Source organism: Heterodontus francisci, chromosome 8 (genome assembly GCF_036365525.1).
Source record: "Heterodontus francisci isolate sHetFra1 chromosome 8, sHetFra1.hap1, whole genome shotgun sequence".
In the NCBI taxonomy this organism is placed as follows: Eukaryota; Metazoa; Chordata; class Chondrichthyes; order Heterodontiformes; family Heterodontidae; genus Heterodontus; species Heterodontus francisci.
The window spans coordinates 85,030,551-85,174,729 of record NC_090378.1 but is presented as its reverse complement, the minus strand read 5'-3'; the positions used below and the strand labels follow the sequence as shown (position 1 = coordinate 85,174,729).

Below are 144,179 nucleotides of genomic sequence, written 5' to 3'. Positions count from 1 at the left end.
CATGACAAGGACATTGTTGAAAACCAATTCTCCACCAATGAGGAGGACACAGAGGAGCGTGATGAGCAGACAGCACTGGATGTTGAACCTCTTGCACTGGTGGCCAGGCACATTGAGTGACAGGCCAAAGTGGCAAGAGACAGTCTCATATGTACCCGCTTCTAGCCACCATGATGGCCTCTCAGAATAAAATCAATAAAGACTCACCTCAATGCATGCAGTCTGTCACCTTCTTGCTACTTGTCTTCTCTGCCTAGTGCCCATCTGAACCACACACTGTGGCCCATGGGAGATACTAATCAAATGAGGGTTCTGCCTGTGGTGACATCCAATAAGGGGCAAGGGTGAAGTCGGCAGCTCACAATTCAGGCACGATAGGGTATTCATTTTCTAAAACAAAAGGTAATTTCAAGAACAAAAAAACTTTATACGAGAAAACAAAAAATCAAATCTCAAACACCTGTGAAACCCCCAAGTGTCTCTCAGTGTTTTTTTTTATATGTTCACAAGTGCTTTTATGAGGTGTAACCTCTGCGCTTGCAACTGGGCTGGAGGCAGGCAGCTGATCAGGCTGCGGCTGCCTGAGGGCTTCCTGCATAGTTGCTGGACTCTCCTTGGGTATCATGGCAACTGGAGCTGGGCTCACTGCTGGAGAGGCTGAGGAGCCACAGTCCACACTCAGCAAGCCCTGAGGGGAGCCCCCAGCTGTGGAGGTTAGCATCTCCTCCCTTTCAAGGCTCGCTTAAAACTCCCTGCTGACCAGAGAAGGACGAGGAGCTTGAGAAGACTCCAGGGGCCTCGTCTTTCTCTCACCTTGCCACTGCTGCATCAAGCTCGTAAGATCATAAGAAATCGGAGCAAGAGTAGGCCATTCGGCCCCTCAAGCCTGCTCCGCCATTCAATAAGATCATAGCTGATCTGACAAGGCGATGGTGTGCACGTCTGTGTGCATTTGTGGGATCTGGCTCTCCATGAGGGTTGCCAACCTCTCAATAGAGGAAGCCATGAGCTCACATGTCTGAGACTTGGCAGCACTCATGGCATGGATGGACTCCTCCGTCGTATGCTCATGGCTGCGCATTGCCACTGGCATCTCTGCCAAATGTTGCCTTACCCCTCTCTGCAACTCCAGCATGCCCTCTGCTGTCGATACCAGAGGCTAGTCATGTGTCTGGGACTCAGCATAGGCCTGGCCACCCACAGATGTCTGACTGTCAGTGGCCTTCGCTGTCTCAGCCTCAGCCAGCTGCTTAGGCTCGTGTGTGGTGCTCACACCAGCTTGTGACCCTGATTCTCCAGCTGATAGCTGGTGGAAGTTGCAGGAGATTCATGTGATGGTACATTCTCTGTTACACCAATGTGTTTTGTTGAATGATAATTTTCTTTCATCCACTGACTGGAGATACGAATTTATATTTTTTAAAAGACAAGTTGCCAGCAAAGTCATCCTTTCAGCTTAAGATGATCACCTAGTTTCCCACATTGCAAAGGACTGTGAGGAGAGAGACAGAATGTCTGCTCGGTCCCCAGCAAGAACCAAGACCCAGGAAGTTTAAAGGAACTACCTGTTCTGTCAGAAAGAAGAAAAAATACTGCTAACTACTATGTTTGAATGACTAAGTGACTATCATGTGATGAGTCCCCCCCATCTGTGGTTTTGAGCTGGTGTTTTTCTCTGCAGCAGAGGAGAAGCAACTGGACTCTGACATGAGCAGACCCTATGTGGGGGTTTCTCTCTCTCTCACTCTCTCTCTCTGTGTCTCTCTTTCTCATTCTGTCTGTCTCAGTCTCTCTCTGTGTCAGTCTCTCTCTCTGTCTGTCTGTCTCTGTCTCTCTCTGTCTCTGTCTCTCTCTCTCTCTCTCTCTGTGTCTCTCTCTCTCTGTCTCTGTCTCTCTCTCTGTGTCTCTCTCTCCATTCCAGCCTGAAAGCTTTCAAATCCTGCTTATTGACTGACCACCTTTGCATACTCCGGCTACAATCAGAAACCCCGTTGGAGGAAATCATCCACATCGCTATCTCCAAGAGACTAACCGAACCAGTCATCTTCCTTTTCAAACTAAATGCCTCAGGACTACTGAATTCAGCTAGAAGCCAGCCGAATCACCATACTCCACAGACTGTATACCTCTTGTTATGGACTCTAACCAATCTACCTTTCTCCACTCTGTAACCTATTAGTGTGTGTGTAAGTGAAAGTTGGTGCCTTGTTTATTATTTTATGATTGTTCGGTTTAAGTACAATAAAGTTAACCTTTTTTTTATTAACTCAAGAAAACCTGTCCAATTGGTTCTTGTTATGATCATAGCAAGTAAGTAATCAAACACCTACTGAATTGGCCAGTGAGAGAGAATTAAACCTGTTGTGGTCTTTCAAGGAGAGGGAAAAGAGGGAAGTCCTTCAACCCCTCCTCACTTGATCGTAACACTCTCACTCGGGATCCTTCTCAGAAGTGGAATTAGGTCCCCCTTCTACTGGAGTCCCCTGCGAACGCCGACCTCCATGAGAGAACACAAACGTGTGGGTTAGGATGTACAGATCTCATCATGCCAACCATGCGTGATGTGGGTTTCCAGAAGTGAACTGTATGTCGGTGGAAGACAACCTGACTCTCTTGTGCAGAGACTCTAGTCTCACCATTCTCTATTGTGCAATTGGCCTCAGTCCCCACTAGTTCATGTGCCTTCTCCTCTGCCGTGGACAGAGGCTTGATGTCGGGGATGAAGCCGCCAGAGCACGATGTCTCCCTGCTGTTATGGGCCCTCTTGTCCTGCAAGTGGAAAGAGGGACATAGTCATACTTCTTACAGAGATCCACATGACAATTCTGTTAGTGGCAGCCCCTCGTCCCCTACTGGGCTTATTCTAAGTAGCTCATCTCCTCTCAGCTCTCGAGAGTTAATTGGGGGTGGGATTTGAAAGAGGATGGCCTGTGGCCGAGATGCAGCCATACATCTGTCAGGGTGAGGTGATGCCTATCCTCCTTTGCCAGAGCCTTTGTGGTTCCTCCCTCCCCATGTCCCACTTCCTCCTGCATAGCCACACGCAATCCCAAAAAAGAAGAGAGGTATGGAGCAGTCACCTTGGCAGAACGAAGGAGGTCGTTGACCCTCTTGCGGCACTGCACCCATGTTTTGACAGGGTGAAGGAGGGGGGGGGGGGGGTGCGGGTGACGCCATGGCTGCTGACCTCCTCTGTGATTTCCATCCAGACTTGTTTGGTCAGTGGGAGGACCTCTTCTTGCCATCGCTGGGGAAAAGTACCTTGTAGCCTGGAGGAGAATCTCCAAGGAGGCATCGCTAAACTGTGGGGCCACCTGGTGTCTTCCTTCAGCCATGGTCGCTGCAGGCTTGCATTCAGCTCTTTGCCTATCAGGTTACAAAAGGCAACAAATGCACAATTATTTCAATATATATATCTTGGCAAATTGTAGATCAATTCAGTAGAATATGCTTCCGTTTTAATTTTTGATTATTGCTGTTTTAGATCAAGCCAGTCTAGTTGCTCTCGTTCTAATAAGGTTTAAATCTGAGAAATAAGGAAAGTTTAATATAATTTTAATCCACTAAGCTTCTCAGTTTAATGTAGTGACCTAATGGAAGCATAGATAGCTGATCTTATTTCTCCACCCTAATTAACATGTAGTTTACTTAAACTTCACGGGGACAATTTCAAAATGGGTTTGGTTTACTGTAATGGTATGTTAATACAGCAATTTTTAGCATTTTAGCAAGATGCTAAAGTTGCAGCATAAATCTGAAGTTGGAATCTACCTCAAATCCAGAGGGAAGTTGTATGAGATACCACCCTCACCGTGCCCCCACTCTCAGAAGGAAGTATCATGCAACTCCACTTTCACAACACAGGGATACTGTAGTTATCAGTTTTTCGACCAGTAACTGCAGTGTAAATACAAGCTTAATATTGCTAGCACAAAACATACACTAATTTTAACTTTCGTTCTATTATTAGGTATCTGTACCCTCTGATTCAAATCAAAATCAAATGATTCAATCTGGAATTTTGTCATCACGCTGTCAAATAACCACTTTGACTGGTCCTCAGCGACACCAAGCTCAATCAGGATCTACCTCTGATGCAGCTATACTCTTCACTTCAGGTAAACAAATAACGTCTAAAATAGAGACTGGTATATATTTCTTTTCGGACTTATTCTTAGTAAATGTAATTGAAAAGGTGTACCTGAGAGGAAGCAGATTAACAGGTTTTGTATTCAAATGGTTATTTTGTTTTATCTTGTGATTACAAAACTTTTTTTGAATAATTTTCAGATTTTTATTTTGATCTTTTTCCCTAGTTCTTAACATTTTTACAATGTCAAGTAAACTAACAATATTAATTTATTATCATGACTTAAATCTCACTTAAATTTTGCAGCACTCTTTCTAAAAAGATCTACAAAAAAAGGTAGCTCAGCTCAACAGTATTCAAGAATCCCTAAATTTTATGAAAAAGCAAAGTTAATTGAAACTGTCTTAGATTTACTTACACCAGCGCATCCAATAAGATTGAGTTAGTAGTCTTCACTGGAGAGTAGACATAATGGGCTGAATTTTATTCTCCAACCGCTGGGAGCGATGGCGGGCAAAAAAAAGGCAGCCTGCACATGCAGGCCGCACACCACCATGCCATCACGATCTACCACGCTGCTGCACAAGATAATACGCCAGTATTCCCCCCCTCCCCCCCCCCCCCCCCCCCCCCAAAACTGTTCAAAGTGCAGAGGTCACCCCCTTTGCCCCTCCCCTGCACCAATAATGCACATTTGACCCCGTACCCTCCCCACCCCACCTCGGTGGCGTCCGCTTTCCCTGGACGGGACAGTGAAGGCGTGTGAGTGCCGGCTGCCACTCATAAGATCCCGGGCAGGAGGCAAGATTGCTGACCATTTTATTTAAGTGTATTCATTTTCTTAATTTACATCTTCAAAGTTGGGTCCTGTTGCCCAGTGGCAGGGTTAGGGGGGGAGGCTGCCACGGAGCCTCGCTATTGCAGGGAAGATCGGGCTCAGCACTCCCGACGTCTGGTTTTGTGGCGCTGCCGGTACAATCTTCTGGCCCCCACTCCCCACGCCCCCCCCCCCCCCCACCCCAAAACGGATCCCGATTATCGGGACCTCAACATTATTCAGCCCAATATGTAGGCGACTGACTAAAGCATGCTGCTCACACTTGCTGCTTTTTCCTGAAATTTAGAACTGCGCCACAAATGCTCATGTATGCTTCACACATGTGATAGCAAAGCTTTGAGCTGTTGTAAGTGACGAATGTAATCTGGCTTGTACGTATAAGGTTATTTAAAGATCCTGTACAGCTGGGTCAAACTTAACTGTGGCAGTTCATTGCTAGTTAGCCATTTACTATTCAGATTGGCTGAATCCTTTTGCACAGTCATGCAGATGACATTTTTAACTGATACGTGCCAGTATCTTGGCCTCTCAAGAGTGAAATAATAAATATAAACATTTTTAAAAATTGGAAACTGAAGTCACAATACATATTTTGAAGTATTCTTTGAAATACCGTTGTCTTAGATGCCCTTAATATGAAGTAATAACACTGAGACTCCAGGAATCTGTACCATAGCTGTTCATGAGATCAAAAACCCTTTTATTTGCAGATGGGCTGTTCTATCTAGCAAGATTATATCCCAAGTCTTAAGCATCACAGATGTTATGAGTGATATGCTTAGTAACTATTATTTTTCTATTCATATTAGAAAGTAGGATCAAAAGTAATTATCAACACATTACAATCAGTGGCTATAGTTTATTTTAAAAAGTTTCTTCTGCCCATCCCATTATTGTGATCTTTTTTTCTCTTATTGTCTAAGGTTCCCTCTACTCCAGCTATCTATTACTGTCAATCTAGAATTATTCAGTGGAAGAGGCACAAAAGCATCATGGGTTACTTCTGGAAAGATTTTTTTTTAAATTTAGCATTTTCATATGTAAATAATAGTAAAATATATGAACAAGTACATCAGTCATGAAATAGAATGTTTTTTTTTGTCCTTGATATGAATTGTTTTTAAATTTTCACCCTTCACAGCCCTAGATACTGACACATACAAGTTAAAAATGACACACAGACCCTAAGGTTGGAAAACAAAGGTGGGGCAATGTAAGGAGTTTTATATTGCATGCCATATCAATTTGGTGTATAGTCATTGTGTTCAACATAATCTGTCTTCGTGGTGAATTAAACATACATTAAAGAATTGCAAACTTGCCATTTTCAGCACATCTTAGTAAATTATGAGCTTAAGTATTATAAAAATGTTAAATGTGACATTAACTGAAATTAGTATTTTTGTTTTCTGCAGAATCGGCATATAACAACTGTCCTATGTCATTTTCAGTTGCTTCTGCTGGAACCACACCAGCTTCTTGCCAGCCCATTACTGAGGTTTACAAGGCAACAGAAGCAGACCAAATGGCTCGGAAGCTAAATAAACACATTGAATATTTTAAACATCAGGTAATTATCTGACTGAAATATAACCATGTAAACTACTATAGCAGTAGTTACATGTATAGAATTAGAAGAAGGCACTAAACATAATGGCTGGGATTTTTGCTGGCGGCAGGAGTCTCAACGTCCAGAACAAAATGACGCCGAGAACCTCACGTCACCTTGTCTGTGGAAGGCCCGCTGAATCTCGTGCCAATTAGGCAATTAAGTGGACAGCGGCAGACCTTCCATGGGATCAAGGACCTTGGTGCGGGAAGTCCCACCCTTGGAGACCTACCAGCCAATCAGAGTCCTGCTGTCTGTGGAGCACCTACCCAAGGCCCAGGATCATCACTGGGCCCAGGACACAGGTAGATCAGGGTTTGCAAGGGTCTCTTGCGGTCGCGCTTGTTGTGGAGCGGGGGTGTAGGGGGGTTGTTAGCAAGGGCAGGGGGTGACTCTTCGTGGGACCCCCCTTTCCCGATGCTGGGTCCCTCGTTCAGGCACTGTGCCTTTTAATGAGGGCCCCCCCCTCCACCGCAGTCCCCCCACCCCAGATTTGGGAAGTTGCCCGTATGTTTTCTCGTGCTGTGCTTCCCATGCGGGACAGGGCCACCCGCCACATGGCTAATGGTGGCAGCGGGATGAGGCCCTTAATTGGGCATTAATTGCCCAGTTGAGCTTCAATTGGCAGCGGGGCGGGAAGGCTGTTCATAGGCCTGTGAACGGCCTTCCCACCCCAAGCTTTATTTTGGCGGAGACAGGGCTGTGAAGGGTGAAAATTTAAAAACAAATCATATCTGGGACAAAAAAACCCACATTCTATTTCATAACTGATGTACTTGTTAATATATTTTACTATTATTTACATATGAAAATGCTAAATTAAAAAAAAATCTTTACAGAAGTAACCCATGATGCCTCTTCCACTAAATAATTCTAGACTGACAGTAATAGATGCCTGGAGTAGAGGGAACCTTAGAAATTAAGAGAAAAACAATCACAATAATGGGATGGGCAGAAGAAGCTTTCTTAAAATAAACTATAGCCACCGATTTTAATGTGTTGATAATTACTTTTGATCCTACCTTCTAGTATTAATTAGGGCCCCCCCCCCACTATCACCCCACCTGATTTTATGCTCTACCTACCTCCAAACCTGCTGCAGGGGAGAGCATAAAATTCCCCCCAGTGACTTAGAACAAGATACTTTCCAAATTCTATATAAATCAAGTTTAAGTATAATAATGGGTAATTTGAGAAAATGGATAACTGACTCCACATAGCAGTGAATAGGTAATTTAAGAACACAAGTAGAAATGCTGAACCTATGTTTGATTGTGACAAATTACTGTTGTTTAAATATGACAGAGGCTACTTAGGAATTGTAGTTTTCCAAACTACAAGATTGTTTTTCACCCCAACCTAAGAATTCTATTTAAAACATTTCCAAAATTCTTTATATGAATTCATGTGAAGCAACCTATAGTGGCATCTGTTGTACTGTTACAGTTTCATCCGGGAATATTTATTACAAAAATAGTCAAGAACATGTTTCACTATATGCCCAGTAGATGGAGCAAAGTAGAGGCTGATGAATGGATTTCCAATGAGAGAGTTTTACCAATAGTAGATGAACATTTTCATTTATTTTGGCACTTTAGCTAACGATGTGTCAGTGTTGGAGCAAAATAACTAAAACTTTCTAAAACTAAAAACTGCAATTCCTGAGTAGACTGCCATATTTAGAGAACATTACTAATTGTTACTTATAAAGCTAATGCAAAAAATGGCTAATTAAATTTAAACTGAATTGGATCATTCGTTTTCTGTTACAATTTTGTGGGCACGATTATACTCAAGCATCCGAAAGAAAGACCTGTAATGTAAAATACACAATGAGTGCCTAGTAGATTTCATTGAGAATATTTTGCATTAAATGTAGGGTGAGGCACAAGACTTTAATTTCAATGGGCATCAGGTTACAATAGCTGATTCCTTTATATATTTTTCCAGAAGGAATTGCTTGCAGACTGGAACAATATACCTCCAAAATAATTTACAATTGTGTTTTAGCAGATTTCATAACATGTTCACATTTACATGGGTTAAACAATCAAATATTTAAACAATCAATCAGTAATTTTGGACTTTTCTTAATTTGTTGCTTTGTTTGCTCTAGTTACTGCTGTTTTATTCACTACAGTGGTTTACAAAGTCAGTGATACCTTTCTGTTATTGTGATATTCAATAGAATAGCCTTTGAAATATATACACGCTCATCGTTTATTTGTTAATAGAAATTCAACACCAAAGTTCAGTGAGAATACTATCTGTGCTGTATTTAGAACATCTTTGTTCAAACTAAGTTAGTGTAGGTGAATTGAAGTATCAGTTTGCATGAGCGTGTGAACTGATGCATACTGATAATGAAAATAAAAAGAGACATCAGCACAAGCTCCTTTAAATGAGATAGCATATTTCATGATGGAAAATATGTTACTGATAGTTATGCTGATTATTTAATCACCTAACACCAAAAGTCTCTGATTAATTGACTTCATCTATAACACAGGTATTCACGTTAACTAATAAAGCAAGTATGAAATGTTTAAATGTACTCCAATTATTATAACAGTCTTGGGTCGCTTTGTATTTGATTTTAAAGCACAAAATGCAGAAAGCAAAAATTCAGAATCCAGTTTTCCAATAATTATTTAACTAAAGCTTATAACATGGATAGGTATCAGTCAATTCTATATATAAATAGAGCAGGATTCTACTTCTTTATGGTGGATTCATGTCTTGAACAGAAGACTGTCTATTTTATTCAGTACAGTGCTTTCCATTTTCAAATATTAAAGGAGAAATATAGTCTACTGAATTACTCTCTATTCCTGTCACCTCTTTCAGCCTTATTTTATGCTTAGGAGCTGATGATTGGAGGCATTTAGAAAGCAGACATTTTGGGCTGGATTTTATAGGGGCCTCAATGTCGGGAGCCATGGCGCCGGGCATAAAGGTTGCCCCGGATGAGGCCCGCCACGGACCTCGATGCTGGCAGAGCCCATCCCGATCCTACTTGCGTTGGTGAGGCCTCAAGGCAGCCCCCACCGCTCCCCCGGCACTCAGCAACGGGACCTCAATCTAAATATGTAAAATAATGAACTTACCTGCATTAATTAATTTCCCGTCGCCTCCTGATGTGCCGCTGCGATCTTCATCTGACGGCCTGCACTGATGTGCCTTCAGATCCCTGTCCGGGGAAACGAGACATGACATCTGTGGGGGGGGTGGGGGTGGGGGGGGGAGGGGGTAAGTTTATCAGTGCAGGAGGGGCCGAGTGGGGTCAAATTTACTTGCTTGGTCTAGGGGGTGATGGGAAGGGATAAAGGTTAAAGGTTCTGAACTTTGCCGGGAGGGGGACGGTCATATATTCAAGGTATGTATTTCGGGGGGGAAGGGCAGGAATGACATGTAATGCTATTGGGAGTGGCGTGGGAGAGGGGCTGGGAATATCTCTGCAAATATTTTTAATAAGTTCGCATTCACTGTCTCATTAATAATTTAAACAGTGAGTAAGGGCTCTAAGCCCTTTAAAAATAGCGCCTGCGCAGTGGCGTTGGATGCCTTTGCACGGGATGGCTCGCCTACTCCCTCCATGCTATCGAGGTGGGGGGGAGGGTGCATCCGGGTCTGCTCCAGACTTGTTAATGAGCCACCTAGTATAGATCGTGGCGGCTCCGTGGAGTGAAACCTACACGTGCGGGCTGCCATCTTTTACGGCTGCCACCGTACTTGGCCTCAGCAACATAAAATCCAGCCCTTTGTGTAGAGAAAGTGGATTCTGAACAACACTCCCTATTCTTCATGTTACATGTGGGAAATTTTTACGTAGTCCTTCAAGCAATGGGATTATTTGACCAATTCAGGTGCTTGCTATTCAATGAGCTGCAATTAATATTTTTGTTGTATCATTCGCTGTTGCATCCTGAAATTTCTTTGCAATCATTTTCACCCAACCCAACTGGCAGAAACTGAGTGCATGGGCAGTTAAAATTGACAGGGTAATTTTCCTGCCCAAAAAAGCTGTATTCAGTATATTGGAATGGAGGTTTTAAGATGGCCAAAAATGTTTTATGGCAAACTACCTTGGTAATGTTGTGGAGTTAGATTTTGTAATGATAAAAATGTATCAGTAATGTGAAAATATCAAATATTTGTTCTGAGGAAGAATATCTTACATATTTCAAAACATATACAAATTGTAATTTGCTGTTTGTTGAGTTTCTTTATTTATTGTGGTGATAATGTTTCCATTTTAGGTTGAAGACTTTCAGAAGTGCCTTAATTCTAGATCAATTTCTCTAGAAGATGTACAATGGGTAATATACTTGCTAGTCACTTTTCAATATGCCTACATATATAGCAGCGTTGGAAAAATGTGTTTTGGTAGTTCCCGAAACTTGCTTATTGAAACAACATTTAAAAAAAATTTTACTTCATGTTTCTATTCCTTGTAAAATGTCAGAACTTATGGGTGAGATTTTAACTCATTCAAAACCCACCCACTTATACAGTTACAATCAGGCGCAATATCTTCATAAGATACACGTTACAATATTATATGTATCATAAATGTATATTTAATTGTTACAGTAAACAATTATAATTCAGTTACAAGTATATTTATATGAATTTAAATTTAATGGTAAGGTCTTTTGTTTAAAATACAGTTGTTCTTAGCAGTGCATGCTAAAGCACATGGACAAAACAGTACCAAACAGGTCTACTGATGTGTATTATTTTATCTGATAACATAGCAAAAGAAAATAAAAAGCCACAAGATTTGAGTTAGAGTCCACAATATTCCCAATATTATATACTAGAATTTTTGGTGTGAGGTTGGGACAAGATAGTAAGACACCTTTCATCCTAAGGACATAATCTAACAACGTTACATAACTGGTAAATGGAAATAACAGCTGTATTCTGTATTATACATGCAATTTTTAATTGTGAATTTCCACTTAGGAACTTAAGGAACTGAGAGAAGGCCAGGACAAACTAGAAAGGAGCTACATTGCAGCTAAGGACAAGCACCGCAGTCTGCAGCAGCGTCACTACCTGGACAAAAATATCACTGCTGGGGATTTTGACCCAGATAGGTTAGATTTAATAAAATGGGATTTGAAACTTGTCGTAAGATTCGCCTTTGTGCTCCTGAATGGTTAAAAACAATCTTGACAGGATTTAGATATCATTATAAATATTGTGATTATTATTTGTTTTGTAAAAAGAAACATCAATTCCAAATTTACTTAAATAACATAAATTTTGAATCAGTGGTTGTTATGCATTTTTACTTTAGTTATTCATGGGATGTGGGCCTCGCTGGCAAGGCTTGTATTTATTATCCATCACTAATTTCCCTTGAGAAGTTGGTGGTGAGCCCCCCTACTGAACCACTGCAGTCCATGTGCTCCCACAGTCAGGTAGGGAGTTCCAAGGTTTTCACCCAGTGATGATGAAGAAACAGTGATATATTTCAAAGTCAGGGTGGTTTGTGACTTAAGAACATAAGAAATAGGAGCAGAAGTAGGCTTTACCCCCTTCAAGCCTGCTTCGCCATTCAGTCGAATCATGACTGATCTTCTGCATCAATTCTACTTACCAGCCTTATCACCATAGCCCTTGATTCCCTTAGTGCCCAAAACTCTATCAATCTCAGTCTTGAATATACTCATCGACTGAGCATCCACAGCCCTCTGGAGTAGAGAATTCCAAAGATTCACAACCCTCTGAGTGAAGAAATTTCTCTTCATCTCAGTCCTAAATGGTCACTCCTTTATACTGAGACCCTAGTTCTAGACTCTCCAGTCAGGGGTAAAAGCCTCTAAGCATCTCCCCCATTAAGCCGTTTAAGAATTTTATGCGTTTCGATGAGATCACCTCTCATTCTTCTATACTCCTGAGAATATTTGCCCATTCTGCTCAAGCTGTACTCTTGGGTCAACCCTATGGCATCAGTCTAGTGAACCTTTGTTGATCCCCCTTGAAGGCAAGTATATCCTTCTTTAGGTAAGGAGAGCAAAACTGCAGATAGTACTCCAGGTATAACCTCACCGAAGCCGCAGCAAGACTTCCTTACTCTCATACTGCAACCCCCTTGCAAAAAAAGCTAATGTACCATTTGCCTTCATAATTGCTTTCTGTACCTACATGCTAACTTACTGTGATTTGTGTACAAGAAAACCCAAATCCCCGAATACCAACATTAACTAGTCTCTCACCTTTTAAATAATATTCTGCTTTTCCATTCTTCCTACCAGAGTGGATAATTCCACATTGCCCCACATTATACCCCATCTGCCACCTTCTTGGCAAATCACTTAACCGGTCTATATCCCTTTGCAGCCTCTTTGCGTCCTCCTCACAGCTTACTTTCCCACCTAGCTTTGTATTAGCAACAAATTTGGATATATTACATTCATTCCCTTCATCTAAATCATTGATAAAGATTGTAAATCGTTGAGGGCCAAGCACTGATCCTTGTGGCACTCCAATAGTTATACCCTGCCGTCCTGAAAATGACCTACTGTTTCCTGTTCATTTACCAATCCTCGATCCATGCTAATATATTGTTTCCAATCTCATGAGGTCTAATTTCGTGTAACTGCCTTTTATGTGGCACCTGATCAAATGCCTTCTGAAAACTCAAATATACTACATCCACAGGTTTCCCCCTTATGTACCCTGCTGGTTACTCCCTCAAAAGACTTAGTAGATTTGTCAAACAGGATTTTCCTTTTGTAAAACTGGGTTATATAAGATCATAAGAAATAGGAGCAGGAGTAGGCCATTCGTCCCCTTGAGCCTGCTCCACCATTCAATAAGATCATGGCTGATCTGATTGTGGTCTTAACTACACTGTACAGTATTGTATGTATGTACACTAGAGTCCTGACAGTGATCATTTTATATTTTTTATATAAATACTGTATATTTTATAATAATTAATCACTCAGGACCTTCCTGGTCTCTGCATCTCGGCTGCTCACTGGATAAACTTGCAGTAAGTATTTCAACCTGTAAAGCAGGAGTCTAGGTAATGTATAATATTTTCTGAGCCTTTGGGCAATTGCTGTGCTTATTTTAAGCAATACAGATACTGGTACAGTGTGGCACAACCTGTCTGGGTCATGGGTTTCTGTTTAACTCATGACCAAACAATCACTGACTTTGTGGCTCTCAGCTTCATCTTTTTACACAACCTTTCAAGTCCAATTACAGTTTTTGTTGCTTATCTGCACAAACTGAAAAAGTGAAAAACGAATCGGAAGGTAGGTAAAGTGAACATTCCGGTGGTGGGGTCGGGAGCAGGAAAAAATGGAAGGACTTGGGCCGTGTCGGGCTCGGGTCTGATGTGATTCTGTTGGGTTTGGGTAGGGTTTTTTTCCCTGACCTGAGCAGGCCTTTACCTTACAATCTGTTTTTATATTTCTTGTTCGTTTACTATAATCTATTTCATCTGTCTTCAAGTCTTCAGCTTTAATTCAATTCATGGATTTGGTACAAGATAAAATGCATAATGTCAAATTTTATTTGTATAAACTACCACCAATCAGTATTTCTGAAATAAAAACTGAAAATGCTAGAAATACTCTGCAAGTCAGGGAGCATCTGTGGAGAGAAAAAGTGAGTTAATGTTTCAGGTCTGTGTGACCTTTCAACACAAAGCATCTGCAGTATTTTGTTCCTTATTTCTGTTCTTGACAATTGAACCATTTGCTATAAAAAATTTTCAGAAATTATCCACAGATCAGTTATCTTAATATTATAATTAACTTTGTCTATAAATTTACTTCTTTGGAGCAACACCTAATATGATATTTTGCATATCAGACTGTTTTGACATTGACCTTTCAGCTTTGAGATACAGGTTCAAATCCAGATTATTCTAGATTTAAAGTCTCTGCTTGTAAAGCTCCTATGTGACAGTCACAATTTAGAACCTAATAGGTATAAATTGTACAGCGCAATACTGCCCCTAGATTAGACCTTACTCAGAAAGGCCGAAGAATGACTGATGTGCAGTAGAGGGTGCTTGACTGAAGGTGGGGCTGAAGCACATTGTTAGAGCAGTGCGGAGGCAGTTTTTCCTCTGCATTTAACTGACGTGTATGTGCTGGGTGTGTTTGATGTTTTCACTAGGTGCTGAAAGTTGAAAAATGTAATTCCTTAGAGTTAACATTCCTCAGTTGAGCATAAAATTCAGTTACAAATTTTTTTTCTTTCCAGAGAAATTGAAGGAGAAATATTTAGAATAGGAATGCAACTGGAAAATATAAAAGAGAAAATTGATGAAGACATTTGCAATCAATCAAGCCCAATCAATTCTGTATTCACATCTACTCCACTCTCCACCCATGAATCTCTGTGTTCTGAGGTAAATTGTTCATTGTTATACTTCTTGAGGTATTAAACCTTTAGAAGGTGAGGTAGTAGTGTAAACAAATTCATGCACTGTTCCAAATGTGACCTTACAAATGATCTATGTAAGGTTGGAATAATGGTTTAACTTACCACAAAAGAGTTTTTGTGATCCTCCTATTATTTATTAGAAGGAAACTGGTTTGGCACTGTAACGTGAGAGTTAATTAATTATTAAAGAACTGATCCAAATTGAATGGGTCCAGTGACATTTACATTATTCTTCACTTTTCAAATATTAGAATGAAAGCCGGAAAGGCTTGTAGGTTTGTGCTATGGAGTAACTACCTTTAAAGTGCCGTTTTCTGTGCAAATGATCAGCCTTGTTACTGTTTCTCCTGTATTAAAGAGTAACATGGCTGCCATTATTCAGGAGGGACTGAAGGTGGGTCGAGTAACACAGGATAGTTTTCAGATGGAGTTGGTGCCAGAGGAGATGCCGGAGGACAACAGTAAATCATCCTTACTTGAAGACAGATGCAATCATGTCCCACAGAGGTAAGCATTAGTTGAATATTTTTTGAAGTACAAAATTTCATTTGTTAGTCATTGGTTTAAAAAAATGTTAAGCTGTAGTCAGTTGAAGAAATCCTTTTAAAATAGAAAAATCAGAAAATAATGAGAGCCACATTTGTGAAACAGTTAACTGATAGTGAAATTAGCCTTTCAGGTGAGTGAGACCAAAGTGATAGAGTTAAATTTCTATGGTGATTGTTTGCTGGCTGCTTTATTTATTAAGCCTCCGCCTCCCACCTCTCTACAGTTCACATGCAGTTCAATTTCTCGACAGAGATCAAAACAAATCTTCCAAGATCCCAGCACAGGCAGCAGATTTCTTTGAACCTGACGGCAAACTAACCAGTCATTGCTGGATGCATTTAGCATCTATACACACAATAGAAGATGAAGGTTGTAGAGCAATCGCAGAACCAATAGAAAATGTCAGTGAAAACCACATAGAGCCAGATCCTGAAGCGCTTGAACAGTGAGTAAAATGTCCAATTTCAAATTTGCATTGTAATAGTTTTAGGAAACGTAATATGCATGCAAAGGAACATTATAAATTTGATATTTAAATAGTAAATGTTTAACCATCTTACTTTGACACAGTGAAAAGTTAGATTTTGTTTGTTACGTTTGTGCAATTCTGTATCCTCCTGGAATTATCCTATATAAGTAGTTGAATGGCACCAATCCTACAAGTGCAAGCTACAGTCAATTCAAAGTTTCTTAATTCATGTTATTTGTTGATACAATTTTTACACTAAATTCTCACTTCGTGTTATTTGCATTGGACAATTCAATAACTTTGTATTGTCAAATTAAACTGTACCTCTGTTATCCCCAGGGATGCAGGAACTGATTAATCACAAACAGAAAACCATGATTTGGAAAAGTGAAAGGATAGATTCTAACTTCTGGAACACTGATGAGCTAGAAAGTGGAATTTTTTATGATACAAAACTAGATGAAAGTCAAAAGTGCCATGTGACATTTACAGCTGAAGGTGCCTTAAGAAAAGTAGCTGAAAGTAGAAGGATGCAGGGCTATTGATTTTAAACGTAGCATTATGTTCCCATGTCCTCAGTAGATTCCATATGGCCTGCAGCCTCAATGTATAAAAACAATGTCACAATTTTAAAATATCTGCAGGGACCACTTTTAGAAGCAATTAATTCTATTGGTAGTCTTGTTTAATATCTAAGTGCTCTTAAAAAATCATGTTCATTAATATTTCTTTGTCTGTTACAGGGAAATCCCTACAGTACGAACAAAAGCACCATCAACCCTGACTGAGAATAATCTTCATTCTTCTGTTTATCCAAATTATTTATCCATGAATGAGACGTTGAGATTGCATAGCACTTCATTCCAGGGACAGGAATCATTAAATAAACTTAAGGTATGCATGTCATCTTTCTTTGGCCTCCTTATCTCGAGAGACAATGGGTAAGCGCCTGGAGGTGGTCAGTGGTTTGTGGAGCAGCGCCTGGAGTGGCTATAAAGGCCAATTCTAGAGTGACAGGCTCTTCCACAGGTGCTGCAGAAAAATTTGATTGTCGGGGCTGTTACACAGTTGGCTCTTCCCTTGCGCCTCTGTCTTTTTTCCTGCCAACTGCTAAGTCTCTTCGACTCGCCACACTTTAGCCCCGCCTTTATGGCTGTCCGCCAGCTCTGGCGAACGCTGGCAACTGACTCCCACGACTTGTGATCAATGTCACAGGATTTCATGTCGCGTTTGCAGACGTCTTTAAAGCGGAGACATGGACGGCCGATGGGTCTGATACCAGTGGCGAGCTCGCTGTACAATGTGTCTTTGGGGATCCTGCCATCTTCCATGTCATAGAATGCCATTTTTTCATCAGTGCAAAGTGTAAACTCAGCAATCCTGTGCTCCCAGTGGGGAGCATCACTCAAAGGCATTGTAGGTCAGAGATACTATAGTTTTCAAGGGAGGCCACCTGCTGGGAGTGTGGTAGTGCAGTATTTACCCTAGAATCTAACGGTGATTTCAGGGAAAGTTAGAACGTCTAATGACGTTTATGTGTTGACTATTCTGGACATCTTCATTTTCTAAGGATGTTGCCAAAAAGGACCTTTGGGAGGAAATGTTGACTTGTAAATCAAGCATCTCAGATAGGACATCAGAGGCACAAACCGCACAGAAGTCTTTGAATTCTAATGTGTGCAACATAATTAAATTATTAAACAAAAAGAGAAAAATGCTAGAAACAGCAGGTGAGGCAGCAGCTGAGAAAAGAATAGCCAAGTTAACATTTCAGGTATAGAGTCTTAATCTGAACTGGAAGATAGTACAGATGAACAGCATTTAAACTGGAAGATATTACAGTTGAACACTAACTGTGATTAAGAAAGCACTTGAATGTTACCAGCCATCTGGAGATGGGCTTGGAAGCGGGAGGCCTCATAAAATGGCGTCAAGAGGGAGCCACAGATTGGTTACAGTACAGAAGGAGACCATTTGGCCCATCGTGTCCATGCCAGCTCTCTGCTAGAACAATTTACCTAGTCCTTCTTCCCGTAGCCCTGCAAATTTTTTCTCTTTAGATAATTATAGAGTTCTCTTTTGAAGACCTCAATTGAATCTGCCTCCACTACACTCTCAGGTAGTGCATTCAAAGAACAAAGAAAATTACAGCACAGGAACAGGCCCTTCGGCCCTCCAAGCCTACGCCGATCCAAATCCTCTATCTAAACCTGTCGCCTATTTTCTAAGGGTCTGTATCTCTTTATTTCCTGCCCATTCATGTATCTGTCTAGATACATCTTAAAAGACGCTATCGTGCCCGCGTCTACCACCTCCGCTGGCAAAGCGTTCCATGCACCCACCACCCTCTGCGTAAAGAAATTTCCACGCATATCCCCCCTAAACTTTTCCCCTTTCACTTTGAACTTGTGTCCCCTTGTAATTGAATCCCCCACTCTGGGAAAAAGCTTCTTGCTATCCACTCTGTCTATACCTCTCATGATTTTGTACACCTCAATCAGGTCCCCCCTCAACCTCCGTCTTTCTAATGAAAATAATCCTAATCTACTCAACCTCTCTTCATAGCTAGCGCCCTCCATACCAGGCAACATCCTGGTGAATCTCCTCTGCACCCTCTCCAAAACATCCACATCCTTTTGGTAATGTGGCGACCAGAACTGCACGCAGTATTCCAAATGTGGCCGAACCAAAGTCCTATACAACTGTAACATGACCTGCCAACTCTTGTACTCAATACCCCGTCCGATGAAGGAAAGCATGCCGTATGACTTCTTGACCACTCTATTGACCTGCGTTGCCACCTTCAGGGAACAATGGACCTGAACACCCAAATCTCTCTGTACATCAATTTTCCCCAGGACTTTTCCATTTACTGTATAGTTCACTCTTGAATTGGATCTTCCAAAATGCATCACCTCGCATTTGCCCTGATTCAACTCCATCTGCCATTTCTCTGCCCAACTCTCCAGTCTATCTATATTCTGCTGTATTCTCTGACAGTCCCCTTCAGTATCTGCTACTCCACCAATCTTAGTGTCATCTGCAAACTTGCTAATCAGACCACCTATACTTTCCTCCAAATCATTTATGTATATCACAAACAACAGTGGTCCCAGCACGGATCCCTGTGGAACACCACTGGTCACACGTCTCCATTTTGAGAAACTCCCTTCCACTGCTACTCTCTGTCTCCTGTTGCCCAGCCAGTTCTTTATCCATCTAGCTAGTACACCTTGGACCCCATGCGCCTTCACTTTCTCCATCAGCCTACCATGGGGAACCTTATCAAACGCCTTACTGAAGTCCATGTATATGACATCTACAGCCCTTTCCTCATCAATCAACTTTGTCACTTCCTCAAAGAATTCTATTAAGTTGGTAAGACATGACCTTCCCTGCACAAAACCATGTTGCCTATCACTGATAAGCCCATTTTCTTCCAGATGGGAATAGATCCTATCCCTCAGTATCTTCTCCAGCAGCTTCCCTACCACTGACGTCAGGCTCACCGGTCTATAATTACCTGGATTATCCCTGCTACCCTTCTTAAACAAGGGGACAACATTAGCAATTCTCCAGTCCTCCGGGACCTCACCCGTGTTTAAGGATGTTGCAAAGATATCTGTTAAGGCCCCAACTATTTCCTCTCTCGCTTCCCACAGTAACCTGGGATAGATACCATCCGGATCTGGGGACTTGTCCACCTTAATGCCTTTTAGAATACCCAACACTTCCTCCCTCCTTATGCCGACTTGACCTAGAGTAATCAAACATCTGTCCCTAACCTCAACATCCGTCATGTCCCTCTCCTCGGTGAATACCGATGCAAAGTACTCGTTTAGAATCTCACCCATTTTCTCTGACTCCACGCATAACTTTCCTCCTTTGTCCTTGAGTGGGCCAATCCTTTCTCTAGTTACCCTCTTGCTCCTTATATATGAATAAAAGATCCTAACCCAACATCTTCCTGCCACCACAGGATATTCTTAACATTGGAAACGTCAGTGGCGGCCACCTGCCAAGTGGAAGCAGGTAGCCAATTAAAACAATTAATTGGCCAATTAATGGCCACTTCCCACCTCCACCAGCATTCTATCGGTGTCGGGGCGGGCTCCCGTCGCATGGAGAAATCTCCAGGTAAGCAGTGGCGGCCTCCCAGTGGATTCTGGGGGTGGGTCTTTGCTTTCCTTAATGTCTGATCCATGGCCCACGCAGGGGCCCTCCATGGCAGTTGCCACCCCCACAGCTGTGACACCGCTGCTAGTGGTTTCACTCTTGGTCCTGGCACAGTTTAAAAAAAAAAATTAACTGGCCTTCGAGGGCCCCTCAATATGGAGGTGACCTCTTCCTATCCCTGCAGCCTCAGCATCAGCCACCTCTATTGGTGGTGCTGCTGTTCTGCTGGCCCTCTGATTGGGGCAGCAGCTCTGAGAAGTGGGCCCAACGGCAGTCCCAGCAGCAGCCTTTTAATTGGCCACCTCTGGTAAAATCCAGTCCGGGGTCCCGCTGTCTGTCCTCGTGGGCTCAGGATCCACTTTCGGTCCTGGCAGCAGGATTACCTGGCTTTTGGGAAAATCCAGCCCATGTTTTCATTAGATGCTGCTCAGAAACTGCCATTAAATAATGTGCAAGAGCAACATGGTATGAGTATCCATCTGATTTGCATCTGGCCTTTATTCATTGTGATACAGTTGAATTCAATAAAGCAGTGCGTCAAATCTGTGTTTTGCTATGGGTTGCCAACTCTAGTTGAATGTATTTCTGGATGTTCTTCATGACATGACCACCCACCTTCAACCACCATGCTCCCATATTCCTGCCATTGGTTTCCTGGCCTGCCTATCCTTGAAGTGCGTTGCTTTCCCACGGCATTTGGAAAGTGGTAATTCTTACTTACCCAAGTGGATGATTTTTAATTTTCGGTTAAGCAGTCTTTTTCCCATTTCCAATATTTTTATAACTAATAAACAAAAGTGTTCAAAGAAAATCAAAATCTACATTTTTTTAATGCCCTAATGATCTTTCTTTGTCCTGTAATACTGGCTGGAGAGTCTAGGAGATTAATTTTTAATTATTGTAGACTCCCAAACAATTCCTGAAGGGTTGGTAAACCTACACCATGCTGAGATCAGAAAATTATCACATGGCAAATCCATAGCCTATGATTGCCTGACACAATAAATTCAACTTGGTCTGCAACCCAGCTGGATTCTTTTCTTTAAACTTTACAGGGGAGAATTTCCGCTACCAGCAGAATTTGCTGAAAATTGGCCAAATCAGCGTATAAAATCACTGAATTTCAATCATGTTACATTCAGTACAAATCGAGTTTCTGCAATCATTTGCGCTAATTTAGATAACATTGTGCTGAAAGCTGGCCCTGACCGCAAAACTGGCCATCCTCTCAAATTGAATCAATCACCATGGTGAGTTATCGCTAACTGCATTTGTGGATCTTCAAGAGGACTCTTTAAAATTAAGCTTTTTTTAGAGAAGTGACATTAATAGGCACTTTTTCAAAACTTTTAAAACGTACGTAACTTACCAGGAAACTGACTACTGTACACCAATGGAGTTGGTACATCGTTCTGTATACTTTTTAAAAGTCATTTTAAATTATTTAAAATCAGGTTACTCACAACTGGTGGACTAGACTCTCTTATTAAAAATGCTTATTTTTTTGTGATAGCATTAATAGTAGTAATCTGCAGTATTAATAAAACTGCACATGTTTACCACTCTTAAATATACAAAAGAGGGGGATGATGCAGATATTGTAGTTAAGTAAGAAGGATGTGAAGTATTGGACGTGATAAACATAGGGTGAGAGGAAGTATTAATGGGAAGTCTTGAAAGTTGATAAATCACCAGGGCTGGATTAAATGTATCCCAGGCTGTTAAAAGAAGCAAGAGATAAATAGCAGAAGGTCTGGCCATCATTTTCCAGTCCTCTCTGGATACAGGTGTGGTGCCGGAGGATTGGAGAGCTACTGACATTGTACCTCTGTTCAAAAAGAAAGCGAGGGATAGACCAAATAATTACAGGCCAGTCAGTCTAACCTCAGTAGTGGGCAAATTATTGGAATCTATTCTGAGAAACAGTTTATCCTGTCACTTAGGCCCAGGTTAATCAAGGATAGTCAGCATGGATTTGTTAAGGGAAGATCTTGTTTGACTAACTTGATCAAATTTTTTGAAGAATTAACAAGGAAGATAGATGAGGGTAGTGCAGTTGATGTGATCTACATGTATTTTAGTAAGGCTTTTGACAAGGTCCCACATGGCAGACTGGTTAAAAAATAAAATCCCATGGAATCCAGTGAAATGCAGCAAGGTGGATACAAAATTGGTTCAGTGGCAGGAAACAAAGGGTAATTGTTGACGGGTGTTTTTGCCATTGGAGGGCTGTTTCCAGTGGCATTCCGCAGGGCTCATTACTGGGTCCCCTGCTTTTTGTGGTGTATATTAATGATCTGGACATAAATGAAGGGAGCATGATCAAGAAGTTTGCAGACGACACAAAGATTGGCCGTGTGGTAGATAACACGGAGGATAGCTCTAGACTGCAGGAAGATATTGATGGTCTGGTCGGATGGGCAGAAAAGTGGCAAATGGAATTCAACCCAGAGAAGTGTGAGGTGATGCATTTGGAAAGATCAAACAAGGCAAAGGAATACACGATTAATGGGAAAATACTGAAGTGTGGACGAAGTGAGGGACCTTGGAGTGAACGTCCACAGATCCCTGAAGGTAGCAGGACAGGTTGATAAGGTGGTTAAGAAGGCATATGGAATCCTTTCCTTTATGAGCTGAGGTACAGAATGTAAGAGCAGGGAGGTTATGCTGGAACAAAAACAAGAAATGCTGGATTCACTCAGCAGGTCTGGCAGCATCTGTGGAAAGAGAAGCAGAGTTAACGTTTCGGGTCAGTGACCCTTCTTACCCATGGTTATGCTGGAACTGTATAACTCATTGGTTAGGCCACAACTTGAGTACTGTGTGCAGTCCGGTCACCTCATTACAGAAAGGATGTAATTGCACTAGAGAGAGTACAGAGGAGATCTACGAAGATGTTGCCAGGACTGGAAAAGTGCAGCTATGAGAAAAGATTGGATAGGCTGGGGTTGTTCTCCTTGGAACAGAGAAGGTTGAGGGGAGATCTGATTGAAATGTACAAAATTTTGAGGGGCCTGGATAGAGTGGAGGTGAAGAGCCTATTAATCTTAGCAGAGAGGTCAGTGACTAGGGGGTATAAATTTAAAATGATTGGTAGAAAGATATAGAGGGGAAATGAGGAAAATATTTTTCACCTAGAGGGTGGTGGTGATCTGGAACTCACTGCCTGAAAGGGTAGTTGAGGCAGAAACCCTCAACTCATTCAAAAGGAGTCTGGATATGCACCTCAAGTACCGTAATCTGCAGGGCTGCAGACCAAGTGCTGGAAGGTGGTATTAAAATGGGTGGATCATTTTTCGGCCGGCACAATGGGCCAAGTGGCCTCTTCTGTGCCTTAAACTTTCAATGATTCTGTGAAAAGTATATTTATTAATGTAATAAAGTTATGAAATGCTGCTCATTACACTGGTTGATGGATGATTTTACATTTCAGATTATGTAAATTAGTTTGAGTGGAAATGTGAACCATAAATCAAGTTGGAAAACCAGCACAATTTGCACCCAGATTGACAATTGCAACCAAAGCAGAAACTTACCCCTAAAAGCAATGGTCACTACATTTGTTATGCAAAGTATAGAGAGTTTTGGCTAGTATATGGATTAATCAAGTACAGTTTCTGGCTTGGCCATGTGAGCCGCATGGAAGATGGCAGGATCCCCAAAGACACATTGTACAGCGAGCTCGCCACTGGTATCAGACCCACCGGCCGTCCATGTCTCCGTTATAAAGACGACTGCAAACGCGACATGAAATCGTGTGACATTGATCACAAGTCGTGGGAGTCAGTTGCCAGCATTCGCCAGAGCTGGCGGGCAGCCATAAAGACAGGGCTAAATTGTGGCGAGTCGAAGAGACTTAGTAGTTGGCAGGAAAAAAGACAGAGGCGCAAGGGGAGAGCCAACTGTGCAACAGCCCCAACAAACAAATTTCTCTGCAGCACCTGTGGAAGAGCCTGTCACTCCAGAATTGGCCTTTATAGCCACTCCAGGCGCTGCTTCACAAACCACTGACCACCTCCAGGCGCGTATCCATTGTCTCTCGAGATAAGGAGGCCCAAAAGAAAAGAAAAGAAGTACAGTTTCTGCAGATTAAAAATGATTTACTTGTTCTCAGTGTACAATCAAATCTCTAGCAAATTCTTGTCAGCATTGAGTTGAGTGAGTTTCAAAATGAATGCCATGTTAGTTATAATTCTCTATCTAAGCATAAACTACTTTAAAATGCAAAGCTTTTTGCTTCTAAAATAAAATGCACTTCAAATTAATTTTGTATTTAACTAATATATGATTTGGTATATTCCATTGCTAGCAACTTTCGCCAGACAATAGGATTGCTAGATCAGAAGGTTGCAGACACACTACAGCTACACAAACACTGGATTCTGAGCAACCACAAACAGAAAGGTATTTATAGAGTTGTCAGGAATGTAAATCACTCAAAAGATCATCTCCATGTGCTATATAGATGCATGCATATAGTCAGCGTGCTGCCTGACCTGCTATTTCCAGCATTTTCTGTTTATATTTCAGAATTACAGCATCCATGATATTTTACCTTTGTATTAGATTTGAATGCACATTTTTAGCAAAGCTTTTTTCTTCTCTGACAATCCTGGAGGTCTAGATTCTTAAAGAATCCCGTTCAAATTGGCATACTTTCCTGCTTTTTTATATTGAGAAAACTTCCATTATTTTATTAGCAGTAATCAGATGGATTTTTTTTTGGTGAATTCATGTCCTGATCAAGGTGATGGGTGTTCATGTTGGGAATTGAACTTTTCCGCCTAGATTTGGTGTTCAGATCAAATAGTACAGTGGATACCTGAAAAAATTTCAAAGGGACTGAAACACCCTGGACCTACATCTTCAGTGCTGAAGAAGACTGGTGTTACACAAATGTACTTTGTTGAATGATTATTTTCTTTGGCCCACTGACTGGAGATCTGAATTTTTTTGAAGAATTTTCAATATTCTACTAATCATTCTAAGCCCACCGACTCCCACAACTACCTTGACTATATTTCCTCACATCCTGTAAGGACTCCATCGCATTCTCCCAGTTTCTCTGTCTCTGACTCATTTGTTCTGATGATGCAACCTTCCACAGCACTTCTGAATGTCTTCCTTTTTCCTCAACCGAGGATTCCCCCCCACTATGGTTGACAGGGCCCTCAACCGTGTCCGACCCATTTCCTGCACTTCTGCCCTCACCCCTTCTCCCTCCCACAATCACAACAGGGTTCCCCTTGTCCTCACTTTCCACCCCACCAGCCTCCACATCCAAAGGATCATCCTCCGGCATTTCCACCACCTCCAGCGTGATGCCACCACCAAACACATCTTCCCTTCCCCTCTTTTGTCAGCTTTCTGAAGGGTTCATTCCCTCCGCGACACCCTGGTCCACTCCTCCATCGCCCCCGACACCTCATCCTTTTCCCACGGCATCTTCCTACGCAATTGCAGAAGGTGTAATACCTGCCCTTTTACCTCCTCTCTCCTCACCTTCCAAGACCCCAAACACTCTTTCAAGGTGAAGCAGCGATTTACTTGTACTTCCTTCAATTTGGTATACCGTATTCACTGCTCACAATGTGGTTGCCTCTATATTGGGGAGACCAAACGCAGATTGTGTGACCGCTTTGCGGAACACCTCCACTCCCCCGAGCTTCCGGTTGCTTGCCGTTTCAACGCCCCTCCGTGCTCTCAAGCTCACATTTCTATCTTTGGTTGCTGCAGTGTTACAGTGAACATCAACGCAAGCTTGAGGAGCAGCACCTGAATTTTCAATTAGGCACTCTACAGCCTTGCAGACTGAACATTGAGTTAAATATCTTCAGAGCATGACTGGCCCTTTTTTAATATTTTTATTTTATTTATTTTATTTTTTAACCATGTGCCTGTTTTTCATGTAGACAGAGCTGCTCATTATTCTACTATTAACACTCTATCTGGACTAATGCTTTGTCTTTCGCCACAAGAATTAACACACTCTTTGCCTTTGTCTCAGGACAGCTTTGTTATTTAATCTCTCCTGTCCTCTGCCCTATCACACACCTTCCCTTTTGTTCTCTTCCCCACCAACCCCCCCCACCCCACCCCCCCACTTCACTTGCTTAAAACCTGATTCTTTTCTAACCTTTGCTAGTTCTGATGAAAGGTCACATCTGAAATGTAAACTCTGCTTCTCTCTCCACAGATGCTGCCAGACCTGCTGAGTATTTCTAGCACTTTCTGTTTTTATTTCAGATTTCCAGCATCTGCAGTATTTTGCTTTTATTTAAAACAGGATGACTGCTGGCAGCTTAAAATGATCATCTAGTTTTCTACACTGTATCCTACATTGCAAAGGACTTTGAGGAGGGTGGCAAAATGTATGTGCATTTCCCAGCAAGAACCAAGACCCAGGAAGTTTAAAGGAACTACCTGTTCTTTTCAGCAAGCAGAGAAATACTGCTCACTTCTATGTTTGAATCAGTGAGTGGCTGTCATGTGACAAGCCCCTCCCCATCTGTGGCTTTAAGCTGGTGTTTTCTCTGCAGCAGAGAAGCAACTGGACGCTGACATGAGCAGACCCTAAGTGGGAGGGTTCCCCCGCGTGCGCTCTCTCTCTCTCTCTCTCTCTCTTTGTTCTGTGAAATTACCCTATCAAATCCCTTTATTGTTTTTTAAACATCTCAATTTGATCACACTTCAGCCTTCAAAATTCGAGGAACACAGGCCACATTTATGCATCCTGTCCTCATAATTTAATCCTTGTAAGCCCTATTATCATTCAGGAGAATCTTTGCTGTACCCTTCCCACGGCCATTATATTTTTCCTGAGAGTTGGTGCCCACAACTGAAGGCAGTATTCCAGATGAGGTCTGACTAAACCTTTTTACAATGAAACAACAATGCCTCACTTTTGAATTCCAATCCCACCCTGAGATAAAGGCCAACATTCCAGTTGCCATTTTGATTACTTGTCCCTGCGCACTATCTTTTAATTATTTGTATACCTGGACCATCAGCTTCTCTCAAATCCATTTTGATATTGACAAAAAGTAAAATAAGTACAATGATATTTTGTGGATATACTTTAAAGTTATACTTCAAGGTGTAGAATCAATGGGAGTCTGAATTACTACACATGAGCTGTCCAAATTTTAAGTCGTACCGTATTAATTATACACTAACTTTTTAAATGACTTTTTGAAACTCTATTTAGATACTCAAGCTTTTGTGAAAGTATGCCCTCCTTTAAGGCAGGATTGCATAACACAAACAGGGAGGCTTCATCCACTCACACAAGTGAAGATATAATTGAAGAAGATAATAACAAAATAAGGCAGTTACTTCAGCTAGCTGATCCATCTGGATGCAATCCATTCAACCGGCTCAAACCCACCATTGGTGTAGAGGATTCAGCAGCACCACCAGGTAATAGGGCAAAAAAAGATAGTGTTCATTTTTACGGTAATAGAAGTAAAAGTTGGAGTATTTTTTGAAGCATTTTGAAAGGTTTTGTTGGTTTTTGGTACATAGTTCAAATCATTCAAATTAACTTACAGTCTTGTCTACAACAAAAGTGAAAACCTTGACTGTGACTGTATCAAAATGGTCTTTTAAGTATGCTGTATCAAGTAAGCCATCTAACCTGATTGGATAATTTATTTTATTTATTTAGAGATACAGCACTGAAACAGGCCCTTTGGCCCACCGAGTCTGTGCCAACCAACAACCACCCATTTATACTAATCCTACATTAATCCCATATTCCCGACCACATCCCCACCATTCTCCTACCACCTACGTACCTACCTACACTAGGGGCAATTTACAATGGCCAATTTACCTATCAACCTGCAACTCTTTGGCTGTGGGAGGAAACCGGAGCACCTGGCGAAAACCCACGCGGTCACAGGGAGAACTTACAAAGTCCGCACAGGCAGTACCCAGAACTGAACCCGGGTCGCTGAAGCTGTGAGGCTGCGGTGCTAACTACTGCGCCACTGTGCCGCCCTAAATGTGTCTAATCAATTATGTTTTCTTAATTATTAATTTTTAATGAAATACAATGCCAACAAATTTCAGTGTATGTTTTACAATGTGTAACTAGATAAACAAAAATACATTACTTTATACTACAGCCTTGCTGCACTTTCTCTTTTATGCTATAAAGCGATATCTTACAGAAAATGTCACAGGGATTACATACAACAATTGTTATTATTTTTTAAACTTTCATACTGTACCGGCATAGCAAAATAAATGTGACTAGTTCATGTTAAAATTAGTTTCTTTATTGCAAGTGTAAAGACACAGGCAATTTTTATTATTCCAATTTTTGCTATGGAAGTTTACTAAATACTCATTCCTCTTTTGTTTGGAAGAGCATCTTATGGTTTTGCACCATAAGAGTGAACTTCACCACTGTAAAGAAGTAGTGAATCATATCCACTACTAGACTAGGGTGGATAGAGATTTTAAAATGGATTGTTTGAGCAACAACTCAAGACAGGAATAGTGTATAGTGATCAAAAGAGGAACGAAAAAGAAAATAAATGTATTAAGAATATTCAAAAACTAATTAAATTTCACATACCTTGTATACTTCAACTTCATGATGGCAACTTTGAAGCAAGACCACCTTCAGTACTATATTAGCTCAAACATTAACAAATCTTACTTTATTATTGGTAACCAAATTTCATGTAACATACTTAAATTGTTATTGTAGGAAATGCTTTCCTGGACTTGGACCTACTTCCTGAGAGCTCAGATGATCATTTACCACTACCAATCCCTCAACAGTGTACACCAAAAACGTTTTTACAGCAGACTAACTGTGGCACAATAGAAAGTGAAGATTTATCTCAACCATGGTCTACAAGAAAGTAAGTTTAAAAATTGTATCTAAATTTAAAATAAATCAAGATAAATTAAATTTATCTTTATGAGCAAATTACAATTAAATAAAGATATAAACCATTGACATTTTCATTGTTAGAAGCATTCTTAGGTTAGTGAATCATCATCTTCTTATTTGGCCTCCTTGTCTCAAGAGACAATGGGTAAGCGCCTGGAGGTGGTCAGTGGTTTGTGCAGCAGCGCCTGGAGTGGCTATTAAGGCCAATTCTAGAGTGACAGACTCTTCCACAGGTGCTTCCGATAAAATTGGTTGTCGGGGCTGTTACACAGTTGGCTCTCTCCTTGCGCTTCTGTCTTTTTTCCTGCCAACTGCTAAGTCTCTTCGACTCGACACGCTTTCGCCCCGCCTTTCTGGTTGGCCGCCAGCTCTGGCGATCGCTGGCAACTGACTCCCACGACTTGTGATCAATGTCACAGGACTTCATGTCGCATTTGCAGACGTCTTTTAGTTAGTGAATCAATAGTCCAGTAAGTGTCACCAAGCAATAATTCTATTAATGTTGGTAATTTTAATTGCTTAATTAACTGGAAATATATGTCTGCATAATTAATCCTCTGTATCTTGTGTCCTTCAAATACTCATTTCAGGTTGAGCGATTACATTTAAATGCAGATATGCGAGATTGAAGTATTTTTGTTAGGTTCACACTCACTAAAATATAACATCAAAATTCTAGTTATTATAGTTTAATATATTTTAATGCATATAAAAGCAATCTGCAAAACTAGAGTAGACAGAGAGGTATCCTTTCAAATTTGTATGGCCCTCAGGAACAAGACACACAGAATAACAAAAATATTGTAATATTGCACACGTCAATTTATCTGTGCTTAAATGAGTTTTGAGTATAACATTTTTTTTTAGTTTTTAGAGATACAGCACTGAAACAGGCCCTTTGGCCCACCGAGTCTGTGCCGACCATCAACCACCCATTTATACTAATCCTACACTAATCCCATATTCCTACCACATCCCCACCTGTCCCTACATTTCCCTACCACCTACCTATACTAGTGGCAATTTATAATGGCCAATTTACCTACCAACCTGCAAGTCTTTTGGCTTGTAGGAGGAAACCGGAGCACCCGGAGAAAACCCACGCAGACACAGGGAGAACTTGCAAACTCCACACAGGCAGTACCCAGAATTGAACCCGGGTCGCTGGAGCTGTGAGGCTGCGGTGCTAACCACTGCGCCACTGTACCGCCCTTATTCACCAACATTATTACCAACATTCTTTGAAGAAGCTTTGAACTTGATGGGACATGTTAAAAGTGTGACAGTGCATATATATATCTAAATAACTATTTTTATGTGCACCTTCCCAGATTAACAACTTTTTAAGATTGTACAGAAATTCCCAGAATTTAACCCAGTTGCTAAATAGGGCTTTAAACTGCAGAACACTCCACAACATGTAATTAGACTACCAAAAGATATTTGATAAGTTCCACTCATAAGATTAATTGTTAACCTCAAAGCTGTGGGATTTCAGGGTGAAACCTGGGAAAGGATGAGAAATTGGCTGGAGGATAGAAAACAACAGATGAGTAATGCTGGATGGGGAGAACGGAGTGGGGTGTCCCGGAGTTGGGACCACTACTGTTTCTAATTGACATCACTTATTTCAGAAACTGAATGCATACTGATCAAATTTGCACATGCTGCCAAACTAGGAACAGAAGTGGAATCAAAGTATTAAGTCCAGAAATTATAGGATGAGTCAAACAAAATATGTGAGTGGGCTAAACAATAGCAACTAAAATTTAATGCAGACAAATATAAAGTTCTGCACATTAGGAGGAAAAATTGGTAATATACATACTCTATGAATGGTGTTCAAATAGGTAAGGATGATTTTGAAATACCTAGAAGCCAATGAATTACATGGCTAAAACAGTAGAATACAAGTTAGAGGAAGGTGCAATCAAATTGTACAGTGCTGTGGTCTGTGTTCAGTTATGTCCCCTGAGAGGCAAGGGAGGCAATGAGGCACTGAAAGCAAGATGTGGTCTGAACAAAAGGCTGAAAAGGCTTGGGTTTTTCAACCTGGAACTGAGGAATATGAGAGGTAATTTTATAGAAGTATGATAAATGGAATGGAAAAAGTTAATCCAGAATACTACTTTAAAATGTGGGAAGAGGGCAATAAAACACTGACTCAACCTAGTAAAAGGCAATTTAGGACTGATATCAGGAAGTTCTTTTCATTCCTGCGTGGAGTGATTAACACTTGGAATGCACTTCTGAGTAGAGTGGTGAAGCGAAATCCTTGGGATCGTTTAAGGAATAATTAGATGCAGCAATGAGCAAAGCATAAGATCATTCCAAATGGATGAATTAAGATTAACTTTTAATCTTGTGAACTGGAAGAAGTATTCAACAGGCTAAGTATGACACTGATGTTGGTCATAGTAACTTCTATAGATCAGTTCATTCTGCCTTTTCAGTTGAGCGAGGACAGGTTTGAGGTGGAAAGGAAGTTGACAAAATTTAAAGATTTTGAACCATACATAAAATGTACTTAGTACAGTATCTTTAAGGAGGTAATGCAGTTAGTGTACTTATGCAAATAGATTTAATGATCTACATATTCTTTTACTTAAGTGAAATCCTAGAGCTGCAATATGAAGTCTCAAAACTCAAGCAAAAGCTAGAGGAAAGTCTTTCCAAGTTGTCTAATCAACCTAAGATAAAAGAAGTCTCTAAACCTCCATCACAGGAACAAAGACATAGGTCCAGATCATGCCGTAGGAAGAAAACTTCATCTACAAGGTAAAATCGTTATTAATATTTCAGTGTCTTTATGAAAAATATGAGTTTGTGTGATAAGTCCCTGGATTGAGATTCTTGATGGATAGTAATGGTTTTGTACCATCAGTGGCTGCTGGTGAACGTTTGTTATGAAATTCAATTTTTTTGTATTAAAATATTTACACTTATTTTACATTTAAAATTGTTTCCTTCAAACAGTAGAAGTATGGAGAATGTTAAGTTGACAACCAATTGTTTAAACAGCCTTAAAAGAAGGCATTCCTCTTGGCTAAGAGCAGATGATGATGCTTCAGATCATGAACTAAGTGAGTGAGTGAAAATCTTACATACTATCATATACTCCTGTGGATTAACCACACACGTTATTTTCTTAGTATAAATTATTTGAATCATATGAACCTTATTTCTCATCACTGAAATATATGTAAGTCAAAAAATTTATATTTTAGCAGATTCCATTGATTTCATGAATTGATTTGCTAATTTGCACTTATTGTACTGGAGAAATGCACTTTTTAAAAACATAGAACCCAAAATACTGTTTATTTGAGGGGCAAAAGTGGTGTAGCTCTGGTGTAAGGGATTGCAAGTTATAATATGTCAGATATGCCAGTTACACCTTTTCTAAAATATACGCTACATTTCAGCAGGAGTGGCTGGTAGCAGAAGATATCTGCCCCAAAAGTGGTGCACGTATACAAATGACAGCATAATGAGAGCAAAATCTTACCCAAAAATCTGCTATTAACACTTGACTTAAGATAAGACTGTAAAGAAGAGGGGTAAACTACCCACATAAACTTGCAAACCAGGAAATGGTTGAGTTCACAGGCTTTGAGTGTCCATAAACATTGATTAGAAAAATGTTTTTACAGTTGTGTAACTAAGAGAGAATTCTGCAAGCTACCTTTCAACGGTTACAGGCAGGTGTTTCCCACCTTTACATCATGGAGCCCCTGCCATGAGATTCACTATTGGCATTCTGCATATTTCGTTATAATGGAGGCAGAACAGGGAGAAAGAAGAAATAACAGAGGCACACAGTGGAACGCTACAGCAAAGAAGAAGACCACCAATTAGGAGTTATCCTTCCATCAGTGTACAGACCACACCGCTCCCTCAAAGAGCAGAACCCCAAATATCTGTGTCAGGGGCAGCTTTCTTTAGTGCCTCTGCTCCTCATTGCCAGATCCCCTTTTTCCTTTGTCTCCTCCAGAACCCTTATGTGTTGAGTCTCACCCAGAACTACCTACATAACCTGGACGGTTTTCTCTGGGCTGGTGAGTAGACAGAAAGTGAATGGTGGCTTGGATGGGAATGCAGCTGGTTGAACAGATGTGAAAAGCAACTTGTCTCTTTCATTCTCCTCCACCTCCGTGGCATCTCCCTTTGGGTTATCTAAAGGAAAAGAAAATGAAGAGGCCGGATGGAGCCTCGGTTTAACATCTCATCCAAAAGGCGGCATCTCCAAAACACTCCCTTAGTACTGCGCTGAAGTGTCAGCCTAGGTTATGTACTTGAGTCTCTGGAGTGGAACTGGCAGGGCCATTAATTTTAAATTTTCATTGTAAGAATGAGAAGAATGGTTAGAAGACATATTTCTTTATTATTAGAGCATGGAATGCTTTCCACAGGAAGTAGTTAAGGTAGAGACCATTGCAGCTTTAAAGGGGAGAAGAGGAAGATATAGCACTATGGAAGGAATCAGGACAGTGGGATTAGTTATGCATTACTCTAGCAAAGAAGTGCCACAGACACAATGGGCCAACTGGCCACCTTCTTTACTATAAATTCTCTGGTTCTTTCACTGATTGTCATGGCTACCTTGGTCTTTCATAAAGTAATACTCTGATTCAGAAATGATTGACTGTCATACATTTAACTGAACAATCACAGTTTGTGTTTGTCCAAAAGTAGCTTTGTTCCTCCTTTAAGCCTACAGTTCAAACTGTCTTTGCAACACAATTATTGAATTCACTGAGGCTATGGTGGTTTTTTAAAACTGCAGCTGATTTTAAATCTCTCTGTATTGTGACTGAATTTAAAGGGACATTCACCAAGCCAAATATATACTAACATAAATACTACACATTTGACACATTGCCATGCACAGAAGGATTAAGATAATTAGATTAAAAAGAAACCGTTTTTAAGACACCTTTCTCTATGAAGATGCATTTCCACAAACGTGATTAAACCAAATATCTAACTACAAAAAGAAAAATAAATTGCAAGTGCTGAAAATCAAATAAAAACAGAAATAGCTAAAAATACTTTGCATAGTTGCCAAAGACACTCCCTATTATAGTACCCTACAAGAGCACTTGCTTCTGTTTTGGGGGCTTACAATTCCTTTCAGTTTTCAGTTCTCAACAAGAGTTTTTTTTTTGGTTGCAGTGTATTTCTATAATTTACAATTAAGTTTTTTGTTTACTCTGCTAGTTTGAGTTAAAATAGCCATGCACTTCAAAAAATTAATTCATAATTGTGAGAACTTTCACATCAATATTTGATTTTAATATTGAGAAACAAACCAAAACTTCAGATGTAAACATAATTGGACAATGATGCTACAGTCTGATGGGGCTCAATTAAAAGAGGGCTCAGATAAATATTGAACACAATATATTCTTAAATGCAACTAACAATGTTGATACCAATTTGCATTGCAGCTGGCATAATATTTAGAAATCCACAAACAAACAGGAACCATATTACATTTTGAAAGCTGATTTGCATTGATGTTTGTTCAGCTCCCTGCATTTACGCTACTAAATCTGGTTCCCCTGTAGATCCCTGAATAACATGGTGTACAATTCTACCACTGAAAAACAACAAATATAAGGAATTAATGAATATTCAGCAGTTAATTTATGTTGGGAAAAATCAAATTTAGAGCTATTTCATTCTGTTGGAATAATCTATTGAACAATATTTGGATTATTCAGTAAGGTAACTTGGTGATACCATCTACTCATACTGTTAGGTTTGTCTTTTACCACACAGAACTCTTCTCTGAGAGATCATCAGGACAAAGTAGGCGTAGACTCACTTCTAGCATTGGAATTTCAGCTGCTGTAGCAACTAAGTGCACTGAAATGTTAGCATCCATTTCACCATTGAGGTGAGTGTTATTGGATGATGCACAAACAATACGATTAGTTTTATTTTCATATAAGGCTGGTTTTATTCTTATTTGACTTTTCTATAGCAGTTTGATACAACTGAGTGGCTTGCTAGGCCATTTCAGAGGACAGTTAAGGGTCAACCACATTGCTGTGGGTCTGGAGTCAGTTGTAGGTCAAACCAGGTAAAGACAATAGATTTCCTCCCCTGAAGGGCATGATTGAACCAGATGGGGTTTTAATGACAATCTGGCAGTTTCATGATCACCATTAATGATTAATTGAATTTAAATTCCCCCAGCTGCTTTGGTGGGATTTGAACTCATGTCTCAGCCTTTGGGTTCTAGTTCAGTAACATTACCACTATGCTACTGTCCTGTGGTTGTAGTTGTTGGAGGCCAATCATCTCAGCTCCAGAACATCGTTGCAGGAGTTCTGCGGGGTAGTATCCTGTCTTCAGCTGCTTCATTAATGACCTTCCCTCCAACATAAGGTCAGAAGTGGGGATGTTCGCTGACAATTGTACAGTTTTCAGTACCATCTGCAACTTCTCAGTTACTGAAGAGGTCCGTGCCCACATCCAACAGGACCCGGACAACAATCAAGCTTGGGCTGATAAGTGACAAGTGACATTCGTGTCACACAAGTGCCAAGCAATGACCATCTCCAAAAAGAGAGAATCTTACCATCTCCCCTTAACATTCAAAGGCATTACCATCGCTGAATCTCCTAGCATCAACATCCTGGGGGTTACCATTGATCAGAAACTTAACTGAACCAGCCATATCAATACTGTGGCTACAAGAGCAGTTCAGAGGCTGGGAACACTGCGGCAAGTAACTCACCTCCTGACTCCCCACCATCTACAAGGGACAAGACAGGAGTGTGATGGAATACTCTCTACTTGCCTGGATGAGTGCAGCTTCAAAAACACACAAGCTCGACACCATCCAGGACAAAGCAGCCTGCTTGATTGGCACCCCATCCAGTATCTTCAGCATTCACTTCCTCCAATATTGGCGCACAGTAGCAGCAGTGTGCATCATCTATAAGATACATTGCAGCAAATTGCCAAGGCTCCTTCGACAGCACCTTTCTAACCCGTGATCATTACCACCTAGAAAGTACCCCTCCAAGTCACACACCATCCTGACTTGGAATTATGTCGCCATTCCTTCACTGTCGATGGGTCAAAAACCTGGAGCCCCTTGGTAAAGGCCAGCTCTGGTCTGCAAGTGAAACCCGACCCGAGCCTGACAGAACCACATCTGACCCCGAGCCCGACCCGGCCCGAGTCCTTTCAATTTTTCCTGCGCCCAACCCAACCTGACGCGACCATCAGTTAACCTGCCTTGTTTTTCATTTTGTTGCTTTTCTGCACAAGCTTAAAATAACTGTAACAAAACCATATTTCAAGTCCAAAAAGTACATTAACATTGGAACCACTTACTGGAGGTGGTGATAGAGCGTGTCCGACACGGCCCGAGCCCGAATCCCGGACCTAGAAGTGTGACCCAACCCGACACATGTTGTCGGGTCCCGTCCGGTTTGGGTTGGGAAGCCGGCCTTTACTCCTTGGCGTACACCACTGTGGGTGTAGCTACACCAGATGGACTGCAGCAGTTCCAGAAGGCCGCTCACCACCTTCTCAAGGGCATTTAGGGATGGGCAGTAAATGCTGGCCTTGCCAGCGATGCTCACATCCCAAAAACAAATTTTAAAAAAACTTCAAATTGAAAAGTCAAATTCAAATTGGAGAATCAACAAAATGTTTAGCATGCTGATAGGTTAATTGTATTCCTTTAAGTCATTTCAAAAGTTAGTTTACTCCATGGGCAAGTTTTCTTCCAGACTTTCTTAAACCTTGCAATTGGCATCTTTGTTTCTTGTAGGTATGATACCATTGAGTATCCACCAATATCAAGTGTCTCCAGGATTTACTATTCACCTACGTATGAAATAGTCAAAATAGGATCAAAATGTTTACCCAATCAATTCCATAGCACCAAGAGTTTGCTGATAAATGACATTGATAGAAGCACTGGTAGTCCGCAGGTAAGCATCCTACTGAACTAGAATGGCATACAAGATATGGAAGTATCCTTGTAATGTATTGCTTCCATCTACTCACTTGCTTGGAGGCTCTGTGTTGAATCAGAACAGGAGCAAGAAAAGTGCAATAGTGGGCAGCATGCAGTTGTGAAATTATGAGAAGTTTGGCTGCAGCAGAGGATAAAAAAAAAAGAGGATGTATGTGAAGGGTTTACTGTGGAGCAGTAACAGAGGAACACAGGAACAGCATGCTCAGTTGGGAGAGAGAGTGGGTTCAGAAGGTTGACAGGGAGCGAAAATAGGATATTATTAATCATTTGCGTTAGGATTTATTGATTCTAGCTTAGTAAGTTATAGATAGAAGTGAAATATAGACAATAAATAATGTTCTATGTATTTAACTTAAGTAACAACTGGAATGCAAGAAAATTTTATGCAGCTATATCTCAAAAAATAATTTTTGGTAGAATGTGATTGGTCATCTAACTAATCAAAAAGTAGGGACATCAAAAATAATAGAATCACTAACGCAATTCAAAAAAATCATATATGTGCCTTCACTGAAACAATTAGAAAGTTCACACATGATCTTTCACTAAATCAATCAGAAAGCTCCAGCATGAGACTTCAGACAAACAGAACAGGTACAAAAAAACATATTGGACAAACAGACTAAACATAGCTTTGAGGTTACCTAGTATTAACAAGTTTCCATCTGTTCAGTCAACTCTATAACTATGCTTTGTGCCTACAGTGAGGAGGTGTCCAGACCCACATTGCTTTTACCTATAAAAGATAAACATTGTGATTTTTTTTTTTTTAGTTCAGTTTATGATCAACAGGAATTGAGTTACATTGAGTGTACAGCACAGAAACAAGCCATTCGGCCCAACTGGTCTATGCCGCCATTTTTGTTCCTCCTCCTAATCTGCTTTATCGGATTCTATCATCTTATCCTTCTATTCCTTTCTTCCTCATGTGCTTATCTAGTTCCCCTCAAATGCATCTATGGTATTGCCTTAAATAATCCCTGTGGTAGCACATTCCACATTCAAGTTTTTCCTAAATTCTCTATTGGATTTATTAATGACTATTTTATATTTATGATCTCTAGTTTTGGGCTCCCCACAAGCGGAGACATTTTCTTTTTGCTCCTTTCGCTATCTTTAAGACCTTTATCAGGTCATCCCCACAGACTTCTCTTTTATAGAGGAAAGAGTCCCAGCCTGTTCAGATAAATATATCCTCTCAGTTCAGCTATTCTTGTGAATCTTTTTTGCTTCACCAATGCCTCTATATACTTGTAATAAGATGGAGACCAGAATTGTGCACTGTACTCCAAGCGTGGTCTAAACCAGGTTGGTTTCAAGCTTAACATAACTTCTTCGTTTTTCAGTTCTATCTCACTAGAAATGAACTCCAGTGGTTGATTTGATTTTTTTTTTTATGGCCTTATTAACCTGTCCTCGAGGCGGCCAACATCCCCAGCTTATACACACTACTGAGTCAGCGGCGCTTGAGACGGCTTGGCCATGTGAGCCGCATGGAAGATGGCAGGATCCCCAAAGACACATTGTACAGCGAGCTCGCCACTGGTATCAGACCCACCGGCCATCCATGTCTCCGCTTTAAAGACGTCTGCAAACGCGACATGAAGTCCTGTGACATTGATCACAAGTCGTGGGAGTCAGTTGCCAGCGTTTGTCAGAGCTGGCGGGCAGCCATAAAGGCGGGGCTAAAGTGTGGCGAGTCAAAGAGACTTAGCAGTTGGCAGGAAAAAAGAGAGGTGCAAGGTGAGAGCCAACTGTGTAACAGCCCCGACAAACAAATTTTTCTGCAACACCTGTGGAAGAGCCTGTCACTCTAGAATTGGCCTTTATAGCCACTCCAGGCGCTGTTCCACACACCACTGACCACCTCCAGGTGCTTACCCATTGTCTCTCGAGATAAGGAGGCCAAAGAAAGAAGAAAGAACCTGTCTAGATACTTGTAGTGATTTGTGTATCTGTACCCCTGATCCGTTTGCTCCTCAACCCCATTCAAACTCTTAGGATGGGATTTTTATTTGTTTGAGAGGGTGAGATCAAGGGCAGGTGGTCACTGCAACCTGCCCCTCAGGTTGGCGTGCCAGTTTCTTGTTGCAAAACTGGCAATCTCCAAGTTTAAAAGACTGCGATGGGAGCTGGAAGAGACAATCTGCCTGAACTGTTCAAATGGCCAGTTAAGCCTATTAACAAACTTGTTATAAGCTCGTTAAGGGTCAGTTTTGAATTTTCTTTTTAAGGTGTGGGATCCATGCCGGGTCCCAACCACAACAGGGAGAAGGAGGCGGTGGCAGAGTGAGGAGCGAGCTGGAATGGTAGGACAACAACAAGAGGCACCATTGAAGAGAGAAGGCTTGGAGAAGGCCCACATTCATAGGCAAACTGTTGTGCTCAGTGAGAAGAATTACCTTTCATATCTCTGCGTTCTTGACTTCTCAGAAGTGTCAGCCATGGCTCACAAAGTTCGGGGTTCAAGTTTCACCCCAGGGCTGAGCACAAAAATCAAGGCTGACAGTCCAGTGCAATACTGAGGGAGTACTGCGCTGTTGGAGGTGCAGTCTTTTGGTTAAGATGTTAAACTGAGGCCGCATCTGCCTGCTCGGGTGGATGTAAAAGATCCCATGGCACTATTTCAAAGAAGAGCAGGGGAGTTATTCCTGGTGTCCTGGCCAATATTTATTCCTCAATCAACATTGCAAAAACAGATTATCTGGTCATTATCACATTGCTGTTTGTGGGTGTTTGCTGTGCACAACTTTGCTACTCCAATTTCTAGATTACAACTAGATTAGTGACTACATTTCAAAACTACTTCATTGGCTGTAAAGTACTTTGAGACGTCCAGTGGTTGTGAAAGGCACTATATAAATGCAAGTCTTTCTATTTCTGTTATTCTTTCATGGGATGTGGATGTCACTGGCTAGGCCAGCATTTATTGCCCATCCGTAGTTGCCCATCCCTAGTTGAGGGAGAAGCACTGGAACGGCACAGATCCTCAGAGGGCGAAGAAGAGGAGGAACAGGAGGAGGAAGACGAGGATGAGGAGGAGGCTGAAGGAAAACTGGAGAACGGTACCCATGCTTTGCAGGCATGCCGCCATGGCAGGCCCAGGAGGCAGATTGCTCATCAGGATGGCAGCCTCTGTCACAAGGTGTGACTCTACAGATGCTTTGTCCATCAGAGGGGCCATGGAGATGGATGATGATGACGGAGCCCCGTGAAGGATGGTGTCCTTGATCACTGGAGGGGACCACCAGCTGGGGCGCAGCTGGCATCCACTCCATGTTTCTGTATGCTAGTTGCGCCACAGACCGGTCAATGATACTGACTATGGCATACATCCTGTGCATGTCAGTGTGCTGTTCCTGCACCAACTCTGAGTGATGCTACATATGGTTCTCCAAGAGTTTGGCCACTCGCTCAATGGAGGAGCTCATGTGCTCAAAGCACTAAGTCTATGGAGCATGTGAGATGAACGGACTCCACCATTCGCATCCCTTGACTCCACAGAGCATCGGGTAACTCCAATATGTGAGCACATATCGCACATTGATTCTCCAGTTAGAGCTGCCTCTTTTGTGATTCCTGAGGCACTGCATCTCCGCAGACCACCACAAAGCGTGAGACCCTTGAGGAAGTGTACTGGATGGCGGCACTCGACTAGTTAAGGCACCTGACACTCATCATCGGGCAGCCAATGGCCTGCTCAGTGCTGACCTTTGTGCTCAGGTGGTATCAGTTACAGTGTCTCTCAGCCTCCGTTGCAGGGTGACACACAAGTGTCATTGGCCATCTCTACGAGGAGTAAGCCTTATCCCCTAACAGCCATCCACAGATCTCTGATGGCTTCACAAAGTTTTGAGCAGGGCTACACCTGTCCTCCATCCTCCGAGGGGGACTCCCCTACAGCCGGCTCTGCCTCCCCCGAATCCTGCAGCTCTGATGTGATGTGTGCTTCACTCTGTGCCACTGTTTCTAAAACCAAGCATGGATCCACTGAGGTGCAAGTATCTACACTGGTGCCCCTCTGCAACTGGACCTCTGGGAGTCATAAAAGAAGATGGTGATGAGAGATTGGGACAGTCAACATATGCCTCTGCTACTTAAAATAATGCAATGACCGCTTATGCATTGACAACTTGTTGCATGGGGAGCATTGCCAGTGCATCCCCTAAACCTGGATATGTTGAGATGTTTGCACTCTGGCCACATCAAGGGCCAGCTCCTCAAAGTGTGTCAGCGACACAAGCTGGGGCACCCCCACCGACATTGGGGTTCTGACCTTGGAATGGAAATCTTGCCCTTATTGTCCAAGCAGTACATGCCCTCCTTACTCTTCCTACCAAAACACACCATCACGCACTTACCTATATTGAAATTCATTTTCCAATTACATACCCATTCTGCAAGCATATGAACAGCCCGTGTTTTGCTGTAATAATAATGGCGAGGCTATCAGTGCTTGCCGTTATTACAGGATAAATCTGATAGCAACTTCTAATGTCCCTACATGTGCAGTTAAATGCAGAAATCCAGAAGGTGATGCAGAGATACCTTGCTCCTCCACAAGGTGTGGTGCTGCAGTCCTCACCAATAGGCTCAGCACTGAAGTCACTGTAATGCCATGAAGTTGTGGTATGTATCCATTAATTCTGCACTAACGAAGCTGAAAAGGTTAGGGCTAGTGTATTCAGGAGTAAGTGAGTTTTTAATGGTGTACTAAGTGATAATTACTGCTGGACAACCTCCCTGGTCCTGAAGAATTGTTTTTACAAATATGGAGTCTCATTCCCTCAGAAGAAAATTAATGTTGCAGATTTTTTAAAAATACGTTTTTTTAATTTTTTTTCTTTTTCTCTCTCCCTTAATCCCAGCTTTATGTCCCAATCTTTATTTTGCTTCCTGTACATGGTTTAAATGTAATTTACATTTCCTGTTTTTAACTGTGTCTCGGTGAATATACTTCAATCTGATTGGTTGAAGAGCCTTTCAATTCCTTGCCTACTCACAGATGCCACAGATCCCATGTAGATGGTGCTGTGCTGGTTCAGACACCAGACCAGTAGAAATTCCTGCTGACAAGCCAGCAAAAGGTCTCTGGGCAACTGTACACAAGGTCAACGGCGAAAGATGATTTTTTTTATTCCTTCATGGGATGTGGGCATCGCTGGCTAGGCCAGCATTTATTGCCCATATCTAATTGCTCTTGAGAAAGTGGTGGTGAGCTGCCTTCTTGAACTGCTGCAGTCCTTGCGGTGTAGGTGCACCCACAGTGCTGTTAGGAAGGGAGTTCCAGGATTTTGACCCAGCAACAGTGAAGGAACGGCGATTATAGTTCCAAGTCAGGATGGTGTGTGGCTTGGAGGGGAACTTGCAGGTGGTGGTGTTCCCATGCATCTGCTGCCCTTGTCCTTCCAGGTGGTAGAGGTTGCAGGTTTGGAAGGTGCTGTCGAAGGAGACTTGGTGAGTTGCTTTTGTGCTGAGAGAAAAATCTGAACCGTTGTCTTCCTGTATATTGGCATATTCATCCTTTGCATTAACTACATCTCCCAATTTGGTGTCGTTTACAAATTTTGAAATTTGTAACTTCTGATTCCCGAGTCCAAATCATTAATGTAAATTGTGAACAACTGTGGTCCCAGCACAGATCGCTTTGGAACATCACTTCCCACCCTTTGCCTGTTTGACATTCAAATTGGGTCATCAATGTACTCCGAAATCAGTCTGTAATGTCCCATGAGCAATGTGGCTAATCTTGTTCTCCCTTACCTCTGGCAATGCTGCCGCTGCTGCTGGGTCAAAAGTTGTAGATAGGGCCAACTATTGCATATTTGTAGATGGGGTGCCAATCAAACGGGCTGCTTTGTCCTGGATGGTGTTGAGCTTCTTGCATGTTGTTGGAGCTGCACCCATCCAGGCAAGTGGAGAGTATTCCATTACACTCATGACTTGCGCCTTGTAGATGGTGGACAGGCTTTGGGGAGTCAGGAGGTGAATTACTCGCCTCAGGATTCCTAGCCTCTGACCTGCTCTTGTAGCCGCAGTATTTATATGGCTACTCCAGTTCAGTTTCTGGTCAATGGTAGCCCTTAGGATGTTGATAGTGGGGGATTCAGCAATGGTAATGCTGTTGAATGTCAAGGGAAGATGGTTAGATTCTCTTTTGTTGGAGATGGTCATTGCCTGGCACTTGTGTGGCGTGAATGTTACTTGCCACTTATCAGCCCAAGCCTGGATATTGTCCAGGTCTTGCTGCATTTCTACACAGACTGCTTCAGTATCTGAGGAGTCACGAATGGTGCTGAACATTGTGCAATCATCAGCGAACATCCCCACTTCTGACCTTATGATTGAAGGAAGGTCATTGATGAAGCAGCTGAAGATGGTTGGGCCCAGGACACTACCCTGAGGAACTCCTGCAGTGATGTCCTGGAGCTCAGATGATTGACCTCCAACAACCACAACCATCTTCCTTTGTGCTAGGTATGACTCCAACCAGCGGAGGGTTTTCCCCCTGATTCCCATTGACCTCAGTTTTGCTAGAGCTCCTTGATGCCATACTCGGTCAAATTCAGTAGAACCATCAGCCAGAAGAGATATGAAATTTAATAGGTAAGTCTTAGCTGAACTGATTTGATGCTCATCATCCTTTTCTTAAAGCACAATCAGATCATAACCTTGAGGAACTAGGCTACCTACCTTCATTCTTCAAAATATCTGTCACATACCAAATGTACTTCTATATTTTTGTCATTGTTGAGGAAATTTGAGTAGTGCTACTATTGCAAAGGGAGAAAAAGTGAGAATTTTTTTTAAGATTTGCTCTTTCTAGGCAAACAAACTGGTAAACAGCCCGGGGGCGGGGTGGGGAGGGGGAGGTGGGGAGAATCATTAAATAATGCAGGAAATAGTTGAACCATTTGGATAGCTTAGGGCCATCATGATGTCTTAAAAGGATTATACCTTCACCAATCTATTTTAATAACTTGAAGAATGAGGAAGACTCTGCCAAAGAGAAGTTATATCTTGTTGAGAAACTATTAAAATATTTTGAAGTATTACCATTAGTTTTCAAAAATAGTTAGGTAACATCATGCAGAAAATGTTCCAAAGTGATTGAACCGTTTAAGGAACTGGAGAAAACAAGTATTTGAGTTGATTTGTGGAGGTGTATCTAAATTTAGAAATATAATTATTTCAAACTATTAATTTGCACTTTATCTAAATTTACAATGTTCTCTAAACCCAGATTTCACATTTAAACTCAACTTTGGACAAAGCAGTAGAGGCTGCAAACAACATGAAGAAAACCACCAGGAGGATGATTAAGATTCTGTCTGCTGACTTGGCCAAAGCTGAGTACTATAAATATTTGTATGATTGGTGATTAGCTTAGCTTGCTGGTGTACAATATTAAATAACAATCTTGTAATGTCTGGAATAGAAATACCATGCTTTTCTTAACCTGTACACTAATTTGCAATATTAAGGGTCACAGTTGACCAATTGTTTTGAACATTTCTCATTGTTCCAGTAGTTCCCAATAACCTTTTGGGCCCTGGTACAAAACATCTCAACTTTTGTCTGGGACTTTATTGAACTTATTATTTAATCGGGGTGGCTCATCAGGTGAGGCAAGTGAAGGCACTGCCTGCCTCACCTCGACTTTCAGTGAGGAGGTTGCAGTTGTGTCTTGGATTTGGAGTGACTCACAGTTCTCCCTTTTGATGAGCGATAGCTTCTGATACAGTGCTTTTTTTTTTGTAGTTTCATCATGAAACTGCCTGAAAATGACAGCCAGACTACCAGCTTGTGACCTGGATTGTGGCACAGGGCATATGCGCAAAATACCCATTCCCATGGTAGCAAATTGATTTGATTAGGTACGCTTAGTTTATGTCTGATCTGTCAAAAAAGTCACCATCATCACTGCCACTAATGCAGACGACAACTCTTAACCATAACCATGTCAATTAGCACCATTACCCTCCTTGATAGTAGAAAGCTCACCATTGACTTCTTCAACTAATGCCTCATTTCTTAATCTCCTTTTTTTATTATTCGTTCATACGATGTGGACATTGCTGGCTAGGCCAGTATTTATTGCCCATCCCTGATTGCCCTTGAGAAGGTGATGGTGTCTTGAACCACTGCAGTCCTTGTGGTGTAGGTATACCTACAGTACTGTTAGGGAGTTCCAGGATTTTGACCCAGCGACGGTGATATAGTTCCAAGTCAGGATGGTGTGTGGCTTGGAGGGAAACTTGCAGGTGACCTCTCAAAACTCATTGGATACATGATTACCACCTGGCTCCATGCCCACCTTTTCCATCACTCCTGTTCAAATGCCTTTAGTCAGATTTCTGCCCTCTCCATAACATGAAGACTGTCCTGATTAACAGTCCTCTGTAATTGTAATTAGTTAACATATCCCTCCTTGTCCTCCTCAATCTCTCTGCTTCACACAGTCGACCATGTCATCTTTTTCCACCATCTCTTTACAGTGTATCTCCATTGTACCCCACTTACTTGATTCTACTACTTCTTGCCTGAACATCTCCTGCAATGACTTCTCACATAGTGACCTTGAAAGTGCACTCAAGCTTAGTCCTTGGTGTTTTCTTATTCTTCATCTACATCACCACCATCTCCAATTCCATGATCACGGCACTGAAATACTACAGTGTGAGGAAACTTGTTTAATAGTTAAAATGTGAACAGCTTAAGGAGACCTCTTTAGAATCTCGTTCCAAGGTGTATTAAGTAGAATAAATTTTATATAAATGCTAAAAGAGAGAAACAAGATTATTTTTATACAGTATCTGTGATGAAATAAATCAAAAGATTTTTCAGGAAGAAGCTGATCATGGAAGGTTTCGTAGAAAGCTGCATTGAGATCTGTCCTACATCCCTACATCCAGTATTCTGTGAGGCAAGAGATAATTAAGCACTTTTTTAAAAAATTCATTCATGGGATGTGGACATCGCTAGCTAGGACGGCATTTATTGCCATCCGTAATTGCTCTTGAGAAGGTCGTGGTGAGCTGCTTTCTTGAACTGCTATTGACTTTGTAGTGGTTTGATACAACTGAGTCGCTTGCTAGGCCATTTCGGAGGGCATTTAAGAGTCAACCACATTGCTGTGGGTCTGGAGTCACATGTAGGCCAGATCAGGTAAGGACAACAGATTTCCTTCCCTAAAGGACATTAGTGAACCAGATGGGATTTACGACAATTGACAATGGTTTCATGGCCATCAAGCAAGCCACTCAGGTTACTGTTACAAAACTTGGTTGTAAATGTTTCTCATCTGCTTTGTGTAAAAGAAAAAGGCTCTGGTTCGGTGTATTTGTTGTACACAATTGGTTTGACATGTTCATCTGTTAAGATGTTAATTCATGAAGATTGTTTTTTATATATATATATTTGCTTTTGGGGATTTCAGACTCATTTTGGAATAAACAATTTTATATTTAAACAACATGTCCAGTCTGTTTCTTTTTTTCTGTGCAATACATGTAATAACTAGTCATCGAATTATTAAGTATTAGATGGATGGGACAATTGAAAGGGAGAGAATGGGGTGACAAAAATTTTGAACACTTTCAGAAAGGCTCAAAAGGCATTTGAACTCTTAGCAGCTTTTGCCAAGGCTGAAGGGAACAAAAACCCAAACTTGGAGACAAAAGTTAGGTATAAGGAGGTACAGGTACCCAGATGAGGACAAATAACACCTCTTATGCTGTCTAACTTGCTTCACATTCCTCCATTGGTCATTCTGTTCAAATACCTCAGATATGAGAAGCCCTACACACTTTCCAGCAGGAATCATTGGAAAACAATCAGAAATGAGAACCCTGCTGAGTGGCGACTTTCCTCTCCTTAACCGGTGTTTGATTTTACTAGTTTAATTTATTGAAAGAGCAGAACAGACTGTATCTTTTGATCAGAATATCAAATAGATGCATTTCAATGAATTAATTAGCACCATTGCACAATGATGTAAAATAGTTTGACCTGTAGTCTAGGCTTTATAAGTGGCCTAGTCATACAAATTGATCATATCTATCAGGATATGCAATATTGTACATGGGGATATCAGTACAATAAATCTAAAGATGTATGAATTGTCGTGGTGTGTGTCTGTTAAACTAATTCAAAAAGATGTTTCACACAAGCATGGAGTTTGGCACATAAAAGTTTAGAACATTGAGTTCTAAATAAGGGTCATGTTCTTCTTGTAGTCTGCTGGTTGAACAGTCAAATGGCTATATTTCACTCCCAACTTCAGTATCAAGATAGTTGTGATGTAAACCTGGGGCTGGATTTTCACTGCAGGGGTGGGAAGCGGAAGTCGAGACTGTTTCTATGTCCTTAACCCGGGGGGGTGGGGTGTGGGGGGGGGGGGGGGGGGGGAAACAGTAATGGGGCCCAAGTTTCAAAGGGGTGGCCCCTTTGGAGACGGGTTTAGTGACCAATTAACGGCCATGGGGGCAGAACGGTGACGGGACTACCCAAGCACGGACCCAATTTAATGGCTGCCATTTGAGTACTGATTCTACAGAGCGAGAGATCTCAGAACACTTGGTTTGCACAATGTCTCAGCAGAGCCAGAGGCCTGGATCCCCGGGCAGGACAGACCCTCAATTTTCAGATGTGGACCTGGAGATCATGCGGAAGACTGTGAGGGAGAGGAGGGAGCTGGCAGGAGAAGGCCACCCTCCCAGATCAAGCAGGCATAGCTTGACATTACTGTCACAGTCAGTGGCTGAAGTGTGGTCAGAGGAACTTGGATCCAGTGCAGAAATGGGTTCAATGACCTGATGCGCTCTGGCAAGGTGAGTGCAATCTTCGATCCTCAGGACAGTTTCTGGGTATTCACCCTCCAGCTGTCACACAAACTGAGGAGCCTCAGGGTACATGTTGCTTGTGAACATGGGAGGGATGTATGCATAGATCTCTTACTGACCCCTCAGTATGGCTCCGAGCCATAGTGCTGAAATGGTCATTGCTGACATTTTGAGAAGAGGAAATTATTTTTTGAAAGGGGTAGATTCCTTTGCAGTAAAAGCCATCCATATATAAATTGCTATAATTTTAAAGGGGGTGCAAGAAAAGAGAGACATGGGGTTGTTTATGCACAAATCTTTGAAGGTAGCAGGACAGGTTGACAAAGTAGTTAATAAAGCACACGGAATCCTGGACTTTATAAATAGAGGCATAGAATACAAAAGCCAGGAAGTTATGCTCAACCTAATTAGAACATTAGTTCAGCCCCAGCTAGAGTATTATGTCCAATTCAGGGCACCACACTTCAGGAAGGACTTGAAGGTTTTGGAGCAATCAAGAAAAGATTGACTAGAATGGTTCCAGGGATAGGTTTTGTGGTTAGACTGGAGAAATTGGGGTTGTTCTTAGAGCAGAGAAAATTACAAGGAGATTTAATAGAGGTGTTTAAAATTATGAAACAGTTTCCAATGGTGTTGTATATTGTTGCTAGCATGTCAGATGCTAGGATGAGCTTACTTTACAGATGTCACAGAGTAGATGTGAATCTGAACATAGACTGTGGAAATTACAGAGGCAGCTCCCTGCTCTCCATTGCAGGAAAGATCATTACAAGAACCCTCTGAACCGACGCATTACACTTGCTGAAGAGCTACTCCCCAAACCTCAATGTGGGTTTAGGCACAGCTGACATGATTTACACAGCTCGCCAACTACAAGAAAAATGTCGCGAACAACATCAATCTCCCTGCGTAGCATTTTTTGACTTGACAAAGGCCTTCGACTCTGTAAATCGTGAGGCACTCTGGAAGATTCTGTTGAAGTATGGATGTGCTCCAAAATTCATCCCTGCTGGAGTGCACAGTGGTGCAGTGGTTAGCACCGCAGCCTCACAGCTCCAGCGACCCGGGTTCAATTCTGGGCACTGCCTGTGTGGAGTTTGCAAGTTCTCCCTGTGTCTGCGTGGGTTTCCTCCGGGTGCTCCGGTTTCCTCCCACATGCCAAAGACTTGCAGGTTGATAGGTAAATTGGCCATTATAAATTGCCCCTAGTATAGGTAGGTGGTAGGGAAATATAGGGACAGGTGGGGATGTGGTAGGAATATGGGATTAGTGTAGGATTAGTATAAATGGGTGGTTGATGGTTGGCACAGACTTGGTGGGCCGAAGGGCCTGTTTCAGTGCTGTATCTCTAAACTAAACTAAAAAACTAAACATCCTTCACCTGCTTCATGATGATATGCGAGCAGTGATCCTTAGCAATGGATCCATTACAGACCCCTTTGAGATTAAGACAGGCGTTAAACAAGGGTGTGTCATTGTCCCAACTCTTTTGTCAATCTTCCGAGCAGCCATGCTCTGTCTGACTAGAGACGGGTTCCCTGCTGGAGTGCAGCTTATTTATCGAATGGACAGTAAACTATTTAATCTCAGGCGACTCCAATCAAAACCTAAGACCACCCTGACTTCAGTCATTGAGCTCCAATACTCTGATGACACTGCAGTAAGTGCTGTGTCAGAAATGCAGAAATGGATCTTCAGAGAATCATCGACGAACTTACTGAGGCTTATGTGAAGATGGAACTTACACTGAACATTCAGAAGACCAAAGTCCTCCATCAGCAAGCTCCAAATGCACACGCCCCAGCCCCATTGATTAGGATTCATGATGAGTGCCTGCAAAATGTGGAACACTTCCAGTGTCTTGGAAGTTATCTTTCACAGAAGGCTGACATTGGCAAAGAAATCCAGCATCGCCTGAAATCTGCTGGTGCAGCCTTTGGCCACCTGAGGAAACAAGTGTTTGAAGATCGCAACATCAAAACTGAAACCAAGCTCATGGTCTACTATGCAGTCGTGATCCCTACCTTACAGTACGGGTCTGAAACATGGACAATGAAATGAAGGCACTTCAAAGCACTGGAGTCATTTCATCAATGCTGCCTGTGGAAGATCCTACATATCAAGTGGGAGGACGGGCGCACCAACATCAGTGTCCTCTCACAAGCAGGAACCACAAGCATCAAGGCTATGATTATCCACCATCAGCTTTGTTGGTTTGGTCATATAGTTTGGATGTCAGATACCAGGTTCCCAAGGGAGGTCATCTTCTCCCAGCTCAGGGCAGACACACCAGAAGAGGACAAAAAAAAGAGCTTTAAGGATGTGCTGAAAGTCAACATGAAGAAATGCAACATTGACATCAACTCCTGAAAGGTTGTTTAAAAAGTACATTAAGGTTGGAGCCATGTGGTCATAGAGTGTGTCCAACCCGAGCTTGAATGCCGGAACTGGAAGAGCGACCGAGCCCAACACATATCGTTGGGTCCCGTCAGGTTCGGGTCGGGTAGCCATGCTCTACCTCCAGGACCACGATCTTCAAATCGCGTCCACTCCAGCTCCCAACCCCATGGCCCTTTGAAACTCCAGCTCCAGATATCTAATAAGTCCTACTGAAATAGTCTTTTCTGATTTTTATTCTATATATGTGTGTTGTAGCCACACAAACATAAGAGTGCGACAATAGCATAAACTGAGAAAAAAGTATTGTCACTTCTTAAAAAGATGCAAAAGGTGCAAGAATCATTCTTAAAGATTTCAAAAATATCCTTAACTAAAATAAACCTATTATTTTAAACAAGAACAGTATCAGAATTCAGACTTATTAAGTTACAGATCATCTCATCCCACCCAAAGAGCCCTGAGGAACTTTTGTAACCAAGTCCTCTTGACTTCCAACAATAGTTTGTAGTGAATGAAAATAATAGCACCTGTAATTACATTACATTTAAGTACTTTCTTCTGTCAAATAAAGACAATATTTTTTTGTACTCTAATATAGCTCAATACTTATCAGATTACTGTAAATTTTAAGATGTCTATCGTTAAGTGAATGCATTTATTCATGAGACTAATAATTCTGTTGTCAGTAGATTCTATACTGACCGATCCCACCTGCTCAATGGATCTTGTGACAATTAGGCCAACAGTTATCGCTCCTAAACTCTGATATGACATCCCCAAGTCAACAAGACCAATTTGGACATTTAATTATACACCATAAGCATTCAAAATAGCCAGAATGGTTCCAGGGATGGGAGATTTTAGTTACAGGTTAGGTTGGAAAAACTGGGATTGTTCTGCCTGGAGCAAAGGAGATTTATGGGAAATTTGGTAGAGGTGTACAAGATAATGACAGGCTTAGATAAGTTATACAAGGAAAAGCTGTTCCCATTAACTGATAGCACAAAGACTAGGGGACACAGATTGAATATTTTGGGCAAGAGATGCAGGGAAATTGGGGGTAGGCAATAAATGTTGGTGTTGCCAGTGAGGCCCACATGTCATGAAATGAATAAAAAAAGAACTTTTTTTACGTAGCAAGTGGTAATGACCTGGAACTCACTGCCCACGAGCGTGGTGGAAGCAGAGAAAATCAGTGTTTTCAAAAGGAAATTGGATGGGCAGTTCAAGGAAATAAACTTGCAGGGCGATGCAGATCGAATGAGGGAGTGGGACTGACTGGATTGCTCTGCATAGAGCCAGCATGGACTCGATGGGCTGGATAGGCAACAAATGCTGGCCTTGCCAGCGATGCCCACATCCCATGACTATGACTCTATTGTGCAACACATACTGTATTACAAAAAAGAGAATGGAATATAGCCATGTAGTTGTTTCACAAGAAATAGAAGCACCTAGTTTTCTTGGAGATGCTGTTTCAAGCAAATAAAAAGAATTAAATTCATTTAAGTATTTTATTGCAACATTTTGGTGTATTATATGTAGTGAATTCATTTGGTCACTGAGGTAAACTATCCCTCCTTGTCCGTCTCGACTTGTCTGCAGCCTTTGACATGGTTGACCACACCATCCTCCTCCAATGTCTCTCCACTGTGGTCCAGCTGGGTGAGACTCCTCTCTCCTGGTTCCATTCTTATCTAATTGTAGCCAGAATATCACTTGCAATGGCTTCTCTTCCTGCTCCTGCACCATTACCTCTGTTGTCCCCCAAGGATCTATTCTTGGTCCCCTCCTGTTTCTTACCTACACGCTACCCTTCAGTGGCATCATCCTCATCCAGGTCTAGTTTCAGACACAGATCTGATTTCCAGCTCTTTCCAACCTCAAACCCATATTGATATACTCCATATCGAATGAACGAAAGATTAATTCTTGGTTGAATATACCCAAAGTTCTGGGTATATTTTATACATCAATTCCTTGGCTGGATTAGTTACTGTATGTACGGAATATTGCATACACTAACATTGGCTCAATTCCTGATTTATTGAATATTTTTATATGCTAATCCAATGGGTTTAGTTTAGTTTAGAGATACAGCACTGAAACAGGCCCTTCGGCCCACCGAGTCTGTGCCGACCATCAACCACCCATTTATACTAATTAATTCCATATTCCTACCACATCCCCACCTGTCCCTATATTTCCCTACCACCTACCTATACTAGGGGCAATTTATAATGGCCAATTAATCTATCAACCTGCAAGTCTTTGGCATGTGGGAGGAAACCGGAGCACCCGGAGGAAATCCACGCAGACACAGGGAGAACTTGCAAACTCCACACAGGCAGTACCCAGAATTGAACCCGGGTCGCTGGAGCTGTGAGGCTGCAGTGCTAACCACTGCGCCACTGTGCTGTATTTATGATATATTTTATACATTGATCCAATGAGTTCAATTCCTGTATTGCGATGTATTGCATGCAATAAATCAAGAGATGGATGCATTTACAGTATATTTAATTTGTTGACCCAATGTATGAGTTACTATATTCGACAATTCTGTAAAATACTAAGGAGGTGCAGCATTGTAAAAGGTGCAGTCAAATATTGATTATGGGGTCTGTCTGATCCCATGTGCTCTTTGAAGAGGAGCAGAGGAGTTCTCTCAGTATTCTGGTCAACCAGTGCCACCAAAAACAGATTGACCTGGAACTTGGACATAACTACAGAGCAAGAATGGTTTTTGTGGTGGTTCTTCTCCTAGGAAATTTGCATATTATTAATTTATGCCAGTTTTATGCCAAAATCTTGGTAGGGGTGAATTTCCTCAATCATCTGTGCCACCTCTAAGACACATCCATTCCGGTGTGCATGAAGGATCTGACACCATGAGCCAAGCTATGTCTTGGTGCTTATTTGAAAGTTCTGCTGATGAGGCATTCTTCCAAATGACTTTGACAGACTGCTCAGGGAACCTTCCAACAGGAATCACTATCTCCTTTTCCTGTAGGGCCTCAAGGATGTTATGTGCCTGATGGACTTGTGGTCAAAGGTATTTTCCTGGACAAACTTTTCCACGAGGGACAGGTGGTACAGCACAGTCCTCCTGAATGGAGTGTTTTCACGGCAATGTGGCCAGACCCGTCATTCACAACACCGGGGACATATAGAACCTCGGCAAATAGTGAAACTGGGTGTTTGCGTACCGTGGGTTTAGGCACAGCTTGATGCAGCCGCACATAAAGGTGGCCGTTAGGATGAGGGTGACGTTGGGCATGTTTTTCTCCTTTATCTGTTCTGCACAATAACGGAAGAGGGAAAAGTACAGCAGAGACAAGACATTTGGAGAGTGAGGCGCCATAGCAGATGACAGCGGTCCATTCACTGTTCACCTTTAGGTGAATAAAGGTGCTGCTGTATTTATGCTTGCTTTACAGCGATTTTTATTTTCTGACGTAGACACAGGATCCACAGGAAATTGCGGCATGTTCCTGTCGGCAAGATGGGCGTAAAAAAAATGGCAGAAATTTCACGGTCATTTCTATCTGGGATCCAGGAAATCCAGGGTTTATTCATTCCCATCATTTTCAGTCTCAGATTTTAATGCTTCAAGTTTTCTCTGTGTATTTACACAAATTACACATTCCTTCCCATTCCACCCCCGCACTCCCCCCCAAAGCACAACTCTTAAAGCACAGCATTAGTTTTCACATGTACACTGATGACACCCAGTTCTACCTCACCACCACTTCTCTCGACTCCTCCATTGTTTCTAAATTGGCAAACTGCTTATCTGACATCCAGTATTGGATGAGCGGAAATTTCCTCCAGTTAAGTATTGGGAAGATTAAAGCCATTGTTTACCCCGTTTCAAACTCCATTTCCTAGCTACCAACTCCATCCCTGTCTGTGGCATCTGTCTGAAACGAAACCAGTTTGCAATCTTGGTGTCATATTTAACCTTAACATGAGCTTCTGACCACATATTCATGCCATCACTAAGACCACCTTTTTCCACCTCCATAACATCACCCAACTTCGCCCTTGTCTCAGCTCATCTGCTGCTGAACCCTCATTCATTCCTATTTTACCTCTAGACTTGATTATTCCAACGCTCTTCTGGTTAGTCTTCCACCTTCTACCCTCTGTAAACGTGAGGTCCTCATCTCCGCTCTCTTAAGTCCAAGAGATATAGACTTTAATGGATTTGGTGGACAACTGCTTGAGTCATCCACTGCCAGATCTTGCTGGACCGCATAAAGCACTATTGGGTCCTGCCCTTGTCTGCCAAAACTGGTCACTATTCCAGGATGGAATAGTGAAAACAACACCTTTTTTTCTCGACTGTAAGCCATCTTCTTAAACCCCTCATATCTTTCTCTAGTTTCTCTTCTATCTCCCCTCATGCCCTATCTGAACTCATTTTGAGCCTGAGATTCATCTCCTGCACCAATGACCCTATTCCCACTAAACTGCTGACGACCCAGCTTCCCTTCCTGGCTCCCATGTTAACTAATATTGTCTCCAGGTGTTGTCCCTCTATCCTTTAAATCTGCTGTCATCATTCCTCTCCTCAAAAAAACATGCCTTTATCCCTCTGTCTTTGCAAACTACTGCCCCCATCTCCAACCTCAATTTCTTCTCCAAAGTCTTTGAATGTATTTTCGCCTCCCAAATCCATGTCCACCTTTCCTGGAACTCCATGTTTGAATCCCTCCAATCAGGTACTGAAACAGCTCTTATCAAAATCACCAATGACATCCTATTTGTGATCTTGGAATAATAGATAAATGACTTGGATCTTGGAATACAGAGTAGAATTTCAAAATTTGTTGATGACACCAAACCTGGAGATGAAGTAAACAGTGAGGATTATATGAATCACTTGTAACAGGAGATATATAGGCTAGCAGAATGGGCAGACATTTATGGGCGGATAGAATTTAACACTGACAAGTGTAAAGTGATGCATTTTGGCAGAAGGAATAGGGAGAGGCAATATATACTCAATGGCACAGTTCTAAAGAGTGTGCAGAAACAGAGGGACCTGGGGATGCATGTGCATCGATCTTTGAAGGTGGCAGGACATATTGAGAGTGTGGTTAGCAAAGCATATGGGATCTTGGTCTTCATAAATAGAGACATAGAATACAAAAGCTGTGACGTTATGCTGAACCTTTATAAAGCTCTGGTTAGGCCCCAACTGGAGTATTGCATCCAGTTCTGGACACCTCACTTTAAAAAGGTCCTGAGAGGGTACAAAGGAGATTTACCAGAATGGTTCCAGGGATGTGGAATTTTACTTACAATGTTTGGTTGGCAAAGCTGGGGTTGTTCTCCTTAAATCATAGGAGATTGAGGAGAGATTTAATAGAGGTGTTCAAGATTAGGACATGCTTAGATATGTTAGACAAAGAAAAACTGTTCCCATTAACTAATGGTACAAGGACCAGGGGACACAGATTGAAGGTTTTGGGCAAGTGATGCAGGGAGAATGTGAGGAAGAACTTATTTACAAAGTGGGCAATAATGACCTGGAACACATTGCCGACAAGAGTGGTGGAAGCGGAGACAATCAATGATTTTGAAAGGAAATTGGACGGACACTTGAAGGAAATAAATTTGCAGGGCTATGGGGATGAATTGGATGTGGGACTTACTGCATTTCTCTGTGGAGAGCCAGCATGGACTCGATGGGACGAATGGCTGCCGTCTGTACCGTAAATGATTCTATGACTATACATCTCCTTGTCCTTTTCAACCTGTTTGCAGTCTTTGATACAGTTGACTACACCATTCTTGTCCAAAGCCTCTCCATCGTCCAGCTGGGTTGATAGGTAAATTGGCCATTATAAATTGTCACTAGTATAGGTAGGTGGTAGGGAAATATAGGGACAGGTGAGGATGTTTGGTAGGAATATGGTAGTGTGGGATTAGTATAAATGGGTGGTTGATGGTCGGCACAGACTCGGTGGGCCGAAGGGCCTGTTTCAGTGCTGTATCTCTAATCTAATTGCACTTGCCAGGTTCTGTTCTTATCTATCCAATCATAGCCAGAGAATCACTTACAATGGCTTATCTTCCCACTCATAGGGCTGAATTTTATGAGCGCGCCACAATTTGTGGCGGCCGCTCTCTTCTCGGCAGTCTGCTCGTGTGGATGCGCCATCGTGAGCCCCTGCGATATTTCGTGCTCGGGCCCATTTAAACAGAGGGGGCGGAGCAGCCACACCCAATGATGTAAAGCGCACCATTTTTTAAAGGGCTTCAAACCCTTCAATCTCATTTTAATAATTAACCATAGAACCATAGAAAAATTACGGCACAGAAGGAGGCCATTCAGTCCATTGTGTCTGCGCTGGCTGAAAAAACTAGCCACCCAATCTAATCCGACCTTCAAGCACCTAGTCCGTAGCCTTGCAGGTAACAGCACTTCAGGTGCATGTCCAGGTACTTTTTAATTTATTTTAGGGTTTCTGCCTCCACCACCGTTCCTGACAGTGAATTTCAGACACCCACCATCCTCTGGGTGAAAAAATTTCTCATGTCCCCTCTAATCTTTCCACCAATCACCTTAAATCTGTGTCCACTGGTAATTAACCTCTCCACTAGGGGAAACAGATCCTTGCTGTCTACTCTATCTAGGCCTCTCATAATTTTGTACACCTCAATTAAGTCACCCCTCAGCCTCCTCTGGCAACATTCTTGTAAATATCCTCTGTACTCTGTCCAGAGTTATGTCTTTCCTGTAATGTGGTGACCAGAACTGTATGCAATACCCCAGCTGTGGCCTAACCAGCATTTTATACAGTTCCAGCATTACATCCCTGCTTTTGTATTCTATACCTCAGCCAATAAAGTAGGCATTCCATATGCCTTCTTCACCACTCTATCTACCTGTCCTGCCACCTTCAGGGACCTGTTGACATGCACTCCAAGCTCTCACTTCTTCTACCCCTCTCAATACCCTCCCGTTTATTGTGTATGCCCTTGCTTCACCAGAAACTGCCAAACACTTTTAATTTCAACTTATATTCCCCTATCCCACCACCCCCAACCGCCCCCCGCAACTGAGTCCCCACGTATTACAGTGACATATCCCCCCAAAAAATCACCTTTTCATTTTGACTCTCAACCCCTTCCCATCATTCCCACAACCCAGCTTCCCCCACCCCCGCCCTGATAATTGTAGTCCTCCCCCCTCCTCAGCAGTGTCTCACCTCGGAACTCTGTATGGAGTTCCAAAAGCACATGAGTTGTGGCCGGCAGCCATAATATGGGCGTGGAACAGGCACCGGGACAAGGTAAGTATATGTAAATTTATTTGCATTAATTTTACTATTTAAATGAAGGCCTCGCTGCTGAGCGGTGGTGGGGGGGGTGGGGGGGCGTACCAAGGCCACGTCACCGCCGGTAAAATGTGGCAGACCAAGAAGGTAACCTTAAGTGTAGGTAGCCTTAACCTTAAGGGCGGAAGATGTTGGTATTGTTCTTAATGAATACATTGCATCTGTCTTCACAAAAGAGGGGGACATATGCAGACATTGTAGTTCAGGAAGAGGGGTGTGAAGTATTGGACGTGATAAACATAGGGAGAGAGGAAGTATTAATGGGATTAGCATCCTTGAAAGTTGATAAATCATCAGGGCCAGATGAAATGTACCCCAGGCTATTAAAAGAAGCGAGAGAGGAAATAGCAGACGGTCTGACCAAAATTTTCCAGTCCTCACTGGATACAGGTGTGATGCCAGAGGACTGGAGAACTGCTAACATTGTAACTCTGTTTAAAAAGAGAGCGAGGGATAGACTGAATAATTACAGGGCAGTCAGTCTAACCTCAGTAGTGGGCAAATTATTGCAATCAATTCTGAGAGACAGGATAAACTGTCACTTAGAAAGGCACAGGTTAATCAAGGATAGTCAGCATGGATTTGTTAAGGGAAGACTAACTTAATAATTTTTTTTGAAGTAACAAGGAAGATAGATGAGGGCAGCACAGTTGATGTGGTCTACATGGATTTTAACAAGGCTTTTGACAAGGTCCCACATGGCAGACTGGTTAAAAAAAAATCCCATGGGATCCAGGGAAATGCAGCAAGGTCAATGGCAGGAAACAAAGGGTAATTGTTGATGGGTGTTTCTGCATCTGGAAGGCTGTTTCCAGCAGCGTTCTGCAGGACTCTGTACTGGGTCCCCTGCTTTTTGTGGTATATATTAACGATTTGGACATAAATGTAGGGATCATGATCAAGAAGTTTGCAGACGACACAAAGATTGGCGAGGAGGATAGTTGTAGGCTGCAGGAAGATATTGATGGTCTGGTCAGATGGGCAGAAAAGTGGCAAATGGAAGTCAACCCGGAGAAGTGTGAGGTGATGCATTTGGGGAGGTCAAACAAGGCAAAGGAATACAAGATTAATGAGAAAATACTGAGAAGTGTAGAGGAAGTGAGGGACGTTGGAGTGACTGTCCACAGATCCCTGAAGGTAGCAGGACAGGTCGATAAGGTGGTTAAGAAGGCTTATGGAATCCTTTCCTTTATTAGCCAAGGTACAGAATGTAAGAGCAGGGACGTTATGCTGGAACTGTGTAACTCATTGGTTAGGCAACAACTTGAATACTGTGTGCAATTCTGGTCACCTCATTACAGAAAGGATATACATGCACGAGAGGGAGTACAGAGGAGATTTACGAGGAGGTTGCCAGAACTGGAAAAATGCAGCCAAGAGGAAAGATTGGATAGGCTGCTGTTGTTCTCCTTGGAACAGAGAAGGTTGAGGGGAGATCTGATTGAAACGTACAAAATTTGGAGGGGACTGGAGAAGAGTGGAAGTGAAGGGCCTATTTACCTTAGCAGAAAGGTCAGTGACTAGGGGGCATAGATTTAAAGTGGTTGGTAGAAAGAGTAGAGGGGAGATGAGGGAAAATCTTTTCACCCAGAGGGTGGTGGGGTCTGGAACTCTGCCTAAAAGGGTAGTTGAGGCAGAAACCCTCAATTCATTCAAAAGGAGTCTGGATATGCATCTCAAGTGCCGTAGTCTGCAGGGCTCCAGACCCAAATGCTGGAAGGTGGGATTAAACTAGGTGGTTCGTTTTTTGGCCAGCATAGACATGACGGGCCAAATGGCCTCTTTCTGTGCCATAAACTTTCTATGATCAGTTCAAAAGACAAGGCTGAAGCATTTGCATCCATCTTCAGCCACAAGTGCCAAGTGGATGATCCGTCTAGGCCTTCTCCTGAGGTCCCCAGGATCACAGTTGCCAGTCTTCAGCCAATCCGATTCACTCCACGTGATAGCAAGAAACGGCTGAAGGCACTGGATACTGCAAAGCCTATGGGCTCTGACAACATTCCGGCAATAGTATTGAAGACTTGTGCTCCAGAACTAGCTGCGCCCCTAGGTTCCAGTAAAGCTACAACACTGGCATCTACCCAGCAATGTGGAAAATGTCCTAAGTACGTTCTGCACACAAAAATCAGGACAAGTCCATCCCGGCCAATTACCGCCCTATCAGTCTACTCTCGATTATCAGCAAAGTGATAGAAGGAGTCTTCGACAGTGCTATCAAGTGGCACATGCTCAGCAATAACCTGCTCACTGACGCTCAGTATGGGTTCTGCCAGGGCCACTCAGCACCTAACCTCATTACAGCCTTTTTCCAAACATGGACAAAACAGCTGAACTCCAGAGGTGTGGTGAGAGCGACCGCCCTTCACATCAAGGGGCCCTAGCAAAAATGGAGGTCTTCGTTGATTGGAGTCACACCTAGCACAAAGGAAGATGGTTGTGGCTGTTGGAGGTCAATCATCTCAGTCCCAGGACATCACTGCAGGAGTTCCTCAGGGTAGTGGCCTAGACCCAACCACCTTCAGCTGCTTCATCAATGACCTTCCATCCATAAGGTCAGAAATGGGGTGTTCGCTGATGACTACATAATGTCCAGTATCATTCATGACTCCTCAGATACTGTAGCTGCCTATGTCCAGATGCAGCAAGACCTAGACAACATCCAGGCTTGGGCTGATAAGTGGAAAGTAACATTTGCGCCACACAAGTGCCAGGCAATGACCATCTCAAACAAGAGAGAATCTCCTCAACTCCCCTTGATGTTCTCAATGGCATGACCATTGCTGAATCTCCACTAGCAACATCCTGGGGGTCACCATTGATTAGAAACTGAACTGGACCAGCCACATAAATACTTTGGCTACAAGAACAGGTCAGAGGCTAGGAATTCTGCAACGAGTATCTCACCTCCTGACTCCTCAATGCCTGTCCACCTTCTACAAGGCACAAGTCAGGAGTGTGATGGAATACTCTCCACTTGCCTGGATGAGTGCAGCTCCAACAACACTCAAGAAGATTGACACCATCCAGGATAAACCGCCCACTTGATTAGAACCCCATCCACCAACTTCAACATTCACTCCCTTCACCACTGACACACAGTGGCAGCAGTGTTTACCATCTACCAAGATGCACTGCCGCAACTCACCAAGTCGCCTTCAACAGCACCTTCCAAACTCGTGACCTCTACCACCCAGAAGGACAAGGGCAGCAGATGCATGGGAACACCACCACCTGCAAGTTCCCCTCCAAGCCATACACCATCCTGATGATTTGGAACTATTTTGCCGTTCCTTCACGGTCTCTGGGTCAAGATCCTGGAACTCCCTTTTTAAAAGCACTGTGGGTGTACCTAAACCACAAGGACTGCAGCAGCTCAAGGCGGCAGCTCACCATCACCTTCTTGAGGGCAATTAGGAATGGGCAGTAAATGCTGGCCTAACCAGCGACACCCACATCCCATGAATGAATTAAAAAACCCATCTGAAAGATAGCATCTCTAGCAGTGCAGGACTCCCTCAGTACTTCACTGGAGTGTCAGCCTAGATCATTGTGCTCAAGTCCTGGAGTGGGACCCAATCCACAACCATCTGACTCAGAGGTAACGGTGCTACCAACTGCCATGGCTGACACAAATGAGGTTATGTTGCTAAAATACAGGTCTAACATTAAAAACCTGCCTCACGAGGTGCACAATAGTTCCCAACTGGGGCGAATGACAAACAAACAAAATACTTTGTGCTTTTTCCCCAGAGCTGACCTGTCTTTTAAATTTTCCTCCTCATCTATGAAAAAAATTCATTCACTTTGCAACTTCCCCAATCACTGCTCAGGTAAAGAACTCAGTGTGTAGGCATTAATGTCACAAACCCATGTCACACCAGTCCCTGGAACAGTATATTAGCTTACTTGTTTTGGTGTTCAATTAAGATTTCCGGTCAACAGATATGTACCCTTCCCAATTGTCTCATCAGATAGTTGGAAATGGACACAACACATTCTATTTGATTCACAGAAAGCTCTCATGTCATTACAATTACACACACATGCTTCTTTGTAGTTTTTAGTTTATTAGCTAGCCAGAAGACATGTACTAGATTTAAAAAAAATGTATACTTTGCTAGGCATTGAGTATTTTTAACAACAAAATGTTGAAACTGCGAAACAAAAAAAAAAGGCAGGAGGAATAGGCCTATGCAAATAGTTTCAAAACTTACAGTTAGAATTCCACCTCCCCACCCCAACCCCAACCCCCGCCCCCCCACCCACTCTACCCAACCCTTACTTTGCATGTACACTACAGTCACATTGGCACAGCTTAGAAAAAACAACTACATATTGTGGGTAGCACATAATTGGATTAATGCCTAAAGGATGAGATATGCATTGTATTTTACATATACATGACAGTACAACTTTACAGTTTCCAGGTACTTTTGTAGCTGATGTATAATTCTATTATTCTGGTGCTGTGCTGAAATAGCATTGTGGATTGCAACTGTTTCTAAATTTGTTTATTTGGCAGGGTTGCATGCTTTAAACCATTTTTAAAAAGTCTACTGATTTATCCCAAAATAAAGTCCTAGTTTTGACAAGGCTTTAAGGCTTTTGCAAAAGCATTTACATGGCAACAACATTACATAGAATATATATTTTTTAACTGCAAGTTGCAAATTTAACAGTTTTATTTAAGACCCATGTTAGACATAAATATATACTTCAGACAATATATTCAAAACAGTGCCATAAAATGTACGAGAACTACAATCAACATAAATTTCAGAAAAAAAACTCCCATATAGTTATCACTTTAAAAATACACATGCATTTCTAGTGATACCAGAGTTACGAATTAGAGCATGACATCCTTTTGTGTACAACCCATGGTGTTTTAGGCAGTAGGGTCTAAAGCAGAATTACTTTATGTCAATATTGACTCGCTCAAAGCCTTAATTTACAGTATTATAATTACATTACATGATGAACTATGCACTGGTCAATACATCTGTGCATTCCATTTCTCAAAATATTTTAGACAAACAAGATTAATTGCACAGATTATGTCAAATCTTTGTCTTTCATATTAGCTGAAGTTTATGCAAGTGGCTGGTTTTGATTCATGCGTGGCGCTTTCATTTGCTCAGTTTCTTCAGATCATCTAATAGTCTTGTGGGTGTAAGAATATGAGTTGACCCTGAGGGATAAATATATGTCATTTTTGGCAACATGCAACTCCATGATACATTATCCCTATGTATTTTGGCTTAAAACTTTATTACATTTTACTCAGACCCAGATTAGTTTCCCACTCTTGCATAAACATTCACCATGTATTCAAATTTAACCATAAAGAAATCACGATGGATCAAGCATAAAGGCTATAATCTTACTATCAACACTAGAATAAGCCTAAATACACAAGGTAAAACTGTTAAATAAGAGATTTTAAATACTTACCAACAATCACTTCACAAGACTTACTGCTCTGAGAAACTTCATATGCACAGCGCATCTCAGAGTAAGTTACACCTCCTATTATGAATATAATCAGTTTCAAACCTCCTCTGCGATCATCTTGATTGCTTTTGTTCCCTTGACGAGCACTAAGCAGTAAAGAATGGTTAGTTAACATCTAGTGCAATTGTGGTTTTTTTTAATGTCTAAAACTTAACACTGAAGAAATTAGGAAATGCATAAGGGAACAAAAAAAATTGTTCAATACTTGATGGGAGAAAAATTGCGGGGATATGGGATACGAGTGGGGGAATGGGACTAACTGGATTACTCTTTGACAGAGCTGGTGCAAACTGGATGGGCTTCTGTGCTGTATGATTCTATGATTCTGGAGTATGACATTATGAATGCAAAATAGTTGTAGGTACTCATCACTAAATACCCACTGATCTATGGATGTCAATCAAGTCCACAGTAGATTATACATTTCTCCTTGTAACATGAGAGAGAGTTAACTATCTGGATTTTTTTCCGACAAGAACAAAAGATGGAAATTCAACATCAAGACATTACAAAGGACAATATAAATAAAAGTTGTCCAACTTCACTAAGAGGCCACACAACTGACTCCTGAGCATGAGCTCAACATCACCATGATATAGACTGGGGAAGAAAGAAGGGAACTATATTCTTTGGAACATTTTCACCCCAGCCTGTTACAGCTTATGGACATATTCTGTCAAAAAGATGGTCACAGAACAACATTTGTATGCAACACTTCAGCTGAACTATTGAGAGATTTACCTTGCCCATATATTACTGTTTCATTAGAATTCTTGCATTGCTGAATTGCAAAATTCCACCTTCAGTCCAAAAGAATGACACAATAAGAAAATTCTGTCCAGAGGTTCTGTGCAAAGTTCCAATTCTTTCATTAAAAAAAATAACCAAATCAACATAACTATCATCTATGGCCATCTTAAAATAGCCTAGTGTGGACTAGGTTCCTATTGGTACATTGGAACAGGAGTAGGCCATTCAACCCATCGAGCCTGCCCTGCCATTAAAAATGATCATGGCTGATCATCCACTTCAAAGCCTTTTTCCTACACTATCCTCATATCCCCTTATGTTATTTGTATTTAGAAATCTGTCAATCTCTACTTTAAACATACTCAATGACTGAGCTTCCACAGCCCTCTTGGGGTAGAGAATTACAAAGATTCACAACCCTCTGAGTAAAGAAATTTCTCCTCATCTCGGTTCTAAGTGGCTTCCCCCTTATTTTGAAATTGTGTCCCCTGGTTCTAGACTCCCCAACCAGGGGAAACATCTTAGCTGCATCTACCCTGTCTATCCCTTTAAGCATTTTGTAGGTTTCAATGAGATCACCTCTCATTCTTCGAAATCTAGAGAATACAGGCCCAGTTTCCCCAGTCTCTCTCATAGGACAGTCCGGCCATCCCGGGAACAAGTCTGGTGAACCTTCGTTGCCACTCCCTCTATGATAATAATATCCTACCTAAGCGAAGGGAAACAGTAACATACAATCTTATTAAATAGGTGGGGCACTGAAAAGGTTTTTAACATTTTCTTTGTACTAAGTTGGTCATGAAAAGTGTAAAACCTACATTGAAAAAAATATTTGATAAAACATTTGATACCTCAAAATGAGGTGTCAACCTGGTGAAGCTACAACCCAGGACTACTTGCATGCCAAACTGTGTAAGCAGCATGCGATAGACAGAGCTAAGCGATCCCATAACCAAAGGATCAGATCTAAGCTCTGCAGTCCTGCCACATCCAGCCGTAAATGGTGGTGGACAATTAAACAACTAACTGGAGGAGGTGGCTCCACAAATATCCCCATCCTCAACGATGGGGGAGCCCAGCACATCAGTGCGAAAGATAACGCTGAAGCAGTTGCAACAATCTTCAGCCAGAAGTGCCGGGTTGATGATCCATCTCCGCCTCCTCCTGATGTCCCCAGCATCACAGATGCCAGACTCTAGCCAATTCAATCACTCCGCGTGATATCAAGAAACGACTGAAGGCACTGGATACTGCAAAGGCTATGGGCCCTGACAATATTCCAGCAATAGTACTGAAGACCTGTGCTCCAGAACTTGCCGCACCCCTATCCAAACTGTTCCAGTACAGCTACAACACTAGCATCTACCCTGCAATGTGGAAAATTGTCCAGGTGTGTCCTGTACACAAAAAGCAGGACAAGTTCAACCTGGTCAATTACCGCCTCAGTCTGCTCTCAATCATCAGTAAAGTGATGGATGGTGTCATCAACAGTGCCATCAAGCGGCACTTGCTTAGCAATAACCTGCTCAGTGACGCTCAGTTTGGGTTCCGCCAGGGCCACTCAGCTCCTGATCTCATTACAGCCTTGGTTCAAACATGGACAAAAGAGCTGAACTCAAGAGGTGAGGTGACATCAAGGCAGCATTTGACCAAGTATGGCATCAAGGAGCCCTAGCAAAATTGAGGTAATTGGGAATCAGGGGGAAAACGCTCCGCTGGCTGGAATCATACCTAATGCAAAGGAAGATGGTTGTGGTTGTTGGAGGTCAATCATCTGAGCTTCAGGATATCACTGCAGGAGATCCTCAGGGTAGTGTCCTAGGCCCAACCATCTTCAGCTGCTTCATCAATGACCTTCCTTCAATCATAAGGTCAGAAGTGGGGATGTTCGCTGATGATTGCACAATGTTCAGCACCATTCGCGACTCCTCAGATATTGAAGCAGTCCGTGTAGAAATGCAGCAAGACTTGGACAATATCCAGGCTTGGGTTGATAAGTGGCAAGTAACATTCACGTCACACAAGTGCCAGGCAATGACCATCTCCAACAAAAGAGAATCTAACCATCTCCCCTTGACATTCAATGGCATTACCATTGCTGAATCCCCCACTGGGTAAGTGAACTTATATATTCGGGCAGTGGCTAAACCCGAAACACTACACGTGTAGTGTCTCCCACCCATCCTCCTCCTCTAACCATAAAAAAAGGAGTCTTGTGTGGAGGGTTTGGTAAGGTAAGGTTTTCCTTTATTTAAAAAAAAAATCTCTTTTGTCAATTTCGAGCGGAGGGGATGGAAGCTAGGGCAGTTGCATGCTCCTCTTGCAGGATGTGGGAGGTAAGTTTCACCACTTGTGTCCCTGCTGACTTCACCTGTGAGAAGTGCACCCAACTCCAGCTCCTCACAGACCGCGTTAGGGAACTGGAGCTGGAGCTGGATGAACTTCGGATCATTCAGGAGGCTGAAGGGGTGATAGAGAGCAGTTATAGGGAAGTAGTGACACCTACGTTACAGGATAAAGGTAGCTGGGTCACCGTCAGGGGAGGGAAACGGAATAGGCGCACAGTGCAGGGATCCCCTGTGGCCGTTCCCCTCAATAATAAGTATACCGTTTAGGATACGGTTGGGGGGGGGGGGGGGGGGGGGGGGGGTGGGGAACCACCCAGGGGAAAGCCACAGCAGCCAGGTCTCTGGCACTGAGCCTGGCTCTGTGGCTCAGAAGGGAAGGGGGGAGAATAGGAGAGCGATAGCGATAGGAGATTCAATGGTTAGAGGAACAGACAGGAGATTCTGTGGTCGCGAACAAGACTCCCGGATGGTATGCTGCCTCCCGGGTGCCAGGGTCAGGGATGTCTCGGATCGAGTCTACAGGATTCTTAAGGGGGAGGGGGAGCAGCCAGAAGTCGTGGTACACATCGGTACCAATGACATAGCTAGGAAAAGGGATGAGGACCTGAAAAGCGAATATAGGGAGTTAGGTTGGAAGCTAAAAGGCAGGACGGGCAGAGTAGTAATCTCAGGATTGATACCGGTGCCACGTGCTAGTGGGGCTAGAAACAGAGAGCGAGTGCAGCTGAACACGTGGCTACAGAGCTGGGGTAGGGAGGGCGGGCTTCAGAAATGTGGATCATTGGGATACCTTCTGGGGAAGGTGGGACCTGTACAAGAAGGATGGGTTGCATCTGAACTGGAGGGGCACCAATATCCTGGGCGGGAGGTTTGCGAGAGCTCTTCGGGAGGGTTGAAACTAGTTTGGCAGGGGGATGGGAACCGGAGCTACGGATCAGTGGATGGGGTAGCTGTTGAACAGGCAGATACAGAGTGCAGAGAGTCTGTGAGGAAGGTTAGACAGTTGACAGGGCAAAGTTGCAGCCAGTATGATGGGTTGAAATGTATCTATTTTAACGCAAGAAGTGTCAGGAATAAGGGTGATGAACTTAGAGCATGGATCAGTACTTGGAGCTACGATGTTGTGGCCATTACGGAGACGTGGATATCACAGGGGCAGGAATGGATGTTGGATGCTCCGGGGTTTAGATGTTTCAAAAGGAATAGGGAGGGAGGTAAAAGAGGTGGGGAGTGGCATTGTTAATCAGGGATAGTATCACAGCTGCAGAAAGGGAGGTCGTCGAGGAGGGTTTGTCTACTGAGTCATTATGGGTGGAAGTCAGAAACAGGAAAGGAGCAGTCACTTTATTGGGAGTTTTCTATAGACCCCCCAATAGCAACAGAGACACGGAGGAACAGATTGGGAGGCAGATTTTGGAAAGGTTCAGAAGTAACAGGGTTGTTGTCATGGGTGACTTCAACTTCCCTAATATTGATTGGAACCTCCTTAGTGCAAATAGTTTGGATGGAGCAGATTTTGTCAGGTGTGTCCAGGAAGGTTTCCTGACTCAATATGTAGATAGGCCGACTAGAGGGGAGGCTATGTTGGATTTGGTGCTTGGCAACGAACCAGGCCAGGTGGCAGATCTCTCGGTGGGAGAGCATTTCGGTGATAGTGATCAAAACTCCCTGACCTTTACTATAGTCATGGAGAGGGATAGGAGCAGACAGGATGGGAAAATATTTAATTGGGGGAGGGGGAATTACAATGCTATTAGGCAGGAACTGGGGAGCTTAAATTGGGAACAGATGTTCTCAGGGAAATGCACGACAGAAATGTGGAGGTTGTTTAGGGAGCACTTGCTGCGACTGCTGGATAGGTTTGTCCCGATGAGGCAAGGAAGGGATGGTAGGGTGAAGGAACCTTGGATGACAAGGGATGTGGAACAGCTAGTCAAGAGGAAGAAGGAAGCTTACTTAAGGTTGAGGAAGCAAGGAATCAGACAGGGCTCTAGAGGGTTACAAGGTAGCCAGGAAGGAACTGAAGAATGGACTTAGGAGAGCTAGAAGGGGACATGAAAAAGTCTTGGCGGGTAGGATTAAGGAAAATCCCAAGGCGTTCTACACTTATGTGAGGAACAAGAGGATGGCCAGAGTGAGGCTCGGGCCGATCAGGGATAGTGGAGGGAACTGGTGCCTGGAGTCGGAGGAGGTAGGGGAGGTCCTTAATGAATACTTTGCTTCAGTATTCTCTAGTGAGAGGGATCTTGTCGTTTGTGAGGACAGCGTGAAACAGGCTGATATGCTCGAACAGGTTGATGTAAAGAAGGAGGATGTGCTGGAAATTTTGAATGACATGAGGATAGATAAGTCCCCGGGGCCAGACGGGATATACCCAAGGTTGTTACGGGAAGCGAGGGAAGAGATTGCCGCGCCTTTGGCGATGATCTTTGCGTCCTCATTGTCCACTGGAGTAGTACCAGATGATTGGAGGGTGGCAAATGTTATTCCCTTGTTAAAGAAAGGAAATAGGGATAACCCTGGGAATTACAGACCAGTCAGTCTTACGTCGGTGGTGGGCAAATTATTGGAGAGGATTCTGAGAGACAGGATTTATGATTATTTGGAAAAGCATAGTTTGATTAGAGATAGTCAGCATGGCTTTGCGAGGGGCAGGTCATGCCTCACAAGCCTTATTGAATTCTTTGAGGATATGACAAAACACATTGATGAAGGAAGAGCAGTGGATGTGGTGTATATGGATTTTAGCAAGGCGTTTGATAAGGTTCCCCATGGTAGGCTCATTCAGAAAGTAAGGAGGCATGGGATACAGGGAAATTTGGCTGCCTGGATACAGAATTGGCTGGCCCATAGAAGACAGAGGGTGGTAGTAGATGGAAAGTATTCAGCCTGGAGCTCGGTGACCAGTGGTGTTCTGCAGGGATCTGTTCTGGGACCTCTGCTCTTAGTGATTTTTATAAACGACTTGGATGAGGAAGTGGAAGGCGGGGTTAGTAAGTTTGCCGATGACACGAAGGTTGCTGGAGTTGTGGATAGTGTGGAGGGCTGTTGTAGGTTGCAACGGGACATTGACAGGATGCAGAGCTGGGCTGAGAAGTGGCAGATGGAGTTCAACCTGGAAAAGTGTGAAGTGATTCATTTAGGAAGGTCGAATTTGAATGCAGAATACAGGCTTACAGACAGGATTCTTGGCAGTGTGGAGGAACAGAGGGATCTTGGGGTCCACGTCCATAGATCCCTCAAAGTTGCCGCCCAAGTTGATAGGGTTGTTAAGAAGGCGTATGGGGTGTTGGCTTTCATTAACAGGGAGATTGAGTTTAAGAGCCGCGAGGTTATGCTGCAGCTCTATAAAGCCCTGGTTAGACCACACTTGGAATATTGTGTTCAGTTCTGGTCGCCTCATTATAGGAAGGATGTGGAAGCTTTAGAGAGGGTGCAGAGGAGATTTACCATGATGCTGCCTGGACTGGAGGGCATGTCTTATGAAGAAAGGTTGAGGGAGCTAGGGCTTTTCTCATTGGAGCGAAGAAGGATGAGAGGTGACTTGATAGAGGTGTACAAGATGAGAGGCATAGATAGAGTGGATAGCCAGAGACTTTTTCCCAAAGCAGAAAGGGCTATCACCAGGGGGCATAATTTTAAGGTGATTGGAGGAAGGTTTTGGGGAGATGTCAGAGGTAGGTTCTTTACAGAGAGAGTGGTGGGTGCGTGGAATGCACTGCCAACGGTGGTAGTAGAAGCAGATACATTAGGGGCATTGAAGCGACTCTTGGATAGGTACATGGATGATAGTAGAATGAAGGGTATGTAGGTAGTTTGATCTTAGAGTAGGTTAAAGGGTCGGCACAACATCGTGGGCCTAAGGGCCTGTACTGTGCTGTACTGTTCTATGTTCTATCAACATCCTAGGGGTTACCATTGACCAGAAACTGAACTGGAGTCGCCATATAAATACCGTGGCTACAAGAGCAGGTCAGAGACTAGGAATCCTGCGGCGAGTAACTCACCTCCTGACTCCCCAAAGGCTGTCTACCATCTACAAGGCACAAGTCAGGAGTGTGATGGAATACTCTCCACTTGCCTGGATGGGTGCAGCTCCAACAACACTCAAGAAGCTCGACACCATCCAGGACAAAGCAGCCCGCTTGATTGGCACCCCATCTACAAACATTCACCCCCTCCACCACCGATGCACAGTGGCAGCAGTGTATACCATCTACAAGATGCACTGCAGCAAGGCACCAAGGCTCCTTAGACAGCACCTTCCAAACAGCGACCTCTACCAACTAGAAGGACAAGGGCAGCAAATACGTGGGAACACCACCACTTGCAAGTTCCCCTCCAAGTCACGCACTATCCTGACTTGGAACTATATCACCGTTCCTTCACTGTCGCTTGGTCAAAATCCTGGAACTCCCTTCCTAACAGCACTGTAGGTGTCTCTACCCCATATGGACTGCAGCGGTTCAAGAAGGCAGCTCACCACCACCTCCTCAAGGGCAATTAGGGATGGGCAATAAATGCTGGCCTGGCCAGCGACGCCCACATCCCATGAATGAATAAAAAAAGTTATAATTAACATTTTTCCCTTTCTTGTCATGTTTTTGTTAGCTTTACTGAAGTTGCTGAAAAAGATTCATAACAGCTTCATTACTTAAAAAAAAATCCATACCTTACAGCTCCTGAGCCATTCCAAGCGGCACTACAGCCTGAGCAATGAGGCCATTCCTGGGAATCAAGCTTGTTTGCAATGGAATCCTGTACAAAAGACAACACAATTTGAATACTGTTCTAACATGAATGTTAAAATAGTGTTCAATGCTCTTCGGTTCCAAACAAACATTAAAATGTGGAGTAAAAGCAACTGACCTGGCTATAGCAATGAACAAGACTGCTACTTGAAACATAAGTATGCAACTTTACCTTGAATTACTGATTGAAAAGTAGGAACAAAGGACCAGGAGGCAGCCATTCGGTCCATCATACCTGCAGTGCCATTTTGTTAGGCAAGGCAGATCTTCATCTCATTTTAACCCCAGTTCCCTTACCTTTCTCCATATCCTTTAAAACCCTTACTTCCCAACAAAAGTCTCTACAGCCTTTTCAAATACTTTTGTGTATTGTGCATCTATAGTTTTTTGGGGGGTTAGTACACTCCATATTTTCACAATGTCTGTCTGATTTTGTTTTAATCTGGGTTTGCTTTTAACCAGCCTCGTTTTCCATATAAGGTTACACCCACTAGTTCTGGATTCCCCTTCCAGAAGTCAGAGTGGTCACTCAATTCTTTTCACTATTTTAAACACCCCAATAGGATCATTCTTTTTCTTCTTTTCCAAGCAATTCAATCTCCAGGCCAGTACAAAAATTTTATAAATTGGAAAAATGCTGTGTTGACAAGATAAACTTCAAACAATCCACATATCTAATTCTGTTGTTATCTCCCTTGGGCTTTAAATGAGCCATTCTTGCGGCAGAGCAAAAATCACAACTATTACAAATTCCATCCAGCACCAAGTTACAATTAAAAGCACTATTGTAGTGATCTTTTGGAAAATTTCAAAACTACATTAAAATTATTTGTGGTAGTTAAAATATATTGATTGCAGAGAGGCTAAAAACTGATGGGTTATTTCCCCCCTCTCCCCCGAAGACACTAGGACTTTGTGATCATTAAAGGTGACAGGAAAGACCAGACTGTTTTTGGTCCTACTCAGATCAGTCTGGGATCTACTAAATAATTGACAGGTGAGTTGCAAAGCCTCATCCTCGGTGTCCTTTTCACCTTTGAGAAATTTAGACAACGCACTCCAAAACTGTACTGTCCAGTTCAAAACCAGGAAGATTGTAACTCTATCTGCAATCTGCATATGGATACAGTTCCTATTTAAATTATGATTTACATCTAAGGTTTGTTCCAATTTCTTATTGTAGACAGAAAATGCAATGAGGATTCCTTGGATATGAACAATATACTTCTGATCACACTGACTTAACTGAAAACTGAGTGAGCTAGTTAGATCCACTCTCAGGACATGTCCCCTAGCTTCTGTGTATATATTCTCTGCCTCTGTTAAAAATAGATGTTTTGTTGGCTACTCTAATGGTTCAGTGGGTACCATAGTGTAGAACTGAGCCATTCAGAGCAGAAAGCTCCCAATGTGTGCTGAGTTAGCTGATCTCTGCTAGGACTGCTTTATAGATGCTACAGTTGGCCTCAACGTTTTCTGGCCAGGGAGAGAAGAAAAAGCAGCCACCACAGTTCTTGTTTCCTAATCATTGTTCAGTGAACACGGCTGCAAAGTGGCCGTCTGGTGAGGACAGGATCAGGCTCAGCTGTGAAGACCCCACAATTCCTCGACACTACATTGGCTTACATTTAGTTCCTTCCTTCGTACCTGATCAATTTCTCAGAACATGCTAAAATGTTCAATATACTTCAAACATCACTAAATGTAGGCAAACACAAAAGCCATTTTACACACATCAACAACAACAAATGAGAAGAATGACCAGTTCATCAGTCTTGGTCATGCAGTTTGTGGGAAGAACATAGGTCAGAGTCAGCTTCCTGCTGTTCCTCGAATAGTGCAATGAGGTTTTTGACATCTATCCAGACAGCAAGCTTGAATCTTGGTTAATCGAAGGATAGAACCTTTTTTAATAATGCAGGACTCCTTCAGTTTTGCATAGGGGCATTGATCTAGTCCTGGAGTGCAGCTCAAACCCAATTCAATCCAAATGAAAGAAAATAGGAAAGCAAGCAAAAAACCCTTCGTCCAATGGAATCTAATTGCATGTACATTATATAATATATATATAAATAATATATGGTGTGAATCACAAGTGATATGGTAAACCCTGAAAATATTCACTACTTCTCAAATTACTGCTCAAGTATGTTAAGTTGATGAAATGACTTGGCTGCAATTCTGGAATTGCAAATCCATGATAATATATAAATGTCATAAAGAGACAGTGTTTCAAATGACTTTGTTTCAAAGCATGTACTGCCCCAATACTTAATGACATTAATCAGAGAAATGCGAACAGCCCTTTTAGAAGCTGCGTTCAACAAGTGTCATTTCAGAAGCCAAAAGAAATTCACCTATTAAGTCTATCAATTTTATTTCCTGTAAATATTTTCCCCAAACTGCAACTGCACAGATTTAACTAACATAAATGACAGATTGAGGCTACACAGTGAGCACTATTCCAGGATTATGTGGCTTGAATTTTAAGGTGCTAAGTTACTTAATGTCATGTCTGTACCATTAACTCAACATTTTGGCTCTGAATCATCCTAATAACTGTGTTTAGTAATATTAATTACATGAAGTTTCTTGGTTTTCGAAGGGGAACTTCACACCAGGAAGTGCTGGGTGGAGCCCAGATACTTGCTCAAAAAGATATTAGTCACCATTCTGAGATTGCAGATCCCCTCATGGCCAGCTATAAAGCGCCATGAAAACAGGTCACCTACCTGCTTTCTTCGCCAAGGAATGTTGTGTGGCACAAATGGAGAACAAGAGAATAGAGAATGAAAAATTGAACCAAATAATCTGAGGGAAGAGAACCAAAACCTTTTATCTAAAACCCTATCTTTCCATGTAAATCCACCCATCTTACCATCCCCTTTCTGCAAGATCTTAGTGCCAACAGCAGACAGCCTATAACCAGATTAACAAAAGAGGCAGTCTCAGGGTGCAAACTAGCAGAAAAGTGGAATATTATTTGGTCAAATATTCTTCTGCAATAAGCTGCCAGAAGGACAAGTAACTCAACTGCAGGTGCCTGGATATAATAGCTACGTCTGTCTCCATTTATGATACCCAGTTCTGGAAGAATGCTTTGGGGATCTGAGATTCCAAGCAAGAGAAAGAAATTAATTTATTCTCTTGCAATTACTCTCAATATACCTTTTCTTTTCCTCGGAAATTGCCTGTGTTTATGCCATCCCTAAGAAAAGTGATTCCTCTTACCTTCTAATTAATTATATGACATCTGTACTTTGTAAAGCCATGAAATCTTCTACTAACAGTCAAATTACCCATCGTCTTGAAATACCCGGCCAAACCCACAACAGTCAAACTGGTTTTCAGCATGGCTGTTCTACTGGTGAGCTTCTTGCCCATGTTACTTACTTTGAAACTTTGCTCTTAAACACTTTGGTGAATTACCAACTGTTACCTTGGATGTCTCCAAAGCTTTGTGGGGGCTTACACTGCACATTTCTTAACAAGTTATCATTTGGTTTCTGACCGAAACTATGTTCATGGTTATTTAGATTCCTCCAAAATCACTCTCTCCGTGTTCTAGTTGGGAGTTGCCCCTCCGATTCTTGGAATCTATTCTGAGAAACAGGATAAACTGTCACTTAGAAAGGCACATGTTAATCAAGGATAGTCAGCATGGACTTGTTAAGGGAAGGATCTTGTTTGACTAACTTAATCAAATTTTTTGAAGAAGTAATAAGGAAGATAGATGAGGGTAGTGCAGTTGATGTGGTCTACATGGATTTTAGCAAGGCTTTTGACAAGGTCCCACATGGCAGACTGGTTAAAAAAATAAAATCCCATGGAATCCAAGGAAATGCAACAAGGTGGATACAAAATTGGCTCAGTGTCAAAAAACAAAGGGTAATTGTTGACGGGTGTTTTAGCAACTGGAGGGCTGTTTCCAGTGGCATTCCAAAGGGCTCATTACTGGGTCCCCTGCTTTTTGTGGTAACAATTTGGACGTAAATGTAGGGGCATGATCAAGAAGTTTGCAGACGGCACAAAGATTGGCCGTGTGGTAGATAACACGGAGGATAGCTCTAGGCTGCAGGAAGATATTGATGGCGTGGTCAGATGGGCAGAAAAGTGGCAAATGGAATTCAACCTGGAGAAGTGTGAGGTGATGCATTTGGGGAGGTCAAAGAAGGCAAAGGAATACACGATAAATGGGAAAATAGTGAGAAGTGTCCAGGAAGTGAGGGACCTTGGAGTTAATGTCCACAGATCCCTGAAGGTAGCAGGACAGGTCGATAAGGTGGTTAAGACGACATATGGAATCCTTTCCTGATTAGCCGAAGTATAGAATATAAGAGCAGGGAAGCTCTGCTGGAATGGTATAACTCATTAGTTAGGCCACAACATGAGTACTGTGTGCAGTTCTGATCACCTCATTACAGAAAGGACGTAATTGCACTAGAGAGGGTACAGAGGAGATTTTCGAAGATGTTGCCAGGACTGGTAAAATGCAGCTATGAGGAAAGATTGGATAGGCTGGGGTTGTTCTCCTTGGAACAGAGAAGGCTGAGGGGAGATCTGATTGAAATGTACAAAATTTTGAGGGGCCTGGATAGAGTGGAGGTGAAGGGTCTATTCACCATAGCAGAGAGGTCAGTGACTAGGGGGCATAGATTTAAAGTGATTGGTAGAAAAATTAGAGGAGAGATGAGGGAACATCTTTTCACCCAGAGGGTGGTGGGGGTCTGGAACTCACTGCCTGAAAGGGTAGTTGAGGCAGAGACCCTCAACTCATTCAAAAGGAGTCTGGATATGCACCTCAAGTGCCGTAATCTGCAGGGCAACAGACCAAATGCTGGAAGGTGGGATTAGAATAGGTGGATCGTTTTTCAGATGGCACAGACATGACGGGCCAAGTGGCCCCTTTTTGTGCCTTAAACCTCCCATGATTCTGTTCTTGCAATCCAAGAATATTCAAACGCTCTTTACTCCCAGGAGTTCGCTAATATTAAGAATGACCAACCATTCAATCTTATCCACTTGTTTGCTGGTAATGCTGGACATTCATTAACTTCTCTCAGATTGCATGCCCTTACAGTACACAATCTCTATTTCTCCTTGATCTCTTCGATGGGACAACAGTAATAGCATTGCTTTGAATTTGGTAGTTCCTCCAATCCAAACAACCTCAATCCACACTTAGCTTTGACAACCTTGAACTTTCTAATTCCTTAGGTGTCAGATAGAATTCCCAAGACTCTTCCTGCAACTCAGTTACAGATTCAAGCCAAATGTTTTTTCCCTCTGTCGACAATTCTCTAATTTAAGACTACACCTCTATCTTGGCAGACTTCAACAGCTGTCTGGAGCTCCTGGAGAAGATACAGGACAAAATTTGATGTTTGACATGTGACCTTTCTCTGTTCCCTCCAACCTGCATCACTGTCCATTGGAACCCTTCTCGCCTCTGTTTTATCGATAATGAACATAACTAAGGCAATCAACATGAAAGACTCAATCCAATCCAATCGGGTGCAATGTTTCTTTCTCCATTGAAGGGAATCAGGCAAAGTAGTCAGTCTTAGGTTCAAGGAACACGTAGGAGGGGAAGGAAAGAAGGAGAAAATAAACAACTTATATTCATATACTGCCTTTAATGTAATAAAACATACTGAGGTGCTTCACAGGAGCATTATAAAACAAAATACGACACCAAGCCATATAAGGAGTTTTTAGGTCAGATGACCAAAAGCTTGGTCAAAGAGGTAGGTTTTAAGAAGTAGCTTAAAGGAGGAAAGTGATGTAAAGAGGCAGAGAGGGTTAGGGAGGGAATTCCTAGAGTTTAGTGCCCAGGCAGCTGAAAGCACGGCCATCAATGGTGAAGCGATTAATATCGGGGATGCTCAAGAGGCCAGAATTGGAGGAGCTGGTTGTGAGATTAAAGGAGATTACAAAGATAGGGAAGGGTGAGGCCACAGAGGGATTTGAAAACAAGGATGAGAATTTTTAAATCAAGATGTTGCTTCACCAGGAGCCAGTGTAGGCCAGTTAGTATGAGGGTGGCAGCTGAAAGGTGATAGCTAAAGAAATAAAGATTGACAAAGCAAAAGAAAATACTTTTCATATCTACAAAACTATTAGCAATTAAAAATGTACTTGTTGATTTATGTGCTAATTATAGGGTTTCAAAATAGAGCAACATACTAATTAAAGAAAATATAATCTGTGTTACTTCACTATCTTCAGGAAACTATTTGTCATAGTAGCATTTGCAAGCAACTTCTGTCACTATTTACCTCCATGTTATTTACAAAAATACAATTTTGAAACACTAATTCTCGAATGCTGAATCTTTAAATGGAAGAAGCGTTTATACCCAAGTGAGTTCAATGCTACAAAATATATCAAGACACTCAACTAATGAAAAAATATTATGCATTTATACTTGGTTAATATTACCTCCATGATATCTTTAATGAATGGAGTCCACCTGGAAAGCTGGTAGCTCTCCTCTTCGGTGCGATCTTTCCGAGAAGGTTTACGTGGCAGGGCATTTGACTGGAAATATACATGCATTAGAAGTGCAACACTTTAAGCAAATTTCGCAGCATCACAATCACAATTTTCATTGTAAATAGTTTTAAACATACTTATGTTAAATGTTTCATTTAAAGATAGTGGCCCATCTGTGCAAAAGGAAAAATATTAAAAACAATGGAGAATGTTAATGGCAGTGAAATGCACCTGTTAAAGCTGCCCATCAACACACTTTTTCCAAGATGAAAAAACAGTTCAAGTGGTTTTTAAAAATTACAGTAGTGACAAAACCTGCTTGAGTTCCAGTCTGAAGTCCAAGTAAAACCCAACATAAAAATATTAAAATACAAGCAAACTACTGCAGATGCTGGAAATATGAAATAAAAACAGAAAATGCTGGAAATACTCAGCAGGTCTGGCAGCATCTGTGGAGAGAGCAATAGTTTCTCTCTCCACAGATGCTACTAGACCTGCTGAGTACTTCCAGCACTTTCTCTCTTTCTTATAAAAAATATTGAGCAATTTAAACTGTATTGATAGTTTAACTTACAGAGAGGATGGTTACATCAAGATATTTCCAATTTTCAATGATGTCACGATCATCTTCAACCTTACCATGCTGGATAAGCTTGTTTAGATTCTCTTCTGTTGTGCCTTTAACAGAAAGCAAAAATACAAATAGTAAAAACACAGTGAATACAGTCAACTTTTCTTCTGTGATTTTTGAAGCATTATTAGGGGTGTCAATTTAAAAATATATTATACAGTACCAGTGATCATCTTATAATGGAATTCCATCATTTTCATTTTCCAAACACGTGACCTACATCACACACACACACACTTTTCCAACTTCCAACAGTGCAATAAGCTTGAATATGCCGAATAAGTCATTAAAAAAAATTCTGTATGTGCCTAGCCAAGCTGCTAGATAGATAGAAACACATTATTTCAGAGTACTGTATATCCAGCTGTTGGAAGTTTTGGGGAAGGGTTGAGGAAAGAGCAAGAATGGACCGACAACATTCATAAAAATAGCCATCACCTTCATTTGCAGCAAAACAAATTAATTCAGGCTTACAGTTAACACAACAAAAATATTACTTTGTTTCATTGAATAGAGTAAAGGGGATAGGATATTATCTATGCACACAAACGATTTATTTGGCATTTCTGACATTTGAAATTGGGAAGATGTAATGAAATTCAAAACTTTAATGATCCAGGACACAAACCACAAGGACAGAACACTGTTATGATCCCATTAGGGACTATTAACTTTTAAAAAGGAGAAAGTCAAATTCCCAATTACTGAAAGAATTATTTCACAAAAGTTCACATTTTAAACAAAAACTTTACTGTACAAGAGTTAAACAAAGCAAAACATTAGCTTAACACCACAATTTGGAAACATATTTTAAACTTAAAATCTTAATAAAACATGAAGACAAATACTTTAAACTGTAAATCTCAACCGAACACTCGTTTGACGGTTACTTCCACCCCAAAAAATTCCCGATATGTTACAAGATCTTGGTGGCTTGTTCACTTCTCCTGGGACCAATCCAAAGTGCACCACAGCTCTTAGGAATTCGCTTCAATTTCCTTAGTTTCTTCTGAGGTTCAAGCTTTCCTGGGAATTCTCCCTCTAGCTTCAAATAGGCAGATCTTCCTGTTCACCTTCAACACCTCACAAATCCAGATTTCCCAGCTTGAGTACGGGCCTACCTCAAAACAGAAACACCCCTGGTTCCCAATAGCCTCTCTGCTCCTGAGTCCAACTGCTTTCAAAGCCAACAGCTTTCCTAAACTTTTTTTTTTCAAAAAATATACTTTATTCATAAAATTTGTAAAAATACATCACAGAACAATTCAAATTGGACATTTCATAAAATGCAATATAGATCAGTTTCTTTCAAAACAATACACGAGATGCCTCACTACCCTTGCCATTTCAGGTTACATTTATTTACACTGTATATATGCATTACATACCAAAAACATTCTCTGGTGCCATACAGTGCAAGGGGTTTTACACAGGTTCCAGCCCCTCCAACTGCTTGTCTGAAGCCACCAGCTTTCCAGAAGCCAACTGACTGACTGCAAGCACATAGGTCAAAAAATTGACACCTGCATCTCTAACTCCATAGTAACGTGTTATACATGGGATGTCTCAGGTAGCAATTTAAACTAATTATTTCCAACTCCAAGTCTTCTCTTGGATTCCCAATACCCACACGAATAATTGATATAGCTAACAATGACAGGGTAAACCCTTCTAGACTTATTGGTTCCAACTGCCCAACTAAACAAGGTCACTTATGGTTTTATGGCTTTCGCATCTCTAACTCTGTCTCTATAAGCACTCAAAGAAACATTTGAACTTTAAATCTTCTCTTTGTTCTAGGAAATTAGATGAATAATTTAAACCCCTGATGACGGCAGTCACCATCAACAAATTAAGAGGGGTTCCCATTGTGTAGGGTCTTTATACTTCCCAATCATTGGTTAGCATCCTTCCACCTACAAAAGATGATGGACAGCAACCAATCCATTTATGTGGGGTGTCTTTTCTTGGTGCACCTTTGCTGATGGCTGTGAAGGCCAATTCTTGTGAGGCAGGTTCTGCCACAAGTTCCACACGTGAAGTTGCCAAGTGACTCTATGAGTTGTTGTTTTTGACACTGGCGCCTGTTCCCAAGCTGCTGTAGCAACTGGTCATTGTAGTAGTGCACACCAGTCCACAGGATGTGTCGCCAGTTCCCTCTTTCGCCAACTCGTGACTCCCAGGTGCAATAGTTGTCTGGCCCCGGCTACCTCACCATACAGCAAATCTTTGGGTATGCAGCCATCTTCCATCCTGCGGACTTGTCTGATCCACTGAAGCCACCTCTGTTTGATTAGTGCCAAGACACTTGGGAGCTCTGCCTTTGACAGGACTGCCACATTTGTGATTTTATCCTGCCAGTATATACCCATAATGAGTACAGACAGCAAAGATGGAAAATATTGAGTTTCTTTTCCTGGTAGCTGTAAGTCACCCATGTTTCACAGCCATACAGCAAGGTGCTGAGAACACAAGCCTTGTAAACCATCAGCTTGGTCCTCAGGGTCAGCTTGGTGTTATCTAATGTACGGTTCACAAGTCAGCCAAAGGTGGTAGCTGCTTTCTCCATGTATGTATCGAGCTTGTCTGTCACAATGGACCCAAGGTAGTAGAATTTGCTAACCACTTCCCAATATGACCTTATTAAACAAACATGGGACACCCTTTGATTTGTAACCACCCTAGATTTGTTTGCCAGCTTCTCAAACCAGATATTTTCATTTGTCTTGCATTAAAAAAATTCAATTCCCAAATTAAAAGTTACCTCTAGAAAATAAATACAAACCATGAACCAGGTGATCGTAATAACATGAATCTGAAGACCCTTGTCGCATAGTTTTAGTAGCTTTCTCTAAAGGGACTAAATATCAAACTATTAGCTGCTTCAAGGCAAACAGCAGAATTTTATCAAATTTGCAAGATCAGACTGTTACTGTACTAACTTACACCTTTGGGTCAGGTTCAAATCGGTTTACAAACTTTACCTCATAATAATTGGGCAACAATATGTAACTATGCACCTTTGTAAAAAAATCACAAAGAAATAAGGTCATTAACAATCCTTCATTTCCTGTGTGTCTGGCTAAATACAAACTTCCACCTTATATTTCTAGTTTAGTTGAAATTCCACACTTACGTAGATTATATGATTCTTATGTGTATCTCAGGCCAAATGTATTATTTCTTACTGAAAAACTACACAAATTCCTGTCTTTTACAGAGGAAATTACCTCTATAAATGGCATAGAAAAATAGAGCTAAAGGAAGCTTGTAGAAATTTCAGGTCTGTCTCAATTAAAAATGCAGAACTCAAAAAGGTGAGCTGAATTTTATTCTCCTGCTGCCAGGAGCGGTGGCGGGTGAAAGAAATGGCGGTCCACGTGTCGCCATGCCATCACGATCTAGCGCGTGGCGGCTCATCTGCATACACAGGGCGGTCCGCCCCCACCCCCCATCCCCTCCTCAATCATGTGGCGGGGGCAGGCTCTGCGATGCCAGCAACGGAGTCAGCTGCCTCTGCGCAGGCACTGGCGCCATTTCTAAAGGGGTGCCACACCTGCGCAGTTGAGCCTGTACCTGCCCCCCCAAAAAACACTGATTTTTGGCCCGTACTTCCACCCCCTGTACAAAGAAAATAAGTGGCTGCCCCATTCCCCCCCCGCAAAACACTTGTATTTAACGTGACCTTCCCCCCCACCAAACTGCACTAAGTGCAGAGGTCACCCCTTCCCTACACTATGAACGCAGATTTGACCCTGACTCCCCCTCCGCACCCCCCGCCCCAACTACACTAAAAATCCTAACTTCCCCACTTCCTCACCTCGCTGGTGCCAGCTTTCCCTGGACGGGATAGTGAAGGCGCATGAGTGCTGGCCGCCGCACGCAAGGTGCGAACAGCCGGCAAGATCACAGTGAAAGGTATGTTAATGTATTCATGTTTGTTATTTAAATATTTAAAGTTGGGTCCCGTCACCAAGTGGCGAGGGGGCCCACTATAGAACCTTGCCATCGCCGGGAAGAATGATTCTTTGGGCTCGGCAATCCTGGTGTTAGGCTACACGGTGGGCCGCTGCCTCAGCAATCCTCCCCCTGCCCCCCACCACGGAGCCCGACTTTGGGAGCTCAACCAAATTCAGCCTGATGAGTCCAAACTCTCCTATCCCTACTTAATAGATCTTAATTTGAAGTGTTATTGCATTGATTCCAGTTATGGTCCTTGAGCAGGGAGCTCTAGAAGACTTTCCTGTAAGACCAAGAAAAAGTTCATGCTGCACTGCAAACATTTGCATTTTATTCCACTACTATTGCAGCTTTAATTAAACCTATGTTAAAAATTATTATAGCCTGAGCTGCCATGAATAATAAATTAAATGGAGTCAACTTCCCTTGATTCGAGGCGACATCTACTCAGGCTCGCCATGGGTCTTCATGTAACTGAGCAGGCTAATTTTCAACTCAGATCTTTGGGCATATGGGGAAGGACGTCCTGCGAGCTGTGGGATCCAGAGTGCAGGATTTGCTTCCTTTTCTTCTCTGACGTCACTCTGCCTCATTATTAAGGTGTTGGGAACGCGAAGCGTGATGCGGCTTGGTTGACAAGTTGTTGCCATTCTGAGCGATTGGTAGCAAGCTCCTCCCAATTGTTAAGGTCATTGCAGCCGCGCTTCAAGGAAAGCTTCAGAGTGTCTTTGAAGCGTTTTCTTTGTCCTCCCCTGGAACGTTGGCCATTTGGGAGCTGAGAAAACAGGACCTGGTGGGTGAGATGATTTTCAGCCATGTGAACATAGCGGCCAATCCATTGGAGTTGATTTTGCAGGGGTTTTGCCTGAATGCTTGTGGATCTGGCTTCAAGAAAGATATTAATGTTTGTTCAATGGTCCTCCCATTGAATCCAGAGGATGTGGTGGAGGCATTGCTGATGGAATTTCTTTCGCGCTCTTATGTGTCGCTGATACACAGTCCAGGTTTCACTGCAGTACAAGAGCATGGAGACGACAACTGCTCTGTACACTAAGAATTTTGTTGATTTGTGAAGGTCTTTGTTGTCAAACACTCGCTGCTGTTGTTTGTAGAAAGCTGAACTGGCACAGCTGATTTGATGTTGGATCTCCTCGTTAATGGTAGCCTTTTGAGAGAGGTAACTGCCAAGGTATGGGAAGTGCTCAACATATTCCAGAGTGTCTCCTACAACATATATGGGGGGTGGAATATTTAGCTGACCAGGTGAGGTTTGATATATGAGTTTTGTTTTGGTGGCATTCAAGGACAGGCCGAGTTTCTTGTCGGCAGAATTGAAGAGATCGAGAGTGGCTTGCAAATCCGGTGCAGAGTTGCCCACTCTGCACCAATAGATTAAATCACTGTCACTAATCATTATTATATCTGCTTCTTGCAAAACAATGGAAAATTGCACCCCTTTAATAAAGCTTATCATCTTGCTAAAAAGAACAAAATCCGTGGAAAACATCACGAGTTGGTGCCATTCATATAAAACTATTTACAGATGTATTTTAACTTGTAAAATTGTTAATCTTTCACATCAATGTATTCACATCGAAGGAACAAAATGAGCACCAGATACTGAATAAATGCTGTGTTTACTGTACCATTTAGGTGGAAGATATAGAGTAAGATGATCCTTAATTTGTCATAACTTCTCATAGACTTATCCAGCATAATGGGAAGAATGATTCTCATGGGCTCCTTAATTTTTTGCCTTTGTGCATCAATTCCAATGGCTAGGTCCTTAAGAAAAGAAACATTTACTTACTAATAACGGAATTCAATGCCCAACAAATTCTTGAACCAGTTGCTTATTTTGCTAGGCTAAAAACACATTTCAATGCTTTACTTGACAAATAAAAACACTTCTACGCTACAATATTGCAAAGTAAATTACAGTTCAGCGTTCAGCGCATGGAAGCTCAAAGCATAACATTTACCTGTTCAGCTTTGCATAGTTTTTCTACTATCCCGCTGAACTGCTTCATACAGTCTTCGGCTAAACTCAGGTGAACTGTTTGCTATGGTGGGAGGAGAAAAGATACTAAGTGTTCAAGAAAATAACTTAAACTGAAATCAGATTTAAACAAAAACCCCCAGCAAATAACGCTCCAAACGTCAAGTTCGGCTGCTTTGTAGTGATATCAAGGACTGCCCCTCACCCAGATAGCTCACAGTATGGATATCCAACTCACCGTTTTTTTTCCTTTATACTATTTAATTAATATGACAATAGAAAACACACCGCAGTGCATTTTGGCATTTGTATGCAATAGGAATACCAGTAATGTTAACATGTACACGTGACCAATGTAGACGGCTTGCTAGGATTTACATTTCTATTATACCAATATGGCCTCATAACACTGCCGTAATCTCACTTCCCACCACTGCCCCCATCACCCACTACCCTGGAAAACTACCTCTTTGACTTCGCTAACTCTTCTCCCAATCTTTGTCTGGTATCTAAATTTGCCTCTTTTTTTGTAAAGCGTTTGGGACATTTCACTACAAGTAATGCAAGATGTTTTCCTCCAAAATATACAAATTAACCAGGCAGGGAAAGATTACTTATTTTCATTTCTTTTTACTGTTTTCAGGTAAGATTATACTACAAAATTACTGTATATACAGTTAATAAAATTACAGCATGAGCATAAATTATAATGAATTAAAGACTAATAATGGATACAGACATTGAAGAAATAGTCTGTGCAAATACATTAACTACCTATCTGAAACATAATCTCACAGTAATATATTATACAATACATGTAATTCAATGCAGCTTTTTTTTATACCTTGGTCTTTTGCCTTCGGTAGTTAGGCAACTTTTTCATCATTTCAGATAAAGAGCTTATGGTAACCTGGAAGATAAAACATTTCCAGAAAAATCACAAGCAAGCATTATTAGATGAGGTTTCATTTGAAGACTGGGAAACCATAGCTACCCACATTCAAAGTTTGACTCATGTACTTCATGTTATTGTAGTTTTTGGAGGTTTATGATGAAATGCAATTCAGCAATTGGAGTAAAAGGATCGTTATTTCACAAGAGAATTACGGATGAGGAAGGTGATTCAGTCCATCTTAGTTAATGCATTCATTTTAAAATCCCTTTCAGCATCTGTTTCTTGAAATGTTGCAGGACTTTCACCTGCATTTCCATACATGTAATATTATCAAATATTCCAGATCCAATTGTTCCATTTCCTTAGCTAGTTTATATCCCACTAAGATCATCTCTCAAATGCCTTCTTCCCTGGTCTTTGTGTCTAAGATGTAAACAATGAGGAATCAGCTTTGAAACTCTTTTCTGCACCTTACTTCCAGCACTTCAATTCCTTCCTTCTGACTTGCAACCAGGAAACGGACAGGTTACTCAAGGTGCATTCTGACTAGAGCACTGGACAGTTGTCCACAACTTCCATTAACTTGTATTCTACTTTTGAGCAAATTTCTTGAACGTATTATCAGAGTGGTTGATTGCTCCTCTGCATCAATTGGGTTTGTTGCGCGTTGAATTGACTCGGATTCTTGGGTCTCTTTCAACTTCATTCTTATCTGTTTCAACACCACCATTCTTGGGTTAGGCGTAACTCTTATTTTTCCTTCCTATGTGAAGTACTTTGCACTTGTTCACATTTAACTAACCTGCCATTGGTTGACCCACTTACATATTTTATCCAGATCATTTTAAAATTCCTCCATTGTCCCTACCTCAATATCATCTGCAAATTTGCCTACTTTCATTGAATATCTGGATTGTAGTCATTTATTGTCTGTGCACACACATCACTAAGAGCTAGTTCACAGGTACAAACAGTAATCAAAAAAGTTACCAGAATAGAATCATAGAGTTATACAGCACAGAAACAGGCCCTTCGGCCCATCGTGTCTGTGCCAGCCATCAAGCACCTAACTATTCTAGTCCCATTTTCCAGCACTTGGCCTGTAGCCTTGTATGCTATGGCGTTTCAAGTGCTCATTTAAATACTTCTTAAATGTTGTGAGTGTTCCTGCCTCTACCACCTCTTCAGGCAGTGCATTCCAGGTTCCAACCACCCTCTGGGTGAAAACTTTTTTCCTCAAATCCTCTCTAAACCTCCTGCCCCTTACCTTAAATCTATGCCCCCTGGTTATTGACCCCTCCGCTAAGGGAAAAAGTTTCTTCCTATCTAACCTATCAATGCCCCTCACAATTTTGTATACCTCAATCATGTCCCCCCTTAGCCTTCTCTGTTCTAAGGAAAACAACCCTAGCCTTTTCAGTCTCTCTTCATAGCTGAGATGCTCCAGCCCAGGCAACATCCTGGTGAATCTCCTCTGCACCCTCTCCAGTGCAATCACATCCTTGCTATAGTGTGGTGCCCAGAGCTGTACACAGTACTCCAGCTGTGGCCTAACTAGCGTTTTATACAGCTCCATCATAACCTCCCTGCTCTTATATTCTATGCCTCAGCTAATAAAGGCAAGTATCCCATCTGCCTTCCTAACCACCTTATCTACCTGTGCTGCTGCCTTCAGTGATCTATGGACAAGCACACCAAGGTCCCTCTGACCTTCTGTACTTCCTAGGATCCTACCATCCATTGTATATTCCCTTGCCTTGTTAGTCCTCCCAAAATGCATCACCTCACACTTCTCAGGACTGAATTCCATTTGCCACAACTCCGCCCATCTTACCAGCCCATCTATATCGTCCTGTAATCTAAGGCTTTCCTCCTCACTATTTACGACACCACCAATTTTCTTGTCATCTGTGAACTTACTGATCATACCTCCTATATTCATGTCTAAATCATTAACGTACACTACAAACAGCAAGGGTCCCAGCACCTTTCCCTGTGGTACACCACTGGTCACAGGCTTCCACTCGCAAAAGCAACCGTCGACCATTACCCTCTGTTTCCTGCCACCAAGCCAATTTTGGATCCAATTTGCCAAATTGTCCTGGATCCCATGGGCTCTTACCTTCTTAACCAATCTCCCCCATGCGGGACCTTATCAAAAAACCTTACTGAAGTCCATGTAGACTACATGAACTGCCTTACCCTCATCTACACATCTAGTCACCTCCTCAAAAAATTCAGTCAAGTTAGTTAGACATGATCTCCCCCTGACAAAGCCAAGCTGTCTATCCCTGATTATTCCCTGCCTCTCCAAGTGGAGATTAATCCTGTCCCTCAGAATTTTTTCCAATAGTTTCCCAACCACTGATGTTAGACTCAGTGCCTGTAATTGTAATTACCTGGTCTATCCCTGCTACCCTTCTTGAATAGTGGTACCACATTCACTGTCCTCCAGTCCTCTGGCACCTCTCCCGTGGCCAGAGAGGATCTGACAATTTGTGTCAGAGCCCCTGCTATCACCTCCCTTGCCTCACACAACAGCCTGGGATACATCTCACTTGGGCCTGGGGATTTATCCACTTTTAAGACAGCTAAAGCATCTAATACTTCCTCCCTTTTAATGTTAATATGTTCAAGTATATTGTAATCCCCCTCCCTGATCTCTACACCTACATCGTCGTTCTCCACAGTGAAAACAGATGAAAAGTAATCATTTAAAACCTCACCTATGTCCTCCGGCTCCACACACAGATTGCCACACTTTGGTCCCTCATGGGCCCTACTCTTTCCCTGGTTATCCTCTTGCCCTTAATATACTTATAAAATGCCTTAGGATTTTCCTTTATATTGACCGCCAATGTTGTTTCATGTCCCCTCTTCGCTCTCCTAATTACTTTTTTAAGTACCCCCCCAACACTTTCTATACACCTCTAATGCCTCCGTTGTTTACAGTGCTCTGAATCTGCCATAAGCCTCCTTTTGTTAGTCTTTATCTCAAGGGGCTTGGAATACTAAAGTGAGGAAGTGATGTTTCAATTGTATGGAGTCTTGGTCTGACTCTGTTGTACTGTGTTCGGTTTTGGGCCCGGACCTCTGGAGAGATATATTGGCTTTGAAGGGGTACAGCACAGATTCATCAGTGATACTGGTGACTAAAGGGTTAAAGACTGCAAAAATTTGGCTTGTACATATTTGATTTTAGAAGGTTGAGGGGTGATCAAATCGAGGTGTTTAAAATGATAAAGGGATTCAATAGGGTAGATACAGAGAAACTATTTTCTTGGTGGGGGAAATCTAGAACAAGAGGGATAATTTTAACATCAGAGCAAAGCCATTTAGGAATAGAGACTAGGATGGAACCTACAAGAGGTGTTAAGATGTTTCCTTCCCCCTTCATTGTTCTGAAAGCAGCCAAACCAAGAACCTTTGCTCAAACAGAAGAGGGATAATGGTTTAGAAATAGCAGATGCAGAGATTGCCAGAAGGTGTAATCGACCTTCAAACTTATTATGCTAGCCTTGATCCAGGGATAGCAGGTGAGAACACATACACACTTGTCCGAATCACAGAGGCCGTAATTGCTGTGCCAGTCAAGCTGGCAACAGTGGAGCAATTAAAATAGCAGCCTGCGACCAGCCCTCAATACCAGGTATCCTGTCACTTTAACTCTCTGGGGAGTCTCATGGTGTAAAGCTCATGGAATGCTCATTATATAAAATGTGCTCAAATACTTACCTTTCCTCCAGTTGTCTTGTTGCTTTTGGAAAGTTCCTTTACCAACTTTGGTATTTTTCTATTTAAAAACAAAGTTAAAAGAAGGCTTACTTTTTAAATCAAAGCAACTTTAGCATTTACCCCTGCTACATCTGCGTTTAATGCAATTAAACTGCAGGTTAATATTACTGGGATCATAGAGAGTGCATTCAGATTTAAATTTTAATAGCTTGATTGTTAATCAATGAGTAACTACTAAAAGAAGCAACATCTTCATGAAAAAATACTGCAACATTGTGACAATTGAAGCACTGTTTCTTCTCAAACTAAAAAAGGTCTTCAATGCTTTATACTTGTTTTTTTTTAAATCAAGTATTCTTGTTATGTGGTTACTTTATTTCACAGTATTGGCTGTGATTGTGATTTATTAGCTTATATCTTGAATCACCATAACCTTTCATGTTGCAGTACAACTTCATCTCGAGGCTTAACAGCTCTTAAGGCAAAATCTCTGCACACCTCAGGTCAGCAGTTACCAAGAAATCGATATTCAACATTTTGGCAGAGAAAAGTCATTACAATAACTGTCCAGAACCAAATTATTGCAGCTAACTGTACTGTATAATAGCTCATTAACCAACCAGTCAACTAAAAGTCCTCAATTAAAGTGATCTAGAATGTATGCTAACTGTAACATTACATCAGCTGTTGTCGACTACAATTTTGCAAAAGATATTAAAGCAGATTTCTTCTAACTTAGCCATGCCACTTATGGTGGAGAGATGCCCAACGAAAATAGGCTCTTTGAATTCGCTTCCTCCCGATGGACAACTGGGTTCTTGTAGCTTGGACCAAGAGCTCAGAAATGGGGGCGAGAGAGGAATAAATCAAACTCGTGTTTCTCTCTCTCCCTCACATTATGCTCTACTGCACCATTTTTATTGTAGCTTTTTTTTTTAAACTGCAAAAGTAATTTGACTTGCAGGTTGATAGGTAAATTGGCCATTATAAATTGCCCCTAGTATAGGTAGGTGGTAGGGGAATATAGGGACAGGTGGGGATGTGGTAGGAATATGGGATTAGTGTAGGATTAGCATAAATGGAAAGTTGATGGTCGGCATAGACTCGGTGGGCCGAAGGGCCTGTTTCAGTGCTGTATCTCTAAATAAATAAATAAAAATAAATAAACTGTTCAGGACAATATTCACATTACTCTGCAGTCCACAAAGGCAACCTGCTCCAAGATTTTCACCAATTTTTGTTACATCAATGAGTAAGTGTCTGCCTTCCACCTGGTCTGATAACAGCAATTGGGAAGTCACAAAGTGAAGACTCCAAGCAGAAAACCACAGCCTACCACAGTGTTGGTGCTGCAGCCCCTTTTTTATGGGGTTTAAAATACTAGATCTCTTGTGCTATTGTTCAGATATAGACTATGGTAAACACTGCTGCCACTGTGCATCGGCGGTGGAGGCAGTGAATTTTGAAGTTGGTGGATCGGGTGCCAATCAAGCGGGCTGCTTTGTCTTGGATGGTGTCGAGCTTCTTGAGTGTTGTTGGAGCTGCACCCATCCAGGCCTGAGGGTATTCTATCACACTCCTGACTTGTGTTTTGTAGATGGTGGACAGGCATTGAAGAGACAGGAGATGAGTTACCCGCCGCAGAATTCACAGACTCTGGCTTGCTCTTGTAGCCACAGCATTTATGTGGCTGGTCCAGTTCAGTTTTGGTCAATGGTGACCCCCAGGATGTTGACAGTGGGGGATTCAGCGATGGTAATGCCATTGAATGTCAAGGGGAGATGGTTAGATTCTCTCTTGATGGAGATGGTCATTGCCTGGCACTTGTGTGGCGCAAATGTTACTTGCCACTTATCAGCCCAAGACTGGATGTTGGATATGGAAATGGGCTGCTTCAGTATCTGAGGAGTCGCGAATGGTGCTGAACTTTGTGCAATCATCAACGAACATCATCACTTCTGACCTTATGATGGAAGGTCATTAATGAAACAGCTGAAAATGATTGGGCCTAGGACACTCCCCTGAGGAACTCCTGCAGTGATGTTCTAGGCCTGAGATGATTGACCTCCAACAACCACAACCACCTTCCTTTGTGCTAGGTATAACTCCAACTAATGGAGAGTTTTCCCCGATTCTGATTGACTCCAGTTTTGCTCGGGATCCTTGATGCCATACTTGGTCAAATGCTGTCTTGATGTCTAGGCAGTCGCTCTCACCTCACCTCTGGAGTTCAGCTTTTTGTCCATGTTTGGACGAAAGCTGTAATGAGGTCTGGAGCCCAAACTGAGCATCAGTGAGCAGGTTATTGCTGAGCAAGTACTGCTTGAAAGCACTGTCAACGACCCCTTCCATCACTTTGCTGATGATTGGGAGTGGACTGATGGGGTGGTAATTGGCCAGGTTGGATATGTCCTGTTTTTTGGGCACAGAACATATCTGGGCAATTTTCCACATTGCCGGGTAGATGCCATTGTTGTAACTGTACTGGAACAGCTTGGCTAGGGGCGCAGCTAGTTCTGGAGCACAAGTCTTCAGTACTATTGCCGGAATGTTGTCAGGGCCCATAGCCTTTGTGGTATTAAACAATCGGAGTGTTAAAAAATAAAATGGACAATGTATTATTATGCTGCTAAGATATAGCTGTGTCCCTTCAATGTCTAATTGTTATTAGGGAAACAAAGCTTCAGATTAATTGGAGCTTAATTGTTTGTTGAGGGAACTTTACAGAACTGGTTTCAGTTGTGGCTCAGTTGGTAGCACTCTTGCCTCTACGTCAGAAGGTTGTGGGTTCAAGTCTTACTCCAGAGTGTTGAGTACCAAATCTAGGCGATATCTCCAGTGCAATACTAATGGAGTGCTGCACTGTCAGAGGTGCCATCTTTTGGATGAGATGTTAAACCATCAGTGGATAGAAAAGATCCCATGGCACGATTTCAAAGAAGAGCGGGGGAGTTATCCCTGGAGTCTTGGCAAAAAAAGGGATTCTCTGGTCATTATCACATTACTGCCTGTGGGATCTTGCTGTGCGCAAATTAGCTGCTGTATTTCCTGTATTATAACAGCAACTTTACAGGACTGGAAAGCATGTTTCAGGCCCCAGTTCAACAAATGGCTCTTTATTTTTCCAAAAATATTTGCAGCCAGTTACCTCTAGTGTGAAACGCATGCTAGATGAAACATTTTACGTATACCAAATGAAAAAGGTACACAAGCCCAGACTTTATCTGCTTTTGTTGACAGTATATTAAAACATACCTATGCAAGTTTAAAAACTCCTTATAGGAAATTTTACAGTCTCAAACTAAGCCTGTAAATTAATCGAAGATTGCCTTACAGAATATGAAAAGCGCACAGAAGCAAGTGATATCTTCATATAACAGGTTACCTGGCACTTGGGAAATGACAGCAATTGGGGAAAAGACGGATATTATGGTGCACCTAAACTGCAATGTCTGTATTAAACAAACGTACATATTCCACTTACAGCACAAACTGTAACATAGGGAATCAATGTTGGAAGTATTTTTATTTAACTTGAATTTTGTTGGCTATTTTTTCAAGTTTCTTTTGTCCAAAACCAAATGTTTTTTTGCTGCATGTACATCCTTCACAAATTTAGAAACAGTACCACAACAAAAGGCTTGGGTAAATAGTACCATGGGGCTTTGTGGCAGACAGTTTCAACATACCACTGGTGGCAATTAGCTCCAAAAGGGTTACTGATAATTTTTTATATCTTGTACAGACCATGAAGAGAGAAGACATTTGTGATGTTCTAATATTTCAAATTCATCATAAAAGAGGTTTATACATACTCAACAACGTCGGCAATATGCAAATGCCGCAATTTTACCCAGAGTTCGTCATCCTCATTCAAAAGGGCCTCTTTTGATATGGATTCATCCTTTGTTTGATACCTATTAAAATTTAAAAAAAAACGAAAACAGGACTTAATATCATTCCTTTACCATAGAATAAAAATTGATTACATTGTATTCCAGAGAACCACATTCCCCCAATCAATGAGCCACTTTTCCAGTGTGTAGCTACATATAACAGATGCCAGGTGAGGAAAGAAACAGATTCCATTCTCATATCCCACATGATTGGCTAACTACCAACCTTCATGAACAAGGATGACATATGAATAAGTCTTGAATTTATGCTTTATACCCTATAATTACACACTACCCTACAATATGAAGTCCAAAATTAACAGTAAACAGGACTAACCCAAAATATCAACATTGGCACACTGCAACTTTTCATTGATGCAAGAAGTACTTCATCTCTCTCAGCCCACTGGCATTTAACATGGTTTCATTGCACATTCAGATAGTGAAACAAAGTTTTATAGCAGAGGAAGTGCTAAGGAAGAAACCAATGCCAACTCCTTTTAGCATTATACTGTGTGAACACAGTTTGTTTATTTACTTTAAAATGTTTTATTTGTTCTTTCCCTATTTTTCCATGATTAAATCTGAGGCTGACAACAAAAATGTGCTTTAATTTTGAACGGAACTGATGATAAAATAAAACTCAAACCTATACGCAATGTTTGGACAAGGCACAAAAGAGAGATAACAATGCTGGAGACTATAGTTCAGAAAAAGTCAACACATCGAAGAGGGGAGCCAGGAAAATTGGTAGGCCAGGAATTTCTGAATGTTTTTCACCAAGCTATCAGAGCAATCTGGATGGAATTGACTGAAATAGCTCAAAATAGTGAAATTTGAAACGTGAGTTATGCCCATAACCACTGACGCTTGGTTTCCGTGATCTTTCACACTGGTTCAAAAATCAATTTGCCCAAAGCAGTCCCCACACACAAAACTGGCCATGGCCCACGTCAGCAAGGCGAGTTTCCACCTATTGTGCCTGTTCAAGCATTGCACCCAGAATTTTGGGTGCACAAAGACATCTGCGGCCACATCAGTCCATCCTTGATGACCTGCTGCTGCAGTGAATGGCAGTCAATCGAAGCTTCATTCAGGTCTGTTTCTCATATTGATTTTTCTCATATTGATCATATTTAACATTTGGTTAAAATGAATTCAAATTCAGTCCATTGATCTGTCCTTGCTAGAGAAGGCCTGTGACCAGCAGTCAACTGAAACCACTGATTGGTCTGTCTCTTTAGCTGCAGCAATAATTTGAGCAAATTATCACTTTAAAATAGTTAAATTCAGTAATCTTAAAGCCATGTTCCAGTCGATAATCTATTACAATCAATAATGCTGCTTGATTGCACTGGCTTATGGTGATATTATGTTCTGGCTTATGCAAATAACTGAGCGGAAACTTGGATTCACTTTGGTAAAACCAGTGCAGTGTCCGCCACATTTTAGGCATATTTTCCCCATTGCGCCCCTAGCAGAAACTCAAGGCTATAATATTTTCCTCACAATTATTTTGTAGTTCCCACCCTTCCCATCCCACTGAGATGTCGGTATCAGAGCAGGATTGTATTAAAAAGATTCTACAATTCTTACCTATAAACATCTTTTTCAATTTGAACTAGGTCATATACCATGGCCTGAAAGGTTAGCTCATGCAAGATCGTCGACACTGGATCAAAGCCACGGTCAATTATCAAAAGCTGAGACTGTGTTTTTCCCTGAAATGTTACATGCCACAAATTAGTTACTAACATACAATATAAATGCACATGCAGGTAAATAAATCATCAAGTAGTCGCCCACCTCCCCCACACACTTGAATTTTAAATTGCCTTAGTGCAGGACTCATTACGCGCGTCCATATAGCACCATTGTTCAGCACCATTTGCGACTCCTCAGATAGGGAAGCAGTCTGTGTCCAGATGCAGCAAGACCTGGACAACATCCTCGCTTGGGCTGATAAGCAGCAAGTAACCTTAGCGCCACACAAGTGCCGGGCAATGACAATCTCAAACGAGAGAGAATCTAACCATCTCCCCTTGGTGTTCAAAGGCATTACCATCACTGAATCCCCCACTATCAAGATCCTGGGGATTACCATTGACCAGAAACTGAACTGGACCAGCTACATAAATGCTGTGGCTACAAGAGCAGGTCAGAGACTGGGAATTCTGCGGCGAGTAACTCACCACCTGACTCCCCAAAGACTGTCCACCATCTACAAGGCACAAGTCAGGAGTGTGATGGAATACTGTCCACTTGCCTGGGTGGGTGCAGCTCCAACAACATTCAAGTAGCTTAACACCATCCAGAACAAAGCAGCCCGCTTCATTGGCATCCCATCAACCACTTTCAACAATTACTCCCTCCGCCATAGGTGCACAGTGGCAGAAGTGTGTACCATCTACAAGAAGCACTGCTGCAACTCACCAAGTCTCCTTCGACAGCACCTTCCAAACCCACAACCTTTACCACATAGATGGACAAGGGCAGCAGATGCATGGGAATATCGCCACCTGCAAGTTCCCCTCCAAGCCACACACCATCCTGACTTGGAACTATATCGCTGTTCCTTCACTATTGCTGGGTCAAAATCCTGGAGCTCCCTTGCTTCCAGCACTGTTGGTGTAACTACACCCCAAGGCCTGCAGCGTTTCAAGAAGGCAGCTCACCATCACCTTCTTAAGGGCAATTAGGGATGGCCAGTAAATACTGGCCTAGCCAGCGAAGCCCACATCCCATGAAAGAATTGAAAAAAAACATTCAATCCAGTGTCTCGGTCAGCTTTATTACACTTTGCCCTATATCACACTGGAACAGCCATATTTAATGTGGAACAAGTGGCACCTAGAGAGTACGGAAGCCTGTATTCACATTTTCATCAGATAATTTGGTATATTGCTGGCCAAAATATGGCTAGGATGTCACTCATGATAGGGTGTAAAAGGAGTAGATGTGTATACACTTATACCATTTGTGGTTCTGTTGGGATGAGGCCCAAACGATGAGGGACATTACAGCTCATCTAATGTGTAGGACAAAGTAAGTTTTGGGTTAGGTAATGGCGGTGCAGCCAAGCCACACTGAAGTTGTGATAGCCCCAGACTCAGTGGTGAGTTCAGCCCACATAGCACCAAAGACCCATCTGATCCCATGCTGCTACAATGACACCAGACTACCCAATGGTATTCCAGACAGGCTGATATGTTGCAAGAGACAATCAATCATACACTTGCTTCAGCATTCTTACATCAAAAGAAGCAATTGAAAACTTTTAGATCGAATAAGAATTTATTAAGTTTTACATATTTCCTACCTTTACATAACATTGCTCATCTATTTTGTAATGTTCTGCCAGCTTTTCCTCTACCATGTTTGCAAGACATTCTGCATTATTTTCAGTGCTCCTGGATACAATGACAAAAACATCAGAATGAAAGAAAGAGAGAATCCTGATCCATTTCATCTTCCTATCTTGACAGAAATTAGTCATGACTTAGAAGTCACCACAGAGCTTTCATATCATCAGAACCAATTAATAAAGTTTCATATCTTATTAATCAGTTCTTGCTGGGCAAAGAACTCTGTCTTCACATTTTGTTCCAATGACCTGCAACATCTTAATACCAAAATAACACTAACACATAAAACAGGACAGCAGAAGAAAACGGCTGCAGGTGAACCAACCAATGGAGGAATTGAAACAATGCTGAAACCGTAAATAAAAACAGAATTTACTGGTGATTGACAGCATCAGAAAGACATTATTTTGGGTGTGAGCCTTCATAAGTAATGTTCTGCCAAATTATAACTGAGTTATAATTTAAATGAACAAGTTTTTTTTCCAAAATGCAGACCTATCTCCACTTTGTTTTTAATTCAGTTTTCTGGTATTCTTAGGGCTGATTTTGACGATCAGTAGTGGCAGGTTTGCGGCTGCCCGCAATGAATTTGGCCTAACCATCAGCCTCAAGAAAACGAACATCATGGGGCAGGACGTCAGAAATGCTCCATCCATCAATATTGGCGACCACGCTCTGGAAGTGGTTCAAGAGTTCACCTACCTAGGTTCAACTATCACCAGTAACCTGTCTCTCAATGCAGAAATCAACAAGCGCATGGGAAAGGCTTCCACTGCTAGGTCCAGACTGGCCAAGAGAGTGTGGGAAAATGGCGCACTGACACGGAACACAAAAGTCCGAGTGTATCAAGCCTGTGTCCTCAGTACCTTGCTCTATGGCAGCGAGGCCTGGACAACGTACGTCAGCCAAGAGCGACATCTGAATTCATTCCATCTTCGCTGCCTCCGGAGAATACTTGGCATCAGGTGGCAGGACCGTATCTCCAACACAGAAGTCCTCGAGGCGGCCAACATTACCAGCTTATACACACTACTGAGTCAGCGGCGCTTGAGATGGCTTGGCCATGTGAGCCGCATGGAAAATGGCAAGATCCCCAAAGACACATTGTACAGCGAGCTCGCCACTGGTATCAGTCCCACCGGCCGTCCATGTCTCCGCTTCAAAGACGTCTGCAAATGCGACATGAAGTCCTGTGACATTGATCACAAGTCGTGGGAGTCAGCTGCCAGCGTTCGTCAGAGCTGGCGGGCAGTCATAAAGGCGGGGCTAAAGTGTGGCAAGTCGAAGAGACTTAGCAGTTGGCAGGAAAAAAGACAGAAGGGCAAGGGGAGAGCCAACTGTGTAACAGCCCCGACAAACAAATTTTTCTGCAGCACCTGTGGAAGAGCCTGTCACTCTAGAATAGAACCAACTGGAGGCTTGAATGGGGACACTTTAGATCATTTTAGATGCATGAATTAAGATGATCTGAAGTGGCTTCCTCATCCATATTTATTTTGTGAACTAACAAGCTGCGATCAATGGGAACCAAGTCAAATTGTACATTACAACCCACGGTCCATTAAAAAATAACTGCAATAACAGTATGTACAGAACAAGTTTTAAAGTTCAATCACATTTAGTAAGAAAGTTACTTAATTACAGGTATTATACATAATGAAACTGTAAAACTTAGTTAAATCTGTAATCCTGGGAACAAATGTTCAAATTAACAGCTTCATTCATCATCATCATTTTGGCTGTGTTCATCCACTGTAGGATGTAGCCCTCCTCACGTCTTTTCCATTTATCTCCATCCCTTGCTGCTCTCACCCATATGATTCCTAGGCATATTATGTTATCTCTCCAGCTTCTTCTTGGTCTCCCGCTTCTTCTTTTTCCTGTTCTTGGCTGCCACTCCATTAGTCTTTTTGTCCGCCTGTTATTTCTTCGTGAAACATGCCTGGTACATCTCCATTTGGCTTCTTTTATCTTCTGAGTGATATCCTTAACTCCTGTTTTCTAGCATATTTCATTACATCTGATTTGATCATGAATGGAGATGTATAACATTTGCCTTTCCATTGCTCTCTGAGCTGTACACAGTTTTTGTTCTACATATTTTGTAGTTGTCCATGATTCTGCCCCACTGTCATGGTCAGTAGGACACACTGATCATACAACCTCGTCCTTCATGCCATTGTTATTTTCTTATCACACGGTGTATCTCTCCATCTCCTAAAATAACACCATCCTGCCCTAATCCTACTCAGTACCTCTTCATTTGTACAATCCTCCATTCTTAATTTTGGTATTCAGTCACTTTTTCAATTTTTTGGTCTTCAATTTGTATGGTACCTTTTGTCCTAAAGTTCATCATATACTTTGTTTTTCCTTTGTGCATTTTCAATCCAATATTTTTACTCTCTTTATTTACGTTATTTTTTCTGTTAAAAATGATGAACCACAAGTAAGGTGCTACACCCAAAAGTACTCAGGAGGAAGTATGCACCTAATTTCTTGCAACGGATGTATCCCCCCATTGCTTACCTTCTTGAAAAATAGTTTTCTTTCTATCTCCTCTACGTGGTTAAATGGTGCTTTGGTTCCCAATGGCTGTTAACAAATTTCTTGCACTATGTGCAGTTGAGACATCTGCACCATGGAGGGCCAAGGTTCAGATTGTACAGGTCACAATACGTGTACTTAGCAACTGAGCCGCACTCTTTTTCGGAAGTGGAGAATGTGGGGTTTACCTCATTTTAAGTATATCTTTTTAAAGAATTACTTGCATTTATGTTGCGCCTTCCATGACCTTGGGACGTCCCAAAGCACTTCACAGGCAATTGAGTATTTTGAAGTATTCTTCTTCTTCTTCTTTGGCCCCCTTGTCTCGAGAGACAATGGGTAAGCGCCTAGAGGTGGTCAGTGGTTTGTGGAGCAGCACCTGGAGTGGCTATAAAGGCCAATTCTAGAGTGACAGGCTCTTCCACAGGCGCTGCAGATAAAGTTGGTTGTCGGGGCTGTTACACAGTTGGCTTTCTCCTTACACTTCTCTCTTTTTTCCTGCCAACTGCTAAGTCTCTTCGACTAGCCTCTCTTCAGCCCCGCTTTTATAGCTGTCTGCCAGCTCTGGCAACTGACTCCCACGACTTGTGGTCAATGTCACAGGACTTCATGTCGCGTCTGCAGACATCTTTAAAGCGGAGACATGGACGGCCGGTGGGTCCGATACCAGTGACGGGCACGCTGTACAATGCATCCTTGGGGATCCTGCCACCTTCCATGCGGCTCACATGGCCAACCCATCTCAAGCGCCGCTGGCTCAGTAGGGCGTACGTGCTGGGGATGTTGGCTGCCTTGAGGACTTCTGCGTTGGAGATACGGTCCTACCACCTGATGCCAAGGATTCTCCGGAGGCAGCAAAGATGGAATGAGTTGAGCCGTCACTCTTGGCTGACATACATTGCCCAGGCCTCGCTGCCGTAGAGCAAGGTACTAAGGACACAGGCTTGAAACACTCGGACTTTTGTGTTCCGTGTCAGTGTGCCATTTTCCCACACTCACTTGGCCATTCTGAACATAGCAGCAGACGCCTTCCCATGCGCTTGCTGATTTCTGCATCAAGAGACAGGCTACTGGTGATAGGTGAACTCTTGAACCACTTCCAGAGCGTGGTCGCCAATATTGATGGATGGAGCATTTCTGACGTCCTGTCCCATGATCTTCGTTCTCTTGAGGCTGATGGTTAGGCCAAATTCATTGCAGGCAGCCGCAATCCTGTCAATGAGTCTTTGCAGACACTCTTCTGTGTGGGATGTTAATGCAGCATTGTCAGCAAAGAGGAGTTCCCTGATGAGGACTTTCCGTACTTTGGTCTTTACTCTAAGACGGGCAAGGTTGAACAACCTGCCATCTGATCTTGTTTGAAGCAAAATTCCTTCTTCTGAAAACTTGAATGCATATGAGACCAGCAGTGAGAAGAAAATCCCAAACAGTGTAGGTGCGAGAATACAGCCCTGTTTCACGCCACTCAGGATAGGAAAGTGTAGTCACAGTTGTTACATAGGAAAAGCAGCAGCCAATTTGCGCTCAGCAAACTCCCATAGACAGCAATGTGATGGTGACCAGATAATTTGTTTTTGTGATGCTTATTGAGGGATAAATATCGGCCAGGACACCGGGGATAACTCCCCTGCTCTTCTTCAAAATAGTGTCGTGCAATCTTTTACGTCCATCTTAGAGGACAGATGGAGCCTGGATTTAACGTCTGCACAGGAGTGGCAGCCTAGATTTTTGTGCTTAACTCTCTGGTTGGACATGAACCTACAATCTTCTGACTCTGTGTCGAGAGCGTTACCAAGTGAGCCACGGCTGACACCTTTAGTCGCTCTCTTCACTAGACAATTTCCTGACTGACGAACTGGATAGTCTATTCCCAAGTCTCTGCGATGCTTATCTTGTGCCGTCTGCACGTGTGTATAATGGCGTGGGTAGGTAACTTGCCCTGTAATTTTCCCCCTTCCCCATGGGAAAGGGCAGAGCCACAGTAAGACAGAGAGCAAAAGTGGGTGCAGTGCTTATAAGCACACACCCACATCCTATCACACAGCATCATTTCCCAAGTTGGTTTTTGGATGCTAATAATGTGAAAGTACCAAAGAATCTTTTCCCTGACTGTCTAAATATCTCCCCTCTGGAAGGTGCTGAGTGATGCTGGGGTATGCTCTCACAAAATCAGGGCATATACTGCACCTGGCACAAATGGCCATTCTTCATGTGAACCTAGACAGTGAGGAGTGTTGGCAGGCCATTCCTTCATATGAGGGAGCATCCACAAGAAACTTGATCCTGTCCTTAACCAATGTCCACACATGCAAACTTTCCAACAGGACAGTAATCAGGAGCAGGTGCCCTTGCTGATTTCCACCCCCTTAGGTCAGGGATTCTGAGGCCAATTACAGCAATTTCTCTGTTTGAGAACACCAAACAGCATCAAGGGTAATAGAACCTTGGATCTTCTTTGTATGACTCACTTGTTCACAGGGGAAGAAATCCAAGAGCCATTAGGAATTGGAGAGATGATGTGGTTCCAATTAAACTAAATATCATTTGAATCAAGTTGTTGCAAGAGAACTCTGCTGGTTTCAGGTTGTCCAAATTAAATATGGAGTCATAGAATACATTATAGAGTCATCATTTCACATAAAGACTAAATCAGAAACTACATTTTGATAGTGCAATTCATTCATTGGCTCGTCAATCAAGGAGAACAAAGAGCTCATTTACACTCCAAAAATGTCAAAATGGACCTGTAATCATTTCCGCGCTCTTTTCTGTATCGCACTCCAGGATTTTCATCCAAACTTGCACATAGTGTCACAATTTTCTCAGCCACCATCTCCATTGTGGTCATTTTATCTGTTGATGTTGGACTATAAATAGAGTGAAAGGCATCAGGAATGTCAAAGGTGAACACCTGGTTGAGGACAGAAGAAAAGGAAATTTTATCAGGTAAGCTTATTGATTTTGTTATCACGTGCATAGATGTCAAAGAGTAAGGGGCTAAAACCAATACTGGATGCTATCCAAGGCTGGATGTTATACACCAGGGGATGCGAAGTTAGACTAGGCAAGAATTGTACAAAGTGCAACAGTCAGCATGGAGGACTCAATAAATATAGGGGATATCCTTTCAATTGGAATGCTGCAAGATAAACAATAAAACCACCCCAGTAATTACAGACCAATTAGTCTATCATCAGTAAATGGCAAAATAATGGAATTAATCACTAGGACCAAATTTAGTGATTACACATATGACCGTACCATATAAAAGGCAACCAGCACAGTTTCAAATGCAGCATATCCTGTTCTAACATTTTTACCTCTTTTCTACCCTTAGTCTAGATTTTTTAGCTTCCATCTTTTTGATTACCATCATAGGTGAGTCCGACTCCCTATGACGTGAAAGTATTTCCACTAGCCCCGATATCCAGGAAAAGATTTGGCAATGTGCCCAGGGCAATGTACAGAAAGATCTTTATTATTTTAGCTCCTGGAGTTACCCTATGCTTCCAGAGGATCACCTGCAAAAGGAGCACAGCAGCACATCAGACCTTGTTTTGGACTCTATCAACCAAATTTAGCTATCAACGGATAAACAAATAATAGTGATCTAACACATTTAGAAATGATGCTATCTCTTGGAGCAACAACAGGATATAGAAGCCAAAAGAATATGATGTAGTGGGGATAACTGAGATCTGATTCAAAAATGAGCAGGATTGGATGCTTAATATTCAGAAAAGGGAAGGAAAAAAAAGTGAGGTACAGTTTTGGTTAAGGAAAATATTACAGTGCTAGAATATTACACCCTTGTGGGGTAAAATACAGAGATATTTGGTTGCTGTTAAGAATAGTAGAGCTACTACACTATTTAGTGTTTAATAGCCACCAAATAGTGGGAAGGAGATAGAGGAGCAGATTTGCAAGGAAATTACTGAGATGGTGATAATGGGAGACAATACCTATCCCAACACTGAATGGAACAGTGATTTTGTTAAGGACAGAGAAGGGGATACATTTCTGATTGTTTACAAGATAATTTTCTTGACTAATATGCTTCCTGGAAGGAGGCATTGCCGGATCTAGTCCTGGGAAGTGAAGTGGGTCAAGTGGAAAACTTCACAATCTGCGAGCATCTTGGGAATAGTGACCATAATATTACAAGGTTTACATTGGTTACGGAGAAGGATAAACAATCTACAATAAAACCAAGTAAATTGCAGTCAAAGACTCGGAGGAAGAAATGTAATAGAACGACGGGCAGCCTTTAAAGAGGAGATGGTTCAGGCACAGTCTGGGTACATTCCCACAAGGGAGGAAAACGAGGGTAACCAAAATGAGAGCTCCCTGGATGTCAAAGAAGTTGGACAGTAGGATCAAGCAGAAAAAGGGTGCATCTGACAGATGTCAGCTTAATAATACAAGGGAGAAACAGGCTGGATATAAAACGTAGAGAAGTGAAAAAGGAAATAAGAGGGGGCAAAGTGAAATTGAGAATAGGTTGGTGGCTAACATTAAAGGGAATCCACAGGTCTTCCATAGGCATATTAACAGTAAAAGGATTGACGGAGGAATGGCAGAATCGATTAGGAACCAAAGTGGAGATCTTTTGGTGCAAGCACAATGCACGGCTGAGGTACAAAATAAGGACTTCGCAACAGTGTTTACCAAGGAAGAGAACATTGCCAAAGCTATAGTAAATGAGGTTATCAGGATACTGGAGGAGATAAAAATAGATTGAGAGGCGATACTAGAAAAGGCTGGCTGGACATAAAGTGGGTAAGTTACCTGGTCCAGATGGGATGCATCCTAGGGTGCTGAGAGAAGGGCAAAAATTGTGGAGATGCTAGCCATAATCTTCATGCCATGAATTGCTGGACTTTCAAAAGATGTTTGATGAAGTATGACATATTAGGCTTGCTAGCAAAATTGAAGCCCGTGGAATAAAAGAGGCAATAGAAGCATGGATACAAAATTGCTTAAGGGATAGAAAACAGAGTTGTGGTGAATGGTTGGCTGTTTTTTGGATTGGAGGGAGGTGATCAGTGATGTTTTCCAAGGCTCAGTACTATGACATGACTGCTGCTGTTTTTGATATGCATTAATGACGTGAACTTGGGGCCCAATTTCAAAATATGCAGATGGCCCAAACCTTGAAGGTATAGTATACCGTGAGAAAGACAGTAGTAGATTTCAAGAGGACATAGACAAGTTTGTAGAATAGGCAAACACATGGCACATGAAATACAATGCAGAAAAATGTGAGGGGATACATTTTGGTAGGAAGATTGAGGAGAAACAATACATGCTAAATGGCACAATTTTAAAGGGAGTGAAAGGAGAGAGAGAGAGCTGGGGGTGTTTTGCACTCATCTTTGAAGGCAAGATTAAAAAAGCAGTTAATAAAGCCAACGGAAAGCCAGGAAGTTATGCTAAACTTTAGTTCATCCCCAGTTGGACTATTGTGTCCAATTCAGTTTAGGAAGGACATGAAGGCTTTGAAGAGGATACAGAAAGATTCACTGGAATGGTTACAGAGACAAAAGGTTACAATTACGTGGATAGACTGGAGAACCTGGGGTTGTTCTCCTTAGAACAGAGAAGGCCAAGGGGAGATTTGATAAAGGTGTTCAAAATTATGAAGGATTTAGATAAAGTAAATAAAAAGAAACGGTTTCCAATAGCTGAAGAGTCGATAATCGGGGGCACAGACTTAAAGTGATTGGCAAAAGAATCAGAGGTGACATGTGAGACAAAAAACATTTTTGTGTAACAAGCGATTAGGACTTGGAATGCACTGCCGGATAGGGTGGTGGATACTGATTCAATAGTAGCCTTCAAAAGAGAATTTGATAAATACTTGAAAGAGAAAAAATATTGCCGGGATATTGGGAAACAGTGGAGGGATGGGACTAACCAGATTGCTTTTTGAAAGAGCTAGCTCAGATTCGATCAGTCAAATGGCCTCCTTCTGTACTGTACTATTCTATGATTCTAAGCAGTACCAAAGGGCAAAACCAGAAGCTGTATTGGGGAGTGGGGAAAGGCTGGAAGCTGGTGTACTGCTGATTTTTGTTCATAAAGGCAGACAGACAGACAATGCCCTGAAATCAGTTAGCATGTATGTCAGACTGAGGCAGATTTCACAATTCTTCTCTCAATATAGAATTTCACAAACATAATTAAACGACATGCTTTGTTTTCATCATTCATCTCTCACCCATACTGCCTTTCATGAACAATATTAAAGAGACAAGGTAGTGACAGAATTGGAAATCACACAATAGGATCCTAATAGGAGCACTGTCATTGTGAATAATATTCAATTATAATACAAATGAGTTTATTCCTAGATACTTTGTGTTTCAATGTATCTTATTTTGTTTCCTACATATTAATTTACTTCAGCCACAAGAGCCATTCTTTGTTGTCTATAATTCAGCAGAATTTCCTTTTATGATTGCTCCACACATTATCCCACGTCAGTTGATGCCAATTATTCTTTCACCTGTCAACTCCCTTGAAACCAATAATGTACAGAATCAAGCTGAAGAGCAGTTGGTTCTCTCAAGCAGTCCCATTTTTAGACCTGCCCATGTTCTGAACTTTGATGGTTAATCCATTGAAGATGTATCCAATTGATGCAATCAAAATTATTGCCTCCCCCCCACCCCAATGGTGGTGTGGCAATTTTTCTTTGCAGGTAAAATCACCCTCCTAAACAGTCATTTCAAGAAAGAGAAGTAGTAGGTCACTTTCACTTCTCAAGCTGAGAGGATGATCTGCAGCAAAGTACCTTTTAAAAATCACTGAATGTTTCATTTGAGGAAACAAGTTGGCAGACAGATTGATGGCACAACAAAAATTTGCCTGCCCCATCTATATGTCCCATGAGATCAAAGTGAAAAGACCCATTTATAGCATCATTGTAACTGAGATCCCTGTGAAACGGGTGTTACCACCCATCAATTCGGATTCGCATCATGCAATATTCAATTTATGGCAGTATTTCATTTTGCCAATATTGTAAAGAATTCACAGCTAAAACAGGAAAGACGAGGAAAAAATACATCACAAAAAACAGCAAAAATATTAGATGTTGATACAAATGTTCCCAATTATTTAAGCAGCAACACGTTTTCTCTTGATGTGAACCTCTACTTGAAAACACTGAACTGCTTCTATTCAAAACGAGAACTGACATATCAACAGAGTTCAGTTTTAGTACTTAAATGGCAGTTACTTCAACACTTCTATCAACTTACCTCAAAAAACAATGGGCCAGAGTTTGCTGGCAAAATAATGGCAAGTTAAAGGCGCACATTATTAGCATGTAAAATAACCAGCAATTTGTGAAGAGGAAAAATAAGCTGTGAGGTGCAAACCGTGAGTTTACGCTCGCCTTGCAAAAACAAGATCTCGCCATCACCCTCCCCGTGGGTTTCATGCTGGATTGTGCTGTTAATATGACTTAAACCTGCCGCAGAAAGTTAGGGCTGGTATTTCAACAACATAAGGATCCCTTTAATGATGAGATTTATGTTCCTGAAAAGACAGTAAACCTCAGAGGCCCGGAAAGGGAACAATGTGAACCTGTGAAGTCTCATTCCAGCTTTTTTCTTACTTTTCCTTTAAGTCATTCTTTTTCTCTCTTTATCTAATTTTTCTTTCCCTCTCTATTTCTCTTTCTGTATCTAATTTGGCTCTAATTCACCCTATTTCCTTCTCTTCCCTTGCTCTGTTTCTTTTCCTTAAATTGTGTTTAAGGTGTTTAAGGAGATAGACTATCGGTCACATCAGTCACTGAGGTGCCAGATGCCCCATAAATGATTTGGAGGAAAGTATAGGTGGTCTGATTAGCAAGTTTGCAGACGACACTAAGATTGGTGGAGTAGCAGATAGTGAAGGGGACTGTCAGAGAATACAGCAGAATATAGATAGACTGGAGAGTTGGGCAGAGAAATGGCAGATGGAGTTGAATCAGGGCAAATGCGAGGTGATGCATTTTGGAAGATCCAATTCAAGAGTGAACTATACAGTAAATGGAAAAGTCCTGGGGAAAATTGATGTACAGAGAGATTTGGGTGTTCAGGTCCATTGTTCCCTGAAGGTGGCAACGCAGGTCAATAGAGTGGTCAAGAAGGCATACGGCATGCTTTCCTTCATCGGACGGGGTATTGAGTACAAGAGTTGGCAGGTCATGTTACAGTTGTATAGGACTTTGGTTCGGCCACATTTGGAATACTGCGTGCAGTTCTGGTCGCCACATTACCAAAAGGATGTGGATGCTTTGGAGAGGGTGCAGAGGAGATTCACCAGGATGTTGCCTGGTATGGAGGGCGCTAGCTATGAAGAGAGGTTGAGTAGATTAGGATTATTTTCATTAGAAAGACGGAGGTTGAGGGGGGACCTGATTGAGGTGTACAAAATCATGAGAGGTATAGACAGGGTGGATAGCAAGAAGCTTTTTCCCAGAGTGGGGGATTCAATTACAAGGGGACACGAGTTCAAAGTGAAAGGGGAAAAGTTTAGGGGGGATATGCGTGGAAAGTTCTTTACGCAGAGGGTGGTGGGTGCATGGAACGCATTACCAGCGGAGGTGGTAGACGCAGGCACGATAGCGTCTTTTAAGATGTATCTAGACAGATACATGAATGGGCAGGAAGTAAAGAGATACAGACCCTTAGAAAATAGGCGACAGGTTTAGATAGAGGATTTGGATCGGCGTAGGCTTGGAGGGCCGAAGGGCCTGTTCCTGTGCTGTAATTTTCTTTGTTCTTTGTTATTAATTCTCATTTCCAGCAATTCATGGCATGAAATTAATTGGCACTGACTCACAGCACTCATCTCTCTAGATCCTTGACGCCAGTAAATTCTGTGTTATTAACTGCAGTTCATCTTAAAAGGATGACTCAAGAACAAGGCCCGACAATGGCCTCATCCTCAATGCGTGACAAATACACTGCTGTAATTGTAAACTTAGCTTTCCTCACTAAGACTGTTATCCATCCAGCCATATTCCTGTCACGACTCAGATTGCAATCTCTTCTAAATGTGTGCACTTACATCCTCTCCCAACTCTGCCATTTCCCCAAGGAAACTGCTGCTTCCCTCCCCAATACTTCCATTCAATTTAATGAGGTGGTCACCACTTCCTTCCCATCCAAATCAACATAGTGTCGATCAGACATATTTAGCTCTGGATCTCAAACACTAAAGATTTGTCTTTTCATCTAGAAGACAGACCAAGTTTGAATTCTGAACTTGGCTAATGTTCATACTTCAGCCTCTTGCATTGAGTGAGATTGCCAGCCTCTGCCAGCTTAGCCATGGAGAAGGGAAAAAAATGGCCTCTCCTCCTCAGTGATATCCTTTGCATCCTGGGATGAGAGCATTATCCTACAAGGAGAGATTGCATAGAATGGGCCTATACTCTCTGGGGTTAAGAAAAAGTAGAAGAGATCTCATTAAAACATATAAGATTCTGAGAGGTCTTGACAAAGTAGATGTTGAGAGGCTATTTTCCCTGGGGGGAGAGTCTAGAACTAGGGGGCATTCTCTCAGGATAAGGGTTCAGCCATTTAAGGCTGAAATGAGGAGAAATTTATTCACTCAGAGGGCTGTGAATCTTTGGAATTCATGACCCCAGAGGGCTGTGAATGCTCAATCATTGAGTATATCCAAGATAGAGAGTGATAGAATTTTGGATGCTAAGGAAATCAAGGGACATGGGGATTGGGTTGGAAAGTGGAGCTGAGGTCAAAGATCAGCTCTGACCTTAAATGAATGGCGGAGCAGTATGAGGGGCTGTATGGCTGACTCCTGTTCCTATTTCTTATGTTATGTTTGACAAATGTTTGGAAAATTACATGATCATGGACTGTCAAAGGCAAAACCAACTATTCTGAAAACCAACTTTTGAGTTTGGGATTGAAGCGCAATTTTGAACAGAGAATTCCTGAATTGTCTCTCGTGTTTTTTCTTGTCTTTCCCAAGAAGCATTGGGAAGGGCAAGCTCATGGGGAGGAGATCCAACAGAAAATTGGGGCAGATACGCATGACCTTGACTTTCAGCATCCTGGATAGACAAGCAGTAAGAATCAGATCTATCCTATTAGCCAACCAAGTAGCAACATCAACAGCAGCTGGAGCTGTTCACAGATTTAAGTGCACTCCATCTCCAGAGCTAAGTTTTATGAACAAAAAAGCAAATATCATGGCACAATTAAATGATCTTATAAATAAATGAAAAGGCAGAAATGTTTATTGGAATGCATCTCTACAAAGCTCAAGGGCTAAAGGATAAGTGAATAGCACACAAAGTACTGATTGCAGCATCATTCAAATTAGAACTTTAATGCCTCTCTGCTTAACTATAGTTAATTATTGACTTCGCTGAATGTGTTGTGCTTCCAAGTGCATACTCAAATCAGGTGCAATTCAACAAATATTCAACAAATCTGAAATATGTGTTAATTGAAGAGGAAAAACAAGTGCTTTGCATTAATGTAAGCCCTTTGTAGTTTTTTGCAATGCATTACTCATATTGCATGTAACTTAGCTGTCTTGCTGTTCTTCTTGGGTATAAAATGTAAGGTTGTTACACTGCTCTCATCCAAAAGGCAAAAAACAAAGCAGATTTATTTAATGTACTGCAATAAGCACCACAAAATTTGAACACTTAAGTTATTTAGCACAGGAATTATTTTTAGCAGAAAAAATGCATATAAAGTACCTTAGATTCATATGAAAGAAAGGAAATGTTAACTTCTTTGCAACATTTTATGGCTTTTGAGCACGCAGTCTTTAACCGACTAAAGAGGGTATCTGGACAATCTAGAATTTCAAAACAAAAGGTTATTCCAACAAAACGGTACATCTGCAATTCAAGTTCAAAAAATTTCTTCCTTAATGATTAAACTAGGAATGTCAATATATTGAGGCAGTGACACAGAATGTGTCTATACCCACAATTACACACATTGGGATACAGTTTCAGCTAAAAATGGGTTTACCAAAACAAAAAGCATTTTTAATCACCACCACCTGTGAGTAACCGATTTTAAATATCTGAAAATAACCTTAGAAAACTATGCAGAATCAGTTGCTAGTTATATCGGGACATTAGTTTCTTAGAAAATTGAAACAAACATTAATTCAAAGGCTTTTAAAGCCTTGCGTCACAAGAAAGCTTAACTTTTAGCGTCTCCTTGAAGACCTGCAATCAAACTCGCATTGGTGATTAATTTGAACTGGGGGCGTTGCCAGTTTTGTGGGCAGGGTCGCATCCCAATGCGATATTTTCACACAACCACAAAAGATTGCGGAAACTCAATTTGCACCGAATGTAATTTGTGCTTAAAATTTCATAATCTTTTGCACTGATTTTGGGTGAATTGCAGAACAGCGCAACCAAGCAGAAACTCCAGGCCACTGATTTCAACCACTCTGTAGCAACAAGTGCTGAACAGAAACAAAGCTATTCCTCCACATTCAAAATGGGTGGACATTAAAAACTGCCCAGGCATCCTGGGAGGCTGGCTGTGGTGTAGTACTGGCAGAGGAGAGGTAAGTTTAGCAATGCCAGTCTCTCAGTGCAGAGCCTTGCCAGGTGGGAGCACAGATTGGAGATACAGCTTTAACACTGAGGCAAAACAGCTACTCTGCAAGTACCCTGCATCAACATATTTTACCCAGGATATGGCGCAGTGCAAAGCTTGAGAATGACTATCGACTTGCAGCAAGTGACTGCCTCATCGTTTTGCTAAGTTTTGGGTACAAAATACTTGATAGGCTTTTCTTTCAAAGAATTGCCCTCACAGTTGATGATACCCTACCTAAAGTGTAGGTCAAACATGTTGCAGACCAAACCATGGTGCCTTGATCACATGCTGGCACTATCACCTACATCAAGAATGTTTTGCAGGCCAAGCAGAAGACAGGTTCCAGTATTCCTGGCTCTTCTTGCTATATTTTTTTTAAAGTTTTTTTTAGTTTTTAGAAATACAGCACTGAAACAGGCCCTTCAGCCCACCGAGTCTGTGCCGACCATCAACCACCCATATATACTAATCCTACACTAATCCCATATTCCTACCACATCCCCACCTGTCCCTATATTTCCCTACCACCTACCTAAACTGGGGGCAATTTATAATGGCCAATTTACCTAGCAACCTGCAAGTCTTTTGGCTTGTGGGAGGAAACCGGAGCACCCGGAGAAAACCCACGCAGACACAGGGAAAACTTGCAAACTCCACATAGGCAGTACCCAGAATTGAACCCGGGTCGCTGGAGCTGTGTGGCTGCGGTGCTAACCACTGCGCCACTGTGCCGCCCCTGCGCCACTGTGACCTGATCAAGCATACAGGTCAACTACACAAACGGTCATTGGTCCTACTGCAATGCATTATCTTGACTGTGGAACTGCTTGCTGATATGGCTTTGGTTCCAAGTTTCACTTGAATAAAATCCCACAACTCTTGGAGCCCCAAAATAACAGGCTACCTCAGGGGCTCTGTTTTCACACAGCATTTATCAACATTGTCACAAATATTCATCCCAACACTGGAAGGCATTTTATTTGTGGATGCAACATATGTCCGGCAGTACAGAACCAAAATTTCAATCACCTAGAAGTAGTCCTAAAGATGGAGACTTAAACCAAGTGCCAAATGGACAGCTTAACACACAAAGACTAACAAATAGCTCAACATCTTGAATGAACACAGCTGGACCTTGGCCTGTGTATCTGCTTGTGACAATGGACTGTACCTTTATTTTCAAGAAACACTTTACCGTGTCCTTACTGTAGATAAAGACAAGAACAACTTTATTTAGAGATACAGCACTAAAACAGGCCCTTTGGCCCACCGAGTCTGTGCCAACCAACAGCCACCCATTTATACTAATCCTACATTAATCCCATATTCCCTATCACATCCCCATCATTCTCCTACCTACACTAGGGACAATTTACAATGGCCAATTTACCTATCAACCTGCGAGTCTTTAGCTGTGGGAGGAAACCGGAGCACCAGGCGGAAACCCACACAGACACAGGGAGAACTTGCAAACTCCACACAGGCAGTACCCAGAACTGAACCCGGGTCGCTGGAGCTGTGAGGCTGCGGTGCTAATCACTGTGCCGCCCAAATTGATCAGCAAACTAGCTGGCTCACCTAGGGAAAGAATATGCAGACACTATGGGCTGGATTTTAAAAGCCCGCTGCCGAGATCGGCATTGAGCTCAGAAATCGGTGGCCCACCTGAGCGGGCCGCACGCCAAAGAGCCGCTGCACTCTCAAGTGTGGTGGCTCATTTAAATAGCCGGGGCGGCCCTCCCCCCACCATTCTCGTGGAAGGGGCAGGCTGTCCGTCCCCGGCAATGGCTTCAGCTGCTTTTGCGCTGGCGCCACTTTTAAAGGGCAGCCAGCCCTGCCGCCCAATTAAAATTTTTAAGGTCCTACCCCTCAAAATTAAATAAATAAATTTCTAACGCCCCTTTCCCACCTCCAATAACAATTACAATAACTATTTGCCCTCCCTCCCAAAACACTGAACTTTTACATCTGACCTTCTCCCCCCAAACTGCACAAAGTTTAAGGTTCAACGCTTCCCACCATCCCCTGCACTCATTATGTGTATTTGACCCCATCTCCCCTACCCCCACAGACAAACATATCTTGTCGCCCCTCTCCACCAGCATGGCGCCGCATTTCCCCAGACGGGAATCTGAAGGCGCAGGAGTTCCAGTCGCTGGGTCGAAGATCACGGCAGGCCCCTCAAGCTTGCAGGTAAGTATGTAAATTTATTAATGTTGTTCATTTGAATATTTAAATTGTGGTCCTGTCGCCTAGTGGCAGGTGGGCCACCACCGAGCCTCGCCAACGCCAGAAGGATCGAGCCAGGCCCTCCTGGGGTCAAGGTTCGTGGCAGGCCTCATCTGGAGCCATCTTCAGGCCTCCTGCCGCCACCACCCCCCTGCCCCCCCCACAGAACCCAACATCTGGGGGAGAACAAAATCCAGCCCTAAGAAACTCTGGGCTTGCATCACATTATTCTGCAGCAGTGTATTGCTCCCTGGTGTGGCTCAGCTCTTCTCACAAGAGACTACCAGATACTCAGCTGAAAGTAAACATGCATATAATTGATATTTTGAGACATGGCCTAGCTGCCGGTCCCATCCAACATGGACCTTGCTAACAGCAGGCAACGGTGTCTGCTCCTTAAGGTACAAGCCAGGCCGTAGTGATCTCCATTTAAATGTTTTTAATCCACCAAGCTATCGTCTTAGTACATAGTACCCTGTCTGGTCAATTCCCCTAAGGATCCTAGATGTCACATCAAATGCTGTACTAGGTGCAAGAACAAGCTTCAAACATCCCCTATGCCTATTTTGTGACAGTCTAGTTCTGACCTTCTGAACTGTGAGTAAAACACAATCACTTCAGATGTGAAATGATCAGATATTCTGCGAATATTATTATAACCGATGCCTTCGTGACTCCCCCCACCCCACCTCCCACTTTGCCGCTGTGGCCAGTTAGAAGGTGTAGGCCACATACTTACAAACTGCAAGGGTTGCCTGGTTCACTGATGGACTTGCACAGATCCTTTACTCAGCTATTGAATGGTTAGAACATTGAGACTAACATGGCTGACTTGACTGTCTATGAAAATACTATTGCAATATCAAAACTAAAGCACAATTTTCCAATCTGTGCTGCTGTTTATTAAGGCTCTGTGTTAGGAGCTGAACTGAAGTCACTGTATTGACATCACAGCAAATTAAACTCTGTGTTTTATTCTAATAAACCTGAATAAGCATAAATGAGGTTCTGGAAACCAAAGCAAATCCTTTTCGGTGTTAAAATCCTGGCTACAGAAAGTTAATTACAAAGACTATAAAAGATATTAATTTTCATTTCTTGTTAATACAAGTCACTGCATGTGCCAGCCAAACTTCTGGAGCTCCAGTTTCTCATAAGAAAATGCACTGAACTATATATCCAGGGCACCAATATTTTCTTTTCAAACAAAAAATACTGCTGAAATATTATGCTTCTATACACAATCTTTCACAATCCATAATATTTTAGCTTCATTACACAATGATCACCAGCAACATACCCATTATTTTTTCTTTTGCAGTGCGTAATTGATTAGTTAAGTGCGCGGTCCCTTTTAATTTTTTTTTTTTAACACAGCCCACGCCCACACGATAACTTAGAGGCACTGACTTGTGCCGGAACTTTTGAGTTGCTGGGCGGCTGCACAGCTTAGAGGGGACATTGATCACTGGCTCAAGCAAAAGGTTTAAATTCATTCAAAATCTCAAGCTCTACAGAATTGAATTCACAAACCTCACCTTCTATTCCAGTGTTGCTCACATATTTGTGCCAACCTACTTATTTTAAAATGTGACATAGGTGGCAAAAGCAGCTGGTTCTGCATAAACTTTTGTTTTGAAGAAAACAAAGGACTACATTCATCCTTTTAAAAAAAACTTCAAATATTTGTGTAGCAATTTTGAGCAATTGTTAAAATGAGAAAATTAAGTCACAGTTTTAGCCATGTGGGGTCACGTAGTTTTGATGGCAAAGCTTATTAACATTTCATTCACAAAAACATTATACTATTTACACATTTGAAATAAAGAAAATACATTACATTTACAAAACATAGTTGATTGATACTTTGGCACCAGCAAAAAGTTTGTTTTTCGGGGCAGTATAGGTGCTGACCATGGCCCCTCAGGGGCCACATATAAAGTTTAAAACCAGAGTCCTATTTCTTTGCATATGTGTCTCAAGTTGCTGGCACAATCAGATCTTGGAGTTCTGGTTTAGGATTTATCCACCAAAGAGGCAGTAACAAAGAACTGCCCTTCCCAAGCTTCCAGGCCCTCAAAAGTCAACCAATAAACCAGTACTGACTTGCCTAGGATTTGAAGGCTACATGTGTCATCAAGGTGGCAGTTTGGGCATGCCCGGGTTAGGTACATACAATTTAGTGCTGCAATTATTTTACAAAGGAACCACACTGGATAACAACGAAGCTACTTACAATCAGTGAAGTAAATGTAGGCCGCTTTATACTTGTAGGAATGCTTCTTCATGAAGTCATTTATCAGTGCATTGACTGACTGAAAAGTAAAAGAATAAATGGTGTAGCAAACATTGCTTTTCAATTACGAATATTTACTTGAATCCATTTTTCCCTTCATAATAACATAAGAAACAGGAGCAGGAGTAGGCCTTTCAGCCCCTAGAGGCTTCTCCTCCATTCAATAAGTTCATGGCTCATCTGATTGTGATCTTAACTCCACTTTCCTGTCTGCCACCCGCACCCCACCCCCCCATCCCCCGCACCATAACCCTTGACTCCCTGGTAGATCAAAAATCTGTGTAACTCAGCCTTGAATATATTCAATGACCCAGTCTCCACCGCTCTCCAGGAAAGAGAATTCCAAAGATTAACGACTTCAGAAGAAATTCCTCCTCATCTTCATCTTAAATGGGAGACTCCTTATTTTGAAACTGTGCCCCTAGTTCTAGATTCCCCCACAAGGGGAAACATCTCCTCAGAATCTTATATGTTTCAATAAGATCACCTCTCATTCTTCTAAACTCCAATGAATATAGGCCCAACCTGCTCAACCTTTCTTCATAAGGCAACCCCTTCATCCCAGGAATCAGTCTAGTGAACCTTCTCTGAACAGCTTCCACAAGGCACAGCAATTAGAGTCACAGAGTCATTTACAGCACAGAAGAATGCTATTCGGCCGATCAGGTCCATGTCGGCTCTCCACGGCAGTCAGCCCCACTCCACTGCTCGTTCCTTTTTGGGGTTGGAACAAGTAATTGCCCTAAAACATAACCATTTTTTTCATATGTGTTCAAAGAGTTAGGATCATCTTGCATCTAGCATACATCCATAATGGAGCACACCACAAAGACGTCATATGACTAGAAGGCAGAAAACTGACACTGGTTATTTAAACTGAATGGTTAACCATACTGATTGTTTTGCATTTAGTCAGTAAGATACTTGAAGCAATTCAAAAATGGTTCCATATATTGGACAATTCAAAAAGCCACTAAGCAACAACCAGGGACCACCACAAAATAAACCCATTCATCACTGAATTTTGTTTCAAAGCCATCATTCATGAACCAGCAAGTATCATAAAACCAACCAAACAATTCCCTCAGATGCAAACTTGCTCAACTCTTTTCAGTGGTTACATTCAAAGCAATCACTAAAGTTACCAACTTAGAAAATCATTAACTGGACTTACATATATAAATAACAGAAACACCGAGAGCATCGCACCTTATTTTTCTCTCCTGCCAGATTCCTATCACAGACATACTCTGGTCAAATGGGAAAACTAGTATATTACTTCAATATAGCCATGCTGTTAAAATGCTGCTTTTACATCATTTACAGATATCTGTTCAAAAATTCAGTGTTAACTATAATAAACATGGGTAGATCCTTTTGTTTAATGCCAACAGATCACAGCTATAAGTCACAATAGTCACGACCATCTCAAGATGGTACTAAGCTAGCTTTAAATTACAACAGAAACATCTCCTGGTGGGAAAGTTGAATGTGAGAGCTTGACAACAAGTGCTAGAATTCAGACAGAAAGCGACTAATGCAGAAAGCAACAAACCAATTTGAAAAGATGGGTGCAAATTTAGCACATGAAATAAGTGTTCACTTGGGAAATGAGGTTAAGAAAAAGACATATTCATTTGAGCACTGGTACCCTTTATTTGAAAAAAACTTTAGTTATAGGTTAAGACCAAAGAAAAATTGCTAGAAGTGGAAAATTCAAAATCATTTTGGTGACTGCATAAATCACAAACAGACCAGGTAAATGTTTGTAAAAAGGTGGCACATTGCAAGTGTGCTCAAAATTCACCATGTGGCAAGTCGTCTATCCCATCATAGGGAAGTGCTAAACTCCCCACAGGGTGTCGGGTAAGGAGAACGACAACATTTTATGGGGATAGTGCAAGAAAATGGCATTGAGTTAGAAGACCAGCCATGATCTAGTTGAATGGCGCAGCAGGCTTGAGGGGCCGAATGGCCTACTCCTGCTCCTATTTCCTATGTTCCTATGTATTCAACACACCCTGAAGACTCCCTTGCATACATTCTGGCAACTTGTTATAGTCAAGCAGAGGCAAGGAGATAGGAGAAGGCCATCAACCATTGATGATAAAAGACATAAGCAGAAGATTTATAATGGTGCACCATTCAACCTGTGATTGCATTTCTATTATGCTCCATTTGTAAATCAACAACTTGGTTGGTGGATAAAAGAGAGAAAAGATTGTATACTAGAAATATATTAAGTGTTAACAATCAAGATGTCATGAAACGTGGAACGCCAGCTTGGAGAAAGCCAATGTTAATTTTCTAAAGTTCTAATTGGAAGTTATTAGCAATAGCAACATGCAAACATTGAGGCAAGGTGCTTCTAAAGGGAATGGGACAAGTCACAGAACTACAGGTAGTTAATGGACATGTTTCATCTCGCCTTCCCTTATAATGTAGGAATTACGCAATGCTTCCAAAATATGTCAAGAGATTCTGAGATTCTAGATGATGCAGCTAGATGCTTATGCAAGCTTGTTCTACATTTCAAGATATTTCTGCATTAAATACTGAAAATCCTTTCCCCCCTCCATGTAGAAAGTAAAATGTTCAGTTGAGGCAGTGAAAATAAATATTCTGAGTTTTGGCTCTATAATACTGTACTAGAAGCAAACTATGTTTCTATCAAGAAGGAGTTAGATATAGCTCTTGGGGCGAAAGGGATCAAAGGATATGGGGGGAAAGCGGGAACAGGTTACTGAGTTGGATGATCAGCCATGATCATAATGAATGGCGGAGCAGGCTCGAAGGGCCGAATGGCCTACTCCTGTTCCTATTTTCTATGTTTCTATGCTCTTTCTGGGAGATTTTCTAATTTGTTCTAAAAAATCATACCTTTTCTGTTGGAGTAATGAAGTAGATAGCCTTGACGTTTGGAACTGGCTCACGGTTCTTGTGTAGGTCTTCAACAACTGTGAACAGAAACATTCAGAGTACAGATCGAGGTACTAGAAAAATCAAATGTTACTAGTAATTCAGAGGCCTGGACTAATAACCGGGAGAAATGAGTTCAAATCGCACCATGGCAGCTGGGGAAATTTAAATTCAATTAATAAATCTGGAATAAAATGCTAGTCTCATTAATAATGATCAGGAAACTACTGGATTGTTGTAAAAAACCCATCTGGTTCACTAAAGTCCACCAGGGAGGAAACGTGCCGTCCTTACCCAATCTGGCCTATATGTGACTCCAGACCCATAGCAATGTGGTTGACTCTTAACTGCCCTCTGAAATGGCGTAGCAAGCCAGTTAAGGGCAATTCGGGATAGGCAATAAATGCTGGCCTTGCCAGTGATGCTCACTTCCCTAAAACAAATTTAAAAAATTTACATCATGAACAGATTTACAATTGGGTGCCATCACAAATCTTGTGAAGTCACATGCCAGTTTGTTCCACCTGAATCTCTGTTACCACCATCCAGTTAGTACTAATGATGAGTGGATAGAAGGAGATGACAGGATTAGCACCCTCCCATGGTACAATACCCTCTTGACACTTACTGTGGAAGCTCACACATGAAAAATGGTCACTTGGAAGAAGTATCTGATGACTATTAGTGCCCTAAGGGCCATGTCCCGGCATACATTACCATTTCCCGGACAGCAAGGGAGTAGGACTGGAATGAATTAATATACAGCTATTAACAGCACATATAAAGTTAAAACAAAGGGTTCCAAAGAGAATTTTATGTTTGTATTCTCATATACACTGTGTAAGCACAACATACAGCTCAGGATAATGGAGCAACTTATTTCATTCATAAGTATAGACCAATTCATCATATAAGTCATTAGATCATTTAAAGGAAGAAAATGGATATCCACTGCATATCTTAAGTGAGAAAGAACATTTAGGGGACAATTCGTTTTTCCTCATGTTCGTGATTAATCATTTAGATTTGTATTTTTAACTGCTGACATCAACCAGACAACTACTTGGAAAAAGCAACATTCACACAACAGGGAAAGAAAAGCAGAAGGTGTCAAGAATACATGATATGCCAAATGAGAAATATTAATCAATCAGTTGGAAACTTACATTAGACTTTTAATGGAAAAAAAATCCTACAGTTAACTTTTTAAAAAAATCTGAACCAAGATGGCCACTGCAATTTGCATCTGAAATACCAGGAGATCGAATTGGAGAGACAAGTCCAACAAAAAGCCCAGCCCGGACAATGCTTTGGCTGAATTAATAGCTTATCCAGATCAGCCTCGTTAGCGGGACATTCAAAGCCATCTCGAGGCATTCATGAGTGGCGACGTCCCTCCAGAGGGTAAACACTGACAATACCACCTGAGAGGGGTTTTGAGTTTTAGACTTCGGACCTCATTAAACACAAAGGGGATTGAGAGAACCATGTGACCATCTCCCCAGGCTGTGTAACACTGTGAGTTTTGTTACACAAAATAAAGAGACAGACAGTAACTGAGTGTGCAGCAGCAGAGAAGGCTGTGTGCCTCCCTTTCTCTCTCGCTCTCTCTCTCTCTCCAGAAACATCAAGTTTGAAAACCATCTGCAGCTGTGGACCCTGCAAGCCGACAAATTGCGACAGAGACCAGGGGAAGAGAGCCACCTACAAGTCTGTCTCCAAGATAACCCTAAGCCAAGCGGGCTGCCACAAAGTGCACTTCGACCAACCAAGACTTCAACTGGAAGATCACCTCATCGTTCAAGCTCACAGATTGTATATTTAAGTTTCATTGATTCTGGACTTTAATCCAACCAAAAAACATACTTTCCACTTTGTAATCTATTTGCGTGATCCTCATATGAATGTGCAAATGAATGTGTAGCATTTAAAAAATTATTTTTAGATCAAGTTTAGCTTGTTGAGTATGATAAACTCACCTCTTTTTTGTTTAAACTCAAAAAAAACCTGTCCAACTGGTTATTTCAAAAGGTAAAACACTCACTGAGGTGGTAAGCACAACCACTGTTTAAAAAGGAATAAACCCTGTTGCAGTCAAATAAGAGGAAGAGGGGCGACTGTGATCCCCCCCGCTCCCCCCCCCCACCACCTGGCCGTAACAAAGGGCATTTATATAGCATCAGGAACATCTCAAAGCAATTTGTATACCATTAATTATGATGTAGGTGACTTGTTATGTAAACAAAAGTTGCAGCCATTTTTCACACAGCAAGGTCCCACAAATAGTAGAAATAAATGACCAGTTAATCTATTTTTGTTCACGTTGATTGAGGGAGGAGCACGGACCAACACACTGGGATATTGCCACCACTGGAATAGGCAATATGGACTGAAATCCCAAACGAAGGACAGCAGCTGTGACAATGCAGCACTCAGTCATGTATAGCACATGAGTGTCAGCTTAGATTATGTTTAAAATATGTGTTTCATTAAATTCAAACAGACATACCTCTGGCACAAAACAGATTATTACATCTACCTGCAAGTTAGGCCAATATGTATCATTTGCAAATGACATGATAAGAATCACTGGCAGGATAGAAGCAGTGCTAAAATATTTTAACATGCACTGATTTAGTCAGATATAAATGAGACATAAATGCATTGTCTTTACATTGCTAAGTACTTCACCTTTCACTTTGTTCAATCTTTTTAAATTTAGGGCACTTTTATATAGAAAGACAGGCACTGACAGATTAAGATCTTCCATTTGGGTAGATTCCGAAGAAATCTAAATGGGTCACTGCATAGTGTTGGAAAAATAATATCCTTAGTTCTGGCACTAATCCTCCTGATCTACAAAATGTGGAGTTGATCAGGTCTGATGATGGGTCTCAACTATTTTGCATGTAATTTTGGACCACCATTTTCTTTTAAATTTAAAAGTTTAAAATTTAAAAGTTGACATATAATCTTTTAATTTTTAATTAAATATCCTACTGAAATTTCAAGTTGTTTCCCCCACTCCCATCTCGCACCTTAGCACAGGAAGAATGTGAAGTATTTCAGGCATTACGGAGAGTCAGTGCTACTGACAGAGCAGCCAAATATAGAGGGAGAATTGTTCCTTTAACTTTCACTTCCTAAGCAAAAATTAGTGAATTGAAGAACTAAATTCAGAGGACCAACTCAAAAAGATTAAAATAAGAACAGAAAATGCAGGAAATACTCAGCAGGTCTGGCAGCATCTATGGAAAGAGAAACTGAGTTACCATTTCTGGTCGATGACCTTTCATCAGAGCTGGAAAAAGTTAAAGATGCAACAGGTTTTAAGTAAGTACCGAGGCAGGGAATGGTTGGATAGGGTGGTGGTGGGGGGGGGATGGGAAGAGAACAAAAGATGGGTCCAGAGGAGGTGTAAATGGGAACAGCAAAATCATTAGCAACAACTGTTGCCAAAATATTGGGGCAAAGGTTATGAACTGCAATTGCTGAACTCAGTGTCGAGTCTCAAAGGCCGTAATGTGCCTGGAAGATTGAAGATTTCAAAAATTGAAATTACAAATTGGGAAAATATAAATAAAACCAAGAGCAGAGGAAGGAAAAAAAGCAAATCTTAAAACAACTGTCATGTGTTCCCTTTGAGTCGGGTAAATGACAACTAGAATAAAGAAAAAGCAAGGTTATCCTGCATCAATTATCACAAAATAATAGAAGGTATTCTTAAATTAAGTACCTACCACTAATCCCTTCAGACATAAGATTCGACATCTTGCAGCAAGAGGAAAGCAGCTTTGTGGTATAGTGGTCCAAAATAAGTATCTGCAAATGAAAAGTGACAGCTTGGACATCTTGCAACACAGTTTACTGAACACTTAGTTTGTTAACAGTTGAAACAGGCACCAAATAAATTGGAAAATGTTCTGCCATCGGACAGCGCTACAGTCTTTTATGGGTATTTCCTTTTTCTCCTCTTAAGGTACCAACTCATGATTGGGTGTGGCTCTACAGAAACATGCCACCTTGAAATGGCTATGACTATTGCGTATACCTCAACAGTGAAGATTGGCAGACTGTTGACTGTGGGGTGGGGAGGATCATAACTGCCATTGCACAACATCCACTTACACACATTCCAACAGGAGCTCCTGGAAAGCAATCAGGAGTAGGACCCCTGCCTGATTTTTTTCTCCCACCCTCAGCATGGGGTTGGTTGACTAGGTCCCTATTGCCACATTAGCTAACTTATGACAGTCCAAGATCAAACCTAAAATCCTCCAGTGCTGCCAAGAGGCTCATTTCGTGGATTGTTACTAATATGTTGGGGCGGGGGGAATGGTACAGAAAACACATAAATGTGCTTCCACTAACCATCACAAGTGATAGATCAGTACTTCACCTTAGTGTCAGGTACTATATTATATACAAAATTAAGAAAAACCAACCATTCCATTGTAAGATATACTTGCTAGGACTGATCAGATGTGATCACTAACATTTCAAGTTTAAAAAGTACAATCACAATGTTAATAGTCCCAATGCTGAATTGCTTATAAAATCTGAATGTTTAATATTGTTACGGCCACATGGTGTGATGTGAGTGGTTCTCATTGTTCAACTTCCCACCTGACCGCAACAAGTGTATTTGTATTAAGAGTTTAACCCCTTAGTGTTTTATTTTTCAAATAACCAGACAGCGACAGGTATTCTTGTAGCTTCTAAAAAACAGAAAGTCAATTGTTTATTGATCAATACGCTTTATCCCGAAATGGTTGTAACCTCATTCACTCAGACATTTGCTCACACAGACATACACACACACATACAAATGAAGAAACAGATAGAGAAGGGAAAGATGTATGTGGGTTTTAGCAGCGGGAAAGATGTATGTGGGTTTTAGCAGTGGGGGTGGGGGGGGGGGGGGTGGAGGGGCAAGGATTATGATAAGCCTGTTGAATTCTCTTGAGGTTCAAGTTCTAGATAGTTGCAGGCCTGATATGATTGTAGATTTTTCTCTTGATTGAAGGTGCTGGTGAAGATGGTGGGTCATTTTCAGATCTCTCTCTGCTGTATTATGTTAATGTTCGATTTTTCAGCAGGGCAGGTGCTTTCTGACTTGCTGGAATGCCAACTGTTACAAGGACCTTCTGCGTCAGTCTCTCTCTCTCAGGCTGTCTTTTTTTAAAAAGGTAAAACTTTCACTTCCTTTTAGGAGACATTCTGCTTTCTCACCCATGGTGATCGCACAATGGCCCAGGTCGTGGTTACTTCACACCTCCTTTGTTTTAGAAAAAGACATTCAATTCTGAACTGTTTTTAGGATGGGTGTGAGATGGGTTTCTTTTTCACCTTTTGGCTTTGAAGATTTGTCCTTGTTTCATGTTTCACCAACCTGTTGGGAGTTTTTTGAGGATGTTACTAACAGAATTGATAAAGGGCAGTCGGTGGACGTAGCGCACCTGAATTTTCAGAAGGCTTTTGATAAAGTCCCCCACAGGAGGTTGGTTAGCAAAATCAAAGCACATGGGATAGGAGGTAATATAATGGCATGGATTGAGGATTGGTTAACAGGCAGAAAACAGACAGCAGGAATAAACAGGTCATTCTCGCGTTGGCAGGCTGTGACTAGTGGGGTACCACAAGGAACAGTACATGGGCCCCAGCTGTTCACAATATATATCAATGATGTGGACGTGGGGACCAAATGTAATGTTTCCAAGTTTGTGGATGACACAAAATTAGATGGGAATATGTGTTGTAAGGAAGATGCAAAGTGGCTTCAAGGGGATTTGGACAGACATAGTGAGTGGGCAAGAATGTGGCAGATGGAATATAATGTGGAAAAATGTGAGGTTATCCATTTTGATAGGAAAAGATGTGCAGAGTATTTCTTAAATGTTAAGAGATTAGAAAGTGTAGATGTACAAAGGGACCTGGTTGTCCTTGTCAATAAGTCACTGAAAGCGAACATGCAGGTGCAGCAAGCAATTAAGAAGACTTTATCGCAAGAGGATTTGAGTCCAGGTGTAGTGAAGTCTTGCTTCAATTGTATGGAACCTCGGTCAGACTGCACCTGGAGTACTGTGTGCAGTTTTGTTCCCCTTACCTTAGGAAGGATATTATTGTCATAGAGAAGTGCAATGAAGGTTCACCAGACTTGTTCCCAGGATGGTGGGACTGTTCTATGAAGAGAGATTGGGGAATCTGGGTCTGTATTCTCTAGAGTTTCGAAGAATGAGAGATGATCTCATGGAAACCTACACAATACTTAAAAGGGACAGACAGGGTAGATGCAGGTAAGATGTTTCCCCTGGTTGGGGAGTCTAGAACCAGAGGACACAATTTCAAAATAAGGGGGAAGTCACTTAGGACAGAGATGAGGAGAAATTTCTTTATTCAGAGCGTTGTGAATCTTTGGAATTCTCTACCCCAGAGGGCTGTGGAAGGTCAGTCATTGACTATGTTTAAAGTAGAGATTGACAGATATCTAAATACCAATGACATAAAGGGATATGAGGATAGTGTGAGAAAAAGGCATTGAAGTGGACGACCAGCCATTATCGTATTGGATGGCGGAGCAGGTTCAATGAGCTGAATGGCCTACTCCTGCTCATATGTTTCTTTGTGTTTGCCAGACTGTTTGAATACACAAAAGTTAATCCCATTTTCTTCAGTGACCATTTTGGACTACTGTTTACTTTTTTAAAATAAAGGTTCATTTTCTTTTTAAAGACAAAGTCCGTTTTATCATAACTCTTCGGATTTAGTCCATGGATGTTGCATCATCGCACCTCTGATATGCATGACAACTCCCCTAAAATGGAAAAAAATGAAATTCCTCGGATTTCATTTTTGTGGGGATTTTTGGGTTTATAAAAAGGGAAAAAGAAACAGTAAGACAGTTTAGGGTCACACCACTTTACACATTCATTTCATTCACTCCTCAGGTTTCCAGCCTACATTTTTTTCCTCAAATCCTTCCTTAGGATGAGGTACCATCATAAAAATTGCATTTCTTTTGATTACATGTTGTCAAATGGGGTTATAGTTTCTCTCAAACCAGTTTGTACTACTTTCGTAATGTTAATGTCCAGGACCATGTGATTGTTGGTAAACCTTGTAGCATGCAAATTTCTGTTACTGCTTGTAGCAAGATTCTCTGTACAACCTTTAACCCCTTGACTACTGCTTCCACAATACATGGCGTTAACCATTCAGGTTCTGCCACATTGATAATTCTTATTTCTAGCGTGATAGTGGGTGATGCATTGTTTCTTTTTAGCCCCTGCGAGGCATCTGGGATTTCTTCCTGCCCTTTGTTCTGGCTGGGTTCTGACTCTAAGTATGGTTCACTTTAGGCTTCCCTTTTCTTTTTGCTTCAGAGATAGGTGCTTCCCTCATCTCCTCTGGGACACTACTGATTGCAGGTGGTTGTCCAGCTTCCACTGCACTCCCCTGTGGCACTTCAACTAGGTGAGGCATCTCTCTCACTCTTGGCTTGCCTGTTTGGGAACTTTCCTCGTCCCTATTTAAATCTTTAAAAAATGGTTTCATATCTCGGTTGCTTTTCTTGCAGCTTTTGCAGCTATTATCTGAGCTTTTTAAAATTCTTTTGGCTCCATCTGGGCCCTTTTAAATTCCTCTGGATCTATCGCCCCCTGTGGGATTTTTGGGACTTCCCCAGCACTCTGCGATTGTACAGAGTTTTGTTTTCTCCCCTCAGTTTCTCCAGTCTTCGTGGGTTACTCTGGACCTTCTGGGTACAATACTGTGCTTTCTGCCAAGACATTGCCCAGTAACAGGTCTACCCACTGCATGGGTAAGCTCAGAATGATTCCGACTGTCACTACCCGAGTGACCAACTTACTCTGTAGGTAAATTTTAACTATGGGAATCTTCAAGCATTTGCCAGTAAGCCCTTTTACTAATACTGTGGTATTTGTTCTGCTTTCCAGTGGTATTTCTGTCACTTTGGTTGCCAGTAGGGTCTGAAAACAACTGGTATCCTTGAGGATGGTTATCTCCTTGTCTGGTGCCTGGGACACAAAAGGAGTCATTTTGCCTTTGTGCAAAAAGTTCTGATATGTGCTCTGCTCTTGCATTGTATTAGAAAACAGGCTTATAACTTTTAAAGCCACAGACACGGGCTTGACCGCAGTGCCTCCTGTTGGTTTTTTGACATACCAACTATTAGCCTGGACATGCCTAGATTTGTCACACTGGAAACATGGCGTGCAGACCCCTATTGGTTTATTCCCTGGGTTCCTTCTTTTAAAAGTTAGAAACTGGTCTGGTTTTCCTTCCCCGCTCTCCTTTTCTCCTTCCTCTGCATCCCTGCTATCTCTCCCTAGCTTATACGAGTTACTAGACCCAAATGTATTTGAAGCTAAAGATTTATATATTAATTCATAGTCGGCCATTTTTGCGACTTCCCTTACTCGTGACTCTTTGTTCTTCAATGTGCGTTGTTATTGCGTTGGGATGCTATTTTTAAACTCTTCCAGCAACATCACTACTCTCAAATTTTTACATGAGGGCTCTAGCTTGAGATCGTATCCAGAGATCCAAAGCCATATGTTTGATTCTTTTGAATGCAATGCAAGTCTGTGTGGGTCTTGTCTGGGTGTGTTGGAATTTCTGTCTATATGCTTCCAGTACCAGCTCATAAGCATTTAGAATTGCATTTTTAGTTGGTTCATAATCAGGGGAACTTTCTTCTGATAACACGGAAAAAGCTTCACGAGCCCTACCCACTAATTTGCTTTGTAAGAGGAGTGTCCAAAATTTTGTTGGCCATTTTAGTGTGGTAGCTATTTTCTCAATTGAGATAAAATTTGACTCAATCTCCTGATTAAATTTTGGCACTAGTCTCAAGTGTCTCAGCACAAAGTTTTACTCTGAATTGGGAATAAGGTGACTAGCAGCATTTTAATTTTGGGTTTGCAATCTCTGCAATTCAAACCTTCTTGCTGCTTCCTCCCTTTGCATCGCTCTTTCCTCTTTTTCCTTTTGAAGCCGAAACACACTGTCTTCCTTTTTTCATCTCTAAATGAATTCTAGCTAGAATTATTTTTCTAGCCTCTTATTCTAGGCTTTCTTCTAGTTCAGCGTTATGTTTAAAATGGTTGGCTAGACTTTTCCCCAGTTCAGGTTTCTATGCTTTTTGTCTGAAAGTGATTCCCATTTCTGTAGCTAAGCTTTTTAAATCTTCAACACTTAATTTGTTTAACTTATCATGGGATATTGTTCCCTGCTCTACAAAGTCCTTTGCAATAAATGTGGCCATCCCTTTTGTTTCTAGCGCTCTAGAGAAAAAACAGGAGAATACAAGAAAACCTGTTTATTTTCCACAATTTTAGAAGTCAATTTTCCTCCTGTTATTCAAATCTCTCGTTTGTCTGGCGGTTCAGATCCTGGCTTCAAGCCCCCAAATTGTTACGGCCACGTGGTGTAACATGGGTGCTTATCACAGTTCAGCTCCCCACCTGACCACAGCAAGTGTATTTGTATTAAGGGTTTAACCCCTTGGTGTTTTATTTTTCAGATAACCAGACAGCGACAGATTTTTTAAAAAACAGAAAGTCAATTGTTTATTGATCAATACACCTTATCCTGAAATTGTCGCAACCTCATTCACTCTCTCTCGCACACAAAGAAGAAACAGATAGAGAAGGGAAAGAGATAGGTGGGTTTTAGTGGAAGAGAAGGGTTACAATAAACCTGTTGAATTCTCTTGAGATTCAACTTCTTGATAGTTGCAGGTCTGATATGATTGTAGATTTCTTTCTTGATTGAAGCTTCTGTTGAAGATGGTGGGTGACTTCCAGCTCTCTCTCAGCTGCATTATGCAGATGTCAAATTTTTCAGCACAGCAGGTGTTTCTGGCTTGCTGGAATGCCAGCTGTTACAAGTAGCTTCACCTTCTGGGTCAGTCTCTCTCTCTGGCTGTCTTTTTAAAGGTAAAACTGTCACTTCTCACCTCCTGTTAGGAGACATTTTGGTTTCCTACCCATGGTGATCGCACAATGGCCCAGGACATGGTTACTTCATACATCCTTTGTTTTAGAAGATGATATTCAGTTCTGGAATGTTTTTAGGATAGGTGTGAGATGGATTTCATTAACATCGTTTGGCTTTGAAGATTTGTTCTTTGTCAGTCTGTTTGAATACACAAAGGTTAATCACCTTTTCTACAGTCGCCATTTTGGACCATTGTTCACTATTTTAAAATAAAAGTTAATTTTTTAAAGACAGAGTCCGTTCTTTCATAACTCTTCAGACTTAGTCCGTGGATGTTGTATCATCGCACCTCTGATGTGCGTGACAATATATTACCCACACAAAAGGTGGTATAAATTACCAGAACAAAAGCAAAATATTGTGGATGCTGCCAATCTGAAATTAAGAACAGAAAATGCTGGAAATACTCAGGAGGTCAGGCAACATCTGTAGAGAGACAGACAGATGTCAAAAGGTAATCAACATGAAACTCTGTTTCTCTCTCCACAGCTGCTGAGTATTTCCAGCATTTTCTGTTTTTATATTGTTACCACCGAGGTGGGAGGAGTGCACTGTCCTTTCTAGTTCCACTTCACAGGTCACAACATATATTTAAATGTTTACCCAGTTAACGATACAGTCAACCACAGACTCTCTCTTTATTCTGGAATAAAATACACCAACCAGGTTTCTTTAATAAACAAAACTGTCAGTTTATTATAAGGCAAGCTATAATCAGTAACGAAGCAAAGCATTAACACACAGAGTGAAATATGAAAGTTCCCTTTGACCTTAGTCCTACACACACACACACACACACACACACACACACACACACACACACACACACACACACACACACACACACACACACACACACACACACACACGTTAACCAAAAGAATAGGGATTTTCTCTTTAGAGCTGTTACATAAAAAAGACAAAAAATAATACCATGGCAAAATACTTGGTAATTCTTGAAGAAAAAAAGATATGGAAAGATGTCAGTTGTCTCTTTTTGGTTTAGCATCCCAAATATGTGTAGACAGCTGTCAGTGGGATCTTTCTAGAACAGTTCTCTTCAGGTGACATTGAAGATCAGTTTGGCAGGTTTGCCCAGAGAAATGCAGCAGCAGGAGTTTCTGGCAATCCTTTCAGGAGGAATGTAGCATAAATTTCTCAATTTCTTACACTCGCTTCCAAGAACTTCTCAAAGATATGGAAAAGGCTGAGCTGGGGTTTTTCCTTGGCAGGTTGATTTTTAAACTCCTTTCAAAACACTCTCCACACCCCCAACTGACTATCCAAAGCGAAACCAAAAACAATATCTCAAGAGTCAAGCCTCCTGACCCCTATAAATCTTGACCTCTCACTTCTCTGTAAACATCTTCCCCAGGTCAAAAACCCCCCACTGGGTACTTATCTGAAGACAGGTGACTTCCAGTAAGGGTTATTTACATACCAAGTCCAAAAGACCTATCAATGACCTTTTTTTAAAAAAAAAAACGCAAAGTCCAGCATCAATGGAATCCTTTTCAGTTTTCCCAAATAAAACAATGTCCAATTCTAAAATACACGAGTCCTCAAAAAAATACTTAACAAAAATTACAGAAGCACCATCATAATAATATTCATAAATCAGTGCATTTTGAATAGAGAATAACAGATCTAAAGAAGTAAGAATAGGGATGACATTGGTAAGAAATGACCTCATCAGTGATGTGTCATCAACAGGTAAAAAATGTCTCACCAAAGTTTCAAGAACACTGAATTCGAGGGGGTCATTTTCAAACTGAATTATCTGAGGTCAGCCTCGTTTATCCTCTGACTTGTTAAACCAAACATCTCATTTCATTTACTGATAAACAGTTTCCATTATAAATGTCCTTTGATAATTCAAAAACCTTGCACTCCAAATCAGAACTAAATTAATGCAAACAGGAAATCCCGATTATTCTCTCGACTCACTAAACTAAATTTGCTGCGTGTTAGATGGATTTGCCACCCATCAACACACACTTTTCATTCTGCTGTCTTGCACTTTCTGGCATCTAACTTTTCTGCCCAGAATGTGTAATTATGAGCTCAATGCTCTTCTATGGACATGGTTTATTTTTGTTGTAAACCCTGAAGAGTGGTGAATTCAGGGGAAAATGATCTAAATCTGTCATCCACTCCATCATCCATAAACTTTTGTGATGCCTTTCAATCTTTGATTGTGTGCAGCAATTTCCATGCCTGACAGCCATTTCACGAACAATGTTAAATTTATGGATAGTCAAAATAGCTAAGAATCAAGACATTTCAGCATAAAAGGTATTTTCATTGAGCTGTTGGAAGAAACATTAGAGATTATTCAGATTTGATGAGAAGCATTAGAGATAATTCTAATTTGAATACAATATAAGCTTCTTATCCAGATTCTAGACATACCAGGAAAAAACATGCATCTATATAGCATCTTTCACTTTGAAACACCCCAAAGTTGTTCACACAACAAATTTTTAACTGTTGTTAGTCAGGTAACAAGACCATTGTACAATCAAATTATACAGTTTAAACTACTGCAGGCTGTGTGTTTCTGAATATTCACAATTAGTGCTAGTTCAATAATCAAGTATGCCAAGCTTGCTATACTCTCAGCACTCCATGAACTGCTTTGCTTGTGCTGGGATGAGGGAACAATACCACAGGACATGCGCGATGCCAATATCATCACCCTCTGTAAGAACAAGGGTGACCACGGTGACTGCAACAACTACTGTGGAATCTCCCTGATCAGCACAGTGGGGAAAGCCTTCGCTCAAGTCGTTTTAAGCAGACTTCAGAAGCTGGCTGAGCGCGTCTACCCTGAGGCACAGTGCGGTTTTCGAGGAGAGAGATCCACCATTGACATGCTGTTCTCCCTTCGCCAGCTACAGAAGAAATGCCGCGAACAACGTATGCCCCTCTATGTTGCCTTCATAGATCTCACCAAAGCCTTTGACCTCGTCAGTAGATGTGGTCTCTTCAGATTACTAGCAAAGATCAGATGTCCACCAAAGCTACTAAGTATCATCACCTCATTCCATGACAATATGAAAGGCACAATTCAACATGGTGGCTCCTCATCAGACCCCTTTCCTATCCTGAGTGGTGTGAAACAGGACTGTGTTCTCGCACCCGCACTGTTTGGGATCTTCTTCTCACTGCTGCTCTCACATGCGTTTAACTCTTCAGAAGGAATTTTCTGCCACACAAGATCAGATGGCAGATTGTTCAACCTTGCCCGTCTTAGAGCAAAGACCAAAGTACGGAAAGTCCTCATCAGGGAACTCCTCTTTGCTGACGATGCTGCATTAACATCCCACACTGAAGAGTGTCTGCAGAGACCGATCCACAGGCTTGTGGCTGCCTGCAACAAATTTGACCGAACCATCAGTTTCAAGAAAACAAACATCATGGGACAGGACGTTAGAAATGCTCCATCAATCAATATCGGCTACCACGCTCTGGAAGTGGTTCAAAAGTTCATCTACCTGGGCTCAACCATTACCAGCAACCTGTCCCTCGATGCAGAAATCAACAAGCACATGGGAAAGGCTTCCACTGCTATGTCCAGACTGGCCAAGAGAGTGTGGGAGAATGGCGCACTGACACAGAACACTAAAGTCCGAGTGTTTCAAGCTTGTGTCCTCAGTACCTTGCTCTATGGCAGCAAGGCCTGGACACCGTATGTCAACCAAGATCAACGTCTCAACGCATTCCATCTTCGCTGCCTCCGGAGAATCCTTGGCATCAGGTGGCAGGACCGTATCTCCAACGCAGAAGTCCTCGAGGCAGCCAACATCCCCTGCATGTACGCCCTACTGAGCCAGCGGCGCTTGAGATGGCTTGGCCATGTGAGCCGCATGTAAGATGGCAGGATCTCCAAGGACGTATTGCACAGCGAGCTCTTATCTGGTATCAGACCCATCGGCCGTCCATGTCTCCACTTTAAAGACGTTTGCAAATGCAACATGAAGTCTTGCAACATTGACCACAGGTCGTGGGAGCCAGTTGCCAGCGATCACTAGAGCTGGCAGATAGCTATAGAGGCGGGGCTGAAGAGAGGCGAGTCGAAGAGACTCAGCAGTTGGCAGGAAAAGAGACAGAAGTGTTAGGAGAAAGCCAACTGTGTAACAGCCCCGACAACCAACTTGACCTGCAGCATCTGTGGAAGAGTCTGTCACTCTAGAATTGGTCTTTATAGCCACTCCAGACACTGCTCCACAAACCACTGACCACCTCTAGGTGCTTACCCATTGTCTTTCGAGAGAGAAGGTAGGAAGTACAGAAGGTCAGAGGGACTTTGGTGTACTGAAGACAGCAGCATAGGTAGATAAGGTGGTTAGGAAGACATATGGGATACTTGCCTTTATTAGCCGAGGCACAGAATATAAGAGCAGGGAGGTTATGATGGAGCTGTATAAAACGCTAGTTAGGCCACAGCTGGAGTACTGTGTACAGTTCTGGGCACCACACTGTAGAAAGGATGTGACTGCACTGGAGAGAGGGTGCAGAGGAGATTTCCCAGGATGTTGCCTGGGCTGGAGCATTTCAGCTATGAAGAGACACTGAAAAGGCTGGGGTTGTTTTCCTTAGACCAGGGAAGGCTAAGGGGGGACATAATTGAGGTATACAAAATTATGAGGGGCATTGATAGGTTAGATAGGAAGAAACTTTTTCCCTTAGCGGAGGGGTCAATAACCAGGGGGCATAGATTTAAGGTAAGGGGAAAAGGTTTAGAGGGGATTTGAGGAAAAAATATTTCACTGAGGGCGGTTGGAATCTGGCATGCACTGCCTGAACAGGTGGTAGAGGCAGGAACGCTCACAACATTTAAGAAGTATATCGATGAGTACGTGAAATGCCATAGCATACAAGGCTATGGGCCAGGTGCTGGAAAATGGGATTAGAATAATTAGGTACTTGATGGCCGGCATAGACACGATGGGCCGAAGGGCCTGTTTCTGTGCTGTATAACTCTATGGCTCACTCTGTACACTACTATTACACCTCCAATATCACATTTGATAAGTGTATTCGCACTCAGTCTCTTTTGGTGTGCTCTTGGTACACAGAGAGTGGATAGTATTAAGAGCACTGTAGATGCCTCAGTTCATCCAAACTATATGTCTTGCATTCATTACTTTTTAAAAAATGTATGAGGCTTCATGTGAGAACATAAAACTTTCAAACACTTGTTTTATCTCCCTCTGAACACATATTAACCACACACCTTACATCTCCAAAAGGGAGGAAAAGGCAGCCTCTGCTCCACTGTTGCTCTCAACTAGTCATTCCAAGCTGTGTAGAATAGTGGCCCACTGGAAATCATTTCCCCTCCTTATTCAGCACAGAAGACACTTAGCAGGGAATTTTTTGCTGACGGTGGGCGTCTCAACATCGGGGGAAACTGATGCCGAGATCCCCGCATCGCCCCTTTTCCGGAAGGCCCGCTGAATTCAGTGCCAATCAAGCACTTAAGTGGACGGCAGCAGGCCTTCCATAGGAATAGGACCCCGTCACCGGACGTCCCGCTCTTGAATAGCTGCTGACCACCATGGAGGCGGTGGCTGCTGCTGGGGATGACTATCCTGGAGGCTGAGGATCATTGCTGGACCCAGGCGAGGTAGGTCAGGGCGGGAGGGTTCTCGCGGGGTGTCAGCAGCAAGGGCAGCAGGGTGGCCCTCAGCACACCCCCCTCCCACCCTTCCTGATGCCGGGTCCCTTGTTCAGGTACTAAATGTCTCTGAACGAGGGACGCCTCACCCCGGAGCCGGGAAGCAGCCCACACGGTTTTAGTGCTGTGCTTCCCGTGCGGCGACAGGGCCGCCCACCCCAATGGTAATTGCGGCTGCGGCGGGAAGAGGCCCTTTATTGGGGGTTAATTACCCAGTTAAGGGCCTGAATTTGCGGCAGGGCAGGAAGGCAGTTCATAGGCCTTCCCGCCCCCGACTAAATTTCGGCGGAGGCGGGATGGTAGCGGGAACCCCACCACCATCCCACCTGATTTTATGCTCTCTCCACTTCCAAACCCGCCGCGGGGGAAGAGGATAAAATTCCCCTGGCAAAGTGAGGGGAACTGAACCCAAATTCCATCAGTCCATGGTGTCACGTGCTGGGTGGCGTATCAAAATCAGCAGACATTCATCAATAACCTTTTTTTTTAAAAAGCCATAAATTATTCATCAAACATGCTCAAACATTAAATCAGATTAACTATTATATGCTGTAATCAAGTACTTGCCACACCTTCCATTCTCCTTCTTGCATACAGTCATCTATCACAAGTTTCTTGATCTCTGCAAGAAAAAAAATTGCAATTGAAAACGTTCTTCATCAAATAGAAAGGTAATTCCTAGCTGAGCTCTGGATTATAGCAGGTCCTCTAATGTTTCTAAAAGCATTTTCTACATCACCTCATTTAAGTATTTGTGCAAAGATTTATAAAGTAGCATATCAAAAACCATAGCCTAGTCTTCATCTCTATATGATCGCTTTTAACCCAAGTCTTTCAGTTGCCCACTATATACTTGCAATGTTCAACATGTGGCTAATCACACCTGAAGTGACTCGTTCCCATTCTGTTCAAAAGATTATTTTGGAAATTTGTCTATTAATCTGCCCATGGATGATCATATTGGCTGTTTAGTGAAAAATTTTAGGTCCACAAAAAATTTTGGAATTTATCGTAATGTTTGCCTAACTTATCTTTGATGCAGAAGAGCTTCTGCTGTCTTAAAGAGTTAAATTCCATTCCCTTAAATAAGTTGGAGATTAAACATTTTGGGTGTTAATCAGGAGAAAATTCAGTGTAAGGGGTAAACATGAAAATTATTCATGAGTAAGTTACAGCTAATAACAGAGTCAGTGATGTGCAACATTTTACATTTAGCTTAAGCAAACATCAGGTTAAAGTTTGTGCTCACCCTTAAATACAACTGATATGACTGGTGTTGCGATCAGGTGAGGAGGGGGTCACAAGGCTCCCCTCTTGTCCTTCCTCGTATTTGAGTTTATTCCTTTTTAAGCAGAACTTCAGTGAGTGGTAACCTTTTCAGAAGGGTCACTGACCCGAAACGTTAACTCTGCTTCTCTTTCCACAGATGCTGCCAGACCTGCTGAGTGGTTCCAGCATTTCTTGTTTTTATAACCTTTTATCTTTGTTTTGATTGTAAAAGAACCAAATGGACAGATTTTCTTCAGTTTAAACAAGAAACAGGTGAGTTTATTATACTTAATCTAAACCAGATCTAAAAATAGTAAAATTACACTACACATTCATGCACACACTCACAAATAGATTACAGAGTGATGAGGGGTAGATTTGTGGTTGGATTAGAGTCCAGAGCAAATAGAAATTAATACATAGTCTGTGGCCTTGGATGATTCCATTATCTTCCGGTTGATATTGTTTTCCTGAAGTCTTTGGCTGGAAAATGTGCAGTTTGTGGTTGGCCCACCTGGTTCAGGCTTTTCTTGTAGGCAGAATTGTAGCTGGCTTTCTTCCCCTGGTGTCTTTGCCTTGGATCCAGCATCTAGGCTTCGCATGAAGTCTTCTGGAGAGAGAGACACACACACACACACCCCTTCTGGCTTCTGCACAGAATGAGTCACTGGCTTGACTTGTCCAAGGGAAAACTCCTAGCTTTCACAGAGATGGACAGTCACATGATTGTCTGGAACCTTCTAATGAGATTCAAGTAAAGGAATTTCAGTCCCTTAGGCCTCAGGATGTTAACATTTTTTTTTCTTTGGCCTCCTTATCTCGAGAGACAATGGGTAAGCGCCTGGAGCTGGTCAGTGGTGTGTGGAGCAGCGCCTGGAGTGGCTATAAGGGCCAATTCTAGAGTGACAGGCTCTTCCACAGGTGCTGCAGAAAAATTTGTTTGTCAGGGCTGTTACACAGTTGGCTCTCCACTTGCGCTTCTGTCTTTTTTCCTGCCAACCGCTAAGTCTCTTCGACTCGCCACACTTTAGTCCCGCCTTTATGGCTGCCCGCCAGCTCTGGCGAACGCTGGCAACTGACTCCCACGACTTGTGATCAATGTCACAGGATTTCATGTCGCGTTTGTAGACGTCTTTAAAGCGGAGACATGGACGGCCGGTGGGTCTGATACCAATGGCGAGCTCGCTGTACAATGTGCCTTTGGGGATCCTGCCATCTTCCATGCGGCTCACATGGCCAATTTGGAAACTTGGCTCTTTCAAGGTCAATGTGCCACAATGGCTTTGCATGTCCTGCTAACGAACGCTATTTCCTATGGCTCATTCAATAGAGTAAGCATTTGTCTTGGGCACAGGCTCATTAGACATGGGTCTCCTCTTTGAGGCCTTGGAATGTGTACGGTGTTCAAATGCAGATTGCAATGCCCATCTTGGCTGCCAGCCTTTTTAAAAAAAAAATTTAACTGTAGAATTTCAGCTCTTTCTGTTTCATTAGACGTTTAATGTAGGTTTCCAATCAATGATTTAAAAAATCCTCCTTTTGCAAAGAAAGTTTCCGTGACATTGGTTACAAAAGACAGTGGAATTTTTCATAATTCTTAATAACAATTAATCATGGGAAGAAGATTCAACGTCATGTTTTAAATAATAACATAACTGCTATGAATCCCAGTATTTACAGTGGCCACATTCCATTCGGAATTGTCTTTTAACAGCCATTTTGCATTTTCTCCTTTCTGAAATACTTCACAGTCACAGGGTTAAAATTTCTCAATAACATGCCTTCCTACGAACTGTATCAAATTTATATTATGACAGCTTAATCTATTTAGCCTAAATTCCATTTAAGGGTTTCTCAATCTGAGACCATGGAAAATGGGGTAGGACAGAGAAAAGTAATTTCTAATCACAATTGCATAAATCACCATTTTACTTCACTGATATGATTCACACAACAGTGATACAACAGCACATTTTCTGCGTAATTTACTTAGCAGGTGAGAAAACATAAATTTTAACAGGTGTATAATTAATCTTTTGACTAGTAACATTACCACATTACAAGAAGGATGTGATTGCTGTAGAAAGGGTACAAAAGAGACTTTCGAGCATGTTACCATGATTGGAAAACTTTAGCTATGAGGAAAAATTGGATAGGCTGGGGTTATTTTCTACAGAACAGGGGAGGCTAAGGGGTGATTTAATTGAGGCATACTAAATCTTGAGAGCCCTAGATAGAGTGGGTAGGAAGGACCTATTTCCCTTGGCAAAGAGGTCATTAACCAGGGGGAATCAATTTAAGGAAGGAACAGAGGGAAGTTTAGGAAAAATGTTTTCACTCAGAGGGTGGTGGGATCCGGAATTCACTGCCTGAAAGGGTGGTGAAGGCAGAAACCTTCATTGCATTTAAAAAGTACTTGGAAATGCATTTTAAGGGCTGAATGGCCTATACCTGTTCCTATGTTCTTCCTTCCTAGATCTAGTGAAATTGTTCATAGAGTCATTAGAATCATTACAGTACAGAAGGAGGCCATTCGGCCCACTGAGTCCTTGCTGGACCATGCTCATTAAATTTACATTTTTTGGAAAGGCTTGGAGAATTAGAACTGAGAAATGTAGACTCGGAGGGTATATGACAGGTTTTTAAAATTATGAAAAGCAGTTTGGAGATATTCAAATGTATATAGTGTATGTATATATAGTGTAAACTGATAGTAAGTCTGGAGGGCATGCCTACACAATGGATTGTTAAAACGTCACACAGGCTGTCAAGGAGTGTTCTTTTGTCAGGGGTTTGTTATCCTGTGGAATAAAATGTGGGTCTCGCTTAGGGTCACCTAGACATGCATCTTCTGGAATGTGCTTCGCTGTCTTGTGGAAATTGTGGAGCAATTTATCAGACTTTTCCTGATCGTGGCCACAGACTGGAGCTAGTGTAACCAGCATTTGAAGGTATCATACGTGATTGCTGACTAATGTCTGGTAGTCTTTTAGCCTATTTCAAAAGAAGGTCACCTGTTATCCCCAGAGTGCACTTTATAACTTTTTAAAATCCATTTTTCTGCTAAAGTGGTATTGCAAACTCAAAACCTGTGCTCAATTGCACTACAAAGGATGTGTTTCACATTCTACACATTTTATCCTTGTTTATAAAATGCCACAACAATTCCTAGTTAACTAATCAACTGGATACCCTCCAAAGGGACAAATGACACATGATTTATGTACAGTTTATTAGTTATATTTACTGATCTACATTGGTAGCATCTATTATATTGACACTTCAACCTATTAATATCATATACACAATTGACTTCAGTCTCTGCAGACAGATGGTATACTGCATCTCTTAATACTGAATCAAGTTTTTGAGAATTAATTTACTGTTATGTCATGCTAGGTGGTCATTATATACAGATACCTTTAGCTTCCAATATTAGTAGACAGATTTCTGTAACAAAACTGTACTGAACAGAACAATGGATTTTACAAGATACAATTGATCAAAATCATTACAGAAACGCTCAATGAGATGTAATTATAACCATGACATAGAGTCATAGCATAACACAGCACAGAAACAGGCCCTTCGGCCCATCATGTCTATGCTGGTCATCAAGCACCTAACTATTCTAATCCAATTTTCCAGCACTTGGTCCATAGCCTAGTATGCTATGGCGTTTCAAATGCTTATCTAAATACTTCTTAAATGTTCTGAGGGTTCCTGCCTCTACCACCTCTTTAGGCAGTGTGTTCTAGATTCCAACCATCCTCTGGGTAAACATTTTTTTCCTCAAACTCCCTCTAAACCTTTTCCCCTTACCTTAAATCTATGCCCCCTGGTTATTGACCCCTCTGCTAAGGGAAAAAGTTTCTTCCTATCTAACCTATCAATGCCCCTCATAATTTTGTATACCTCAATTATGACCCCCTCAGCCTTCTCTGCTCTAAGGAAAACAACCCTAGCCTTTTCAGTCTCTCTTCATAGCTGAAATGCTCCAGCCAGGCAACATCCTGGTGAATCTCCTCTGCATCGTCTACAATACAATCACATCCTTCCTATCGTGTGGTGCCCAGAACTGTACAAAGTACTCCAGCTGTGGCCTAACTAGCGTTTTATACAGCTCCACCATAACATCCCTGCTCTTATATTCTATGCCTTGGCTGATAAAGGCAAGTATACCATATGCCTTCCTAACCACCCAATCTACCTGTGCTGCTGCCTTCAGTGATCTATGGACAAGTACACCAAGATCCCTCTGACCTTCTGTACTTCCTAGGGTCCTACCATCCATTGTATATTCCTTTGTCTTGTTAGTCCTCCCAAAATACATCACTTCACACTTCTCAGAATTAAATTCCATTTGCCACAGCTCTGCCCATCTTGCCAGCCCATCTATATCGTCCTGTAATCTAAGGCTTTCCTCCACATTATTTACTTATTATTTATTTTCATGTCTGCTTCAGTAAGTTTCTGGTCAATGATGACCTCTAGTATGATGATGGTGGGGGATTTGGCAATGGTGCTGAAAATCAGAGGTTCTTTTGGGAGATGGTCATTACCTGACACCTACGTTGCACAATAGTTACATACCTTATGGATTTTGTCCACATCTTGCTATAATCTGACATGGGTGCATCATTACTGGAGCAGCTGCAAATGGAGCTCAGCACCTGTAGAATCATCAATGAGCAGTCTCACTCCTGACCTTGGAATGGAGGGAAAGTTATTTGTGAAGATGCTGCCCTGAGGAACTCCTGGGCCTGTGATAATTGTTCTCCAACAACCCCACCCCCAATGGCTTCACCTTTCCTAGGGCTCCTTGCTGCCATTCTTAGTCAAATGCATATAATTTGTTAAATACATTACTGCTTTCCACAACTATCATTGCATAACATGTAAATGATATATTACTAACATTTAAGGTGCCTGCCAATATGGAAAGAGTGCCTCTTTAAAAAGTTCAATATGTATCCCAGTGCTTTCACACCAGAGCAGTACAGGATATTTCTACATTATTCCGCATGATAGTAAGAAGTGGGGACTGCATTAGATACAGTGAAGGCTATGGATCCTGATAATATTCTGACTAGTGCTGACAATCTGCCCACCAGAACTAGCCACTCGTTGGCCAAGCTATTCCAGTTCAGTTATATATTGGCATCTACCCGACAATGTGGAAGATTGCCCAAGTATGTCGTGTCCACAAAAAGCAGGATAAATATGACCCTGTCAATTACTATTAACAGTCTCTTCCCAATCATCAGCAAAGCAATGGAAGGATAGAGCCATCAAATAACACCTTTTCAATCAATAACCTGCTTCCCAGTGCTCAGTTCACAATCTGTCAGAACCAGTTGGCTCTCGATGTCATCACAATCGCGATCCAGACACACGCAAAAGCTGAATTCCAAAAGACGGATGAAAGTTGTTGCCCTTAACCTCAAGGTGCATTGACTGAGTATGGCACCAAGGAGCCCTAGCAATGCTGAAGTCAATGGGGGCGGGGTCAAAGGGAAAATCCTCTAGTGGTTGGAGTCAATGGTGACTCAAAGTAAAATGATGAGAGGTTGTCAGAGGACAATCATCACAGGCCCAGGCGATCAATGCAGGAGTTCCTCGGGGCATCATCCCAATAATCTTTGGCTGCTTGACAAATAACTTTCCCTCCATTACAAAGACAACAGTGAGGCTGCTCACTTATGATTCTACAGTGTTCCGCTCCATTTGCAACTGCTCCAGTAATGATGGACCCATATCAGATTACAGCGGGATGTGGACAACATCCATAAGGCATGTAACCATTGTACAACGTAAGTGCCAGGTAATGACTATCTCCCAAAAGAACCCTCGGCAGAATCATCATTGTCAAATCCCCCACCATCAACATACTAGGCCAGAATCGTAACTGAAGCAGACATGTCACAATTACAACAGCAGGGCAGAGACTGGATACTCTGTAACAGGTTTCTCTTAGCCTGACTGCTCAATTCCTCTCCAGCACCTGCAAAGCTGAAGTCAGAGTGTGGCTGGATATTGACCATTGGCCTGGTTGGGTGCAGCTATATCCATACTCAAGAAGCTCAACCCCCTCCAGAACACAACAGTCCACTTCATCAACATCCCTGCCACTAGATTCAATAAGCACACCCCACAGCCACAAGCATACTAGCTAGTACTATATACAGGATGCATAGCAACAATTCACCAGATCATTTTACCAGCACCTCCCAGCCCTGCAACCTGGACAAGAGCAGCAAAATCATAGGAATACCGTCACCTCCGAATGGTACTCCAAGTTACACGCCCTGACGTGAACATATATCACTGTTCCTTTGTCACTGGGTCAAAACCTAATACCATTGTTGGGTCACCATCACCAACCACAAGGACTGCAGCTGTTCAAAGAGAAGAACCATGTTCCCAGGCAGCTAAATATGGGCAGTAAACATGGCTTTTGCCAGCATTGTGCACATCCTGAGAAATTAAGACTTCTGATTTTTTGTTTGTTTGATAAGAGCATAAGAAATAGGAGCAGGCACGGGCCATACGGTCCCTCAAGCCTGCTCCGCCATTCAGTAAGATCATAGCTGATCTTTCCCAGCCGATTCCATAACCCCTGTCTATTGAACTCAGCTTTGAAAATACTCAATAACAGAGCACCCACAGCCCTCTGTGGAGAATTCCAAAGATTTACAACCCTCTGAATGACGACATTTCTCCTTATCTCCGCCCTAAAGAGCCGACCCATTATCTTAAGACTATGCCCAGTGTTCTAGATTCCCAGCCAGGGGAAAACAGCCTCTCAGCCTCCTTTTTGTGTCAATTTTCTCCCTTCATCTAATCCTCTTCCTGTAGGGCATAATTTTTTATAATTACAAAGTGTGCTGCAGAACTTCACCCAAACAATAATTATTGGAAAAGTAAGTGGCTTCCTGCTATTCAGCACAGGGTGCATCACAGCCAAGGTCGCTACTACCTTGGCCTATCTGCAATTCCCACTGAAGTTACAATACAGAAGCCCAACCCAAAATGTCCAAATCCCTAATTCAGGGCCAACCCCAGTGTGATCTGAGCTCAGGTCAGCAATTCAGCACAGGCCTGAATAACACCAGCTCAGCCTTGACAAAACTTTCGAATCAGTTTGATCGACTCATGCAGTAGTTTGCAGCTTTGCGGGCTGGGCCTGTGCACACAGCACAGTGCTGAAGAACAGGACTGTCACTCAGAAAGCTCAACAAACCCCCACCCCAGTAAGACAGTCAGCTTCACTCAACTCTGCTTGTTTTCACAGCTGACCAGACGGGTCACAGAGTTTTCTTAAAGAGAAACACACACACACAAAATGGTGACTAAACAAAAAGTGATGGACTACTGGAACATGGTGCAGAAACTTCTTTCAATTTGTTAGTCTTCCCCTCCCCCTCTCAATGTGACCTTTCTGCATCTTCGGCCACAAAAACAGAACCTTGTTTTTCAATTCAGTCATTCAAATTGCAGCCTCGGCTCGGCACAGTGAGTGACCAGAGATTCCGGCCGAAAGCTCGGCTCTCAGACCAGGATTGTCTCCGCCAACTTGTTGCCTCCGATCGAGCACTTCCGCGTTAGTCAGCGGGCTCCGGGCGGAGAGTGCAGTCCGGCTTCAGCCCGGGGAGGGGAGTGGGGATAGCGGGTCCGCAGCTCTGCCGGTCTATAACTTACTCTGCCACACTATTCTCTTCAGACTGTGCTCCGCAGTTGCCATCTTTACTCTTCCAGACAAACCCCCAAATGACGTGAGGCTGAGAGCGAATCGCGAACTTCAACCTGGCAGCTGTAGCCTTTAGGGAACAGCACTGAACACACAGGCAGTGCAAAGAGGCAAACTCCAAACCAGGACCTTTACAGATACTGAACACAGGCAGTGCAAAGAGGCAAACTCCAAACCAGGACCTTTACAGATACTGAACACAGTTCTTCTTCTTCTTTTGGCGCGCCTGGAGGTGGTCAGTGGTTTGTGAAGCAGCGCCTGGAGTGGCTATAAAGGCCAATTCTGGACACAGTGCAGAGAGGCAAACTCCAAACCAGGACCTTTACAGATACTGAACACAGTGCAAAGAGGCAAACTCCAAACCAGGACCTTTACAGATACTGAACACAGTGCAAAGAGGCAAACTCCAAACCAGGACCTTTACAGATACTGAACACAGGCAGTGCAAAGAGGCAAACTCCAAACCAGGACCTTTACAGATACTGAACACAGGCAGTGCAAAGAGGCAAACTCCAAACCAGGACCTTTACAGATACTGAACACAGGCAGTGCAAAGAGGCAAACTCCAAACCAGGACCTTTACAGATACTGAACACAGGCAGTGCAAAGAGGCAAACTCCAAACCAGGACCTTTACAGATACTGAACACAGTGCAGAGAGGCAAACTCCAAACCAGGACCTTTACAGATACTGAACACAGTGCAGAGAGGCAAACTCCAAACCAGGACCTTTACAGATACTGAACACAGTGCAGAAAGGCAAACTCCAAAACACTGAACAAAGTGCAGAGAGGCAAACTCCAAACTAGGACCTTTGCAAACACTGAACACACTGCAGACAGAAAAACTCCAAACCAGGACCTTTACAGATGCTGCCGAATCTGCTGAGTATTTCCAGCGTTTCTTGTTTTTATTTCACTTAAACTAATTGCTGTGGTAAGGGGTGTGGGTCGTTCCCACTGTTCAACTCCCAACTGACTGCAGCACGTGTTTCTGTTATTAGGGTTTTAACTCATTTTGTTTTAATTTATCAAATAAACAGACAGCGACAAGTTTTCTTGTAGATTATTTTTATTCATTCATGGGATTTGGGCGTCGCTGGCCAGACCAGCATTTATTGCAAATCCCTAATTGCCCTTGAGGAGGTGGTGGTGAGTTGCCTTCTTGAACGGCTGCAGTCCATGTGGGGTAGGTACACCCACAGTGCTGTTAGGAAGGGAGTTCCAGGATTTTGACTCAGCGACAGTGAAGGAATGGCGATATAGTTCCAAGTCAGGATGGTGTGTGACTTGCAGGGGAACTTGCAGGTGGTGGTGTTCCCATGTATTTGCTGCCCTTGTCCTTCTAGTTGGTAGAGGTCACGGGTTTGCAATGTGCTGCCAAAGGAGCCTTGGTGCATTGCTGCAGTGCATCTTGCTGCAGTGCGTCGGTGGTGGAGGGAGTGAATGTTTGTAGATGGGGTGCCAATCAAGCGGGCTGCTTTGTCCTGGATGGTGTTGAGCTTCTTGAGTATTGTTGGAGCTGCACCCATCCAGGCAAGTGGAGAGTATTCCATCACACTCCTGACTTGTGCCTTGTAGATGGTGGACAGGCTTTGGGGTGTCAGGAGGTGAGTTACACGCCTCAGGATTCCTAGCCTCTGACCTGCTCTTGTAGCTACGGTTTTTATATGGCTGCTCCAGTTCAGTTTCTGGTCAATGGTAGCCCCTAGGATGTTGATAGTGGGGGATTCAATGATGGTAATGTAATTGAATGTCAAGGGGAGATGGTTAGATTCTCTCTTGTTGGAGATAGTCATTGCCTGGCACTTGTGTGGCGTGAATGTTACTTGCCACTTATCAGCCCAAGCCTGGATATTGTCCAA

The 144,179-nt window shown here is 42.1% G+C and overlaps 2 protein-coding genes across 9 annotated transcripts in view; one reads left to right on the top strand and one right to left on the bottom strand.

Annotated features, from left to right (window-relative positions):
- Nucleotides 1-46,487, top strand: part of LOC137372989 (serine-rich adhesin for platelets-like) — a 77,294-nt gene extending 30,807 nt beyond the window's left edge. For 2 of the 8 annotated variants that reach the window (XM_068037580.1, XM_068037579.1), the window contains 16 exons: nt 3,971-4,118; nt 6,344-6,498; nt 10,797-10,856; nt 11,506-11,639; nt 14,773-14,920; nt 15,314-15,462; nt 15,728-15,949; nt 16,717-16,867; nt 24,459-24,553; nt 27,357-27,568; nt 28,869-29,025; nt 31,668-31,835; nt 32,034-32,140; nt 34,842-34,959; nt 36,853-37,015; nt 44,306-46,487. In XM_068037580.1, the coding sequence (XP_067893681.1) occupies nt 3,971-4,118; nt 6,344-6,498; nt 10,797-10,856; nt 11,506-11,639; nt 14,773-14,920; nt 15,314-15,462; nt 15,728-15,949; nt 16,717-16,867; nt 24,459-24,553; nt 27,357-27,568; nt 28,869-29,025; nt 31,668-31,835; nt 32,034-32,140; nt 34,842-34,959; nt 36,853-37,015; nt 44,306-44,443 (2,325 nt within the window). In that variant the 3' untranslated portion in view covers nt 44,444-46,487. Of the gene's footprint in view, nt 1-3,970; nt 4,119-6,343; nt 6,499-10,796; nt 10,857-11,505; nt 11,640-14,772; nt 14,921-15,313; nt 15,463-15,727; nt 15,950-16,716; nt 16,868-24,458; nt 24,554-27,356; nt 27,569-28,868; nt 29,026-31,667; nt 31,836-32,033; nt 32,145-34,841; nt 34,960-36,852; nt 37,016-44,305 lie in introns of those variants that run through there. The other 6 variants (XM_068037584.1, XM_068037581.1, XM_068037583.1 and 3 more) reach the window with 6 other exon arrangements.
- Nucleotides 46,488-61,708: 15,221 nt separating this feature from the next.
- On the bottom strand, nt 61,709-142,561 carry stxbp3 (syntaxin binding protein 3). The gene is made up of 19 exons (XM_068037578.1): nt 142,268-142,561; nt 133,870-133,919; nt 121,335-121,416; nt 117,556-117,632; nt 114,616-114,694; nt 109,283-109,383; nt 101,292-101,458; nt 95,955-96,045; nt 94,232-94,356; nt 92,555-92,656; nt 88,740-88,797; nt 84,954-85,019; nt 84,093-84,173; nt 83,757-83,895; nt 78,094-78,197; nt 77,466-77,564; nt 70,946-71,031; nt 63,116-63,261; nt 61,709-62,852 (listed from the first exon to the last, which is right to left on the bottom strand). The coding sequence occupies exons 1-19, from the start codon at nt 142,308-142,310 to the stop codon at nt 62,791-62,793; spliced, it is 1,758 nt and encodes a 585-aa protein (XP_067893679.1). The 5' UTR covers nt 142,311-142,561; the 3' UTR covers nt 61,709-62,790.
- Between the last annotated feature and the right edge of the window lie 1,618 nt (nt 142,562-144,179).

What these genes read in the sequence shown, in the direction of transcription:
- stxbp3 (XM_068037578.1), bottom strand. Translation starts at nt 142,310, where the DNA reads ATGGCAACTGCGGAGCACAGTCTGAAGAGAATAGTGTGGCAGA. An exon ending in TTGATGTAACCATCCTCTCT is followed by an intron (nt 77,565 to 78,093) that starts GTAAGTTAAACT and finishes GTATATTTCCAG; the next exon opens with TCAAATGCCCTGCCACGTAA. An exon ending in TCATTAAAGATATCATGGAG is followed by an intron (nt 71,032 to 77,465) that starts GTAATATTAACC and finishes TCTTTTGTACAG; the next exon opens with GATTCCATTGCAAACAAGCT.